We start from the raw sequence: 121,896 nt of genomic DNA on the forward strand, positions 1-121,896 counted from the left end.
ATACACACATAAAGGACATGAAAATAGGAGACGGGCCATGTTGGGAAGAAAGGGTTTGGGGGAGTGAGAGAAGGATAGAGGATAATGAGGAAAATATGATCAAAGTACATATTATATTTATATGTATATAGTTGTGAATGAATAAATAATAAAGAGGGAAAGGTTCAAAATATTTTAAAAGAAAATTATTGACCTTTAACTAACAAAAGCCTATACATTAGAACATCAGAAGCTTCAGAACATCACAGAAATGTATTAGACCTTTGAGGACAGACTTAATTCAGCCCAATCGTGTTAGCATGCTCATTTTTGCTGTACCTTCTTTATGTTATTAAAAACATGAACTCTCAAAAAGAGAGAAAGAAGTACGTTGTTAATTTGAAAACATAAATAGAAAGCAGGAATAACTCTATTAATGTCGTACAGAGCTGACTTTGGAGTAAGGTAAGTTATTGGGAGTTAGGGGGGCACCATATAAGGAACAAGTAGTTAACACAATTCTGAACATGGACATGCCTAGCAACAGAGCCTCGAAACACAGAATAGAAAACAAAAACGCATAAACCATTTATTATGTCTTCTATGAAAACTATAGGTCAGCAAGATGGCTCAGCTGCTGCCAAGCCTGTGTGGAACTAAGTTCCATCCCAGGGACCTACTTAATAGAAGAAAGGAACAGCTCTTAGAAGTTGTCCTCTAACCTCTGTATGTGTGCACACACACACACTGAAGAAACAAGGAAATGAACTGTTATTTTCAAATCTCTCTCCCTCTCCGCCCCCCCCCCCTCATCTGTCTCAGTTTTTCTTTTGTGCAGCCCTGGCTATCCTGGAACTCCATCTGTAGACCAGGCTGGCTTCGAACTCACAGAGATCTGCCTGCCTCTTCCTCCTGAGTACTGGAATTAAAGGTGTGTGCCACCACTGCCTGGCACAAATCTTTTTCTTAAAAAGAAGCAACAGATTCAGCAGGCCAGACGTCACTAAAGATGTACCTCGCCTGGAAAATAAGAATGACTTAGGCAAAGAAAGATGGTGAGGAATTTTGCAGCTTGTACCAATGTGAGCCACGTAGTAGGGTTGGAGTAGGCATGCTTTCCTAGGCCTGCTGACTTCAGTGGTCCTGAGCAAGACCAGAAGAGGCAGCTACCACTCAGCTGCAGAAGCATCTCTTAGCATCCCAGCCAAAGATGAGCCCCGGGCCTGTGCCGCAGCTGCTGGGCTGTTCTGGGTGGCACAGCCCCTGGAGTAAGGGTGGAAATGGGTGTGATCCCTGGTTTCAGGTAGTGAAACTAAGGTCAGGGAAGAAGAGAGTCTTGGTCAAGGTCACAGGGAGTCACCCTTCAGCCACATTTCCTAAAGCTCATAATGTACAATACAAAAAAGAGGAATGAGGCCAAAAGTCTCAGGAAAAGTCATGCACTCTTGTCCCCACAATGTCCCTGCAAACGCCTAAGGAGAATAGACTAATTATTTACGGCAGCTTTCCACAAATGTATGTAGTCTGGGAAAGCCCTACGACAGTTCTTTGATGGTTTTCGACATGCATGTCACTGTAGGTAAGGAAACAATTTAGGTAAATGGGGCCCTGGAGGAAGAGCCCTGATCCATGATGGACCCAAAACAGCCTGGTCCTAAATCCCAAGCCTGACATAGTCCTACACTACTGCCCTCAGGTCATGAAGGTCCCAGCACTGCCTCTCCCTTTCTGGAGCAGTAGGCCCTGAATCATAAATAAAGACAGGTTCTGTTCACAGAATGACTCGGTCAATGTTGGGGTAAGGTCGGGTGACTCTTAACCTACTCTATCTGTGGGCCACTTGGCATCTCTGTTCTCAAGAGGTTTAAGACATAACCGTCTCCTGTTTTCTGAGCCCCATTTGTCAGCCCACAGTGAGAAGGCTAGGCTAGTCCAAAGTTGAGATTATCTATATGGAAGACTCCTAAGGCTTATTCTCCTTATGACAGGGAATAAGAGGCAGAGCGACCTATAACTGCTGCCTATATCTGGGCTTAACATTGAAACTGAAGACCTGACCTAGGGACTGAATGAATAGCTCAAAACAGATCCAGGTTCTAAATATCCAAGCTGACCATAAGAAGTACTACATACCATTTCTACATATGTGTTCTAGTCTGCACTTGGTGAGACATATCGTTACATGCCTAGAGATGATAATAAAAAAGAAAAGCACTGGTATTAGTTGAGTTGCACCAGGCTAGCACCCATCCATAAGGGCTTATTGTACCCACCTATAAATGCGAACTGCAAAGGCTCAGATAGGACAAGTTATTTTCCCCAAGCAGGCATCTTTGATAAGCAGAATAATGCCCTCGACAGTAACAACAACAACAACAACAAAGTACAGTATACCAGTGCCAAGGTGGTATATGGTATTAATAACATCTCTCCAGTTACTTTCAAAGGAGAAACAGTATCGGTTGAGCGGATCAATTTCCTGTTTTCCAATTTACATTCCTTACAACTTAATGTCTCTAGTTAGGATATGTGTTTAGTTATTATAAAGTATGCAAACTCTCCAACGTAGAATCAATGATTGCAAATCCCGAATCCTCAAAACTGTTTCGCTTGGGTGGTGCCACGCCTACTTACAATACTGTTTGAGAGGAAGTTGCGGCAGGTGAGACAGAGTGGGCTGGGGAAATGGAAACGTGGTGAAGAACTCTGGCTGGCTTTCTCCACGAGAAGAAATGCCCCAGAGTACCTGTGACCTGAGACTCAGTTAGGCCACGTGGTTCAGTGCTGTGTGCCCGGGTTCTAACAAACGAAGGAGGGCATGTGCCGAGAAGCAAAGGCGGGCGTGCTGATTAGTTTTTTCACCAACTTGACACAAGCTGGAGTCATCTGGGAAGAAGGAGCCTCAGTTAAGAGAATGCCCCCATCAGACTGGCCTGTAAGCAAATCTGTGGGCATTTATTTTATTTTATTTTTAAAAAAGAAAACAAATTATCTTTTTTCATTTTACATACCAATCCCAGTTCCCACTCCCTCCCCGCCTCCCATCCCCTCCACTCTTCCTCCCACTCCACTCCCATCCACCCTTCAGAGAGGTTAAGGCACATTGCTTTGGGAAAGTTCCAAGGCCACTGCCTCCAGATACCTGCCTTGAGTTCTTGCCCTGACCTCTCTTAACAATTGCCCGTTGACATTACCATGTGTCAGGCTGCCCACTGGGTCCTTGGGGTGATGAAAGGTGTGGCTTCCACTAGAAGGGGGAGCTCAGATGTGATCCTCTTCTCTCTAAGGAACAAGGGTAATAGCTCCCTTGTCATGAGTTATGGTCATCAATGCCATGAAAATGCTACACTTTTCTCTGTGTTTGTCCCAGGCAGATGTTGTGACTGCATCAGCATCCACCGGGAAGTGTTCTGATCCTCTGGATGGTACAAGACAGGGTTCACCCCTGGGCAGGCTGCCTTAGGAAGGCAGGGCTGGAGAGACGGCTTGGTGGTTAAGAGCACTGACTGCTCTTCCAGAGGTCTAAAGTTCAATTCCCAGCAACCACATGGTGGTTCATAACCATCTCTAATAGGATCTGGTGCCCTCTTCTGGCATGTAGAGCACTCATACATTAAAATATAAATAAATGAAGTTTAAAAAAAAATACAGATAGCTGAGAAAGTCATGCCTGACAGGAGCAAACAGCAATCCTATCTTGACTTCATGTTGGAAGATAAGGATGCTATTCATCCAAACACTATAACACAGGATACCAGAATAACAGGGAAGAACATTTATTTCCTTCCCCACATAGAGCTTCTGTTATAACAATGCTGTGCCTTTGACACAAACCATGTGTGGCTATTTAAACTTAATTAAAATTAATTGGAAGAGAAGATTCAGCCTCTTGGCTGCAAACATTCTGGCTAATCAATAAGCTGGATTTGGCTCTGGCTGTGGCTGCCATCCACTATTGAATTACACAAATAAGGGGCACACCCATCCATGAAGGAAGCTTGCTTTGCTCCTTGGGGTTCCCCAGTGTCTAGCATGGTGCATGGCACAGGAGGCGCCTGTACCTGTAAAGCCTGAGTTTCCTCCTGAAGTAAACCATGCCCTCTCAGTGATTCCCCGCAGGCCATTCCTGAGCTACTGTGGCAACTTTCACTTCTGTTTGTGAATGGACTCTTCCCTCTGCCTGGGAGGAAAATGGCATTTGGTTAAGGTCCTGTGTTTTGCCAGCGTGTTCACACTGCTCAGATTCAAAGTGCTGATGATGGAGGCGACCCGGGGATAGCCCAGAGTGCTGCATCTCCCTTTAAGTCTGAGCCCTAGTCGGTTCCCATGAGCTCCAGTCCCTCCCATAAGCTAGCAACCTGCAAAACAGAAACTCTGATGGGCAGCGGACAGAGGGTGGGATCTCCAGAAATAGGGAAGAACAGGCTACGCCCTCCTGGCCAGTTCTTGCAGGATCATCCTCCTCCCAGGAGAGAAAGAGGAAAGGAAGGCAAATCACTTTCCACTTGCTTCTGCTTCTCCTAAATAAACTGCTTGCCTAATTTCCTCTGCAGCTAGAGAAATGATCCTTGTGCAAGCCGCTGTTTCCACACATTCAAACCCTGTGGACCCCACTGGCCTCCCAGAGGACTTTGCATTTCCAGTCTCCCTGGGTCCCTTCCAGTCTCCCTGGGTCCCTCCGTCCCAGAAGCTTTAGCTGTCTCGGGAGCTTGGTTGGAAGACAAAAATCAAGAGCAAGTCACACTGACTGCAATCAGCAGATCCTTCCACAGAGTATTCTGGCTCCACTGGGCTGTAGAGGAGGGCAGAAAGAGGTTCTAGAAGGTTCCATCTTGAGGCTCAAGCCCCCTAGTATGGCCACGAATGCATTCCCGAATGGTCCCGGTTTCTTGGAGGTCCTGCAGCCAAAGGATTTAAGAAAGTCAAATCAATCTAGTTACTCAGACCACATCAGTAAAGCCTGCTTTCTAACCCAAGCCTGTACCTGGAGAGCCTGTAGGTTGCAGAGAGTGCCCACTTAGCTAATAAAGCCTCGCTTCTATCATGGGTAAAAACACATCAGATACACTCAGAGTACCAAAGATTAGAACCCTTCCACCTCTGGAGGTGTGAAGGAAGTGCTCGTGAAATACCTGGCAGGGAAAACACAGTCTTGAGTGAGGTTTATCTGTGTGCTGAGGGCTGTGTTGCCAGAGAAACCTTGAACTTGTGTTTGTTGAATTAGCAGGCCACTCCCTCCTTCCCGCATTACCACAATCCTGTTGTATCTCCTGGGCCTAAAAGAGAACAGTTCACTCAGACTGAATTCAAAGCACTTTTCAGCGTTTATAGAAACAACATCCAGGAAAAAGCACACCAGCTGAAAAATCTCACATGGAATAAATACAAGGTGCATGTTGTTAGGGAGTAGGGTACCTGGGTTTTGAGCATGTTCTTCTCTGCATCATCACCATTGAAGCAATCCTCCTGCTTCAGTCTACCAAGCAACTGCAATTACAAACACAATTTTACCAGAAATGAAGGACAATGTAAAAGCTAGATGGAAATCTGTGATCTTATGATCCAAGTAGAAAATACAATTAGGGGCTGGAGAGATGGCTCAGTGGTTAAGAGCATTGCCTGCTCTTCCAAAGGTTCTAAGTTCAATTCCCAGCAACCACATGGTGGCTCACAACCATCTGTAATGGGGTCTGGTGCCCTCTTCTAGCCTGCAGGCATACACACAAACAGAATATTGTATACATTTTATATATATATGTATATATACATATATGTATATATATATATGTATATATGTATATATATACATATATTATATATATATGTGTGTGTGTGTGTGTATAAAATTAGGCCCTGTGTAGTGGCAATCACCTTTAGTTCCAGTACTTGGAAGGTAGAGGCAGGAGAATCTCTATGAGTTCTTGGCCAGCCTGGTGTATATAACAAGTTCCAGGCCAACAAGGGTTCCACAGTGAGACCTTGTTTTTCAAAAAGAAAAAAATATAATATAATCAGAGGGAGTAATGGGCCAAAGGTAAGAGAACAGAACAGGGGCTACTCCAGGTTAAGTGGGGATGGGGACAGGAAGCTGAGGAGAACAGAGGAGACCGGGAGAAGGATGCCTGAAGAAGCCTTATGAAAGTCCACAAGTTTGTGGGCTAATTAAAGAATAAAATAAAATACTTTGCTAAAAAAAAAATTTTCCATGATAAAAACATATTAAAGGAATTTGTGACCAGCAAGTCAGCTCTACACAGGATATCAGAAAAAATACTTAGGTTCAATAAACCCACCTCACCATCAAGTAAAAACAGTACCAAGTTGGGTGTGGTAGTGCATGCCTTTAATGCCAGCACTCAGGAAGTAAAGGCTGGTGGAGCTCTGAGTTCAAGGCCAGCCTGGTGTGTGAAGAGGTTCCAATGACAGTCAGGGCTACTCAGAAAAACCCTGTTTGGGGGAGGGGAGCAGGGAAAGATAGTACCTTAGAGTAAAGGAATAGAAAAGGGAATTCCAAGCAAATGGAACTAAGAAACATAGAGGCACAGCTATTATAATGCTTGACGGAATGACTTCAAAGCAAATCTAGTCAGATAAGGAGGGCCACTCCACACTCACTAAAGGAAAGACCAGCCAAGAGGATACCACGATTCTGAGCCCATAGACTTGTGCTGCTCTCGACTCTGGTTTCTTTCGGCAGTGAGTAGTGGTTAACACCGACTCTCACGTCTTGTCAAAGTACCGCAGATAAGTAATTGTTAGACTCAGCCTCCTCCGTCCGAGGCTCGGGGACCATCACAGAAGAGTGGGCAGCAAGAGTGTAAGAGCTGAAGGTTGGGGCGAGCTGTGAAATATTGGCTCCTGGACACGCCAGGGCTGCCAAACGCATCAGCTCCAGCAGCTGGGGTTACCTGTGCAAGACCTACCCAAGAGCAAGCCAGCAAAACTTCCAGCAAGGAAGAGACCCCCGAGGTCCCACATTAGCGAAGGGGAGGGAGGTATTAGCAGCTGATGGCTGTCGAGGTGGCAGCACTCTACAGAATGACCCCACCCACTTGCATGTGGACAGCAGAGTGGACTCAGGAGCTCTCAAAATAAAACAAGGACAAAAAGGAGTCCGTCAAGTTGAGAGGGTGCTGGGGTGAAGACCACTAGGGAAAGCTGGAGGGAAGTAACGATGGATGGATATGGTCAAATGCGTTGTTTAAATATATAGAGTTTTGAAAGGATACAATTATTTTTAAAGTTTTTTTTTTGTTTTGTTTTGTTTTTGTTTTTTCGAGACAGGGTTTCCTGTAGTTTCTAGAGCCTGTCCTGGAACTAGCTCTCAGGCTGGCCTCGAACTCAGAGATCCGCCTGCCTCTGCCTCCCGAGTGCTGGGATTAAAGGCGTGCGCCACCACCGCCCGGCTTTATTTTTAAAGTTTTATGAGAATTTTAAAGCATCTAAATTCACTGCTAAGATATGAAGAAACTCCCAAACCTGAGTTGCTTTTTTCTTTAGCAAATCAATGAACTGAAATTTTCTAACGTCCGAGTTGGAATTCTGTGCAAGGGTACCAAAACTCAAACTTTTTCCCAGGGAAGGACGTAAAGAACTTCCAGAGCCTTGGCCGAGCCCTGGCGGAAATCTGAGAGGCGCTCGCCCCCTAGTGGCAACGGCAGGCAAGACCAGGAAGTCGATTTCACTGACCGTCCCAGTTTCCAGAGATCTTAAAGGTAGGGAGAGCGCAGTGTCCACCACCAGGGGGCCGACACAGGGTTATCCCCCGAAGTAAATGTGTTTTATCTGAGTCCTTTACTTGGGGGTTGATTTTGAAATGACCTTTAGAACTCAACAGTCGTGTCTTCTGAAACCAATTCTTGTATAAACTCTGATAATGCTAAGCCCACAAGAGCTATCGACACCCTCACTCTGAAGCCCAGAGGCTGCTTGTTCCCCCAACTCTCACCTATGGACAACACTGACCTCTGCTGGTCAGAGTAGGTGGAGTCGGCCTGCCGCAAGAACTCAGCTCACAGCTAGCTGCTTACTACACTGCAGTCACTGGTGAGCTCCCTTGGCCAGTGACACAGAACAAGCCATGAGGGAGAATGACAGGAAATGAAAAGATGTTAACAGATCTGTGCTCAAATTCCAAGCGAGCAAATCTTAGCTTAGGTGAGCCGTTAGAGGGTTTCACTGCTCCTCTGAGTCCAGGGTGGCCTTAGGGACGCTGAGATGCAGTGGTGTAGGAAATCACAGCCAGGTGCACAGAAGGCCTTCTGAAGAAACGCTCCCTTCCAGAAGTCATTCACATCCCTTACTAAACTCTTAGCACTGCTTAGAGTCTGTCATATAGTTATCAAAATGAACTTCACAGTGAAGAGACCCAGAGAGTTAGGAGGAAGACAAACACCCACTTGGAGTATCGGGTACCAACGCTATCTTCTGGAAGCATTTTCTTGTCATGTTACCCCATTTACTCACGATGGCTCTTGTGCATTTTTGAATAGGCACCTGAATATTCACTAGTTACTCGGCTCTGTTTTTACCAGTTATGTTTGTAAGTTGGAAAATCCCAATATCCACCAATGTGGATAGATTTATTTAAAAAAAGAAAAAGAAACAATAAAAAAACTGTGATCTATCCATATCGTGGATACTATTCAAGAAAAATGAACTACTCTACATGCACCAACATAGTAATTACATTCCCTTGATGAAGTCAAATAAGAGCGTATAGTGTCTGATTCTATTTATGAGAATTTTTGTAAGAGGAGAGCCGCTTGTTTGTCCCAGCCACTCAGAACTAAAATAACCACACAGAAATTGTATTAATTAAATCACTGCTTGGCCCACTAGCTCTAACTTCTTATTGGCTAACTCTTACATCTTAATTTAACCCATTTCTATTGATTTGTGTAGCATCACGAGGTCGTGGCCTACCAGCAAAGTTTCAGCATGTCTATCTCTGGTGGTGGATCCATGGCGTCTCTCTGACTCCGCCCTACTTCCACCCAGCATTCAGTTCCGACTTCCCTGCCTACCCTATCAACAGGCCAAGGCAGTTTTTTTATTCATTAACCCAGAAAAGCAACACAGAGACAGAAGGACCTCCCACACCAAATTTTAGCAAATGCAAGCTAATATTTGGGGATTTTTTGGCTTGAGTTTTTGTCTGTTTTTGGCCTTTTGAGACAGGGTGTCCCTGTGTAGACCAGGCTGGTCTCGAACTCACAGAGATCCACCTGCCTCTGCCTCCCGGGTGCTGGGATTAAAGGCGTGCATCACCACTGCCTGGTGCAAACTAGTATTTATTATGTTAAAGAGCAGTTCAGTAGCTACCCGGTGTTGCTCGGAGATTGGGAGCAGTGAGTAGGAGAATTACAAAAGAACACACAGGTGCTTTTCAGAGTGGTGATGTAACTGTAAGCTTGACTAGATGAGGAACACGTCTCGGTGCACCTGTGAGGACATTCCAGGTGTAGACACAGAGGGGTCAATCTTCCCTGAGTGGTGTATGGAGGGGCTGAGCCAGAATGAAATGAAGGAGAGGATCAAGTCCACTGCTTCTCTCTCTCTCTCTCTCTCTCTCTCTCTCTCTCTCTCTCTCTCTCTCTCTCTCTCTCTCTCTCTCTCTCTGCTTGCTCACCTCCATGAGGTGACCTTCTCTTTCCCACCACATCCTCACTGCCATGACAGACAGACTTCTGAAACTATTTATCAAAATAAATCTTTCCTGCTCAGGTATCTGGTCACAGTGACACAAAGTCTGACTATTATGTGTGTAAATGAGCAATCCAAAAAAAAAAAAAAAAAAAAACCTGTGTCTGCAAAGCCTAATTGACTGGTTGAAGCATAAATGATGGGGGCTGGAGAGATGGCTCAGCAATTAAGAGCAGTGGCTGCTCTTCCAGAGGTTCTGAGTTCAATTCTCAGTAACCATATGGTGGTTCACAAACACCCATAATGAGATCTGGTGCCCTCTTCTGGCCTGCAGGCAGACATACAGGCAGAACACTGTATGCATAATAAATGATTATTTTTTAAAAATCATAAATGATGTAATGGTGTGAAGAAGTCGGACTATTGCTGTTTGAAGAGCCTAGGGACAATTTTTTCTAGGTGATCTTTAGCCTACTAAATAGCTATTCCCTGCTCCCGTCTGTGTTGGGCCTAACATCCTGACAGACTTTTAAAAAAATTAGAATCTAATACCAAAACCATAGTTTTTCAGCGTTCAAAGGGTTAAGAACATTGTCAGTCAGCATCCACTTCATGGCCTATGGCAGAGTTCTGCCCACCTTGCTATAAGCCCCTACCTGATTAATACATTAATGTATTGAAGTGTCTTGACAAGATCTCCTGAGTAAGTTGGGAGTGTGGGGTCATGGGAGAGGACAGAAGTGGAGAGGGGAGAAAGGGAAGGGAGTGGAGGGAAATGTATAGCTCAATAAAAAAAAAATTTTAAAAACAAAGTGAAACAAACAGAAAAAGAAAAAATGTCTTGATGTGTGGCTTTCTTTGTTCTAATATTTAAAAAAGCTTATGAAATTACTACCTCATTAGAACGTGGTATTTGGGGCTCTAACTCTATGTTCCCTGGCCATGGCCACTCATATTTGCCTCCAGAATAAACCGTATTTTTTATTCATTTGAGGTAAAACTATTTCCTTCCTCAACTACATACATCTATTAAAAGTAATTAAATTGTACACTGTGTATGTGCAGTTATTGTACTTCTATTTTATCTTAAGAAAGCTGTTTTAAATTCTAAGAAGTCTGGGATTAAATTATTTTGAAACTTCCAAATATTTTTAGGAGTTTTACTACGAATGCTGCCGGATTCCTCGGCAGCCATTGTGATTCACGATACCTTTGTGCCACGGTCTGAAGAACTCATAACGGACTTTAGTTGCCGTGGTGGTGCATTAGGAAGTACACCCACTAAAAGGTGATGAGGCCATGTGTGTTCCATGCTCACAAATTCTCAAGAGTTCACTCCATCGCCCAGGAGCAGGAGCAGGACCCGGATGTCCCAGCCCTGTGGTCCTCATGTTGTCATCTACTCCCCAGGGGTATCCAGCCCTGTCCGGCCTTCTACCATGCTGCCGAGCAGCTAGAAAGCTCTCACCAGATGTGACACTTGCATCTTGGATTTCCCCTTCAAAACTAAGAGAAATAAATTTATTTCCCATATGAATTACTGTATGTGTATTCTATTACTGCACAAGAAAACTAAGAAACCACAATGTCCTGGAAGCTATTCAGAGGCTAACAGTGCACAGCTATGAAGCCTCCCCTCTTCCTTTCCTTCTTACCTCATCTCCTCTTTTCCTCTCTCCAGTCCAGAGAGGCCCAGGCCTACTCCTCCATATTCTCCTCCGGCATGCCCCCTTCCCAGTCCTTAATACGTTTCTCTCTTTATCAGTATAGGGAACCTGTTTCAAATACCGTTCCAAGAAAGAAACTACAAAAGAAAATTGTCTGGGCGAGCAAATAAACAACTCATTCTTCCATCCATATAAACATTGGGCCAGAAAACTGGCTTAGCAGGTAAAGACATTTGCCACCAAGTGCGATCCATCCCTAGGACCCACAAAGTTGACAACTGATTCTTACCAGTCGTCCTTTCATCACCACACACATCATGGCACATGTACGCCCACGTGCACACACACACAATGAAATCAGTAAAATAATAAAAAATTTTTTAAAAATCACAAATTTTTTTTGTTTTTCGAGACAGGGTTTCTCTGTGGCTTTAGAGCCTGTCCTGGAACTAGCTCTTGTAGACCAGGCTGGTCTCAAACTCACAGAGATCCGCCTGCCTCTGCCTCCCGAGTGCTGGGATTAAAGGCGTGCGCCACCATCGCCCGGCTAAAAAATCACAAATTTTAAACTTCAATATCAAGACTAAAAAACTAGATCAAATGGTGAAAGTGAGACAAGTACACATCACACACACATATCCAAATGGATGCAGATATATGCCCACACGCATGTATATATACACACATGAATACATGCGCACATATATAAACATATACGGACATATACACATGTGTACATACACATGCACACATATACACATTCATACATATATACGTATACATACACACACACACACACAAACAGGTGTCTAAGCTCCTTAGCAAATATTTCCAGTTCCAAGAATTCTTGAATTCAGAATTGAGCATACAGAACACTTACAGAGGCATTCATTTCTTTGGGGGTCTTCAAATCAGAGGTCTGTATATGTTTAACACTTGAACTTCTAGCCCTACTTGTACAGTAGGATCCACAATAAACACTTATAAATACTATAGCTTGGCCTGGGGGTGTAGCTCTGTAGAGTAGCACTAGCCAGCATATGTCAGGTCCCACGTTCTATACCCAGCACCCAAACCCTAATGCTAAGAATCTGTGCGAAGGCAGTTAAAGTTCAGGTTTGTCAATTATTACATTTCTTTTTGCTACTTGGAAGCTGATAACCAATTCTAGAGGGCCTCATTTATCTTAAACTGGTATCATTGACCCATTTTCTGGAAAACATGTTTGGTTTGGTTTTTTCTTTCTTTTTTACTTACCTATTTAATAAAATGTTATACTTTTCAAATTTATACTTTTTCAAAATTTATGCGGATGTATCTGTAAGAATTTATGCCACACAACTGCAGGTACCCAGAGACCACCCAATATGGGTGCTAGGAACCAAATTCTAATCCTCCCAGAGTAGCAAGCATACTTACCACTGAGCCAGCACTCCACCCCCTTGTTGGCTTTGTCAAGTGGTGTATTTTCTCTATAGCATCATAAACTGCACACATTACAGGACAGCATTCCATAAAGGAAGCATATCAGAGATCCCCAAACTTGCAGAGGAGTTTCAGCAGGTCCTTGAGCAATACACTTTAACTCTACCTCTTTTTAATCTCTCTGCTGTACAGGTTGCAATAAGTACACATGTCTTAATATTACTGCTCAATAAACCACAAGTTGGCAAGTACCACGGCCTTGTAAGGGAATCTGGGTTGGGCTCATCACCATTGCTCTTTTGACTGGACAACAATATCAGTTTAGTCTAATGTATTTTTTAAATGAAATTACTGACTCTACTATGAAGGGATTCATTCATTCAAAAGAGAACTGTGAACTCCATCCAGTGGTGAGCACCGATCGCCTAGGCAACGCCTGACAAGAATGGTGCAGAGGAGATTATGTGGTGCAACTGAAGGAGTACAACAGAGCCTTTGAAATCAATTATACACTAGGATTAAGCTTTTCCAAGGTACTAGCTTGGCTAGGAAAACAGTTTTTCATTTCTTTGTATACAGCACTGGGGTAAATAGTGTGCATTTTTTCCACTCTAATTTGGGCAAGTTGAGAGGAATAAATAATGAAGCACTGACATACTTATTTTGCATCAACTAAACTTATCCATTAAAATAGATTTATCTGCATCATTTCCCCTAAATTGTAATAATGCCCTCGTTTTTACAGCAATTTTTGATATTCTGTGAAATTATGTCCACAGGTGCTTATCATGCATTGGGGGTTGTGTTGTTGCTCTGGGTCAGAAGCTTGCATACAGCCAAGACATTTCTCGCAGGCGTGAGAGCTCACAGAAATCTGTTCCCAAACTTGGATGAAATAGAATTTATCCACTTCTGTAGTCACAGATGTAATGTTATGCATATATGTTGCTTGCTCAAATATTCCTTTGTAAAATGGGCTTCTGAACATTCAATTTCTTAAAATGCAGATGAAATCCATCTTTGCCTCACATTTACTTTTTAAAGCCGATTTGATTGTTTTGCTCAGTTTGGAGCTGGATGAATGACTCTCAGCTATGGATTCTGATTCTGAGGTTTACTTTGAAATACAATATTATATATGTGCAAAACATGGAGACTTTAAATCTGTTTTTTTAAAGATTCATCTTCAGTTTGGTCAACCTTTTTTTCAGCCCTATTTTCTATAGGTAATGTGAAATGTTTCCTAAGAGTAATTTCCAGTAGAGACTCTCACTCCAACCCCCACTTCTCCCTTAGGTATCAACATGCAATGCTCTAATTTTAAAAATTATTCATTAAAAAAATTATAGTTTAAAAATAACCTCGTGTGATTTCCTTTTTAAATAGAGCACATTACCATTGTGAACAATAACTGCACTGTGTGTGTAAACCCAAATACTGCTTCCCTAGAGCTGGGATTCAAGGCCTGCACCACCACTGATGCTGCCTCATGATCTTAGATTAGGATAAAATGCACCCAGGCTACAGCACAGTGTTCAGTGATGGTGGCTAAGTTTTAAATGCCAGTGCCCAACTCTGTAGAAATAGCAAAATGACTGGCATGAGGCTGCTCAGCAGAAGCCAGCCTGTTTCCACGAAGCTCAGTTCTACAGAGCAAAATCCAAACTTGCACTTCAAAGGTCTACAAATAATTTCCTGGTTAAAAGTAACAGAGTAAAGTGATACAGATTCTCCAAGCTCATTTTCTTAGCTGGACAAACAACTGGATGAACAAATGTCTGGTAAAGACAGGAGACTGAACACTGGAAAAGGCCAAAGTTTTGCAGTAAGACTGCAAGTTCAAGTTCAGTAAACTGATTTTGGGTTGAATGCTTTTTGTTTTTTGTTTTTTTGTTTGTTTAGTTTGGGTTTTTTGTTTATTCGTTTATTTTTCGAGACATAGTTTCTCTGTAGCTTTGGAGCCTGTCCTGGAACTAGCTCTTATAGACCAGGCTGGTCTTGATTGAACTCACAAAGATTTGCCTGCCTCTGCCTCCCAGGTGCTGGGATTAAAGGCGTGCACCACCACCACCCGGCTTCATTTTATTTCTTTGATATCTGCCTGCCTGCTGCCTCTGGGATTACAACCATGTACCACCATGCCCAGCTTGGCTGGATGTTTTATAGAACCCTTGGATCCTTCCCTTTCTCCTCCTGGTCCTGTTTTGATCCCCAATGCCAACCCATCTTCTCACCACTTTTTTCTTGCAATGACCACCTCACTTTCTTTGTTTACCTATGTCTCTCTAACTCTTCCTCACAAAGTCTGTCATGATATAAATGGACCAAAAGGAACCCGCTTTGCTTCATTATAAATACCACTGATTTGGGGGGGAGGGTATGTGTATGGGTGTTTTGCTTTCATGTATGTCTGTGCACCACTTGCCTGCCTATCCTCTTGTATCCTCAGAGGCCAGGAATCGCGATACTGGAATTACAGATGGTTATTAGCTGTCATGTCATATTAGTTGGGGATCAAACCTGAGTGAGCCTTTAAAATAAAGTAGAGGCCTTACTTCTTAAAAGTTTCTAGAACCTGTCAAAATAGCACCACTATCTGGGAGCCAGTGACTGAACATATGAGCCTGTGAGGGACATTTCATACTCAAATACTACAAGGATAAAGATTGGATGTGAGGAGACATTTTAAGATGTTAGAAAACAGGGGCTGGAGAGATGGCTCAGAGGTTAAGAGCATTGCCTGCTCTTCCAAAGGTCCGGAGTTCAATTTCCAGCAAACACATGGTGGCTCACAACCATCTGTAATGGGGTCTGGTGCCCTCTTCTGGCCTGCAGGTGTACACACAGACAGAATACTGTATACATAATAAATAAATATTATTAGGTTTTTCGAGACAGAGTTTCTCTGTGGCTTTGGAGCCTGTCCTGGAACTAGCTCTTGTAGACCAGGCTGGCCTCGAACTCACAGAGATCCGTCTGCCTCTGCCTCCTGAGTGCTGGGATTAAAGGCGTGCGCCACCACCGCCCGGCTGTGGCACATGTCTTTAATGCCAACATTTAGGAGGCAGAGGCAGCTAGATCTGAGTTCAAGGCCAGTCAGGTATATAGAGCTAGCTCCAGGACAGCCAGGGTTACACAGTGAAACACTGTCTCAAAAAACCAAAAGAAAAGGAAAATAAAAATTGAAAACAGTAACTTAAGTTCTAATGATACAATTATACATTTCACAGGGGAAACTAAAATCAAGTTTTTAAAGCAGCAATGTATAAATAAAAGGTAAATGAAAAAGGATGATATATACTCTATCAAAGAGTACAAACTTTTTAAAAAAATTTTTAGATTTTATGTATAAATAAAGTTATTAAATTTCTTTGCCTGCATGTGTACATATGCACCATGTGTGTGCATGCTGCCAGCTGAAGTCAGGAACTGGAGTTACAGATTGTTGTGAGTCACCATGAAGTACAAACTTTCTAAACTCACTCACTAAAAGTGTTTCAAATTCCATTTTAAGATGCCATGTCACAAGACAAAAATATCAACTCTCGTGTTAATTATAGCCCATCTATAACATGGGCTTCCAAACAGAAAATTACTGTAGATATGTATGATGACATGCAAAATGATGACATACTTTTAGAAAAAGGAACGGGCTAACTGGGCATGGTGGCACAGATCTGTAATCACTGCAGTTAGAAGGAGGCAGAGGGATTGCTTCATGCCAACATGGCTGCATACCAGTTAGAGGGGAAAGAAAACAAAAGGAAACAAGACTACGAAAGGAAATACATGGTAAAGCACAGTACTGTATGAAACAAAATGAGTTGTCCCCTCAAGTTAGTAATAAGCAAACAACAATTTTTATTCTTTTTGCTTCTGTCTTCTGAAGTTTCCACAATGAACATGTTTTACAAAACAAAATGATAACAATTTTAAAACATCTATTAGTTTTGAAAGAGGGTGAAATAATAGGCTTTAAAATGGTATCAGATAAAATATTAAGGGAGAACATTCCAGACCCCTAGGGGGAAAAAAAACTGTCTGTTTGGAGCAATGGGTGATACATCGCTAATACCAGATTACATCTTGCTATTTCTAAACATGTTTTTATCAGTTAATTTTGATAGAAAAAAAAAAAAAAAAAAAACCTTTTGGTTACAAACAAGCACAGGTTAATGTGGCTTAGTTTCTGGTGCCTTTGCTAAGATCTTAATTAATTGTATCTAAGCCAGACCACACTAGCAGTTTATTATTACCAAACTAAAGTTCTAATGTGAACTCACTTAGAAATAAACGGTCATTCTATTTAAATGAAATGAGCTTACACACCACATAACAAATGGACGGCAAATACTAATATAAGAATCGGGAGTTAAACTGTTAGCATTCTAATCTGAGGCATAGCATTCAGGCTATATTCCACAACAATGAAGTAGCACACCCCAAGCTTCCTGTGCTAAAGGTAAAAGGACTGTTACTATTAGATGCCAGCTTCTCATTTCAATTGCTATGTTCACTTTCCACAACCAAATGTTTCATTCCAGTTTTCATAAAGCTCTAAGTCTTTTGGAGACACACTAGGTCGCACAGTTCTAAAAGCATTTTCAAAATCAATATAAGCTATTGCTCGGACTTGATCTGGACTTATGGTAGCAATGTCAGCAGTGCACAAACTGCGAATAGGACCAAGAGAAGCCTCTCTACAAAGCTGTGTCATATCTGCTCCAGAAAACCCATCAGACTGCTGCACCACCAGTTCAATTTCTTCATCACTAAGGCAACATTGCTCCTTAGACATGAGATTAACTACTATCTGTTTCCTGGCTGAAGGTTCTGGGAGGGGAATATAAAGCCTTTTCGCCAATCTTCTCCGGGCAGCCTCATCAATCTCTTGGGGCCGATTTGTGGCTCCCACCACAAGAATACGGTCTTCAGAACATGTGGTTGCGCCATCTAACTGAACTAAAAATTCTGTTTTTATCCTTCTAGAAGATTCATGCTCACCATCTCCTCTTTGAGACAATAGAGAATCAATTTCATCAATAAATATGACAGCTGGCTGCTGACACCTTGCAACAGCAAACAACGCACGGACCATTTTCTCCCCCTCACCTACCCACTTAGAAGTCAAAGATGAAGCAGAGATGCTGAAGAATGTTGCTCCAGACTGACTAGCAATGCACTTGCCAATCAGAGTTTTACCAGTCCCTGGAGGGCCAAAGAGGAGAATTCCTTTAGGGGGCCCTCGTAATCCAGTAAAGATATCTGGCCGCATCATGGGCCACACAACAATTTCCTTTATTGTGGCTTTTGCAAATTCTACTCCAGCAATATCTTCCCAATGTACTGGAGGCCCATGGTCCATAATTTCATTCATAATAAGCTCAATCATCTTTGGCTCCACATTCTTTAGACGGTCCTGAGTGGGGTGTACAGGTTCTGCAGACTCTGCCCTAGTAGGCTTGGACTTCACCCTTTCATTCTGTTCATCTCCATCTTGCTTAGACACTGGAGGAACAAACTTTCCAAATATTCCTCTCGATTTCCCTGCTCCCAAAGACTTTTTCATACCACCATATGAAGATTTTGATATATGCTGGGATTTGTAGTACCTTTTTTTTTGATCTGCCCATAACTGTTCTTTTGCAGTTTTAAAGGAAGGCAGGCTATTGTCATCCCTTTGGTCACCATCTTCTGTTTTACTAGAAACCTTTTTCAGTATTGGTTTAGAAAGCTTGTCAATGGTGCCAGAGTCAGAAAAAACCTTCCTTTTTCGTGGAGTCTCACAGCCAGAAGGAAAACAAGACAGATTGGATACAGACATATTTGGTCCTGTATTGGTTTTAGGAGAGCTGTGATTTTCATTTCTGGTATTTCCAAATAATGGTGTAGTGTGAAATGTTGCAGTGGCTGACTCACCTAAAGGTGTTGAGGAGGTGGGACAAGCCTTAGTGGTACTAGTAGCCAAAGACAACAGAGCACTCTGAAACCGCGAATGTCTCAGACTGCTGCCTGGGATGGCTTGAGTCCTATCTGTGTCATTGGATAGAAAGTCACCCTCTCCAGAACCTCCACAAACACTAAATTTAGAAAGCTCAGAGACAGTGGGCTCTTTACCGATGACTACTGATAATGCATCAGCAGGTTCCAGCAGAGACTCCTTCCACTTCTTTCCAGCTTGTATCATCTCCTGTACCTTACTCATTTTAAAAATATTATTTACTGACAATCCAGACTGCCACTTGTCACTGTCAGCCTGTTTAGATCCTGCCAAAGCTAAAATGCTCTCTGCATAGTTATTCAAGCCAGTTTTAACATTGTCAGAATCAATAATTGCAGAATACTTTTCTGTATACCTTTTGAACAGTTTGGTAGCACAGACCTGAGAGATCTCAGCGTTGGCCCATGCATATTGAATGTGTAGTATCTGTGCACGGTATGCATCTGCCTTCTGTCCTGGTGTACATGTGCCAGATGTAACTACAAAGTAATTCTTCTGCCAATTGTCCAGTTTCACAGACCTAGAACTGGAACTCTCCATGTCAGAAATTCTGTAACACAAGACAAAATTGAAGACATATCGATATCAAGAAAAAAAAAAAAACAAGAATAAAAAACCTCTGTTAAGAAAGGTACACTAGGCCTGGCAGTGGTGGGGCACGCCTTTAATCCCAGCACTTGAGAGGAAGAGGCAGGCAGATCTCTGGGTTCGAGACCAGCCTGGTCTACTAAGTGAGTTCCAGGACAGGGTCCAAAGCTACAGAGAAACCCTGTCTTGAAAAACAAAAAAAAAGGAAGAAGAAAAAGAAATAAAGAAACTACTCATGGGTTTTAGCAGAAAGGATTTAAAGGTAACGGAAGAAAGGGGTTCGGAAATGTGACTCAGGTGGTAAAGTGCTTACTAACATGCCCAAATCCTTATGATTAATCACCAGTACATATATACAGGGTATAACTATGCATGCCTAGACTCCTAACATTTGGGCAGTGGATTCACCACCCTCAGCTACAAAGTTTAAAGCCAAAGTCAGGCAGTGGTGACGCATGCCTTTAATCCCAGCACTCTGGAGGCAGAGGCAGGCGGTGTGAGTTCGAGGCCAGCCTGATCTACAGAGCTAGTTTCAGGACAGGCTCCATAGCTGAGAAACCCTACCTCGAAAAACCCAAAAAAACAAACAAAAAACAAAGAAGTAAAGTTTAAAGCTAATCTGGGATACATGAGACTCTGTCCCAAAGTTTTTTTAAACAGCTTAAAGAAAGGAAAGATTTATTAAGTGATGATTGACAGAAGAAAATATCTAATATCGACCTCTGGCCTCTACATACACATGTATACACATACAAGAGTATTCACAGAAAGACTTCAAATCAATCAATGGCTAAATATCCCATACTCATGAGATAGATCATCTAAATAAAATCATCAAAGAAACTTCAGAGTTAACCAGAGATGAAACAGACTCAACAGGTATTTAGAAACTGCAACCAACAGGGGAAAGTAATTCTTCTCAGCAGCCGATGGAATGCTCTCTAAAATAGATCACAGTTTAGGACGTTTATCAAGGCTTACTAAATACAAAAGAATCAAAATAATCTCTTGTGGGGCTCAGGCGATAGTTCCTCAAGCACTATCCATTTTGTTTTTTGAGACAAGATTTCTCAAGGGAGCTCACCAGGTAGGTTATAGGCTGACTGGACAGTAAGCCCCAAGAACCACCCTGTCTCTGCCACCCCAGCATGATTACAAGTACCTGCCACCAAGCCCAGCTTTCTTATGTAGGCTGAGGATCTAGCTTGGGTTTTCATGCTTGTATAGCACACACTTCACTGAGACTATTCCCAGAAGAGAATTACAAGATTCTATGTAAACTTGAAGGAGGCCAGAGAGATGTCTCAGCAGTTAAGAGCATTTGCTGCTCTTGTAGAGGACCCCGGACCACATGACTGCTCACAACCACCTGCAACTCCAGCTCCAGAGGTTCTGACACCCTCTTCTGGCCATAACACATACACACAGACACACACACAGACACACACACAGACACACACACAGACACACACACACACACAGACACACACACACACACCCCTTCCTAATATATGAACAACTGAAAAAACTAACCCTCAATCTTACACACACTCACAAACACACCTTCTGAATATTAAAAAAACTGAAAAACCCCCAATATTCCAACCAAAAAATGTGCTGATAAACTGAACATTTCTCAAAAAAGAAATACAAACAGCCAATAAATACTTGCTCATAGGTTCAACATTCTTATTCATCAGAAAAATACAAATTAAAACTGTTTTGAGATTCTGTCTCCTCATCAGAATTGTTCTCATCAACAAAACAAATAACAACAAACGCTGTCAAAGATATAGGGAAAGAGAAGTCCTTATTTCCTGGTGATGGGAAAGCTAATTTGTACAGTCACTATAAAAATCAGCATAAATGCTTCTCAAAAGCACTGAATACTCTAGTCTTGGGTATATAATCCAAGAATTCTAAATCCACACAACAGAGATGCTAATGCATCCATGTTTGTAGCTACACTACTTGCGGCAGCCTAGACAGCCATCAACATATGCATGGATGTGTAAATACACAATGGAGATCCATGCAGCCATAAAGAAAAATAAAATCCAACCTTTACAGAAAATTGGAATCAACTAAGTCATACGCTACAGAAAATAAGCTAGACTCAGAAAGACAAATACCTTATTTTTCCTCCTGCAGAATTTAGATTTAGAAATTGTGTGTATGTGTATGTGGTATGCATGCATTTACATATGTTTGTAGAACATGGAATAGAAGATGATCATGAAAGGAGGTAATCTTTAGAGAGGTGGGAAATGGGCTAATAGAACATGTAATAGGAAAGCAGAAAGGATCTACTGAGAAGGAAGGGAACCAGGGGAAAGGGTAGAGAGCAGGAGGCAGCACTGAGAATAAATCAGAACACAGTTTAATAATATATATATATATATCTATGAAGATGCCCTGATGAAGCTTTAAATCTTAAGCATGCTTTCTAAGAAAAACACTAAGCAAGTCATTTACAATTTCTGGGTCTTCAGATTTTATCTGAAGGAACCATGTGAGAATCAAATCTGTTGATTGTGAAAATAATGTGGTAAATGTTATCCCTGCTGTACAAATGTAGAAACTGAGACTAAAAGAATAAAAAAACTTACTAGCAAGAACTCAGCTGATTATGACCAATGTGAGAAGTCAGGTCCAAAGTTCCACATTAGATACTGTGTACTTTACCATGTACTCAATACTACTTGATGCTATCAGTGCAGATTGAGCTGCATGAAACATAAATATGATGACATATTTAATATTTTTAATGATTTATCCTGCATAAACACTTGAAACATGATGCCACAAATCTTCCAAACTTTCCCATTTCTCACAGTGTTAAAATTTAATATTTATACTGAGTGGTTGGTGGTGATTCACGCTTTTAATCACAGAATTTGGGAGGCAGAAGCAGGGAGATCTCAATGAGTTCGAGGCCAGCCTGGTCTACAGTAAGTTCTAGGACAACCAGGGCAACAGAGAAACTGTCTTAAGAAAAAAATTAAGGGGCTGGAGAGATGGCTCAGAGGTTAAGAGCATTCCCTGCTCTTCCAAAGGTCCTGAGTTCAATTCCCAGCATCCACATGGTGGCTCACAACCATCTAATGGGGTTTGGTGCCCTCCTCTGGCCTGCAGGCATACACACAGACAGAATATTGTATACATAATAAATAAATATTTAAAAAAAATTAAAGAGTTGTTTGATAAAAAAGAAGAAAAAAATTAAAACTTATGAAAGATGAACTGCAAGAACAAGCCAAACAGTCTACTAGTAAAGGAGTTTTATGCCAGGTTTTCCACAAGATATTCTCATAAACCCTTCAGGTTTTTTTTTAATATTTATTTATTTATTTATTTATTTATTTATTATGCATACAATATTCTGTCTGTGTGTATGTCTGCAGGCCAGAAGAGGGCACCAGACCTCATTAAAGATGGTTGTGAGGCACCATGTGGTTGCTGGGAATTGAACTCAGGACCTTTGGAAGAGCAGGCAATGCTCCTAACCACTGAGCCATCTCTCCAGCCCCAACCCTTCACAGTTTTATACAAGAATCTTAGGAATGGGCTGGAAAGATGGCTCAGAGGTTAAGAGCATTGCCTGCTCTTCCAAAGATCCTGAGTTCAATTCCCAGCAACCACATGGTGCCTCACAACCATCTGTAATGGGGTCTGGTGCCCTCTTCTGGCCTGCAGGCATACACAGACAGAATATTGTATACATAATAAATAAATAAATATTTTTAAAAAAAAAGAATCTTAGGAAAATATACAATTGGGCTGAGAGATAGCTTAGTACAAGAAGGCACCTGCTTTCAAGCCTGTCAACCTAAATTCTCAAGACTTACACGGTTTCTGAAAATAGTTCCCTGACATCCACATGTACAGTTTGGCACAAATGTACCCCCACTCACCACTAAATAATGTAAAAACTATTATTGTAATGTAAAATCTGACTACACATTAGCAAGAAAAAATTTTAAGAAAAACTTTTGGGGGGCTGGAGAGATGGCTCAGCAGTTAAGAGCACTGCCTGCTCTTCCAAAGGTCCTGAGTTCAATTCCCAGCAACCACATGGTGGCTCACAACCATCTGTAATGCGGTTTGGTGCCCTCTTCTGGCTAACTGTATACATAATAAATAAATAAATATTTAAAAAAAGAAATAAAAAAAAGAAAACCTTTTGGTTTCCTAAGACGTATTATGATAAAGTAAAAAAAAAAAAAAAAAAAAAAAGCTACATTTTAAATTTACTTCCAATTTATCTGAAAGTATAGCTTAATAACCAATACTTTTTATGTATGTGAGCTGTATTTAATATTGCTTTGTGGGGGGTGAGACAGGGTTTCTCCGTGTAGCCCTGGTTGTCCTGGAACTCATCTCTGGAGACCAGACTGGCCCTGAACTCAGAGACTTGCCTGTCTCTGCTCCCAAGGACCACCACCACAACCTGGCTTAATATGGCTTTTTATGTCCCACAATGCTGTGAAAGGAATTCACCAAATTACAGGCAGGCATACATAAATCTTTGTTTATAATAGCAAACTTAACATCTAGTAAAACTATAACTTAAACCTAACCTAGTATCAAAACTAGAACAACAGTTCTGGGGCAAGCAGCCCTGCTTTCATCTGCTTTAACCCTATTTTAATCTCCATTATACGACACCAGAAACAAGAAACTTAACAGGAGGTGACCTGGAAAATATGAAAACTAAAGTCATCAATTCTCGTCACCTTCTCAAAATTATCTCTTCCACCGCCATCTTTCTAATCAATATTCATCTCCCAAGTTTTACCTCTTTTCCACTCGGTCGTATCCTGACACAGACACAGACAACCAAAAACCGTCACCACTGCTCAATGGTCTACCACTTCCAAGTTATTTCATAGGGTTGGGGATTTAGCTCCGTGGTAGAGCACTTCCCTAGCAAGCGCCAGGCCCTGGGTTCGGTCCTCAGCTCTGGAAAAAAAAAACAAAAAGACAAAATACCAAGTTATTTCAACAAGTCTAGTCTTGGGGAAACCCAAAAATTATGGTAAATGAGTAGGCATCAGAGTTGCATTTCAATCTTCTTAACTTTTTTAATTTTCTGATTAAGCAAGCTACTTGTTCAAACTGGACAGTTGGCTTCTGCAAGCAAGAACTTTTTTTTTTTTCGCATTTAGATATCCTTCAGTACCTATACCATGGTACCCACTAATATATGATTAAAGACCGGAGTGCCTACTATATACCAGACATCATGTTTGACCTTTACATAACTCTAATTTATTAGTGGGAAAGTAGCATAGGAATTTAGAGGACAGGATCTAAAGGTGGAGCCTGGACATAAAAGTTTTAACTTTTTTAATTAATTGTATTTATTGTGAAGGGTCCAGGTCTAGGTGTGAGGGCAACTTGCAGGAACTGGGTTTCTCTTTTCACATGGGTTCTCAAAGATCCTAGCCCTCAGGTCCCCAAACTCAAAAGCTTTTACTGGCTAAGCCATGTCCCACTAAACCATTTCCCTGGCCTGATACGTGGATGCATGATCTGTTCTTTCAGCAGTGACTTGGGAGTCTATGTAGGTTTTCATCTGAAACAACAAACAAAAAGAACAGCAGCGTGAAACATTATTTAGCTGACAAGTTTGTGAAATCACTGGAAGCATTAAAGAGTACCCAGAACTTAGAAATGCCAGATAAGAGATTGTGGATTCATATTCCTTTCCTTTGGAAGGTTTCCTCAGGCCATAGTGCATGGCCTAGAACCAGCTACCTAATCACACCTGACAAATATCCCTATCCCAAATGCTTGGAGTCAGAAGCGTGTCTGATTTCCAGATAGTAACACATATATTAGGTAGGGGACTTCATTCTAAACACAAGACTCACAATATTTAGTATATACCTTAGCCACATAACCGGAAGGTTAATTTATATATTTTAAATAATTCTTGAATGATTTAAAAAAAAAAACCTATAAGTTTGACGAAGTGTAATTTTCCCTTGTGATGTTACGTTGGGCTCCGAGAAGTTCAGATGTCAGAGTTTGGATTTTTAGATTAGGGAAAGTCACCTGTGTTAGCACTGCCGCAAGCACGCTACTCAACCTGAGGGAATTCGGGGGCAAACCTGCTCCGGCCTTCCTCACAGTCGTGGCGGAAGGTGGCTGCGGCCGACTTGACCCCAGGGCCGTCCCGCCCACCCGCACGTCCCTCAACCCGGGCCGCCGCCGGGAGCGAGAACCTCGCCCTTGGCTTCGCAAGGACCCCCCCTCTGACAACCCGAGCCGACAAAACGAAACAAACAAAAAAAAAAAAGCCGAGCCGGCGTCCACGGCCTCGGCCCGCGGCCCTGACGGAAACCAGCCGCCTACCGAGGCCCACCAGCGCTGCCTGCTCCGCCCGCAACCACCGAAAAGCGCGCCCTTCGCACTGCGCCTGCGCCGCGACTGACGCGCTCGGCCAGCGCCGCGCCTGCGCGTAGGAATAGGGGGCTGAGGGGCGCGCGCGGCGTGAGGGCGGGGCCTGGCGGCCTGGCGGTCTCCGGCCGGACCCTGTGGCGGGAATTCGGTTTTCCCGCCCGCGGTCTGGGAAGGAGGGAGGCTGATCCCGCGCTATGGCGCTAGTTTTTTTCCAAGCACGCCATTGGCTTTCGCTTCACGTCAGGTTTCGGTCGTTCTTTTTGCAGTGCTAGATGATGCGAAATAGAGGCAGTAAAAGAGGGGGAGAACTGTTAGGGTTGGCGGAGAGCAGGACTCCCGCTGGGAGGCCCAGAGCGCCCCCGAAATCGGGGTCCGCCCGCTTCTGCGTTCTCCAGCCCTATCCAGTTCATCAGCAGCTATCAAATAATAAGTCTCGAATTCAGGCAGCTTTGGTAAAGACGACAGCCAGCGTCAGACGTAATACCAAAATTACCAAAGCAGTTGCTGGCGGGGATCCAGTATCAACTGAATAGCTTATGTGGTTACTCATCATAGGTAGCTAAACAGATAGTGACAAGCTTGGCAGTCACTGATGGACCGTCCCCCCTCATAAACAGCTTCGGACCCCACCTCCCATCTCCCTATTACCAGCTAAAACATCTTGCAATTTGGGTGAGGTCACTAAAGGTTAGGTTCTTAATTGATTGTTTAGGGCATAAGCCACTGGGTCAGGCTCCAAGCAGTCGGGAGCTGATTGTCAGAGAGTGGGGGGGGGGGGGGGGGGGAGTGAGGGGTGCTCTTTATTTTTGTCTCTTTGTCTACAACCCTCATTGCTAAGCCTGCCTGTTTTCACCGAGAAAACTTATCTTTTCTTTCCTTCATTTTATCTCCCTCTTCAGACCCTGACCAAAATCCCAGCCCTGCTCGCCCTAGGGTTCTGGGCATTTTCTGCTCTGAAGCCCTTCCCTACCCCTACCCCTACATTCCCAGGCCTGCCTTACTGAGCCTGCCGCTCTTCTGACCTTTAACTCCCAAAGCATGGCCTTCCCTTTTCCTTTTAGCCTTCTCCCTCCTCCCAGAGGCTGCCGAGACGTCTAAATTTCTTTATTTTTCTCCTAAGCTCAGAACTGTCTTCCAGTTTCCTACGGAGTCTGTTTTTAAATTCTTATGTTTTTTAGACCAGGAACCCTGCAAAAGGCAACAAGATTCCCGGATGCAGTTTGAACCCTCATGCTATGTAAAGGCTTCCGTCTTCTAAAAATTGGCTTTGTTAGAATTACAACCCAGTGCAGAGTGTGAACAAGTTTAAGGCTTAAGTTATGCAAGGAATAAATTTGCCGAGAGCACAAACTGCTTGATAGACACTTTCTCGGGGGTGGAAGTTTTGGGGCCTGCAATGAAGAACACTTGGTGAGAGGGCTTCTTGTTTATGTGTCTATGAATCTATAAACATAACCTCAGATGCTGCAAGTGTATAGTCCAGTTAGCTGATTTGTTTCAAGCAGAGAGAGAAAAATGATCCCAAATAATGTGCATCCTTTTTGCCAGGGAAAATGTGTTTGGGGGCTAGCAAGATGACTCAGGTAAAAGTGCTTACTGTGTAAGCCTGGTGGCTTTCGTTTGCATTCCAGAACCCGCGAAAACATGGAAGGAGAAAACCGGCTCCACACAGTTGTCCTTTGACCTCTTGGCACATGGGCCTTTTCCACCCATCATACACAAACACGCATTAAGAAATGTTTTTTTTAAAAAATATGTTTATAGGCAAGTGTGAAAAAGTAGATTGTTGTAGAGGTAGGAAAAAAAGATGGTAAATAATCAAACCTGGCTCTTTCTGAGATTTCCTGAGTGTGGTTGGATTTCAGCCAATTGCCACATCTTTCCGCTCCCAGTCCACCTTGGTGAAAGAGGCCCAGTGAACATAGGGGATGTATCCAGCCATCCCGTGGATATGCAGTCTATGGCAACCTAACGTGAATGGAACACACAGTTCCGGTGAAGTTTTAATTAGATGGCGTTCTCCCCTACGACCAGAGGCAGGATTTTAACAAGTCTGAGTTCTAATTATATTTAATTAGCCTTTATATTCATGAACAGGGCAACCTCCACTCCACAAAATGATATGAGAACCTGTACTGGGCAAAAGTAGAAGGGTGAGTTTTGTAAAGCGGGGAGGCAAGACCGTTGGAGAGGAGCGGACGGGTTGATAGCCGCTCACTTAGGCTCTCTTTTCTTCTGAGACTGAAGCAGAAGGACTTAATCAAGCGGAGGTAGCTTGGGCTCTGGCTGCTGTGAATTTTCTGTGTTTGGGGAAAACTGGTCCATGTGTGGATGGATCCCTCTGCTTCCTTGAGTATCCGTTTGAGCTGACTATGGGATACATTCCTGTAACTGTCCATTGCATATCTGCTTTTGAGAACCATGCAAGTTCCTTTAAAATGGTCGTTCCAGATGTTCCCCGTTTATGCAAGCGACTTGTATAACTCTCAAAAGTTATACAAAAAAAGAGTTGTAACACTTTCCCCACTCCTATTACTAGTGTATGTTATGGCACACACAGAGAGGTGCCCGGGAAACAGATTTTGATACCAAGGTAGTGAAAACTGTTAATATTTGGGATTTTATATGATTCTTATAAAACAATAAAGCTATCCTTAGGCCAAAATGCTACCGGGCAAGTACCATGTTCCCTTAAATGCAAGCTTTTTGGATAAAATGCCAGTAGGACCATTTTCCAGTTTTTGCCATCAATTGGATTCCCTAGTTAAAAGCTCAACCCTGCCTTCCCTTGAGGTCTTGTCCTTTATCCCTTTCCCGTGTTTCCCTTAAGATGATGAGGTCCCACCTGTGACATCTCCCTGTCCTTCTGCCGTGGAGTTCTCTGCATGCTGACTGGTATGTGGTCAGCCTGACTCGGATCTCTGGTTCCTGGAATGCTGCTCTTTGTTGCACTCTAGACAAGAGATGTTCCAGGATAAGTCTTTTGTCTGCTGTCTGCTGTATCCAGATAAGTCTAGGGCTTGCCCAACACCAAGAGCAAGTGCCTATAATCAGCAAAGACCCGAGACCATACAGGCAGCATCTAGTACCAGCACCACCAGAGGTCAGTGTGCTCTAATATGATACTGTATTAGGCACAGATTTAAATACTTGTTGACTATGGGACTTAATCCAGACATACTGGATTCTTGTTTGTTTGTTTGTTTTTCAAGACAGGGTTTCTCTTTGTAGCCCTGGGTGTCTTGAACTCAGAGATCCAACTACTTCTGCCTCCCTAGTGCTGGGATTAAAGGTGTGTCCCGGCAAACTGAATTCTATGTAGATTATGTTTAGGTGGGGTCAGAGACAAGATTTATCCAGGCAGATAAAGATGAAACTTGTCCCATAAGCACCAAATGTCCCCACTTCCACTTTTCCTGAGAAAATGTGTCCTCGTTTGCTTTCCATTGCCATAAATATCATGATCAGAAGCAACTTGGGGAGGAGAGGGTTTATTTTGTTTTACAACCTGCAGTTCATCATGAAGAGAATCCTAGTCAGGAACTCAAAGCAAGAATGAGAGGCGGGAACTGAAGCAGTGGCCATGGAAGAACATTTCTCACTGGCTTGGTTTCACAGCTAACTCGGGTTGCTTTTCTATACAACCTAGTGCCACCTGCACAGGCGGCACCGTAACCGGCTGGGCCCTCCCACATCTATCATTAATCGAGAATATACTACACACACTTGCACACAGGCAATCTGAGAGAGGTATCTTCTCATTCGAGGTCCCCTTCTCCCTCCTATTTTGTGTCAAATTGACAAAAAAAAAATTAACCAACCCAAAGTCAGGCTCAGGGAGTCCATGGCACAGATGGCCATATGGGTTTTAGTTTTACAGGAGAGAAGGTGGATTCTGGAGCCCGACTTCCTGGACAGCATCCATTCCTCAGATGCCAGGTATCTCCGTGACATGGAAACATGTCATCAAATCTCCCAGCGCCTCAGTTTCCTCATCCGTAAAAGAGAGGTAGTAGTATAGCTTTTCTCAGGGAATGTTAAGATGAGTATTAAATTGAGCATTTCAAATACGGGTACCAGCGCCTGTCACAGAGTTAAGCTGGTGTATAGTTGGGTTAACTGGGAGGAAACTCTTCTTCCTGTTTCTAGGGCTGAGTATTGTGGAGTCTGAGCACAAAGTTGAAGAAATGCCTGGCGAGGCCAATATATGGGTGTGCCGGCATCGGCTGGACACAACCTACAGACATTTGGCAGGAGAAAACTTCAAATGAGAAAATACTCTTACCTGGTAAGCCTGTGGGACATTTTCTTGATTGAAGACTGATATAGGAAGGCCTAGTTCACCCGTGGTGAACCTCATTACTGTAAGAAAACAAAATGAGCAAAAAAGCCCTGCAACATTACTCCCTCTTTGTCAGTTCCTGCCTTGAGTTACTTCCTTCACCTCTTTCTGTGATGGGCTGGGATGGGAAGTGTAGTCAAATCAACCCTTTCCTCTTCAAGTTGCTTTTGGTCATGATATTTTGTCACAGCAATAGAAACTCTGATATGACAGTAAATAAGTTAAAACTGAGCCCTAGTTAGACAAGATTACATCCTGAGGTCTTAGACTCTATTCCCTAAAGATTCAGACAGTTTCAGAAAGAAATACTCCAGCCTTTCAGATAACCCCTGCCTCCCATTTATACAACGTGTCCTCTGCCACATGTCCCACAACTACTTGCTCACACTAACGTCTCAACCATCTTGCCAGAGTTAAAGACCATGCTGACTGGAGCTCTTTTTGCAGCAGAAGAGGGGGTCATATCAATGGCAGCAGTAGCTCCTCTTGGACTCTTACAGCGTACACAAAGGCACACTGAGAAGTGAAAAGCAATCATTGTAAAAATGTAGGCACATCAACATCGGCTCAGTAATTTGAGTGTTTCATACTCCTCTGATGCTATCACAGATGGTTTTGGTGACCTCAATATACTTACTGTCCCTTGCCTCCACATCAGAAAGAAACCAAATCTGGTTCATCTGTAAACAAATGTCCTGCCCAAATACGATAGAGAGCATGCATGATAAGCACCAAGCTTTCTAAGGAACAGATTATTCCACTCTGTTGCATTTACACAAATGTTAGAGGCATCAGAAATTCAGACTATCCCTGCTGCCTTACTCTTTCCTGTTGCTGTGATCAAAACTACCCCAACAACAGCAACCTAAGGGACCACAGTTGATTGGCCTGGCAGTTCGAGGATGTGCTCCATCGCGGAAGGAAAGCCAGAGTTAAAGGAGTCAACTGGGCTACATCCAGTCTGGAAGCAGAGACCTGTGGATGCTGTGCTCAGCTAGCCGTTTTCTGTTTCTGCAGTCTAGGTCTCAAGCCCAGGAAACAATGCCACCCACATTGGAGATAGGTCTCACCACCTCAGGTAACCCAGTCAAAATAATTCCTCACGGGCATGGCCACAGCCAATCTAATCTAGAGATCCCCTCGCACACAGAGGCTTGTCTCCTAGATGAGTCTAGGTCCTATCTAGCGGACACCCAATGTAGACCACCACATGTGCTAATAATCCAAGGACTCCTTTTGAATGTCATTGCCATTTCTAAATGCTCCAAAGGACGATAATTAGTCTTGGGATAAAAACATATATGTTGGACCTAGAGAGGTGGCTAAGTAGCTAAGAGCGCACACTGCTCTTGTGGAAGACCCAAATTTGATTTCTAACGTCCTCGATGAGGTGACTCACAGCTACTGTCACTTTAGCTCTAGAGGGTTCAGGGGCTTCTTCTGGCCTCCTTGAGCACTAGATGCACGCACACGCGCACGCGTGCACACACCCACGAACTTAAAAATAAATCTACAAAATTTTTTTTTCTAAAATCAGAATGATTCTATATAAAGATCAGAGATGATTCAAGTAAATGCCTAGAAGTTGAGCTCATTTCTAAGCAGAACTTGAGTGTTGTTAATAAATCTGAACAGTGACTGACATGTTCCAGGCTTTCGTTAAACACACGATGGCTAAATGAACATGAACAAAGGCGGCATGTTTGAAAGGGTAAGACAAGTACACAAGGAAGAGTCTGATATATTGTAAAACAAGATGCTTACTCAACCCAGTTAGTATCGCACATCAATTGTTTATTAAATGTTGAGCCACACAGAACAAGATGACTGCCATAGACATAGTCTGAAGGTAAGGCCAAAGACTACCCTGGAAAATAAAACAAGCCTTGCCTGCCACCAATGATTTTATGAACACAAAGACATCTTATTATCAACAAAAATCACAGCCAAACACAGAACAAAATCTAGAGCCACTGGCATCAGCTTTGCACACAGAAAACATTTCTCCCGGGATAAAACAGAAAATAGGTCTTCATTGACAAGTCAATCACAGGATTCTGGTTAGTTTTGGAGACAGACACGAGGCCACATATATCCGTGATTTCACGAAGGCAGGGTGGGAATTGTTTTTCTCTCATTCCACTTTGAAGTGTACTGCTTTTCAACTTTTGATCTCTACAGGGGGAAAAAAACAGCACAAATTTAGCAGCTAACTTAGAAAAGCAAGAGTGCAGCAATGTAGCTCGGCAGTGGTGCACCTGCCTAGAAGGCACAAGATCCTGGTTCCATTCCCGGTACCACAAAAATGAAAAGAAAATAATAAAAAGAAGAAACTTGTGCACTTCTCAATTGGGTACGAAGAAGGAATATGTTGTTTTTGCAGTGATGCAATACAATCAATAGTTTTAACTGAAAAATTTAGGCAGGGCAGTGGTAGCACACACCTTTAATCCCAGCACGTGGGAGGCAGAGGCAGGCGGATCTCTGAATTTGAGGTCAGTCTGGTCTACAGCAAGAATTCCAAGACAGGCAGGACTACACAGAGAAACCCTGTCCTGAAAAACAAACAAACAAACAAAATGTTTATGTTGTCAGTCTGACATGTGTAATAATAGCTGTCACTATAACTGTGCTGTCTGCCACGCTCTCCCCTCTGTAAGCAGCCTGGAGGCTTTGCTCTTCTTTAACATCACAATTTTGATCTTGCCTGCCGGAGTCAATCAGTCACGTGACAGTCCCATTTATTGTTATCATGTATCACAGCTTATTCTGATAGTTGTTTTGGTCAAAGCTGTTTAGGAGAGTCTGAAGGGAAAACATAGAGCATCTATACTTCGCCATATGTATCATCACAGAAGTGAATACGAATTCACTCTATGGAATCGTTATACGTAGCATTCTTTCTGCATCTCTTGACTGAACATGTTACAGCTTTCTCTTCCTCGCTTTACAGTGGAGCCCAGCCCCACAACACTGAGTGGCCAAGCTGGAACTGAGCTGGAATCCTGCGGCCAGGAGGACAGCATGTTCCTGGCATAGTTGCTTACCTGAAGCGGCTCTGCTTTCACTCCTTCTGGGCTCTCAGCACACTGCTTGCCAGCTCTCGGATGTGTTCCCAGGCCAGCTGCACGTGGGAAGACTCCACAGTGCGAGAGCACACGGCGAAGCGTAGCACGAACTTGTCTCGGAGATGGCATGGTACCAAGTGGATTTTTTTGGCGCTGTTTATTTTTTGTAAAAGAGTTTCATTCAGCTCGTTGGAGCCCTGGGTAATTAGAAAGCAGATCCACCATATGACACAAAGTCTGGTAGATAACAAAGAAATCATCTTTACTTTTCATTTTCCATGTAAGAGGCCAGAGAGCTTAATGACATAATTAACACAGGCTAATGGAACTTATGGGATCACTTCTCCCTGTGACCCCATTTCTCTGTTATGTCAGAAGTTGACCTTCCCATCCTCCAACTTAGTTTAAGAAAGATGAAGGTTGCTAGAGGCATTGTCAGCACAAACAGGTGATCATAAACAACGGGACTGAGTAGAGACCTTGGAACCGGCAGCAGTTCTCAACAACAGAGACCCTGGAAGACCACACTCAAGCTGTTGTGATAATATGCAAAGGACATCTGTAAGCGCAGGAACAGGGGGTCATGGATGATCTCTATACAACCTCTCTAAAAGAAAATTGTCAACTAGCTGGGGACAGAGAGGCCAGAGTCCTCCACTCCCAGTGACTGACCAGAGATAAGAGGGCCTTATCAACCAACACACAGAAAGCCTTCACTTTCCATTAGGGCCCCAAGTAGATAGGCTGGTAGCTGTTCTTTGCCTAGCCCTTTACTCCTCTGTATATGTTGTATACGTTGTCATGAAATGGCTCCCCATCCGCTAAGCCTTTCTGTCTAGCAAAATATAGAAGAGGGGTTGTCACGGGCATTACACTGGAGTTGTAAGACCCTCGCAGGGCTGGACCATTTATTCTGGACATTAAGGGTCAAGGTGTAGGAGGATGCATGGGAAGGAAAGTGTCCCCTCTGCCTGAACAATGGTAGCGGAACACCTTCTGGATACAGAAACCTGTTCTTGTCTTTGGATAGATTCACACACCTCTGGCTGTGGGTCTGAGTGTGACAACTAAGAAAATCTTATATGCAGAGCGAAGGAACTACAGGCTATTCAGACTGTTGGTGTAAGTGCCATGTCTGGACAAGGGGGTCCTATGCAAGGACGATGGAGACATGAGACGATAACACAGACAACAAAAACCAAGAAGTTAGGGGAAAGTTGAGTACCACTTTCAATTGGTTTGGGTTAGACAGGACTTCCATGAAGTAGGAACGGAGGCAAATAGAAATGATTAGTGGAGCAATAATGAAGAAGGCGAGAGTGAACCAAGTAAGATCAGAGGCGTCTGGCCAGAGAGAAAGGAGCAACTATGTGATTGTGAGGTCACATACTTTATGTTCAATAAGGGGCCACAGGACCAGAAATACAGCTTAGTGGCAGAGCACTTGTCCAGCACATGTGAGGCCTGGGTTCAAATCCCCGGTGACACAGAAATGGATTTTGTAGAGTGAATGCTATTGTTAAGCCAGCAGAGTGGTTCATGCCTGTAACCTTACCCCTTGAGAGATGAAGATGAGAGAATCAGTTCAAGATAGTCCTTGACTACACAGCCATTGTGAGGGTAGCCTGGGCTACACGAGATCCTGTCTCAATGAGTAAGTAGCCACAATACATTCTGGTTGAAGCCATCAAGGATGAAGAAGATTGAAAACTCAAACTGGAGAAAATAAGGACAAGCAGAAAAATTACACTGTGCAGTTCTATAGGCAGAAAAATACGGAATAGCATTTGGCTAATGTGCTTCTTTAAGGAGAAAGGTGAAAGCCTGGCGGTGGTGGCGCATGCCTTTGATCCCAGCACTAGAGAGGCAGAGGAAGGTGGATCTCTGAGTTTGAGGTCAGCCTGGTCTACAGAAGCAAGTTCAGGATAACCAGGGCTAAAAAGAGAAACCCTGTCTCGAAAAACCAAAAATGAAAGGAAGGAAGGAAGAAAGAAAGAAAAAGGAAAAAGAGAAAGCAAATATGTAATCATGGGAAGGAGACAACAAAGAGGGTTTTGCATGTGAGGGCTGTACACACTACCAGGCAAGTAAGAAGGAGCTAAAGTGTATTTGGTATTAATCTTAAATTATACAAACCCAGTAATAATCTTAGCCTTGACAACATCATGTCAAAACTGAAGCAGATAATCACAAAAGGCATTATTATATAGAGGTCTTTGGGGAGAACAAACATGCTCACAGCCCTGTAGTTAAAAGTAAATTACATCTCAATAAAACAATTAAAATATAAGCGTCCTACAAAACTGAAAAGATTCTATAGCAACATCCTACAGCAATGAAAACAAATATCTACTTGGGGGACAAAGAAGTCAACACAATGCCAACACCAATGTTGGTAGACCTGCCACATCCCATGGTCCTCATGCCAAACTCCAGGAGCAAGGATACCTTGCGGCATCCCATATGTGTAGGCTACACATCTCTCCTAGACATTCCATTTCCTACTTTCAGAGAGCATGGGGCTCCACTCTACCTTTCTCATCACAACACTAGTGCTTGCTGCTTCTAGGATTTCCAGGGTTTGGAGGTCATCTCAAACTCTAAGAATCAAATGAGGGGAGGAGATAGGACATGGAGGTGAAGCATCATGAAACTGATGTATCCCAGACTGCTTCTTCTTATGATTGCTGCCTAGACTCAGACAATGAGGCCTCCTGGCAAGACCTAGAACTGATTCAGAAACTTCCAGTTGAGTATCGTGGCATGCATCTGCAGACCCAGCCACTTGGGAGAATTGCAAGTTTCAGGTCAGCCTGAATAACATCATGAGTTCCTTGTCTCTTATTTTTTGAAAAAAGGGGGAAGGGGAATGGAGGCAGGGACTGTGGATGTAGGGTAGTGTAGGCTTGTCTAGCATGTGTGAAGTTCTGGGTTCCACTGTAACACTGTAAAAAGGAGAAGAGGAAAGAGAAGAGGAAGAAAACAAAGCATAAAACTGTTGGCCTATTAAAAGGCAGTTCTGTAATGGCCAGAGCATCTGGCTTCATTTATAAGCCAGTGGTGAGCAGGGGCCTTTTGAGTAATGTGGCTGTGTCAGTCTCTGCAAAGATAGCTTACTCCCTTGCCGATCTTGGCAGGCTTCCCTCCCAAAGTGAACACACAGCCCAGGTGCCCCCTCTGTGCAGGAATCTTGCTGAGGTATATATAGCCAGATGACTAGGATCGTGAGGCTTGTTTATCTAACCAGTTCCCAGATGTGCTGATGCTGTGTGTCCACAGGTGACCTGGTTCCTGAGGCCACAGACAGCTCAGCAGAGGAGTACAGTTCCAGAGGTATTGGATGGACTCTTGGCCTTGGGTCAAGAGGAAATCATCCAATCACATCTGAGGAAACTGGGCAACAAGTCCACGGAGGAGAGTCTACGGGACCAGTCAGCCAGCCAGCACCGCCTGCTAAGCACCACGGGTCATGTTCTGTAGACCTTGGCAACTGGTACACAACTTTGCATGTGGATGTCATGAATAATACTTTATCTCATTCAGTGGAAACAAAGATGGCTGAAATCGGCATAACATACCTTTAACCGGAAGCAGACCAGCCCAAGAATGACTTCCGTGCAGATCTCAAAGCGAGGGTCCTGCCGTACCAGAGACTCAAACTCATGAGACAGTGCCACGTGCTAGAAGCAGAGAAGGGAAACTTGCTGTCTTTCTCACCACAACTTCAGCCTAACCCCGGCCACCCAGCACCTCACAGGACTGTACATCTGTTATTCATTCACATCTTTTGATCATGAGCCTGTCCTCTCACCAGCATTTCCCATACTGGTCAGGAGGAAGCTCATCTGCCCTAAACTACAAGGTACGTCACAGTTCCCTCAGAAAAACACTCATTATCTTTTGTCCACGGATCTATGTTTCCAACCCCCATTTCTTTAATAATTTTATAGCAAACATAAGGAAGTTGTTGAAGATTTTAGAAGAAAGGCAGGCCACATCCAGTTGCCTTGCCCTCCTTGTGACAGGTTAAAATATTGTGATACAGGGGTTTTACTTTACTAATTTGAAGACAGTAAACTGAGACTCAGGAAGAACAAGTGTCATAACCAAGGCCTGATGGCCTTGGCTCAGATGGGACTCACAGCAGCTGCCTAAGACTGGGACATCACTTCCGCAGCAGGTTGGGCTGTGGTCTCAGCCTGATAAAATGGCTGCCATATTCAAGAGCTATGTGCTCTCTGGCATGGTGGTGCACAATTTTAATCATGGCACCTAGGAGACCGAGGTAGGCAGACCTCTATGAGTCTGAAGCCAACCTGGTCTAAATACTGAGCCTCAGGACAACCAATGCTACATAGTGAGACCTTATCTACTAAATAAAAAATAAAGTTTTGTGCTCGCATTGAACACATAAGCCTATTTAATCTCTAGATGTTTATAGAACTCGACCGCTGATTAAAACCACATATGATCAGCAGAGAACACACTCGATCACTGTCCGTGTGCACAGTTAGCTAATTGGAACCTGCTGGCACGCAGCTCTAGCTGCCACAGGGTAGACGCTTAAGAGGAGCTAAAGCACACAAGGCTTGTTGGGACTGAAACACCCGTTGAAGCGACTGTTCCTAATCATCACACCAGGGGGCACCAAAGATTCAGGACTAAAGCTATCTTCTATTAGCTCAGGCCTAGGAAGGCCAGTTTTGACCATTCTTCTGTCTCTTGTTAGGGCAGGATTTAGGCCTTTCCAGAAAGAGGTGTGGTGTGTTTTTAACCTGGCACAGGCTAATCTCAGTGAGTTGTCCTGAACTGAAAGTCATCATCACCTTGGACTGATAAACCACTCTGGGACTTTTTCTTATTACACCAAGTTGACTCACTAGGATCAGGGATCCTAGAAATCTGCACACACCCTTGGTTTCTAGTTCTTTCCCCCACGTAGCCTCTCAAAGTGCTCCATGCCTGCAGACATTTCCTCACAACAGTTTTGTGATCTGACGGATGCCAATTTGTAGCATGTGACGAGCACCCTGGAAATAAATGCTGTTCTGCATCCTTGTCACAGAAGAGGAGCCTGGAGACATTCTGCCCCTGCCTTTGGCTGCACATCTGGTGATGTAGTGGGTACTGGGACTTAAGGGGAAAGCTGTCACCACCCCAGGCTGGAAGCCACAGGCATGCTTGCCTCATCAAAATGATGCTGTGGCTTACAAAGGACTCGGCTGAAGTCAGGGGGCCCTCTGCTTCTGGCTAAACGGGTGAACAAGTCCTGGCTCATATTCAGGCCTCAGCTTCCCCAGCTGTGTGTGTGTTGGGAGGAGAGGGGGGAAGTAGGGTAGTAGGACTTGGAACCAATCAGTGGTTCCACGAAGTCGCTTAGTGCCTATCGTAGTGATCTGCATGGCTTGTTGAAACAAGCTACGTACAGCCCAGGAAGCCTCCTTGAGACTGAGGGGACAAAATCGTATCTATCTCTCCCAACCAACTCGAAGGTTCTCTTAGTTCAGCTTTTAAAAAATTATTTATTTGTTTGCTTATTTATTTATTTGGGGGGGGGGCAAGGGAAGAAAAACACTATTCTCACTACTAGTATTGTTCAGTCAAACTCACTGTTGATTAGATATGCAGAAAAATAAAATAAAATTTACACAGTGGGTTTAACTAACTTCCTAGAGCTGAAAATCTGTATTCTAACGAAAGTGTCTTAGAAGACACAAAAGGCCCAGTTTGTGAATGGCCTAACCTTAAAATCCCAAACTATACCCTGATTCCAAAATTATGCTTTAGATGCTGTTTCAGACAAGAACAGACCACATATCCCTCTGTCCCCAAAGGCCTGAGTGTTCTAGGAAACTGTGTATCTCAACTTGTATATAAAAATTCCAGTGTCTTCATGTTTAGGGAAGTGCCTCACAATAGATTTCTCAGAACGTCCACATTGTTAGGCAATGTATGATGGCGTTTGCTCACTAAGACCCTTGAATTCATTTCTGAGTCTAAGACCATTACAGCATTACTCAGATAAACAAAGAAGATGGTCGGTCACCTTGCGGATGTACGCCTGCAGTCCCTTGACGCCATACATTCTGAAAACAAACCACATTTTCAGAGAGCGAAACCTCCGCCCCAGTGGGATCTGCCAGTGCTGCAGCAAAATATAAAGAACACGTCAGTGAGAGAGAGGCATGTTAGTAGCCAGGCTCCTTTTCAACTCCTCAGTTGGCCAGTTTCTTCTGGAAGCGGCGTTTCCTACAGAATGCCCATTTCCCAGCCTGGATGGCAAAGAACTTGATGTGAGTTGGGGAGAGGAGAGGCAGGAGCTATCTTCTCATCCTGTGGAGATGCGAACAGAAGCCCTGGTTGGGAGGTCCTGATGTTTTTTAGGTTCACCAGACAGACTGAGTACACACCAAAGAAGGTACTAGATTAAGAAATAGAAGAGAGTGGTCCTTCCCTAGGGAGCTACCATGGGGGCAGGGAGTCATCCGGGCGGGGGGGGGGTGCTGAGCCCCTTGTGTGTCTGCCTTTCTCTGCCTGGATGCTCTGAAACTGCACTCTGAAGCAGTGTCAGCTCCTTTGTCTCCCTGACCTCTGGGAGTGACCCCAATACCCTTTCACCAAAGAAGCCTTCCTCTGCTTCTCCGAGCTCTCCCAGACGGTCAGCTGACTGGCTGTTCACACTGGCTCCTCACATTCTTCTTGATGGTGATGGATGAGGGTTGGAAATGCAATAAAAGCACGTAGGGAAGGACAGGGATGAGACACAGGCCAGTCGGGAGGACGGCCTTGCACCACTTCCTGGCTTTCTTTGAAATTCTCTACTTGAGCTTATAAAGGACAGGCTGGGGGAGGGGAGCTCTTTGCTTCTTGTCCCTGGGCTCTGGCTCCCTGATAGACTGGGAGATGCCGAGATGCTGTTCTGGTTAGGGAGAGCACTTTAAACTCCACTGCTTTCTGCCACCGGAGATACAAGTCAGAGTTAGCCTGAAGTCAGGGTTTCTCGAGAAATAAAGATTGTTTTTGTTTTTTTGTTTTTTGTTTTTTGTTTTTAAATACAGTTGTTCCTCCCTTAATCAGGAGGTAAGTTACAAAATCTCTCCTCTGTGGACGGATGGAATTTGGTACAACACCAAATGCATATATGCTGTTTTTCCTAGACATATATGCCTCTGGTGTAATTCCTTTTGTTTGGTTGGCTCTTTGAGACAGAGTCTCATTATGTATCCCGGGCTGATATGGACTCAATTGGTAGGCTAAGTTGGCCTCAAACTCATAGAGATCCTCGTCGCCCTGCCTCCAGAATGCCTGGGATTAAAGGTGTGCATCCTTATTTTAATTTCTTATTATTGAACTTTTTCCATTTATTTATTTATTCATTCATCCATTTATTTTGAACGGGGTGATTTGAAACTGGGTTTTTTTGTGTAGCTCTGACTGTCCTGGAACTCACTCTGTAGACCAGGCTGGCCTCAAATTCACAAGCATCTACCTACTTCTGCTTCCTAAATGTTAGGATTAAAGGCCTGTGCCACCACCACCTGGCTTGATCTCTCTCTCTCTCTCTCTCTCTCTCTCTCTCTCTCTCTCTCTCTCTCTCTCTCTCTCTGGTTTTCTCCGTGTAACAGCCCCAGTTGTTCTGGAACTAGCTCTGTAGACCAGGCTGGTCTTGAACTCACAGAGATATGCCTGCCTCTGTCCTGGGACTAAAGGTGTGTGCCACCAGTGACCGGATTGAACTATTTCTTTTTTGTTTTGTTTTGTTTTTTTTTGTTTTTCGAGACAGGGTTTCTCTGTGGCTTTGGAGCCTGTCCTGGAACTAGCTCTGGTAGACCAGGCTGGTCTCAAACTCACAGAGATCTGCCTGCCTCTGCCTCCCGAGTGCTGGGATTAAAGGCGTGCGCCACCATCGCCCGGCGTTGAACTATTTCTTGATGAAGGCTTCTGGCTTTCCTGAGTTACTATGGAGTAGGCACACAATTACCATGCATATAAAATAAAAATGGGACGATGAGGCCACAGGATGTCCAAAATTTGTGGTTTTTTTTATTCTTCTTTAAATTTTGCCTCTGCACGGTTTAAGTATCATTTGGGGAAAAGCAGAGATCTGACCCCGTGCCAAGTTCACTTAAAATAATGAAGGCTATGCTGACGATTGCTTACAGACTTGCCAAGCTCCGGTTAGCGTAGATTGGGAGTTCTTTCTCAAAAGTCTGGCATTGTACTCCCACGAAGGCAATGCAAATCCAAAGCCCACGGCAATGTCAGGATGAAGAGACTGGGAATGATCTTCCCCTCAAACTATTCTTAATATTATTCTCAAACTGTCCCTTAACTAATGATTTCTAAAAGGTAAGTTGGACCCTAAATGAGGATTGTGTACACACAGTTAAATAAGATGAACTGTTCTCCTGGCCATACCCAAATCTACACATGTCCTGGATTTTCTCCCATGGACAAGTTTCCCTGAAACTCTGTCCTGGGGGAGCTGTAATGAAGATTCCCTGGTGACCTGCACCTGCCAGCTTGCAGCTGTCACCAGAAGCGGGAAGGGTACTCTCTGTCTATGAGAGGTAATCCTGCTACCTTATTATCAGTGGCTGACATACTGCCCCAAGAATTTAGACACACCACTTCGGACAAGATGCTTTGATAATGTCCTGTGCTCACCATGCACACCCACCTCCCCACCCAGCAAATGAGCCGGGTCATTTCTTGAGTCTGAGAAACGGCAGATGCAGTGGGCCCCTCATGTTCCGAGAGCGGCAACAGATGCAGTGGGCCCCCTTCATGTTCCCGGCCTGCTTGGCTTCTATTCTTGGAAGGAGCCTCCCAGCATTACTTGCGGTTCCAAATTCCTTTCCAGAGTAAAGCTGGGACAACCTGGTGTTTTCAAACTCCAGAAAACATTTGTGGCAAATAAAAAAAAGGGGAGAAAGAAGTAAAGCAAGTCGAAGAGAGGCTGCCAAAGCGACAATCTCCTGTCCAAGAATCCAGCTCTTCCCTAACTCTGTTCTAGAACTCCTTAGGGTGCTTCCCCAAGCACAGCACAGAAGGCAGAAAAGAGGGCCATGGGCTTTGAGGACAGACCCTTGCAGGAGCTGATGTCAGATCTCCTTCCATTGTCTTAGAAGGCAGTTGAGGCTATGCCTTCTAAACCGGGACCTCTGATGGACTTGGCAGAGCTGCTTACTGCAAAGCCACCTAATATGTCTGCTGGAGCACACTTAGAAAGTGCCTCTTGTAGACTCCCGCTCCGGAGGTGGGGAACGCAGCAACCCCAGTAGAAACCCCCTGTCACTTTGCTCAGTTTGGATTACAAAGGACAAAAACACCTACTTACCCTGTAGTCAGTGATGAGTCCTGGAGAAAAGAGAAAGACAAAGAGCGGCCATTAGAGAGGGAGATGTTATAAATGATGTTTTCTGGGGGCAGACAAGAAACTACCCAAGGACTGGCTAGGGCTATGCTTCCTTTGTGGCTCAAGGTAACAGATTCAAGGGAAGTCCCTGAGAACAGCATGCCCAGGGCACATTTGGAAGGCTGCATTATTAATGGCACTGGTGATACAGAAAATACTTCAAATAATAAGTGAGGTTAGGGGAGGCAGTTCAAGGGTGTTGGCTGGCATCTGGCTCTTGAATATACTCTTGGTCAAATTTTTCATCCTGGACTCAGTGTCCCCAATTGGTTATGAAAAGGTGTTTTGCACTCTGGTGCCTAAAACCCTAGATCCCAGGACGGTGTGAAGAAAGCCAGGTGGAGAGTCACAAACCAGTTTCTAGAGTGTCCTGCACAGAGACTAAGGAGGAATGTTGAAAGGCTGTGCAGCTGGGGACAGTCTCCTCCACGAACACAGGCTAGGCAAAGCATGCTACAGTTTCTAAGGGTCCCTACTTTTTAGGCAACATGGCCGTTTCTAATATACCCAGCATCCACTGCGCAGGAGGGTTCACATCCTATTTACAGGACATCTAAAGCTGTTATCTGACTTTCATCCGGCCTCAGGAAAGTCTAGGTAAAAGTGGCGGTGTCAGGGGCAATGCATAATAGTCTCAGCCTATCTTCTGAATATCTCTGAGACAGAGCTTGCATTTTACACGGGGTCTTCAGCTCCCATCCCACACTCTGACATTTTCTTCGGAGCCTCTTGTCAGTAACGGAGCTATTAAACAAACTCAGCGGCGGTAGCGCGGTGTCAAAAATAACCCGATAGTGACTCACAAAGGCCCAAGGTACCTGGTAAGAGCTCCATGACTCATAAGTGACAATGAACGGATGGCATTTCCTCCTCGGAGTGTTTATGTCTGAGCCATCTGATAGAGTCCCGCTAGCGCACATTCGGCTACTTTAATCAAGTTGTTGTGTGAAACCAAAGGAAATTGAAAAGGTGGTTCTGCCAGATGAGCCATCTCTCAAGTGCCATCCACCCACTTGGGGTTCGCAGCTGCCATGTGGAAAGCTTCCATGGGTGAAAATCTGCTTCTTTGTGAGTCTATTTCACTGGGGAGGAGTGAGGACTGGTCTGCAAGCCTGAGCTCCTTGTTACAGTCACTTAGTGCCAGCAGAAGCAATGGCTGACTCTTCCCCTCAACCAGCAAGCTCCTATGGCTATGGCTGTATACACACCGTGGACTGCTTAATGTGCCTCTCAGACCTACTGCGTCTTTAGACCCTCATAACGTAATTCGGTGTGGGCAGCTTTTAAAAGGAACATTAAAGCAATCAAATCTGGCAATGCTTAAAAACTGTGAGAAATACAATATATTGACAATTGTGGTTTAAATGGCAAATGCCTCCCAAGGGCTCATATAGTTGAACACTTGGTCCCGAGCTGGTAGTGGTGTTTGGAGAGGTTATGGAACCTTTGGGAAGCAGAGCCTTCCTTGCCGGAGGAAGCACAAAACTGAGGGCAGGCTTTGTGGATTTATAGCCTTAGCCCACTTCCTGCCTTCTCCCTCTCTGCTCCTTATGTGGGGATGAAATGTGACCAGCTAGCTTTCTGTTCCTGTTGATCCTTGCCTGTTGTCAGGCCTTTTTCTCACCACCATAGACTCTATCCCTCTGGAACTGTGAGCCACAGTTAACCCGTTTCTCTTCTAAGTTTCTTTTGTTCATGATATGTTCTCATGGTAACAGAAAAATAACTAACACAGAAATATTTGCATTTGGAAGGCTGAGTTAGAAAATCTAATTTAGCATTGATTCTTTTCTACTTTGCAAAATGGGTCGTTATTAACACAGATTATATGTGAAAAGCCTACTTAATGAGAGCAATCATTTTTCCTTTTCCGTCAACAGAAGCCAACATTTTCTGTTATATAAAAACCTCAGGCTGGAGATACAGGCTCAGTTGGTAGAAGGTTTACTTAGCATGCAAGAAAACCTAGATTTGAGACCCAGAATCATAAACTGGGTGTGGGGGCACATTTCTGTAATCCCAACTCTAGGGGGGAAGTGTAGAGGCAAGGCCGCTAGCAGTATGAGGTCATCATCCTTGGCTACACGGCTGAGTAGAACTACTTGTCAGGGAAATCTTGGTGCCCCTCAGACCCCAGCCTACCCTGACTCATGATTTTGTACTGGGGGCTGTGGCCTACAAGGAAGGATAATAGTCACATAGAATGTAGTTCTTTATGTTTTATAAGAATTCAGCTGCATTGTTTACCAGGGTTTGATGAGGAGACTCTGGCAGAACTTCCCCTCTCTCTCTTTGTCTCAGAGAGAGAATGCTTTGTCAGTACTATGGCCCCTGCTATAATTTCAGCAGATCATGGCCTGCAGCGATGCTATTGGGGGATGCTCCAGAGCCTCAAGAGGCAGGGCCTACTGGGCTGCACTTGGATCACTGGGGATGTACATTCAAAACGAATTGCCATCACCCACCCGTTTTTCTCTTCCCCTCCTCTCCCCTCTTCTCCCCACCTCTGACGTATGAATATGCCACAGTGTGAGCACTTATTTATTTATTTTACTGTGGGATGCATTTATCTAATTATTCTTTAACAATAAAAACTCGGGAGTCAAATATGGGGTAAGAAGCTGAAAAATGAGAGCAGCAGTGGAATACTGATCACTGATCTCTCTCTCTCTCTCTCTCTCTCTCCCTCTTTCTCTTCCTCCTTCCCTCTCCCCTCCCTCCAAAAGGCCTGGGGAACCCTCTCTAAGTCCCACCCTACTTCTTCCAGTGTCTCTCTTTCTGTCCTCAGTCTCCCAAAATCTCTCTGCTTAATTCTGGTTCACTAGTTGCTAGCTTCGCCCTCTGATTCAAAGCAAATTTTATTGGCAGTTTTGAGAGCATCGGAACACAATCGAAATATCAAAGAACAACTACATGTTCCTGCCAGGGTGTGCTTCTCTCACCGAAGGCCCAACTCTACGGGGCTGCCCCATCTCGGACTTGAGCTTCTAGAAATATGAGTTAAGTGCCTCAGGCATCCCACGGTCGTAACAGGAGGCTCACTTATACAGTCATCGTGGCTCAAACACCTCATTGTGCCTGCTTTCTGTCATGGTCTCTGGAAAGGACATGGCTAAATTAGAGGCCACCCCTGTAACTGTGGGCCTCCTGCTATGGCTTCTGAGAGAAGTCTGTGTGCACGCTCCCACTACTGCTCAACAGCCTGTGCGGACACCGGGCCTCCTTAGCCGTGGCGCCATCAGCGCCAGGCACAGAACACAGAACCAAATGTAGGAGTGTGTATTGGTGTGCAGGCCCGACCTAAGTTTCCTCCGTATTTTCTCTCTACTCCCCTCTCTACCCAGCCCTCTTCCTTGCCTCTTGTGACCTTCTTCATGGTATTGATTGATGCTGTGGAACTCCTTTTTAGGAACGACAGCAGCACCGTCACTATTGTGCTTTCTGTCTTGGAAAACTTGCCTGTGCCTGTACTGCGGCCGGTGGCCGCTCTCCTCCTGTCCCTGCCCCCACCCTGTGTAACTCGATGCTTCCAGGGTGAGAAGGAGCCTCTGCTAGAGAAATGCAGCCGCTGCCCTCAGCACAGTGTGGGGGGAGCTGTGAGGGTAAACCGGGGCGGGGGGCAGCAAGGAACCCCTCAAGTCCCGAGGAAGGCGCATTGCCAATGCAGCACGCAAGAACACAAAACCCTGGACAGACAGCAGAGATGGACAGGCCTCTCACCTGAGTCCTGATGGCTGTGCTTCAGATAAACAGGGTCCATTTTGAAGGCGCCTGTTAAGTCAGTTCTCTTTTTCACCCTGATTTGAGAGAACAAAAGACAGGGCCCCTAAATCACAGCAGGAATAAAAATATTCTGGAGACATTTGCACCCTTCCCTTTGGCTATCAAATTGTTAAGAACACCGATTGGAATTTCCCCAGGAATCTCACGCTGGGGAAAGGAAAAGGATAGAAGCCAGGGCCAGCCAGAGGGTAACTTGTCTCCCAGAAACAGGTTTCACCGAGTTCTGAGGACTTGTCAGGCCACTTTTGTCGGGGGGACAGTGGAGCCAGGGCCGTGATGGGCTGGACCACACATTGACCGGGGCTGCTTAGTTATGCAGATCCCTTGCTCTTTAGTTAAACCTGATTTCCATGTCAGTACCCAGAAAAGGAGGGTGGAAGTGTCGCAGGGCCTCTTTTTGTTTCTCTTCGCAGTGTGGCACACTGAAGAAATCCTTTTTTTTTCTGTTTAACATTACTATGCCTCTTAATTGGCATATTTAGGGTAGGTGGGCAAGCCTAGCTTTTTAGAGCTGCCGGAGTCCAGGCTCTGGCCCTAACAACTCAGGGGCACACCTTGCTGGACAGACAGCACCACACTGGGCTCTCCACTGTACTGCCTTCCATGGTCTCACATTTTGTATGGGGCCTTTGATTTCCAGCGATAGGTAGTGTTTCACTGTGGCTTTCTATGTGTAGATTTCAGCCCTGTTTTTTTTTTTTTTTTCTGCTATTGGTGATCAAGTCCAGGGCCTCATTCATTCTAAGCAAGTGCTCTAATACAGACAGCCACACCACCAGCTCATCACTATGATTGGCCTTCATTTGCATTTCTGATAATGGATGGAACTGATTACTTTCTACTAAAGAGACCTTGTGTTGGACACTGAATGTAAGCAGTACACATGCGCGAACACACACACACACACACACACACACACTAAATAAATAATAAACAAGCAAATGAATAAATAAGTCTTTAAAAAAATACAAACTTAGGGCCAGGCATAGTGTCATGTGCCTTTGGTTTTGTCCTGCAGGGGTATTGAATTTTACCTAATGCCTTTCCTGAACCTGAGGGGATAACTGTTTCTCATTTTTCTTTAGCATGACAAACGACATTTTCAAACCTTCTAATGTTCTAACGCACACATATGTGGGGTACACACGGTCTGATTCATTATGCTATTTTGTTAAGCACCACTGTGTCTTGCTAACATCTGAGTTAGAATTCAAACTTTTAAGTTTGTGGGGTTATCCTATGTTTTTCTTTCTGGGCTCCTCACCTAAATTTGGAAACGAGCCGAAACTAACTTGATGACACAAGAGACATTTGCTGTTCCCTATGAACTAACTGCATTTGGGCTTGGAACGACAACTCCCCTGATAGACCGCAGAAGGGCCCAATTTGATTGCTTTACAGACATAGTGTACGAGTTTTCTATTTATTCTTAAGTCAGTTTTGGAGGAAAAAAAGTTTTTGTAGGATTGTATGTGTAGCTGTGGATGTTCTTGACATCACTTCTTCATTTGTGGTGCTGGGGAAGGAATCCAGGGCCTCCGATGTGCTGACGGGGAGTCGGGGGGGGGCGGGGGGGGCGGGGGCTGGAGGGAAGTGGGGGTGGGGTGGCAGTTACTGCGCCCCAGCCCTTCTTTAATTTCTACTCATCTTTCCCAAGATCATTTATCTAAGCAGACAGAACAGCAACCAGTATATGACTTTGCTCATCGTCTCTGCGGCTCTGATATGGAAGGGATGGTAAGGTCTGAGCGGATCATCTCAGACTTCCTTCCATGTGAAGGAGCCAGAGCACCAAACGAACAGTAAAAAGCTTCGGCACAAAATAATGAATTCATTAAGAAACGTATTTACTGTGCCTGTAGTGATGGCCAGATTCAGAAACTTTCATTATCTTGTCTATTTCGATATTTGAAGAAGTCACCCGAAGTATTTACGTTACGTTATGGGCAAGCCGTGGGAGAAGTCTCGTTGAGCGAAAGAGAGACGCTGCTGTTTTAAAGGTTACAAACAGAGCGCAAGACAAACAAACACAGAAATCCCACCTCAAATCAAGCTGTATTTGTTCCTCGTTTTAGTCGACTCTTAAACCGTATCTGTAAAAAATTATTAACCTGGGACTGCTGATCTGTGTCACATTTTGCAGGGTCTGAGGGTCAGGCACCTCAGAACTCTGGTGTTCGCTTACAGGTTTCCTGACGGCCTGCGCTCTGTTTTGACAAGGCAGATCACATTACTGCAATGATATCAGGGCTAGCAAAAGATTTCTTTCTGTTTAGCAGATAGATGTTCAGGACAGTGCAAAAGACCATTGAAAAAGTTCTCAGATTTCATCCTCTGAGTGACTCCCTGTCACCACCTTAGGAGGCGCCATCTTCCCCTAAAGCCCTCTGCAAACACTCAGAAGGGACCCCCCCCCCCTCCCCAGCATGCTCCACAGAACCCCTCCGTGAAGGCAGCTGGGCAGAGAAAGACAGGATGGGGATGTTATGTCTAGCTATTGACCTTTTGCCTTCAGGCTGTACTTGCTGGGCTAAAATTCAGGGTCTTTTGTAGTGTTCAGAGAGAAAACACAGTCAATAACTGTTTGAACGAAAGTTGAAATAGAATAGTTGCCTAAGTCTGGCCCTCCCTTCACCCAAACACAGCCCCTTTCTTCAGCTTCTTCTGGGCCCGTGATGAATGACCCCACTCGGTTCCCTGTGCACATCTCTGCATGGGTCTGTTAGATAAGGCGCTGTTTCCTGTATCTGCTCTTCGGCGGCAGCATGCCTCGAAGCGCAGAATTCTGTCTTACTCTTTACTGGGGCCTGCGTTTTAAGACACCAGTCCCCCAGCCCTGATACAGATCGCTATGTACCCTTTCGTAAGAGAAAAACATTCCCCCCAGTGCCCCTAGCTCTCTCTACCTATCTCTCTGTCGCTCTGAAGGAATCTGTTTTGCTCCACAAGCTGGTTTCAAACTCCAGGCCTGACTGAAGTAAAGTTCTTATCTCGACTTCCTGAGTAGCTGAGACGGTAGGTGCAGGCCACCACGTATTTCTGGATTAAGCCTTAAGCCCTAGCTTCCTCGCCCATAAAACAGGGAGGCAATTCCTAACCCGCAGAGCTATTGAGAGGGTGAGATAAACTGTGAAGTGCTGGAGAAAGAGCAGGCATTGCTCAAAGGTAAAACTCTTAAGCAAAGCACCCTATTGCTGTGAATGCCTGACCCCGGGATGTTTGTGGCAAGCCCTTCATCACTTGGAGCAGGGACCAGAGAAGAGTAGAGGAATTCTGTCCATGCAGCCTGAGAACTCTGGTGTGTGCTGCTTCTTGGCAGAAGTCTGTTATTGTCATCTAACCTGACATTGCCTTTCTTCAAGACAAGGTTTGCTTTTCTGGGAGCCTCGTACTTGCCTGGGTAGTTGAATCTGAAAGCGTGTGCCCTGCCCAGGGATACTCAGCAGTAACCCCTCCTAACAATGAGAACGACATTTTGAAAAGAAACACATGTCTAGAAAACCGCCCATTTTTAAATGTAGTAGCTTATTTGAAACAAATTCAAAACCACCTTCCAACAAGATGATCTGCAACACTTTCAACCAAATCCGAGCTAGGCGGTGGGTTTGTTCTACCTCAGGGCCTTTGCACAAACTTTTTGACTCCTGCCTGTCCTTTCCCTATTCAGAGGTCTGGTCAAATGTCACTTCCCCAAAGGGCCTTCTCCTGACCTCCCTATCATAAATAACCGAGCAGGGAATGAAAGAGCCAATTCACGGTGTCCTGGGCACTTTTTCCTCCTCATGTCAGCTCCCAGGCCCTCCTCACCCAAATCTCTCTCCTCATCTTTCCCCAAGAATTCCCCTGATAGCATTCTAACCACAGGCACTGAAGCCACCATTACCTACATTTTATGTTCTGCCCCCCTCTATGTTATCTAGTTCTTTAGCTTACACCAGTTATTATTTTATTTCCTGGCACTCCGTGGCTAAGAGCACTAGAGTATAAAATGATTTTGTTCTTGCTCTAACTTCATAATGCTCAGATTCAAGTACAACTATATTAGAACAATGAATTTTCTTTTAGCTGCAATCTGAATGTTGACTCCAAATCCTGAAGTGATTAGAAGTTGTCAGAGACTTCATGGTTACTAGGTCACGATGGTGACCTTAATGGAATTACCAAATACCTCTTGTAGAAGATCCTAGACAACCTCCTCACCCCTTCCACTAGGGGCGGACACACTAAGAAGGAATTGTCTGTGAAGAAACGAGCCCTAACTAACTCTGATATATTGAGTCTACTGTGGCCTTAACCTTAGGTTTTCAACCTCCTGCACAACTGCCAGAAATAAATTTGTTAGTAATCTACCGAGCCTGTGGTATTTCGTTAGAGCAACATGACTCTACTAACACGCCTGTGATGGTTTGGATACGTGTACCTCCAAAGGCCCAGAGAGACTGGTCCTCAGCCTGTGGCAGTATTTGGAGTTGGTAGAGCCTTCCAGAGAGGAGGCCTAGTTGGAGATCTTCCAATGGCAAGCTGTGCTCTTTAAGGAAATCATAGGAGCCCAGGCCCTTCCTATCTCTTTGGTGTCTTGGCTGGCTGGGGCACAAACAGTTTCTACACCATGTGTTTCCTCCATGATATGCTGTCTCACCACAAGCCACAAGGAATGGAACCTATTGACCATAGACTGAAATCTCTGAAACTGTAAACCCAAGCCTTTGTCTCCTTTCTAAGTTCATTCGCTTCAGTATTTTGTTCTAACGACAGAAGGCAGGATGGCTGAATGGGTAGAGGTGCTCCCATACAGGCCTGGCAACCTGAGTTCAGTCCTCAGATTCCACAGGATGGCAGGAAATAGCCAACTCCTGAGTGTTGCCCTCTGACTTCTACACACATTCTAAGGCTTGTTGATGCCTGTATACACACACACACACACACACACACACACACACTAAAATTAATAAATAAAATTTGTAGAAGGTTATTAAAATACTGGGTGAAAAGACTGTGACGAAAATGAATTTGCTTTTTATAGCTGTTAAAGGATTGCAGAGAAGCTAATAAAACAATAAACCAATTATTTGGTAAACTGGGGGACTTGACGTTACTTAAATTGAGAGATGGGTTCCTTCCCATTTTAAGGAAAAGTATCATCCGTTTAATTACATTATACACTGAGTAATTTTGCAAAGCAAGCGTATTGAAAATGTTAACCTTACCTGTTATATGAAAGTCAAACAAAGGTTTCCCCTCTGGTTCTATGGAGTAATTAATCAATTTCTCACTCTGATTTTTTTTTTAAGAAACAAGTTTCTAATGTCCCTACATCACCTCCAGACATTATTTCTTAAAGCATCATTATGCGCTACAATATTATTTGATTTTTAAACTTGTTTCTCTTACTTAAACATAGTCAAAGTGATTACTGCACTGTTACTAAGAATTTCCAGAGGGTTTTAAAGACATGGCTCTTTTATTTGTTCTCAGCAAGTACTTTTAAGCATTTAGGTTGTTTAAACTCAGAGCTAGTCAGAGAGACTGATGATAAAGCTAAGAATAAATACACAGAAGCAAAATAATTACATATAAGTGCTGAAGTTGCCTTAGATTTGTTGTCCGCTCAGGAGCGATAAGTCAAACGGCAGGTCGGCTGTCTCCACTCTTCCCTCAAGCTAATCTGTTGCAACAATACATTCTAGATAAAAGTTTACAGCCGGGAGTGGGGTTGAGCAAGAATTCCAGCAGTGGTTCTTGAAATGGAAGTGACTGATGAACTAAGTGATTAGATGTGTTTTCTCTGCTCTCACCAGGGCCCTGGATGTGTTCTGGCAGGTAGGCCCCCCATCTCTGCAGAGCAAGGGTCACCGCGGGCAACGAGTATCTGAACAACAAAGAAACTTACCACATGGCAGAGCAGTCAAAATTCACCAAAAGCCACTTGTGGGGATTAAAGTTAAAGGAATCTGCAAACTGCAGAGGAATAAGAACAACAAAAAAGAAAACAGTCACCGCTCTTTAGGGATAAAGCAAGAGCCTGTGCCTTCTAAGAGTTCATTGCATACACTAATATCACACACGATTCCCCAGTGAGAGAGTTCAAAACACTGGAAATCCAGAATATTTAATTTTAAGTACTATGACCAGAAAAGACAGATTGGGCCTGAAAATACTTTATGCACACCGTTCCTTCAACTGCCCAAACTAGCAAAGTCCACAAAATATATCATCGTGAGCCCAGGAAAGAGAAAAAATTTCTAACTAAATCGACAGTGATTAGACATTCCCTTTTTTATTTAACTGAAGGATCATTTGCCAGCTGACAACAAGATCCTACTTTCCACGTACTTAAGGGTTTTCTGCCTCCATTTGAAAGATGATGTCTAGGTTCCCTGAATTCCTGACAGTCCCCGGTTTCTTGACTGGAGGAACACAGCTAACAGCGGGAGCCTCATAGACCGTGTTTTCAGGGAGAAAGTAGGTTTCAGCTACCGACAGCCGCTGACGGCTCCCGGGTTTCAGCTCTGCACACACAAACCCCAGAGCCTCACAAAGGCTGCTTTCTGCCTTTTCCCAAACGCAGGCGCAGGCCCCGGGTTCCCATGTGACTGATGAGAGGCAATGAGTCCATCTGAACGTCAGGGATTTGGCCTCCGAGCTCAATTTAGATAGAAGCGAGGCTCAGTCTCGCCCAATTTCCTAAAGAGACATTTTTCAAACTTCTCAAGGCTTTGCGGTGGCTCCTCTTTATTTAATTCCAGGGACCCTCACGGAGGAGGCAGCAAAGCCCTAAGGGGCCTGATTGGTGTCAGTGATAGACTTTGGGCCAGCCAAGCAAGCTTCCATATGGACCCAAGCTGGAGGTGCCGATTCATTTCCTCCCAGGTTTCAGAAAAAGTAATTTTGAGAAGGAGACAGGAAATTACAGCAAGTTTCATTTGTTGATAAAAGGAAACAAAAGGTTAAAGAGGAGCATTGTTTGCTGGGGATTTTATTAGTTCCCTCCGCTGGGGCTGATCTGTTTAAACTTCTTTCATTACGGTACAGTGATATTTTCCTCCCGCTGACAGAGAGGACGGCCCTTATCTGCAAGGGTCGGGCCACAGCAGGATATTGCAGCCGCTTATCTGACCACGGAGCGGCCAAGCCCTCAGCCAGGCAAGGAGAGAGCGGTACCACTAATGGAGGAAAAATTGCAGCGGCTCCTTGTCCCTGTGAGCGCCGCGAAAGCTGTCTACTGTTGATAGGATCTGGCTGCGGTGCCCATCGCTGTGGTGGTCTGTCTGTCCTGCACCCCTCTGTGAAAGGCGAAACTTTTGAGTTGTCCGTTCAGGCCCACAGAAGAGCACTGGTCGATCAGGAAACCCTAAACCTGGACTCAGCAGCCTTCGGCCTAGGCCTTACTCTGGAAAAGGAGACGCACAACCCTTATTCCCTCCACTAGTTGTAGGACAAACGGGCTGAGTGTCCCTTATCCGAAATGCTTCTTTATATTTAAAAGTATTTGCACATACGGAGTGAAGCTGATTAGCCACTGGCCCCGAAACTAAACATGAAATATAAGTGTCTGTTGGTGCAGCTTGGAGGTAGTTTTACTCAGTGTTTTTAAAATGTCGATGTATGAAATGAAGCTTCACGATATGGAATTTGCCTCTTTGGCATAAGCACTCGGAAAGTTTCGGATTTTGGACGTTGGGTTTGGCTTTGAAATGTCCACATATCATCAAGATTAGTGTTCATTTCTGAGACCCAAACACCCACAAAACGAGCTGTGGGACATGGAAGGGGTTTGGCATCAGAATCGTAGTATCAGAACTTCCCACATGTTAACGCGCACCCCTCAGTCCTTCGTGGTTTCAACCTTTTTCTGCTTCCTAGGATGGATCTAAGTTTAGCATGTGAGAAACACTCAATAAGGAATTACTGACTGCGTGTGCAAATGAGCGAATGCCGCACAGACAGAAACCACAATGCGATTTGGCTCATTAGCAAGAAGGAGAGAGATTATTCTCTCCAAAGATGGGACAATTTGTATTCCATACCTTTGATGCTCGCTTTTCTGTTATTACAGTCTTATAAAAATCCAAAGTAGTAATTAGAAAATTGATGGGCAAGCCTGATATGCAAGCAGAAAGAGGTTCAGAGGTAGTTTCTTGAAGCCCTATGGAAAGCAGTGAAAACATCTAATGCGTGCTCAGTTGCCTAAGCAGCAAACTCTTCTTAAACCCTTTAAGTGCGATTAGCACAGCCACTCCTTAGGATAAACCCAGGAGGAAATCCATTTTACGTGTGAGTAGAGGGTACCTGAACTGCCCAAGGTCACATGGTGAGTCCAATCCAGGAGCCTAACGCTAAAGCCTGCATGCTGATTCCGCTTCCCTTAGACGGTGAGGCCTCAAGAAACCACTTCTTCCACGAAGAAAGCAATTCTTTCCTGGCTAAGGCATTGGCTCTTCTATTTTAGTATCGCCTTCCTTGGACACACTTCTACAAAAGGCCTCTTGGGGCTCTTTAGTGCATTCATCTGCTAGTTGCCAGGTAGAAAAGTTTCCTATCCTGTGGACTGCCAAACAAGAACTCTGCATGAGTCTGGAATGCTATGGGTGATACCTGTGGTCAGTCTGAACTGATTTATGTTCTATGGAGAGAAGAGTCCTAGCTAACTGTTTTGACTACACTTCTCAAGGAAGAGTTTCATTTGGTATGAAAGGACACATTTTGCGATTTTTTCAGAAAACTCCATGGGACATTTAAATGCATTGGTGACTTTCTATGGGATATTGACTAAGGAGACCGTCTTGCTCAGGTACACGAGAAGAATGTGAACAACACATTGAGCCATATTGGTGGGAATTGCAGGTTGACGTTTTGAATTATTGTCTGGGTGGAATGCGTAGAAATTTTATTTTGCTCAGAAATATTTTTCCATAGCTTTATAAGTATAAGTCTAACCTATAATGCACAGCTCTGCCCAGAATTTGTAGCAACTGGGAAATAGATGTCAGTCTCGGGAAAGTTTCAAAAGACAGACTGCATGACTAGAATGTCCCTAGCCTTTTTCCTGAGGAAGTGTAATTTCTTTTTATTAAGTTAGTTTTCACTTTTCAAAATTATGTAGGGGAGGCATGGGATAGATACATGTGACCGCAGGTGTGCACAGGCTAGAGACATCAAATCTCCTAACATTGCAGTTATGGGAGTGGGAGTAGATGCTGGAAATCAAACTCAGGTCCTCCGCGAGAACAGTACGTACTTGGAATCACTGATTCACTTCTCCAGCTCCCTGGGGAGATGTAATTTCTAATAACCATTGCAGTTGGCTAGAAAGTAGTGTGCTAAAAGAAACCAAAGCAGTAAGAGTTGGGGTGTCCAATTCTTACAAAAGCAGAATTCACTGATAACACATTGAGGGTTTTTTTTTTTTTTTATAATCTTGGGTAGCAGTAATGCTCAGTGGCTGAATACTTGCCAGGTACACAGGAGGCCCCTGGGCTTGATTCCCAGTTCAAAAAGTCAAAATAAAAGACCTTGTTAAACAGCTTAAGGCATACTCACCTCCACGCCATTCAGAAGATACCTGAATTCAGGACAGATAAAAGCACTGCCCGCATAAGCAGCATCAATGTGCAGCCATATGCCCTCCAGGTTGCCTAATGGTCAGAAGCAAATGGTGAGATCACACTTGGAAACACCCCCACCTCATGCAGAGCAAGAAATGCCTATCTAGAGTCTAGCAAACCTCTTATGTATAGCATATCAATAGTATTTGTGAAACAAATACCTGGATCTCCAAAAGGCCCCTCCCATCAGGAGGTTGTAAAATTGATGGCAGAGATACTTGCCCAGAGAGCTGTCATAAAGCGGTGCGCGCTTGTGCGTGTGTGTGTGTGTGTGTGTGGGGGGGGGGGGGGGGACGTAAATCTTTTATTCCATCATTTGGGAGGAGGGGTATATCTCTGTGAGTGAGTTCAAGATCAGCCCGGTCTACAGAGCAAGTTCCAAGACAGCCAGGACTGTTACACAGAGAAACCCTGTCTTGAAAAAACAAACAAAAAAAAAAAAAAAAAAAAAAAAAAAAGGAAAAAAAGAAAAAAAAAAAAAAAAAAGGAAAAAAGAAAGGAAGAAAGGAAGAAAGAAAAGGAGAAGGAAACACCCAGTAGTAGAGGGCAGAGCCCAGCACATGGCACCCCTACTGTGCCTACCCCCTCAGCTGGAGTGCCTTTCCTCATTGTATTCGCTAACCCTTCTCAAGTCCTCCTTTGTGAAATATCCTTCACAGAAAGTTAAACATATAATCCATACTTTAATGGCCTTGGTTGTCAGTTTGAGCAGATTTGGAATCACCCAGGAAGACCAAGCTCTTGGCATGCTTGTGCGACCATGTCTAGGGAGCATTAACTGAGGATGCAAAGAGCCATACCGAAAGTGGGTGATACCTTCCATTGTATAGGTCTCATAGAAAGAGGAAAAACACTGTCACCTCCTTGCCTCCGATGCTATCTCTTAGTCACTAGTTAGCTGCATTTATTGTTGGGGCAGTTCTCTGCTGACTTTACACTACAGTTTCCTCTCCCTTCCCTATGGACTCAATACTAGAAACTTTCCAGGTCTCTCCAAGCTTTCAGCACTGAACTAAAACTGCTGAAGCATCTACGTCCTGGGTTCTCGAGCAGTGACTGAGATCCTTGTGTCTCTTTCTACATGGTGGCAGCTGTAGATAACATAATTTATCCTATTTTTATAATGCGCACACACACATATATATATACATATATAGGATATATATATATATACACACATATAGGATATATACACACATAATATATATATATATATATATATATATATATATATATGCAATCAGTTCCATTCATCTGGAGAACTCTGCAAATCCATACACTGACATTGATCTGCTGCCTCCATGACCACCACCAAGTTAGGTAATTTATCTTACACTGTCTTAAACTACCCTTGGAGCCGGGCGGTGGTGGCGCACGCCTTTAATCCCAGCACTCGGGAGGCAGAAGCAGAAGGATCTTTGTGAGTTCGAGGCCAGCCTGGTCTACAAGAGCTAGTTCCAGGACAGGCTCCAAAGCTACAGAGAAACCTTGTCTTGAAAAAACAAAACCAACCAACCAAACAAACAAACAAAAAAACTACCCTTGGCCCGTGTCATAAATGGCTTATGTTTCTGAATCAGTCACTTTCGTAGTCAGTTGCTATGAAAAATACCATAACAAAAGCAATTAAAAATGTGGTGGCGGTGGCAGTGCACACCTTTAATCCCAGCACTCAGGAGGTGTGGACAGGCGGATCTCTGTGAGTTCAGAACAAGTTCCAGAACTGGCTCCATAGCTAGTGAGAAACCCTGTCTTGAAAAAAAAAAAAAAAAAACAACCAAAACCAAAACAAAAGCAATTTAAGGGAGAATGGGTTTTCTTGGCTTGCAGTTCAAGGTAGGATAGTTCTTACAGAAGGTGTTTGAAGCAGGTCATCCTGTTCAGTCTATGATCAAGCAGCAGAAAATGATAAAGACGTGTCCTCAGCTAGCTTTCTACTTTTTATGCAGTATAAGTTCCTAGCCCAGTGAATTGTGTTACCACTTTTAGGGTGGGTATTTCCACTCAGTTAACCTACTCCAGATAATCCTCCAAAGGTCTAGCCAGAGGCTAACGTAATCTGAATAAAGGTACAGGTGTGCCTGAAAGCTTGTCTCCTAGTGATTCTAGACCCCAACAAATTGACAGTCAACACTAACCTTCACTGCAACCACACTGAGAGGGCTTTCTCTGCAAGCATGCTCTCTCAATATGTATCTTTGCTCACTGCTCTGCAGAGTCTGCCCATATTCATCCATCCTCCTAACCTAAACTTCATTCTTTCACAGGCAAAGGGAGGTAAGGGTGGTACCTATAGCTTTGAGTACACACTAGATAATGCTCCTACTTTGCCTATATTATCACTTAGAAGTCAGTGGAAAAAAATTCATTTTCGAGTCCGGGCATAATACTGCATATTTTTAATCCTAGGACTTGGGAGGCAGAGGCAGGTGGATCTCTGTGAGTTCAAGGCCAACCTGGTCTACAAAGAGAGTTCTAGGACAGTCAGGGCTGTCACAAAGAAAAACCAAAAGTGATAAAAAAAAAAAAAGAAAAAAGAAGAAGAAAAGAAACGAAAATTGATTTTCATTGTGGCACTGCAATTTTCTTACAAATTAAAACATCTCTTAAGACTCAGGAAGTAAACAAATCTCACATGTCTCAGGAAGTTCCTAAAACTTGTAAGATTTACAAGACCCCCTCCCCATATTATATAAACAATAATGGTTACTAGGGAAAGGAGACTGGCCAGCAATGCTCCCTACAAGCTCTGCAGGGAGCTCCAGGGTGCAGCTTCTGTGAGATATCACCCAGACATGTGTGGGCTTCTCAGTGATGTAGCTGCCTTTGAGTCATCCATGTTCCTGTGAGTAACCCCTCACCCAAACTCCTGTAAATAACCCCAATAAAGTCAATGGTTCACCAAGTTGAACTTTTGTGGGCTAATTTGGTTTTTCATTGGTTTCCTTTCTGGGATGAGTAATGCTTTGTATCTTTCTAGGAAAACTCATACAACATGAGAAATTGCCCAGCCACCAAGTATAGTCACGAGGTGGGTAAGACCTAAAGGTTGAGGCTACAGAGAGGGTAGTAGGCAGCCATTCCTGAACAGGCCAAGATACTGGTGCCTTTATACGTATACAAAATGATGGATTCACCACTGATTTTTTTTTCATACATGATGACCATTATTGTGTGTGCTGCGAGGAAAAATGAGTCACTCTGAACTCTGCTGATAAAAGATGTAAAAGACATTCCAAAGCTTTGATTCAGTTCACTCTTCAAACTAAGACTCTTAGGAAATCAAGGTCAGATGAATTATAAGCATTGTGGCTACCACTATGCCGGAACATGGGATTTAAAAACCAAGGTACGAGGAGAAGCTCAGTCATCAGAAGCGAGGGTGAAGGTGTCAGTCTCAGCAGTTGCTCACATGACCTCAGTTAGTTGGATGAAGCAAGAGACAAAGCCTTAGGATAACACAAGACTCTCCCCGGGGAACAGCGGGATCATGACGGACGGCCATCACAGCCATTACTCAGATTAGCTGTGAAGCCAGAAGAACTTTATACTCCTTTGTAAGACAAGACAGGCTGTAATTTGAATGTCCGTTAAATCAAGCTGAGGATATTACCTTTGGGAAGTGACCAGATTATCATGGTGGAATTCAGTTAACACCCTTGTAAAGGAGACACTGGAGAAACTGCTGTATCTTCTACCACAAGAGCACACATAGAAGGTGCCACCACTTAGCCAGGGTATGAGCTCTCTCCGGGCATCAGATCCACCAGTGCTTTGATGCTGTGTTTTCACACACCAGAAGTTTAAATAATGAATCCTGTTATTTATAGCCCCTGGGGTGAGTGGACTAAAACAAGATGATTCTGTGCTTCCCATGGGTGCCGCTTGGGTCCCACTATCTATAGCACTTGCTTTTTTAAGCTCAGTTCCTCTAGCGGAGTTCCACTGATGCCACACGGTTCATGTTTAGTTCAGGTTGTTGAATGAAAGAGTAAAAATCAAACAAATTGGAAAGCCTGCATGGGCCCACCGTAAGAAACACTCATACAGCTGGGCAGTGGTGGCGCACGCCTTTAATCCCAGCACTCGGGAGGCAGAGGCAGGCGGATCTCTGTGAGTTTGAGGCCAGCCTGGTCTACAAGAGCTAGTTCCAGGATAGGCTCCAAAGCTACACAGAGAAACCCTGTCTTGAAAAACAAACAAACAAACAAACAAACAAACAAACAAACAAATGAAACAATTATACCATGGCATAATGAAGGTAAGGATCTGGAAGGACATTTAGGTATCTCTTTCTCTCTCATTCCTCTGTTGCTCCCCACACATCCTCCACCCTTGAGATAAAGGCATACTGGGTAAGCCAGTGCGACCTTGCAAAGAAAGGTCATTCAGCTGCACTCCTGTGTCTCAGAGTTTGTTTCACAGCACCCAGAGGAGGGACAGCTCAGTCCGAGTCTCACCAGCTAAGGGACGAACAGCTAAGGCCACTCTAGAAATGCTTTTGGTACCTTCGCCAATAAACCTGGTTTGGTAGGTAGGAAAAGACCCAATGGAGCGCCAAATTGTCTTGACTGAAGAAGCAAGTTTATCTGTAAAGGATCTAACCTCCACTCTGGTTCCTAAGAGATGACCTGTGGACCTCATTTTTTGCTTGGAGCTTTGGCCCAGACATTCTGATACTATGATTTATGATGGGGTCACTAGGCAATGCCCTAGTAGTTTTGACTTCTGGAGGAGTTACTGTCTAAAGGTACTAGCTGGGCTTCCAGGAGGGGCTGAGGAGGGCGAAGTCCTCACAGAAACAGACAATAAAGCATTAGGAGAGCTTGCCTGATAGGGAAATGTCTTGACCTAATGCACATGGCTGCACATTATAATTAGAGCAGTCTATACCGCCATGACTCCTCAGAGACCACCAGAAGGCCCGTTTGCTCGTACTTCAAAATTCTATCCTATGTGTCTCCTTGGCTGATTTTAATCCCTATCTTCAACCATCCCTGTGAGCTAGTTCTCAGTAAGTTTTGAGTCCTCTAGCAGGAGTCCTGAAGCTGCAGCAAGTGTCTGAACAGGTGTTCTCAGACGCAAGGACTACCTTGTGGAGACTGCCTTCTTCATTTGGATTAGTTCCAAACTCCAACAAAAGATAACTCTCAAATGTTCCTGAGATGCATCTATACAGAGACTAGAGAGATAACTAGGTGGTTAAGAACACTGACTGCTCTTCCAGAGGTCCTGAGTTCCCAGCAACCCCATAGTGGCTCCCAACCATCTATAGTGGGATCTGATGCCCTCTTCAGGCATGCAGGTATATATGTAGACAGAACACTCATATATAAAAAGTACATAAATAGATAAAACTAAAGAAGGAAAAAGAGGAAGAGGGAGAAGAAGAAGAAGGAGGAGAAGGAGGAGAAGAAGGAGGAGGAGGAGGAGGTAGAGGAGGAGGAGGAGGAGGTAGAGGAGGAGGAGGAGGAGGAGGAGGAGGAGGAGGAGAAGAAGAAGAAGAAGAAGAAGAAGAAGAAGAAGAAGAAGAAGAAGAAGAAGAAGAAGAAGAAGAAGAAGAAGAAGAAGAAGAAGAAGAAGAAGAAGAAGAAGAAGAAGAAGAAGAAGAAGAAAAGCAGCAGCCATTTCTATATGGGCATCTCCTGGCCCAGTGAGGAAGTAAGATGGGATTGACACTGCCTCTGTGTTCTGCATGATTGGCTGATCCAGCCCCATCATCCAGGCCCTTCCTACACATGTAGGAATTATGTGGGTGCAGCATGAACACACACCAGCTAGATATAGAGAGTTATAGGGAGTTACACATGTCAGGCATATTAGCACTGAGGTCACACCACCTTTGGCTTCTGCAGCCCTTGGCCTCCTCCTCCCACTAGAACCTATTTTCTAAGATGCCACCTCAGTTCACAGAAGCCAGGCCAGGCTGGCCATGGTACACAGCCTACTTACAGTCCTTCTGGCCCTCAGGATGAAGCTATGGCAGGCTGTAATACATCCCTCCCCTTCCAGTTCCCTGAGACTACCTACCTTCCTCAGCCAGACCCCTTCCTCAGTGTCCCCAAGTGTGCACCCAGCTTCTAAGGCTCCAATCTATCCATCTGCTATAACCTAGCCTCTTCTTAATTGACACCTCCTGTGGCAATCGATCCATCCAAGTGAACTAATGTCACCATCCTCTCTGGGGCACCATTTTCAAAGGGGCTAAAAAGAGGCCGAGTTTCCTGAAGCAGAAACTGGAAGAAAGTCATCTTCTGAGAGGTGGTGAGTGGAGAACTCTGTGTTGTCATGACTAGGTTATTTTAACCAATAGGAGAAGGCCAGCTCAGAACACAGTGCTTGGTGGTGAAGCATTCTAATTAATGACAGCTAAATAAAAGGCACCAGTTTAGAGACAATGGGTTACAAAGGTCTTAACTATAAGACACTACCACTGGTTAGTAATATTGCCCTCCAGTATGAACACTGGCCATGCATGAAAGGGCTTGATGTTGGCCTTGTCAACACCCCCGACATTGTCCCAAGAGCAATCTCTGGGATTGAACCCAAAACAGCAAAGCACACATCAGGCTCTGCCACAGCACCAGACTGGCCTGACAGAGGGAGCTGCAGGACAGCAGGGCAGCCTGAGCTGTAATCACCCAGCACTGTGAGCGCTCATGGCAAGGGCCACCTGCTGGCTGTCATCTTCCTGCTCCTGTGGGGAGCCAGATTGAGTTCAGGGATAGCAGCCCTGTAGGCTCTAGCTGGCAGAAGACTTCAGTGCTTTAAATCCGATAGCCCTGGGGAATGACATCAGCCGGCTGTTGGCCAGGACATTCAGTCCTTGGCCTGACATCTGAGTCAGAGGACTTCGACTAGCTTGGCTGAGCTTGTGAAGGTCTGCAGCTAACGAGGCCCACAGTACAGCCATAGCTGGGGATGGCCAGCTAGTTCAGTGTGTTCTCAGCCTGCTGTGTGTGGCTGCCTTTAGCCAGTAATAATCACAGCTGTGCCATAGCTCATCACAGGTGGAGCCAAATGCCGAGGGAATGGCAAGGCTGTGTCTACCCCACTTCTCATGGTTGGTGATTAGCCTCACAGTCCTGGCGGTGTAAGCATGTTCTACACGTAGTACATGCCTTTCCTACAGCCCATTGTCTGCGTGAACTCCCCTGAGCTGCGCTGTGAAGGAAATACTGTTTTACCATTATGAGAGTCGTTTTTCTTTCCAATTTTTAGATAGGGGAAAATGAAGGTCAAGATTTAAGACATGCAGCTGTAAGCTATAAGCTCCTCTGCTGCTTAAGGTCATGGCCAGCCCCCACCACCACCACATGAGAGTGCCTGCACTACCTCCATCCCTGTCTCCCGCTGGCCAAGGAATAGACCCAGGGGAGAAGAACCCAATCCTGAGAAGAGACCACAAGCAAATGGGGTTAGGAGAGGTGGGAAACGTGCTTGGCCCACACAGGCTGACAAAGAAGCCAGATGCCAAGCAGGTGGCGTGATGTCTGGCACCAGTCAAAGGACTGAGGTCAGAGAGCTTGCTAGGGACAGCTCCACCCGAGCCTTCACATCCCCGAGGGACAGAGAGGAGTGAATTTCATGAGCTGATATATCCTTGGTGCCGTAGAATGAGTTCCAAGGCCTGCTGAGTTCCCAGCGCTCGCATCAAAGGTGAAACTCTAGAAACACAGGCGTTTATTCATTTTGCAGCTAGCAAAGAATTCTAGTCTCAACGGGAAAGACAAAATGTCCTGACTGAGGGAGGAAGGAAAAGAGCACGGGCTCTGGAAATTATCTGAAATGGAGCATTCTCTGTAGAAGTTTAGCTTGATGGTATTGATTTGATAAATCAATACTAAGAGCCGCATGCTGCTTAATGACAGGCAGTCTGAGAAATGTATCATTCCTCAAGGTGGTCATTGGGAAAGCATCGTAGAGTGTGCTTGTACACACCAGGGTGTAGCATATGCCATCCTAACTGGTGTTTACCCTCACTGAAAACATTACTGCACACCACAATACTTTTTATTTGTTTTATTTATTTATTTATTGTTTTGGTTTTTAAAGACAGGGTTTCTCTATGTAGCCCTGGGTGTCCTGGATGTCGCTCTGTAGAGCAGGCTGGCCTCAAACTCAGAGATCTGCCTGCCTCTGCTGTCTTAATGCTGGGATTAAAGGCGTGCGCCACCACTGCCTGGTTTACAATAATTTACTTTCTTTAAAAAAAAAATAAAAATGTAGCAGGCAATGGTGGTGCACACTTTTAATTCCAACACTCAGGAGGCAGAGGCAAACAGATATATATGAGTTCGAGGCCAACCTGCTCTACAGAACAAGTAGCAGGACAGGATCCAAAGCTACGCAGGAGAAACCCTGTCTCGAAAAACCAAAACTAAGGGGGAGAGAGAGAGAGATAAAAATGTGCTGGGCAGGGGTGGCTCACACTTTTAATCGTAGCACTCAGGAGGCAGAGCCAGATGGATCTCTGAGTTCGAGGCCAGCCTGCTCTACAGAACAAGTGCCAGGACAGCCAAGGCTACACAGAGAAACCCTGTCTCGAAAAACCAAAAACCAAAACAAACAAAAAAAGGGGGGCATGATAAAAGACTGGATTCAAACTATGCCATGCCATATGAATGCCATGAACACACAGGACCTTCATGTTGGGGTAATTGCTCCAAATGTTGGGGTGTTTAGTTGCCTCAGCATGGCCACTATTTCCTAAGCATTATATTCCCACAAAGTACTTGGACATTTTCTCCCTTTCAAATAGTATGTTGGTATTGTTAAGCTCAGCTGTTGTGCAATTAGTTCAAACTCTGAGTTTGTAATTTAAGTCAATGGGGTTACATTATTGTGAATAGAGGATGAGGCGTGCAAATCAAGATGATTAGAATTAATGAGGAGGAGCACAGCTCAGAGTGAAAGGGTGGCTAAATCCTCCCCTCCATGGGAAGAATACTTTACAAAAAAACAAAACAAGAAAAAAAAAAAAACTGAATCCGATACTTACAGATGGGTCCCACTTCTAGGAGATTGTCAAAAGAGCAGCAAGATGTGGTCCCCAGTGTAGCAACCACCTAGGAAGTAAAAAAAAAAAAAAAAAAAAAAAAAAAACATTTTATCTCCCTTGTTGCCATTTTTTAAAAAATATTTATTTATTTATTATGTATACAATATTCTGTCTGTGTGTATGCCTGAAGGCCAGAAGAGGGCACCAGACCTCATTGCAGATGGTTGTGAGCCACCATGTGGTTGCTGGGAATTGAACTCAGGACCTTTGGAAGAGCAGGCAATGCTCTTAACCACTGAGCCATCTCTCCAGCCCCCCATGTTGCCATTTTTATAACCCAGCACCTCTTCCACAGCCATTGCCAGTGGATAACCCAGGCACAATGCAAATGAATGTTTATGTGGAGATGGAAACCCATGAATCTGTGTTTAATCTTTGGGTTAAAGTATTTTAGCAGAAAAAGAGAGCAAACCTATGAACATCATTCTCATCTGTGGACTGGAAAGATAAGCAAAAGACCTGAGTTCAAATCCCTCGCTTAGGGGCTGGAGAGATGGCTCAGTGGTTAAGAGTATTGACTGCTCTTCCAAAGGTCCTGAGTTCAATTCCCAGCTACCACATGGTGGCTCACAACCATCTGAGATGAGGTCTGGTGCCCTCTTCTGGACTACAGGCATACATGCAGACAGAATATTGTGTACATAATAAAATAAATAAATATTAAAAAAAAAAAACAAATCCCTCGCTTACAAATACAACCTAGGCATGGCCCCGCATGCTTGTAACTCCAACATTGGGAGACAGACACTGGTGGATGTTGGGGACTTTCTGGTCAGTTGACTTGGCCAAAACAGTGGGCATTATGTTCAGTGAGAGGCCCTACCTAAAAAAAATAATACAAGGGCTGGAGAGATGGGTCATCAGTTAAGAGCACTTGCTGCTCTTATAAAAGACACAGGTTTGATTCCCAGTGATTCCCAGAACCCCCGTGGCTTGTCACAATTGTCCATAACTCCAGTTTCAGGGGATCCAGTGGGCACCATGGGCACCAGGCCACACATGACGCACATACATGCAGGCAAAACATACACACACACACAAACACACACTCTACCATAAATATACACCAGTCTGAGCTCTGCCCTGTGAGGCTAGGAAGTGCTGATTTTGGCAGATGAACTCACATTTGACCTATAAAAAGTTTTCAGGGAATGGTTCCTTGAATAGAAATGAAGGAATTTAGTCATGTGAATTCCCATATGCTACTTCATCAGCTTTACCTGTTGGAGATAAGAACATAGTTCCCATAGAATCAAGAGTTTAGATATTTTCACCCATTTTGGTGTGTGCATGAGTGTGCATGTATGTATACAAAGCACAGAGAAAGCACATCAGAGGTGACACATACTGAGGCCAGCTGGGGTGTGTGGAGGTGTGGACCCACACATCAGAACATTGTTCAAGAGTGTGCCTCTATGTCCTTACTCTAGGACTTTTCTCTTTTTTTAAAATTATTTATTTATTTATTTATTCATTATGTATACAATATTCTGTCTGTGTGTATGCCTGCAGGCCAGAAGAGGGCACCAGACCCCATTACAGATGGTTGTGAGCCACCATGTGGTTGCTGGGAATTGAACTCAGGACCTTTGGAAGAGCAGGCAATGCTCTTAACCTCTGAGCCATCTCTCCAGCCCCTCTGGGACTTTTCTTATCCAGAATTCCATTGCTCTCAAAGATTTGCTTCAGGGCTGGAGAGATGGCTCAGTGGTTAAGAGTACTGTCTCCCTTCTGGAGGACCTGGATTCAATTCCCAGCACCCACATGGCAGCTAACAACTAACTGTAACTCCAAGATCTGACACCATCACACAGAGATACATGCAGGCAAAATACCAATGTATGTAAAATATAAATAAATTATATTTTAAAAAAAAAATCAAAGATTTGCTTCAACCTTCAAAAGCTCTGTGAGAAAGTTCTACTGGTGCTGGCCATGATGCTAAAGAGTATTCTGAGAAAACATGGAGTACTGTGGGTCATGCAATGTGAAATAAGACCTGGACTTCACTGTAAAATCCATCCTCTCAGTGCCTTGAGATGCTGGTACCCATGGTGTTCATTTGTGTGACTGTCTCCTTCTCCAGGCCCACAATGTTCTTAAAGCCAGGTCTTTATGTTGATGGGAATTTGTACCTTGCTAGACCTGCAATAGATGCTAAAATGTATTTGCTGAACTGACAAGGTCCAAATGACAAGAAAAAGTCTTGTTTATGAAAGCCAAGGCCCAGCCGGATTCATAGAGGCCATGGTGTTGAGAGAGTGAACTTTCTCCTCAGGCTTGACGGAAACATGAAATTTCGTGCACCCTTGTGTCCAGAGCACATCAAATGTCAAGGGTGCATAACTGTTCAAGTCTCTCCAGAAATAGTGTCACACAAAGCTATTTGAACAAAGTTTGCACCCTTGTGTCAAGTCCCCTGCTCCAATAATATCAGCTACACCGCAGGACCCAAGTGTTAACTTCGGCAGGTCAGAAATTCAGGCATAGTTATCTGGAACGGCCTTTCTGGCTCCATTACACAGATGACAACCTCTTTTTGTTCTGAAAGCCGAACCTGCCTCTCAGCAAGATTCTACTGTCTTGCTGGGTAACCCAGCATCTGTGGGTCATTCACTCGACTGCCTGGGCCCTGCTACTCACAGAGAGGCCTGGGTGGGTGGAGATACTTGGCACTATTTCTCATCGGGTACCTTTGAGTACTACTGAGTACTACGGGGGACTACCAGGGACAGAGTTTTTCTGTCCCCAGTTGTAAGAGAGAGTAGCAAGGCAGGTGCTGGCAGGGCTCTAGCAGCCTCTCTCTCTAACAGCCATCTGTATCCACAAAGATCAGCTCCTAACAGACCTGGCCTCAGGCTCAACAGAGGCAAGCATTTAAATACAGGCTTTGCGATAATGTGTGTCTGGTGACTCAGCAGATGATGAAGTCACCCCATGAAGGTAGTTTGTTATCTTATTCACAGCCCCAGGGAAGAGGAGCCTGTTGTGCTGTGGGGTGGACTATAGAGGACACATGCAGAAACTCCAGGACTTGTGGGATGTGGGGGCATGCGGCCTTTCCCTTGGTACTCATGGGAAGTTACAGACAAGGCAGGCAAAGAGAAGCTGCTTTGACTAAATTTTAGAGTCTCAGGCTGCCTTTAATTATTCGGTACCTGGCTGTTTCAGAGGTAAACAGGAAGACAGCACCCTGAAGAAAGAACCTCACTGAGGCTCTTCCTTGTTTAGTGCGCATATAAATAGCATATGAATATTGGATTTGCCACTCAGTCTTTGATTCAGAAGAGGAAGGCTCTCTAGGGACATCATTGCATCAGAAAAGCAATAAAGGCCGTGAGTGGTGACACAGGCTGCTATTCTAGCTTTCAGGGGTGGAGGCAGTGACATCTCAAGTTTGAGGTCAGTTTGGACTATGTAGGAAAACCATCTCAGGGCAGGGAAGACGGCTCAGCAGGTAAAGCTTCTTGCCACCCAGCTTGATGACCTAGGCTTGGTTTCCAGGACCCTTGTGGTGGAAAGAGAGAGTTGCTTTCTGCAAGTTATCCTCTGGCCTCCACATATACAAAAAATAAATGCTTCTCTCTCTCTCTCTCTCTCTCTCTCTCTCTCTCTCTCTCTCTCTCTCTCTCTCTCTCTCAAAAGAACAAAAATCAAAAGAGAGAAAGAGAGCCCCGGGTATGAAGCCCAGTTGTTTTGCCTTACTGGACTGCTTGCCAGGCCCCATCTACCTCACTCACAATGTAAAATAATGGGCACAGGACTTGTCCAGTGTGCAAGGTACCAGTGGGCTTCCAAGCTCCCTGTTTCCAGGCTTTCCTGGAGCTTCAGACTCCTCTAAATCTCAACCTGGTGTCTTCACTTCATGCATTCAACCTTCTCCACCCTTGCCTCATTTGTACAAGATGAGTCACGCTGTGGGCCTCAGGCACACGGGTGGCTTCTCTCTGCTCTCTGTAATCGCATCCTGATATTTAACTAAATATTAAAATGCCTTGCTTTAGGTACCTGGATAACTAGGTCGGTTCGTCATAGGACTTTTAAAAATGCTTCATCTGTGTTAGTCTGGGTAAAACTGCAATTTCAGTAAAAACAGATTGACTCGAGACATTAATACTGCGTTATCGTCTCCATGTGTGTCTCTTAGAGATGACATGACTGTAATGTAGCAATTGCTTAAGCTTCATCTCATTTTCTCATCGAAACACTAATTGTCCTAAGTACAATAATTTCTGCTGTTAAATTCAGACATGTTAAACATTTGCTTGTTAAAATCAGCTTTTATCTATTACTGGGTGCACAAAGAATATAGAGGATGATTTCTGCCAAATATGATTACTGCTTATCGCCTGAGATGAGCTTTTGGTCAACATAAATGTTCGTTCTTAGATTTGCACACAAAGTATTGATTTATTTATAATGAGCTTGAAACAACGGCACACAAACAATAACATTCTTCCCTGTTCTGGAAGGAGCCTTGCTGGAGAATAAGAAATGAGCGACTGTTTTTAATGTTTCGCTGGTGAAGTCTGGTTGCTCTGAGTGTCTCCTGAGTAGATCATCACAATGGCCTTAGATGGGCTCACAATCATAAAGAAGATGCCAGAGTAGGTATTCGTCCAAGAGCGCGTGGCCAGGGACAGATTAATGCTGATACCACTATCCACACCTTTGGGAGACAGTGGTCCCGAGTGCTTGCCACGGACCCCTGTCCACTTGAAGTGCGGAGAGTTGTGAACAGGCAGGGAGACCTAAGATGGCGAATCATCAGGGGGTTGCATGGACAGTGTTCTAATGGCTTGTCCACGTGCCACACAGCTACAAGTCAGCCTGTCCTAATTCTCAGAAGCCATATTAAAGCTAGCACCTGCTCTGCTCCAGGCTCTGATTACCCCGGCTCAGCAGCGCTCAGTGACGCTAACCTGATTTCAGTGTGCTCTGCAGAGCCCTAATCACATTTGTGCAGCAGGAGGGGGCAGGAGCCAGAGCAAACCTCTATCTTCAGAGCCTGCGGCCTTTCTGCTAGTGACAGAGCCTGTGTGACCTCCTCCCCTGCTGTCCCCACCCCGCCAGCCCTTTTCCCTCACGTACGTGCCTTGCGGGCATTGCCCTTTGCTGATGTTATTAGGTTGGCTTTATTGGAGAAGCAAACTATCATGAAGAAAATAGAAAGAGAGACGCTTTATTGTAGGACTCTGGTCCATGGAAGGACAAAGTCAGTGTTTTTAGGCAGATCAGACTCTGCCAAATATGCCTCTATTCTAACTAGAGGGTATCCAGCTTGAGGGGCCTGCAACTCTTGACATAAACTGAAGATAACACACCTGTAACACACATGTACACATGCAAATACTTCTGACCACCACGGAGCATTAGGGAACAAGGCCTAGCTACTGCTCCTTCCTTCTGGGACAAAAGGCTGTGTCCTAGTTGAACAGTCCCAAGCTTGCACCTTGAAATAGCAAACCATTTGCACTGTCTCAAATATCCTGTACTCGTTCACACTGATGAACATTGTCAGTCCTCATTCCTTTAACAAAAAAATGAAATGTACCAGGAATCTCTGCCTGTCCAACTTTTAGGATATAGTTGCTATAGTGTTGCTTGGCAACAAAGGCATTATTGATCCTCTCCAAAGCTGATTGCATTGATGTAGGAGTTCATTCTGTGTGCTGTGATTACCATTAATGAATAAAGAAAACTGCTTGGACCTATAACAGGGCAGAACTTAGGTAGACGGGGGTGGCAGGGTGGGGGGAACTAAACTGAATTCTGGGAGAAAGAAGGGCAGAGTAAGAGAGAAGCCATGTAGCCCTGCTGGAGAAAGACGCTGAAACTTTAGCCACTAAGCCACAGCCAGGTGGTGATACACAGATTAATAGAAATGGGTAAAATTAATATGTAAGAGTTAGCCAATAAGAAGCTAGGAAACAAACAAGCGGCCTCCTTCAACATGGCATCTTCTACTCTTGTCTGTATTTATAGTTATCATGAAATGGTGCAAAGACCAGGCATATCTATATCATTGCCGTGAAAAACCATTCCAAGAGGAAATAGATGATGGTTGGTCAGATACCCTCAGGGCTGGTAAAGGTACACAGAGATACAAGCATTTGTCAAATGTTTGAATGCTTGAATAAACTGTGACACTTCCCTTTGTGTGAATGCATAGGACTGGTGATATCTGTGACTTCTGTCTGCAAAAACGGCAAGGTTCTTTCTCCTCAAATATTTTTTCCAGTTTAGTTCATTAAAGCACAGTTCAAAAAAAAATGGCATATTGTTTCTCTCTCCCCTCCTGCATGAAAATAAATCTGGACTCTATTTCGATGAACTGCGCAGTCTTCACTTCAGTGCTTCTCCTTATTTGGTTTCTCCAGCTGAGCACACGAATACAGTTGACCCTCTGTATCTGAGGTTTGATTTGAGGTTGAGTTCTAACAACTTGACACTGCTTAGGTGGCCAGGAATCTGAGACTAAATAGGCCACGGACCTAGGAGAAAAACCAAACAGTACTGTTCTGTGACATGAACGTATCAATAAAGTGAGCCCTAATGACATCCCGCTCTACTCATAGATCACTGTCTTGCTCAGTCCTCATCAGAGAAGCTTCCTCCTGCAGTAGACAGGAGCTAACACCACTGGACAGTGTGAAGAGAGTGCGAGACCTTGGGACACTCGGCTCTAAAAGGGAGGTCTTCACCCCATCACACCCCTATACCCAAGAGGAGGCAAAAAGGTTGGTAAGAGCCAGAGAGGATGAACGGCACTAAAGAAACAGTGTCTTCCAGAAACAACAGGACTAATGCATATATGAACTCGCAGGGACTGTGGCAGCATTCACAGGACTGCACAGGGCTAAACTAGACAGGGTCTCAGTACTGAGCTGGGGAAGCACACAGGAACTTCCACCCACGGCTAATGATCTAGCTCTAAGTAACAACTGCTTGCAAAGGGAAAGTTAGTCTCACTGGGCATACAAAACCACACTTAAGGGCAGGCACTTGCGCAGCAGGAGACGGCCAGTGCAAAGTCAACTCAAAAGTGGTTCTGAAGGTTTTTGTTTCGTTTTGTTTTGTCTCATCTTGCTTTATGTTGACTCTTTTTTTTCTTTCTTGTATATTGTGGCTTCTAATTTTGTGGTTTTATGGTATGCGTGTGTAAGTATTTCTTGTGATCTTTCTTTGTTTCTCATTTCTTTTTTTTTTTTAAATTTTATTAGCAGTAGTAATTTTTTTTTTTCCAGACAGTTTCTGTAGCTTTGGTGCCTGTCCTGGTACTCCCTCTGTAAACCAGTCTGGCTTCAAACTCACAGAAATCCACCTGTCTCTGCGACCTTAGTGCTGGAAATAAAGGTGTGCATCACCACCACCTGGCCCTTCTTTTTTGTTTGTTAGCTTGTTCATTTTATTTTGTTATTTTTATTTTTAGTAGTATTATTTGCCTGCTTGTTTTCTTAAGAGAAACAATGTGTGGGGTTGGAAAGGTGAGGAGGTGGGGGAACTGGGAGGAGATGAGAGAGGGGAAACCATGATTAGAATATATTGTACAAAAATAACTATTGCCAATTAAAAGTGAAATTTTAAAAATATTAGGAAAAAAAATCTAGAAAGTTCCAAGAAGAAACACTTTTATTTGCTGGGCATGAAGTATCATGTGCCGAATCATGAATAAAAAATGATGTGTAGGCATTGCTTTAGACATCAGAAGCCCTTAAAATACATAGGAAGACACGAAGGTTATATGCGCATACGGTGGGCTTTCATATAAGGCACCTGAGCATCCACAGGCATCCTGGAAACAGTATCCTGTGGATAATGAAATACATCTGAATGCATAAACCTCTCATTTCTGTACATTTTCCACAAGCCCACTGTATATACTGAATGTAAACATTTCATTACAAAAAAATTAAACTGAGCCCAGTACTGCAGGAAATTTGAGAGTGTGCTGGTTAGTTTTTTGTCAACTTGACACAAGCAAGGGAATAGGGAACCTCAACTGAGAAAATGCTCCTATCAAATTAGCCTGTAAGCAAGTCTGTGGGGGCATTTTCTTGATTAATGTGTGATGTGAGAGGGCCAAGCTCACTATGGGAGTTGCTACCTCTGGGCAGAAGGTCTGGATTGTATAAGAAAACCGAGCACACCACGAGAACAAGCCAGTAAGCAGGATTCCTCCATGGCCTCTGTTTTACTTCCTGCCTCCAGGTTTCTGACTTGAGATCCTGCCCTGACTTCCTTTCAAACTGACTGTGATTGGGTTGTGTAAGTTAAATAAACACTTTCAGCCCTAGGTTGCATTTGGTCAGTGTTTATCACTGCAACAGAAAACAAAATAGGACAGGGGATATTATCCACCACATAGACAGAAATTAGAAAGGCAGAAGTAAGTCTTTTCCTATCAATCATCACTAGGAAGAATAGACGGACTGGGGAAATTGCTCAGTTGGTAAAGTATCTGCCATGCAAGCATGAGGATTGGAATTTGACCCCCAGCATCCATGTAAAAAGTTGGGTGTGGTGGTATGCGCCTGTAATCCCAGAGCTTGGGGAGGGGGTGAGAACAGGTGAGTGTCTAGAGCTCACTTCATCACCTAACCCAGCTCCAAGGTTCAGGGAAGGACCCTGTCTCAGAAATTCAGATGGAGAATAACCGAAAAAAGATATCCAACACTGACATCTGTTTTCCACACGTCCACACACAAGGACACTTTTACACATACTACTACATATACATACACGCATGCACATGGACATGCATACACTACACCAAACACAAACAAACAAAAAAAAGACTACAGGGGCTGGAGAGATGGCTCAGAGGTTAAGAGCATTGCCTGCTCTTCCAAAGGTCCTGAGTTCAACTCCCAGCAACCACATGGTGGCTCACAACCATTTGCAATAGGGTCTGGTGCCCTCTTCTGGCCTGCAGGCATACACACAGACAGAATATTGTATACATAATGAATAAATAAATAAATAAATAAAAGACTACAAACTCTGGTATATGTTACAACAACCCTGAAGACCTTATGCTAAGTGAAAAATATCCTTCATGAAAAGAGGTATTTTAAGGTACTTGAAGAATAAAATTCATAGACACACAAAATACAAGCGATTTCCAGGAGCTTAAGGGAGTGGACGTTACTATTTATTTAATGGACACAAAATTTCAATCTTGTGAGAAGAAAGGAATTTGATGCATTGACAAAGGGTAATGATTGCATATATACTAATCATTTGAACATTTGTTAGTTTAGTAAGGTGCACATGCAGGTGCAGAGTTGCAAAGAAGAGTTGTAATATTAGCTTCTAGAATAAAACAATAACAATGATTATTTTGAAAGTTCATATTTCATAACAGACAACCAGATGGTTCCTGGCCTACAGTAGTGTGACTCCAAACTTTTCAAACTCATGGAAGTATGGCAGTGATATACAGCTGAAACCTTAGGTCTAATGTACTAAACAGCACTGAAAAACACATTTGGAAGTGGTTAATGTATTTTATACTATGTGTGTTTCCCCTAAATCAAAATTTAAAAAAAAATTCACAGAGGATAAAGTGGGGACAACATAGCAATAACTAAAGAGGAACTTTTCATGATGCCAAAGGGTCAGTTCCCCCAAGGAAACAACAGCCCTTATTGGTATGCATCCCTCAACAAAATACAGGAATTAAAAATTGATAGACCTGTACAAAGAAACAGATGAGCCAACCCTCGCAGTTAAAGACTCTTAATACTCTTCTACCAGGAACAGATAGATCCAAGAGACAGAAATTTGATAAAGATGTACTTGAATTGAAAAGTACCATCAATCATTTGATCTAATTAAATCTGTAAAATACTTCATATAATGATCATAGAATATCTTCTTCACATGTTTACGTGGAACATTTACTAACTCAAGCCACTTTCTGGGTCATGGAACACATCTCAATAAATTTGAAAGAATAGATATTGTACAAGATATAGTCTTAAATTACAGTGGAATTTAATGAGAAATCAGTGACCAAAATATAGCTAGATTACACCCCAAATTCTGAATAATCATAAAACCCATTTCTAAATGTCTTAGGAAAATTCTCAAAAAAAATACTAAAAAGTACTTCAGCTCGTAGAAAATGACACTACAATTCAAGATAATTTATCACCAAGTGAAATTGCTTAGAGAGAGATTTATAGCACTGAATGCATCTACTTGAATAAAGAAAATCTAAAATCTATTGCCCAAGTGATCACCTTAGAAAACTAGTAAAAGAAGAAAATTAAGTGCAAAATGAACATAAGAAAATAGAAAGAAGTGTCAATAAATCAATGAAATGGAAAATAGTAAAAACTTGATTCTTTGAAAAGATCAAGAAATATGATGGCCTTCTAGCCATATTAGCTAAAACAAAACAGTAAAGTCACAAATTACTAATATTAAAATTGAAACTGGAATCATCATTGCTGATCTCATTGACACTGGAATGATAATAAAGAATATGATGGGCTCTAATCTCATAGACATTAAAGAAATAATAGGAAATACCATGGGCTCAGTGTCCACAAATTTAAAGACTCAAATGAAATGCATAAATTTCTTGAAAGACTTAATGTAAATATTGCATAAAGATAAATAGATAATCTCAGTAGAGCTGAATGTATTGAAATTGTGTCTGTAGTCAGTAACTTCCAAAAAAAAAAAAAAATAGCACACCATGCCCAACTGGACTCCTTGGTTGCTCCATTGATCAACGTGATAATAGCCATGAGTCTCATGACTGATATTGACAATTGAATCTAAAATTTATAATCAAGAGTCAAAAACCTCAAAAAACAACAAAATTATTTTTGAACAATAATATCAGAGTTCTGATTCCACCTTAGCCAATGTACTACAAACCTGCAATAACCAAGACAATGTGGTCTTCTAGAAAAAGAAAGAAAAGGCCAGACCAACAGACCAGAAATAGGTCTACACATGTAAGCCAAGCGTTGACAAAGGAAAAATGGTTGTTTAATGGAGGAAGTGTAATTTTTCAACCGACAACACTGGAACAACGGCCCATCACAACACACACACACACACACACACCCTCAAAGGACTCTAAACACATTTTCCTTCTTTCACAAAAATCAGCTGAAAGTAGATGATAAATTTGAGCATAAAGTAGAAAACTACAAAGCTCCTAGACTGTAACTCTGGAGAAAATCTATCTGGTCATGGTGTTGAATCAGTTGGCTGGAGTTCTTTTGTTCTGTTTATACAGAAATAATGTGTAGCCAAGGAGACAACCTTCAAGTTCTGGGCGCTTTTGTTCCCCTTGGTGTTTTGCAGCCGTGAGTGATGGCAGCAAGCAGGTGGGAGCAGCAGCAGGTGGTACCTTCTAGTGTTACAGTCTTCATGCATGCCTTGGATATTGGGACTCTAAGCCCTGTACGTGCTCCAGCCCTTGTGTAAGCCTAGAAAGCTGGGATTTTTCAGCCCTTGGTTGTAATTAGGGTTGAAGTTTGTGGGCAGCGGGAGAATAAGGATTTCTCAGCTCTTGACAGCAACCAGTGTCACAGATCTTGTGTAGGCCAAGGAAGTTGGGATTCCTTAACCCCATACCCTGCCCAGTGCTACGTGCTAGCCCTGGGGCATCTGAGCCCTTTGGTCCTAAAGATCTGACAGTTCTCTGGAATTCCTCTGGCAACCAGGGCCTGCAGTTTTTCTTTTCTGACACCGTCTAGTCTTTTATCCTCCTTCCGTCTCAGCTGTCCACCCTCTCCTGCCGCCCCTCTTCTTGGGCCCTTCTTCAGCCCGCCCTAGCTGCTCTCAGACTGTTCATCTGATTCTTCCTCAGCTGTCAAGCAGCTGCCTTGCCTCTTTCACAGCCCGGCCTGCTCAACTGTCACTGCCACTGCCACTCTGCTGCCTTTGCCACCATTGCTGCTCTCTCTCTCTCTCTCTCTCTCTCTCTCTCTCTCTCTCTCTCTCTGCCGCTCGGCTACACTACTGGGGGGGGGGAACCACTGGAGAGAATCTTTTTATTAGGCCCTAATATTGCAGCTCCAGGGAAGACAGCACAAGAGAGTACGTCGGAGCTGATACACTTAGTAGGCTGGAAAACCTGGGAGCACAGCCTGAAGAGAGGCATTTAGGCAGAAACTGCCATTTGTTTTGGCCCCACGTAGTTTGGTCTCTTAGCACCAATTACACCACTGAGACTTCAGTGGGATCAGTCACAGCCTTGCTATTTTACCACCGGTCACAGTAGTTCCTTTGCTAGGCCAGCATAGGTGTGGTTTCTTTTTGGCCCAAGTGAAAATGGTTGTGGTGTTATACAGAGCTCATGGAAGCATGGGTTAGCAAGAAGGCTGCCACGAACGCTTTCCATCAACCCCCGCTGGAGTAGTCGGGGCAATCAGCTAAGGCTGGCTGTCTTGTAGTTCTCCTAGGGCATCTGTGAAATGTTCTCCATGGCTGGTGCTAGCATGAGGGTAGCTGACTATTTGACGGACGGTTCTGTTGCAGCTAAGGCAGCAAAAGGGAGTCTAAGGCTGCTAATTAGGGAGTCAAACCATGTCATTCGCCTGTGTGTTTAATTATTTATGAGAAATGAGCATCGCAAGGAGTTCTTCAGGACTTTGTCATTAACACTAACAGTGTTTTGCTGTTGCTGTGAGCTTGCTTTTTTATCAGCAGTGTTTAACACTGCTTTGGGAAGGGAAACAGTCCTCTCACCATCTTGCGTATAACACCAAAGGCCTGGCCCGCGGGAAGAATTGATAAATTGCACTTCACTGAAATTAGATATGTTTAACCAAAGACAGAAGACACGATTCAGAGAGTATAATAACAAGCTAAAGGCTGTGAGCAGACGTCTGGAAACCACAAAATCAGTATGGAAACTTTTTGTTCTATTTTTCTTCTGGGAACTGGGGCTATGGCTTGACTATGGAATGTCCCTCACAGGCTTATGTATTTCAACACTTGCACAGATGGTCGTACAGCTTTAGAATGTTGTAGAACATTCCGGACATGGGGCCTTGCTATGGGAAATGGGTCATTGCGGGGCAGGCCTTATGGGTTCTTGGCCAGCTCCCTTCTTGCCTGAGCTCTCTGCTTTTTGATGCTGATATGATCAAACAGCTGTCTCACATTCCAGCTGCCCTCCAAGCAGCCCCTGCTGCCATCTGATAGGCTGTGTCCCTGAAACCACGCTCCAGAATAATCCTTTCCTTCTTGAGTTATTTCTGTTAGGTATTCTGTGGTAGCAGCAGCCTAAAACTGCCCTATCAAAATCAATCTGTTACTTAAAAAAAAAATCAACCCAGGTTTTGACATTGGTGGTTTTTGAAGGAGAGAGTCAGTTTCTTTAAGGGAGCAGCTCCTGGTATGTCAACTGTTCTTCCAGTGGATGGTCTCACACCCATGGGCAAAACAGAGTAGACTCAGTGGGTTATTAAAAAAGAAAAAGAAAAGACAAGACAAGTTTAGGAGTAGAGAGAGATGCAAGTAGTTCTGAAAAGAGAAACTTTTCTTTAGGGAGTGCCTTGTGCAAAAGTCTCAGGGAATTCATAAAAAATTTTATTTTAAAATGAAAACATTTAAAAAATCAACATAAGGGCTGGAAAGATGACTTGGCAGCTGAGAGCACATACTGTTTTTGCAGAAGATCCAATTTCAGTTCCTAGCACCCGTTATGGGGCAGCTCACAGCCGCCTGTTACTACCTGTAGCTCCAAAGGAACCCAACACCTTCCTCTGGACTCTGGGGGTAAATGTATAACCCCCATACATACTCATACATACAGATCCACACACACATACACATATTCCTGCACATAGACACACACGCTTTAAAAAGTCTTTAAAATTCCATCAACCATTTAGAACATGGACAAAAGAAATGGCTTCACATCTAACAAAAAAATGGATGGATGGTGCATATCCATATGAAAAGATATTTAACACCGAAAGCCACCAGAAAAATGATTACACCCCTCAGAGATATTACCCTCCTAGATAGAAGTAAAATAAAAAAAAATGACCACACCAAAAGACTTGCAAGGAAGCAAAAGCATCTAATTTTTTCAAGCTAAATAGTGGGTATGCAAAACAAGACAGTCAGTCCAGAGAACATTGTGTTAATTTCTTTAAAAATGTATCCCAAAGATATAAGACTATTTCTCTATACAAATGCCTATGCATTGATATTCACAGATATTTGATTTGCAGTAGTCGGAAAATGAGAGCAAATCAAAGCATTTCTCAGTAGGTGATGGGCGAACAAGGCGTGGGTTAAACACAGCCTGGTACCAAATCTGCGGCAGAGCAGTATAAAAAGGAAGACACGCGACACCTGGGTGTGGGGGGGGGGCGGTTAACAAAGGCACATGATTGAGTAAAAGGATGCTAATCTCAGTTTTTCACACACTATATCATCCTATTTCTATAACATTTTCAATATTGCAGACTCTTAGAACACAAACCAGATTGTGAAGATAATGGGAGACAAGAAGGCAAGAGTAAAGGAAGGAACCACACAGAAATAAGATTATTTCAGGAAAAAAAATTTCAGTATTTTTTTTGTTTGTTTGTTTTTTGTTTTTTGAGACAGGGTTTCACTGTAGCTTTGGAGCGTGTCCTGGAATGAGCTCTTGTAGACCAGGCTGGCCTCGAACTCACAGAGATCTGCCTGCCTCTACCTCCTGAGTTTTGGGATTAAAGGCGTGTGTCACCAACGCCCAGCAAACATTTCAGTAGTTTAACTGACTGAGTAGTTGGGGGGGGGGGCTCCATAGTTCTAAAGATACAAACACAGTAAACTAGGGCCAATTTCTGGGTTGTAGTGTTATAGAGCAATTATATGACCCGTAATACTTGGGGCAAAATGGGTATAGAGTCCCTTTGCTTTCATTTTTAAAAGATTTTTCTCTTATATTTTAAATTATATGTTTGTGTCTGCGTATAGGTACATGTATATGAGTGCAGGCATCAACAGAGGCCAGAGTCATTCAATCTTCCTGGAAGTAGAGTGTAGACACCTGACATAGACGCTGGGAACCAAATGTTTTTTTTTTTTTTTTTTTTTTTTTAAAGAAGGAAAGCACAGAAAAAGGCATACAAGAGAGTTGACACTCAGGGGAACAGACCGAAGTCCGTGTAATCGTAGCCCCGATATGAAAAGAGGGAGAAAATGAACAGACATAAACTATGAGAAGACCATGGGTAGCTCCCCAAACTGGTATCAGAATCCACCTTAGCCTCAAGAAACTTAATGAAACGGAAATAGAGGGAATACAAGAAACAGTTCTCTTTGAGTCGTGGTAAAACCGCCTAAAAGTCAAGACAACAAACAAATCCTACAAGCCACTAGGAAAAGGAATGCCACTTTCCCCTTTATCTCCCTGCAGGCAGCACTAACTCGGACAACCGGCATCTCACCAGACATCACAGAAGAAAGTCAACAAATGGAGATGTGCTTCCTCCTTAGCATTCGATGCTCAGCCTTAATGGTTTGTGTTGATCCTCAACTTGACAGGATCTAGAGCCAGCTGAGAGATGGGCCTCTGGGAAAGCCTGTGGGGCATTATCTTGACTGTGCTAACAGATATGGGAAACCTATCGTAATTGTAAACAGGACCATTTCCTGGGCGGGCAGCTGGACTGTCCAAAGTGGAAAAGCCATCTGAGCATGAGTGTACATGCAGTCACTGCTCTGGACGTACTGCCCTAGAACTGTGAGCTCAAAATACTCAAGCAGGACCTGGAAAGGCAGCCAGGCTGCTAAGAGAACTGGCTACTCTTCCAGAGGACTGTCGTTTGATTCCTAGCACCCACACAGAGGTTCATAGTCATCTGTAACTCCCGTTTCAGGGGACCCAATAACCTCGACCACCAGGGACACTACACACAAGCGATGCACAGAGTCCATCCAAGTAAAATGCAAAATAAAATAAAAATCTTAAAAACCAAGCAAAGCAAAAGCACCCTCTGTCATTAGGTTGTTTTTGCCAGGGTATTCTATCAATAAAATTATCTTCCAAAAGCAAATGGCAAAAAAAGATGTTTTCATGAAAATAAAGCCAGAAGACCACATTGTCAATCACTAGAATAAGTTCTAAATGTCTTTCACACAAAAGAAAGTAAGAAATATAACACATATGGGTGTTAATGGACTGATATGGTAGATTTATCTAAATTTATGTTGCTCTTGTAAAATTGCAATGTCTAGTAGACTTTAAGCACATGTAGGTTTAAATGTATACTAATAACCACACAAAAGGTGATGGGGAGGTATAATAAAATAATATATAACCAGCAAGATAAAAATGAAGAGAATGGAACAACTTAAAAACACTCAATTTTTTAAAATGTCAAAAAATAGAGAAAAAAATAAGCGAGCCAAACAGAAAACAATTACTAAGATGGTAAATAACATTTAAATCCATCGGTGATTAATTTTGGCGATTAATCATCAGTAGAGAACTGGGTAGCAGTTGTTACAGAGGAAGGAGGTACTTCTTAACAGCAAGCCTCCCTTAATTAAAAAAGTGAGACTTCCAGTTTTTCAGGCACCATTTGTTAAAGGTGCGGTCTTTTTTTTTTTTTTTAGTGTGGGTTTTGTCTTTTTTTTTAAGATTTATTTATTATGTGTACAGTGTTCTGCCTGCATATATGCTTGCACACCAGAAGAGGGCACCAGATCTCATTATAGATGGCTGTGAGCCACCATGTGGTTGCTAGGAATTGAACTTGGGACCTTTGGAAGAGCAGCCAGTGCTCTTAACGTCTGAGCCATCTCTCCAGCCTTTATGGGGGTTTTGTCTATTTAATCTTTGCCAAAATCAGGTGGTTGTGGGTGTCATCTTACCTAGAAATTTGATCCTTATTTTATACCCTGCAAAAAGATCAATTCTAAATGCACAGAAGACCTCAATGCTGTACTCAAAACATCTAAAGAGAACAATAAGAAGCACAGTTCAGGATATAGACTCAGAGACATGGACTTCTCAGGGGGAGGCCAACAACTGACAAGCTGTAGAGCATGAAATTAAAAAGATTCTATGCTGCAATGGACATCGAGTGAAGGAGCAGCATAGAGAATATAGAGAGAATAGAGAAAATCTTTGCCAGCTACACATCTGACCGAGGATCAGTGTCTAGGATGTATAAGGGGCTAATAAACAGAAACATCAAGAAACCAAACCACCCAATTAAAAACGGGCTAAACATGGGAGAGCGTTCTCAAATAAAGAAATACACACAGCTAAGAAATATCCTTAGCTGTCAGGGAAATGCAAATTAAAACTGCTTTGGTATTTCACCTTACCCGGTCCCAATGGCCAAAATAAATAAATGACAAAAGATACTTCCAAGGCTGTGAGAAAAGGGGAACACTACTCCCTGTTAGTGGGGATATAAACTCACACCACTGGGACATGGAAATCAGTATGACGTTTCTCAGAAAGCGAGAAGTAGAACTGCCTCGTTACCTAGCTACATCATTCCAGGGCATACGCCCACAGGGCTCTACATCCTACACCAGACATAATTGCTCCTCCATTTCCATCTCTGTCCTCCTCACGATGGCTAGGAAATGCGATGCGTCGCCTCTCAGTTCACCAATGGCTGACGAAGATGCGGTTTTTACACACGGCAGAGTTTCGTTCCACTTTAAGGAAAAACGAAATTTGCAAGTATGTGGATGGAGTCAGGTAACCCAGACCCAGAAAGATTACAGCCACATTTTATCTCCTGTATTTGGATCCTAGCAGCCATCTTCCGATTTGTGTGTTTACCTTGGAGCACTTAGAGAAGCCAGGATAGTAGGAAGGGCTTGCTGTGGGGGAAAGAGGGAGAAATAAAGAGCTTAAGGCTAAGAGGATAGTAGAACACAGGCGGTGTGAGGTGGACAGGAGCCTAATGAGACAGGGGGATTACATGGGGACAGAGACCGGGGAGTGGTGTGAAGCACAGGCTTGGGGATGCATCACTTCACACTGAGGGTGTTTTAAAAATCCACATGGAAGGCAGCTATTTTATATGCTTACTAAAAATCATAATAATAGGGTTTGGATGTAGGCATCCTACATGAGGAGTTAATTAAGGCTACTCCAAAAAACCCTGGGTTCCTTCCCCAGCACTAGAAAATAAAAGGGAAAAGGGGTTTCTGAACAACCTCCTGAAACCCAGATGCACACTAGAATCTTGCTATTAAATATGATCTATGTCTGGTTCTACCAATAGACATGCTTCCAAAATGATCATGGAGTCTGCATTCCTGAAGCTCCCCTGGTAACAATCTGTAGCCAGACAATATCCATAGAGCCAAAGCCATGACACTCCAATGGCTTCAAACATGACATATTAGTCCCAGGCAGAACATAGCACTGTGGCTACGTCAAGAACGCAATTCTTAAACTCCAGGTGCAACCCCCGCTAGAATGCATATCTAGGCACAAAAGAGCCAGTCTGCCATTTGACTAGGCAGATATTTTACATCGGAAGGGTAATTCCCTGTTTCCTCACAAGCCTCCCACAAAGGAACCTTCTTAGTATCAGCTGAGAGCAACAAACCCAGGCAATAAAGCCTCAAGTGGTTATTTTTTAAATGTAATCTTATTAATTTTATCCTTTGACAATTTCATGCATGTATATAACACATTCTGGTTACTTCCAAGCCCCCATTCTCTCCAATCTCCTTTCTCCCTCTGACATTCCCCCTTAGAAGTCTCTTCCTTACTTTCAACATTGTTTGACTCTGTCATGTGGCCCACTAATTTTGACCATGGCTGATTGTGTGACTGTAAGCTTCAGGGCATCCTTTGGAGTGCGAGGAGCTGTAGGTAGCCATGTATCTTAGTTACTTTCTGTTGCTGTGATGGAGCACCATGACCAAGGGGGAGAAGGAAGACTTTATTTGAGCTCACTGTTGCAGAAGGTTAGAGTCCAAAATGTCGGCTTGACAGCATGTGACAGGCATAGCGGCAGGGGCAGGAAGGCAAGAATTTACAGCTTGAACCTCAAGCAAGAGGCAGAAAGAGTGAACTGGAAATGGTGTAAAGCTTTTTTTTCTCACAGCTCATTTTCTAGTGAAAGGCTGCACCAACTAAACTCCATGTCACCAAATGGGGACCAAGTGTTCAAATGCCTGGCCCAAGAGGGGTCATTTGTCATTCAAATCACTGCAACAAGTGAAGACAATGACTACCTCTTCCCAGAACACACGTGCGCACGTGTACACACACACACACACACACACACACACACGCACGCACGCACGCACGCACGCACACGCACACGCACACACACAGTCACGCATGCCTGGAACTCTACCCCAGACCCACGCAGAACCCAGAGGATCTGATCCCACAGTGCCATATCCAACAAGCATTGAACTTACAAAGAATGGAATCAGGCCAGCTGCTTTGTCTTGCTCCAAGGCCTCCTGAAGGGCAGAAGCTCTCATGGAAAAGTTGCCATCCGAAGGGATTGCTTTTAACTTTACTCCACCAATTAATCCAGCTCTTTCTACAGAGGAGTGTGCCTGCAAGGAAAACAAGTAGAGCTGAGTCTGAGGGTGTGTTCCCATGGCTCTTGAGCGTGCAGAGCGCCTGGCCTGGGCTCTTGATGCCCCACGAAGGTGGCAGAGTTGGTTTCTTCTCCTCCTCCTTTATGAAGTCAACTCTTTCCTAGACTGGTTTGCATCCTGGAGTCTTGCTTTTCAATCTAATGAATCAAATACTCCCAAGGGTGAAGCGTTGGCTCTCTATTGACTAAGTTTTTCATTCTTTTGTGTGATTTTAAATCTATGTAGATTTAAATATGTAGCAATATGCACACCAAAGGTGACAGGGCTGTATGATAAATGAATGTGCAGGGCGGTGGTGACACATGTCTTTAATCCCAGCACTTAGGAGACAGAGACAGGCAGATCTCTGAGTCTGGGGCCAGCCTGAACTACAGAGTAAGTTCCAGGACAGTCAGGGCTACACAAAGAAACTCTGCCTTGAAAAAGGAAACAAACAACAATATAAAAAAGCCAACAACTAGGAAGGTTAAAGTGAAGAAAAATGGGCTGGAGAGATGGCTAAGAGGTTAAGAACACTGACTGCTCTTCCAGAGGTCCTGAGTTCAATTCCCAGCAACCACATGATGGCTCACAACCATCTGTAATGAGATCTGGTGCCCTCTTCTGACCTGCAGGCATACATGGAAGCAGAATGTTGTATACATAATACATAAATAAAATCTAAAAAATAAAATAAAATAAAATGAAGGAAAAGGAACAATATAAGATAGTTAATCAAAAAGTCAAGAAAATAAAATAAGTGAGCTAAAACTACTACATTTCTGTCTGTAGGATTTTATGAGCATGATAATGAACTCCAAGTCAGTCCTCTCAAGCCACAAGTTGGACTGAGTGGTCACAGCAAGCACGGTGCTTTTATCCCTTTTGCTAATAGAAAAAAAATAGGCTTTGAGAATGTACATGATTTACAAAGCTGGGATTTGGCATCAGGTTGGAGCCTCACTTCCAATTTTTCCACAGCGGAGCTTTAAAGGCAGGCCACAGGGGCACAGTGCAATTCCACACTGCAGAGATGGTAAGCAGCCAGTTGTGCGGGCTTGCCACATGTGTACTTTATTTCTGACTGGATCTATCAAGCTCCCACGATAGAGTAAGAAGTTTCACCCCTCCTGATCCCTAGGGAACTGCTCTTGGATTTGACATGATGCTAACTGTTCCTTGGATTCAGCTCCGGGGTTGGGGGGTAAAGGAGTGTTGGGCCAATGCCCACCCCAGCACACTCACCTGATCAGATGTGTAAGCGACCAGTTTTTCCATGATAGCAGCTTGTGTCAACTCTGGGGAGGCTGCCTGCAGCTGGCGGGTCACTTTGGTCCGAGCAGCCAGTAGGGCCACCAAGGTGGCTTCGCTGGCACTCCCCTGAATCCAAGAGAGAAAGGTCAAATGAAATTAGAAACGCTGCACAAGAACCTCTGTCTAAACTGTTGGAAGACATATTATTGTGTCCATAGTTTCCTTTAAAAGCTGAGCCAGAAATTGCAAAATTCACTCGTTTTTGCATCTCACATCTGCAGGGGCTGGTTTAGCTCTTGTAATTAGTTTGACATTGCTTTATCCATATTATGTCCCAGTGAGCTAACATTCTGATCCTGTAGCATATACAAGACTCTGCAGGTGTTCTCTCATGGGTTCTTTAGGCCTGGTCTGGGACACACTGTCTCCACTTCCATCAGAGGAAGAGACTGATCCAGGGCACCCTGCCCAATCCCTGCTCTGTGTTCCTATGCATGTGGACGGAACAATTTGTATTTGCTTATAACATAGGAATGCATTTTCCTTGACACACGGAGGTGGACTTGGACAGTTTCTCCCAATCCTTCATGGAACAGGCTGGGTTGTGCTCGCTCACTTCCTGCACTCCACATATTGAGGCTCTAGGCCTCAGCATCTCAGAATGTACTGTAATCAGAGAAATAAGATCTTTAAAGCCAGCCGTGGTCTATACTACATGATGTACACACATGTAGTCTTAACACTAACAAGCCTGAGGCCCGAGGATAACTGTGAGTTCAAGGCTAACCTGGGTTCCAGCTAGGGCTACAGTATGAGATTGTCTCAAAACACCCATGAGAAAAGAAGGCTGAAAGCAAGGAAGATAAGAGGAAAAGGAAGGAAGGAAGGAGGGACAGAGGGTACCTTTAAAGTAATAATTGAATTTTTCGGGTAGACCCTCATCCAATCCGACCGCTGTCCTGAGAATAAGAAACTAGCCAGCAGACATGACGGACACAGGAAGACAGAAGTGAGAAGATAGTTAACGGAAAACTCAAAACTGAACTTCAGGAAAACAATCCTGCTGTCACTCTGCTCTGGGCCTTCAGCCTCCAGGACTCAAAGGCAATGGACGTGTTGTTTCAGCTGTCTTGCTCTGTGCTATATTGCGGGGCCGGCCTAGTGAGCCAGTGCACGAAATCTCAACCATCTAGTTCAGCAAAGTAGAAAGGAATTGTACGCAATTCCTCTTTGGAGCCTGAGGGTGAGCAAGAGAAGTAGAGTCAGCAGCCATTGTGTTATCCCATTTAATTTGTAAGATAATCCTCTCTTTTTTAAAAAGGTTTTCATCTCCGGGTGGGTTTCTGTAACATTCCCTGGACTTGCAGCACGAGTTAGGGATGGCTAAAAGCGTAGCTCCACTTAGTCTTTCCTGGTACCTCCTAGCGTTTTTTGCTCAGCTTCCCCCGTAGACAAATCCCCGGGGGAAACCCATCGAATTTTTTGCTGATTCTGAAAGTTTATAAGAGCATGGAATTTTCCAGATAAATGTACAGCCCAGTGAATTGTGCAGAAATGAAATTTTTTCTTATTAATATTTTTTCTCCTTCATCAATCATGATCTCCCACTTTGATCTCCCAGCCTCTGTTTTTACTTAGTCTTCTGAATCAACTCCTGTTCCCTGAGGAATGGGGTAGGTTTTCCAGCTAGATACGTGTGTTCCTATTTCTGCAGCAGTAACGCATGAGTTCAAATAAACAGATAGACCACGGTCTTCACTCAGCATCTGAGTGACTCACACATCCCCTTCAGGCTGTACTTTCACAAGTGGTTGTTTTGCACAGTTTCGGACCATGTCAAAGAGGCCTGGCTGACCAGACTGGCAGCTATTTCAGGAAATTCAAGCTTCTGAAGGCAGAAGCGGCATCTCCCCCTTCTCCTGTGCATCCCAGTCCTGCTTATCTCTGTCTCTCTAGCCACATTTTGTTTTTCAAAGAAAGTGGGTAGATCCCTTCTGAGAAGTGTATGGGGGTGGGAAGCAGGGGGAAGTGAGGGGGCAGGAAAGGGGAAGGAGGAGGAACTGGGGTTGGTATGGAAAATGAAAAATAAATCTCTCTCTATATATATTTTATATTTTATTTATCTTATGTGCATTAGTGTTTTGCTATGGGGATGTCAGGTCCCCTGATCCTGGAATTACAGGCAGTAGCGAGCTGCCATGTGGGTGCTGGGAATTGAACCCTGGTCCTCTGGAAGAGTAGTCAGTGCTCTTAACCATTGAGCTATCTCTCCAGTCCCGAAAAGTAAATATTTTTAATAAAAAAAAATTAAAGAGGGTAAAAAAAAACAAAAAACAAAAAACCTGGAAGTAGTGGCATACGCCTTTAATCTCAGCACTAAGGAAGCAGAGGCAAGCAGATCTCTGTGTGTTCAGGACCAGACTGAGCTACATAGTGAGTTCCAGAACAGCCAGAGCTACATTGGACTTCTTTTGTAATGAATGATTGTGAGTGGCCATGCCACACCAAGGCAAGCCAAGCTCACTATGAGCTCAGTGGACACTGTCCACGTTCTGAGAGAAAATTTTTTGTTTTGTCAACAAAAAAAAATGATTTAAGAAATAGTCCAGTGAAAAAAATAATTTCTGAATTATTGAGATTATGTTGAGCACTGATTACAGATCCATTACAGATCCGTTTCAGGCACACTTGAACATCAAGGTGAGTGGCTCTGTCTCTTTCTGCAAGTGAGAATTTGCTGAGGGAAGAAAGAGAGAGCAATTGTTCTTTGTTAAGAAAGCAGTGGCTGACCATTGGGCTTCGTGGTGGAGAAGTGGGGAACTGAACAGACCTGAGCTGCATCCAGCTAAGCCCACACACTTGCTGCCTCCTTTACCTGGAACCACTTTCCTTGTGTCTTTGTGTGGCTCGCTGATGCCTTTGCTTCAGGCAGACAAAGGTTGCCATGGCGAGCCTGCTCTGAGGTGGGAGGGACCTTTTGGGAGAGTGGATGCTCAAGGCTGCTGATGGCCTGAACCGAAAGGTCCTTTCATCTTCTAGGTTTTACAAATGTCACCTCACACAGGGTAAGAAATTGGCAGCTTTTCTTCCACGAGAGCTTTCAAACCCAATTAAGAGACCCATTTTGCAGGTCTCATTTGTCCGGCCTCACAATGATGGTGTGCCTTCGGCTCAGACACCCACTGCTGCGCCAATGCTAAGCTGTGATTACAGCTCTGAGGGGATCGATAAGGCAGGCTGCCTCTCGGGTTGTCACTGGGCTCCAGGCTCTTTAAGGCTACACAAATTACAGACAATCAGCCTTGCGAGCTGAAAAGGGCCAGCTCCCTGCAGCAAACACAAGAAAGTCTGCTTCCCCCACTCCCCAACCCAAACTAAGTGGGTTGAACTCACAAGGGCTTTGTTGAAGCCTAGTCTGAGAGATGCCAGAATTAGTCCTAACCTAAGGCTGGAACTTCTTAAAATGAGATTGTCTTTAAAGATGGTTTAACCCACGATAACATTCAAACCTCCACACAATGTCATAAGCAAAGAGCCTGGGCAAGCTGGTATTAACACTCCGAATCACAGTTTACACACTGTCTTTGATTAGTTTCTGCCTCTTTTTTTTTTTTTTTGCTATGAAAACTATGGTTCATAATACAATGAATCCTTATGAGTATTTTGAGGATAAAAATTGATTATATAAAGCACAATAAATAGACTAAACACAGGTTTGTTGTGGTCATTCAATAAACTTAGCTACTTGTAAAATTCTTTGAGAAGTACCAAACTAGAAGATTCATCTTTGGATACTAAAGACTAAAAAAATTAAATTGGCTTCACTGTATGACAAGTGACCCAGAAATGCTTTCTTCTGTGGTTATGTTCTGGTCTTGGTGGATGACAGATGTGTCGCATAAAGGAAGCTGATGGTCTTGGAAGACTGCTGCCCCTTATCCTAAAAACTCTGAAATCTTACAAGACTGAAAAGTGCAATGTGACATGAATATCTTAGGTAGTATTTACATAAATCGTGACACAATTGTACTATTATTTTCAAAAAATATTTGGTCAAGAAGGGGACCAGAATGAGAGGAATAAGAAGTGATAGGTGTTGGAGAAAGGGGGTGGATAAAATAAAGTATAATACCACGTGTAAGGAAATGCCATAATAAAGCCCGTTGCTTCATTTTCTAACTTAAAATGCAAATTAAGATAAAGTTTTAGCTGGGTGGTGGTGGCAACAAACATCTTTACCCCAAGCACTAGGGAAGCAGAGGCAGACAGAGGAGAGTCAGATGGATCTCTGTGAGTTTGAGGCCTGTCTGGTCTACAGAGAGAGTTCCAGAACAGTCAGGGCTACACACAGAAATCCTGTCTTGAAAATCAAAATAAAGGGAAAGAAATAGCTTGGTTTTAAATGCCTGAGGGCCGGTGAGATGGCTAGGCTGCCCTGCAAGCCTGGTGACCCACATGAAGGTGGAAGGAAAAACTGACTTCACAACGTTGTCCTCTGACCTCCCCATGAGAGTCATGGCATGAGTATCCACACACACCCAATATGCGCACACACAACGATAGTAATAATAATAATTGTGATTAATAATGATAAACTAAATATTTAAATGGTGAAGATATAACAAAATAAAACATGGTGCAGAAAATGTGTATGTTATCGTATCATCTCGATTTATGTAACTCACAAATATAAAAATACTGGATAAGACCTAGAGGGAATTACACTCTAAAATAGTTGCTGCATTTTCCCATTTCTCCAGCGAGTGCCCATTATCCATAAATACAGAGGGCACAATAATTTTTAAAAGTGAAAAAGTGTAATCAAAACTGACACTGAAGATAGTAAATTGGTAATGTGGAAAATTACAGAGATACACAGAAAACCATGAGCAATTATTGAAAATATAGAGGAGAAAATGGCCAAAAAAGGGAGGGGGAACTATTTAAAGAGAGAGGGAGCGAGAAATTGTGGAAAAGGTAGAAAAGGTACTGAGTCTGGGAATTTAAGCTCCTGAGAAGCGTGGAGCTGGCCTACTCACTAACAGGGCAGAGAGACTGCCCCAGGTAGACAGAAAGCTCGGTCATGAGGAGGGCTTACCAAACGCTAAGCTCTCAGCCGAGTGTAGAGCTACGGGGAGAGCTTGCTCTGGGGTCAGGCCGACTGTGAAGAATGAGATACTTGCCCAGAAATAAATCAGCCAGAATTCCAGGCCCTGCCTCTGCAGACAGCTCTGCTGGCCTCGCAGCCCTGACCGGCTGTCTCTTCTCTGGACACTCTGACTTGATTGTCCTTGTCAAGGACAGCAAGTGTATCTATCCCTGGAAAACCAGGATTTCAGCATCAGAGCCTGGGGAAGTCACCGGGGTTTCACCTAGTGGAAATGGCTCTGGTTGCATTTCAGGGACTTTGTGTGGTAACCCCTACTCAAGCAGCAGCAAAAGCCTGTACAAGGTCTTTCATCCAAGGAGGTTTGGCTATACAGCACAACCTCTGAAAAGAAGAAAACGGTCCTGAGAAATGATAGCGGGACTTCCCTAGAACATTCCTGCCGCCATTTTTAGTCTGGCCCACAGTCTTCGTTTACGTTTCTGTTACAGTATGGCATATATGAACATTTACTAGAATACTTTTAGATAGGGTCTCATGTTGGACCAAGCTGGTGTGAACTCCCTGAAAGTGACTAGGAACTCCTGATTCTCCTACCTGAACCCCTCAGCTGTTGGTATTGCCCGCAGTCCCAGCCCATCGAGTACTTTATTCCCATCCACTCCCTACTTGCAGGGACTCAGTTATTCAAGTAACCTATTTAAGGAATGGAAAGTGGCTTGAGCCTCCCTAGTACTGCTGGCCTGCCCACAGATCTCTGCACCAGAAAGAAGGAGAATTTACATTTCCCAGCCCACTCCCCTTCTCCCCCCTCCCCCAGCCCACCCCGCCCCTGAGCCCTGCTGAGTTTGACTCTCTCCTGCCTGGCCAGCCGCAAAGGCTAGGAACTCTTTCATGGCTCTTCTGCAGATGGCCGTGCCGTGCAACACAACACAGACCGCATCTCCCACCACTAAGATACCAGGCCTCTTTCCCAGGCAGTGAGCTTGTTTACCTTTCAAGGGGAAAAGGGACTCTGCTGATGTGATTAACATTAAGAACCCTGACTTGGAAAGATTATCTTGGATTATCGGAGTGGACCCAATCCTATCACACGGGTCCTTAAAAGTGGAGACCCGGTTTCACATCTGCAGTCAGAACAGGACAGGGGAAGAAAGGTCAGTGAGATGGAACACAGCTGCTTCTGGAGATGGAGATGGGAGTCACAGGCCAGGGAATTCCGGAGGGCTTTAGAGAACTTGAGGAGGTGGGGAAATGGATTTTCCCCTTGGGCTTCTAAGATGACAATCTCGATTTTAGCTCATTAAAACCTAAGTCAGACTTACAGAACCATAGGAAAATAAATGTGCTCGAAGCCACTAAGCTACGCCTAGCATCCATAAGGAAAAGGTCATATGTTGGAGGTTAAAACGCCTGGTCTTATTGAAGAGTCTCAGGACTAGAAACCGAGGGCCTTGCTTTCTATTTAGTTTGGACACCCTAGACATGTGATCTTCCACAAAGACATTCTCCTGTCGGCCTCAGGGTTCTCACCCATAAAAATACGTGGAGCCATCGCCGCTTGGCTTTATACTCGGAGCTTCAGAGAAAACAATATATACATCTAAACCCTTCTTTCTAAACTTAACAATCCTTTCTCAGCATTACAACCGTGAACTTGACATGAGAAAAATACATAAGGGGCGGTGATGAGTTAATGCAGCTCATTGTGTGTGCTTCTCTAAACGTTTTTTTTTTTTTTAAAAAAGCTCACATTTGCTGGGGCATGGTGGTACATTCTTTTAATGCCTTTGGGAGACAGAGCAGGTGGATCTCTGAGCTCAAGACCAGCCTGCTCTACATAGTGAGATCCAGGCCAGGGCTACACAGTCAGACCCTGTTTCAAAAAGGGTGGTGGGGGGGGGGGGGCGGAGGCAGAGCATAAATTCCAATCATTCACTCTGAAGATCCTGGCGGAATGGAAAATTCACCACGGCTGTCATTTGCATCTGTTGTGCGCCCTCATGTAAGCCTTACAGTTGTTTGCGTGAATATGGAGAATGAATTAAATGTATGCATAGACATAGCAAGAGACTTAGGTAAGCTGCTGGCTCGCAGACAAACGGCACAGACAGACAGACGGTGAAGCACAGCTACAGCTGTCACTCGTGGTAACGACAGGATCCGATGGTGACAGCAAGATTTTAGGTTCTGGAATACACAGACACAAGGTCTATAATCTCCCAACTAGAATGGGGGCGGGGGCGGTAAGGTATCAGTTGTCCGGTGCCTCTTTTTTCCTCAGTCGTAAAATAGAGCACCTAATTCACAGTACTAGGAGGAGTCAGTGTGTCTGGAGAGTGCTTAGGCGTGGTGGCTGGCCGTGGATATCCCAACAAAAATATTCGCTGCCTATGTGGTAGTCACTGATTTATCTACCAGAAGGGCCTGTGGAGATAAGTGCTCGCCCACAGCTTGTGGAAAGCCGCACCAGGATCCAAATCCAGATTCCCATCAAGTCCTTGCAGACCAGGGTGTCCCAGCTTTCCTGTTCTTCTTCTGGAAGAAAGCGAAGGGCAAAGCTAGAAGCAGCAGGGGCACTGGTTTCTGTTTGCAGCTGAGGTCCTTTGTGGCGCCCACATGCCCAGAAGGCCGCCTTCCCCACTTTCCCCATCTTACCTGGATCACTCCTCCCCCTTCACCAGCTCTTCCAGCCAAAAAGGCCTCTGGCAACTCCAGCATCTTCCCCAGCCAATCCATCATCACTGTCTCCAGCTCTGTGCATGCTGGGCTTGCAGCCTGCAGTGGGGGTGGGGGAAAGTGAGGCCCTACTCCGCCCTGGGGCAGCTGGCCTCTGCACAAAACGGTGACACGGGAAAGCATTGTTTCTTTAGTAACTTTTATTTGATCAATTTGACAAAAACTTCACTTTTGTTTTTGTCCCCCGAATTTACTCTTGGTAGGGGGAATTAATCCCTTGGTCGCTGGGTTTTTTATTTTTTTATTTTTTTATTTTTTTTTGAGCACGTCTTCCCACATTCCTTTGTTGAAACCTGAGCCCTCTCCGAGAGTATTGAGAGGTGGGGGATGTTACGGGTCAACCAGCCTGCGTGGCTCCTTGGTCATGAACTGATGGAAAACGGGAAAACGGGTCATCTCAGGAGTGGACTAGATGGAAAAGAGGATGTTCACCCAAATTCTTGTCTGTTTCATGCAAGCCTGCTGCTGGCTGCAATCACACGGCAGGCTTCCTTGCCAGATGCCGGTAGCATGTTCTTCACACCCTCAAGTAGACTTCTAATGTTTATAAAGGATTTGGTCTATGGTATTTTGTTCTCCCTCAGCAAATGGATTGAGACAATGCTGTGTTCTCATTTCCCAGAGATCTGAAGGAGCCTTGGGGGTTAGCTCTGCCAAGAGGCCTGGAAGCAGGGCCTGGGCCTGGCAGCACTGACAGAACTTTACAAGGAGGAGATTTCTCTGCTCTTCCTCAACTCCTTCCAGATATGACACAGGGACCCATGGTGGGTAGCTCTCTCCGGGCTCCTTCTGACTTACCTCACTATCCCCGTCCCCTCTCCATGACAGAAGGTCTCAGGGCGTAAGCTGAGAACAGTTCTTGGCTACATCAACCTCCCCATCTCCACCACACACACAGAACCACGATTCTTTACGAACTAACGCTGAAGCAAGGCCCCAGATACTGAGGAATTTGGGGTCGACTCTGACTGAATCCCAGATTAAAATCTCCCAAACTCAGATGGGCCTCAAGTGCCTGAACTCAGTCTCAGCTTCTTTCATTCAGATTGGCACAAGGAGACTAGCAGCACCCTTGTGAACCTCACTCCACCATGCCTGCCTGCTGTGCATTTTGAGCTTGATCTATAATAGAATCCAGCGAGGTCTACTTAGACCTTCCTCTATGGCTACAAGTGAATTGTAGCATACAGGACTGAGCCAAGGAAATGGGCATCGGCTACTTTCATCTGCTAGGTAACACCAGGCAAGTTACTCGTCTTATGTAGTCTTTTAATTCCCCAGTGACTTGGTGTCTGTCCTCTGGCCTCTCATTGCACACAGAAGGTGACAGTGTACTCTTAGGTCCAGGCAAAGGTGAAATGAGTCTCCACTTTCATTTGGGTCTGTACCTAATGAGCACAACGTGGTGACCAGAGTACTCTTGCGTTCTGGCATTGTGACACATGGATGACTAAAGGAATTGAAGACTTTCTCGCTGCTGGTCAGATGGTCATCCCCATCCTGGTGGGCTCTACTGCAGCCAGGATAATCTGAACTCCAGGCATTTCCCATTATGAACCACAGCCATTAAATAGTACAACTTCTGAGACAGGGAGGCAGGCATTTCCTTGTTCGAAGCATGAGAGACAACTCCGGAAGAGCAGATAAATCAGAGGTTGTTGCTGGGTCTCCAGACAGACATGCGGAAGCAGCAGAACTATCAGTGAAACCTGCCTCTACAGCATCTAATTTCAATACCCTCAGCCTAGGCCAGGCCTGTCCCTACGAGAAGGAGGCTCCAGTTGCCTAACAGAAGAATGATGATGAGGGGGGGCCTTCTTAACTCTTCCCATAAGCTGAGACTCCCACTTGCTCCACTCCTGAGGAGCCCAGCTTGAAAGAAAGCAGGTGCCATGTGGTGAAGCAGCCAGCTCAGCTGGACTCTGCTGGCTGCTGAGAACCATGAGATGTCCTTCCTTCCTACATCCCAAGTCCTCAGTCAACACTAGTCAATAGGAGTGGGCTCTGATGCACACACAAGGGGGACACTCTACAACTAGAGAGTCAAAGATAGTTCTAGGCTTTGGGGAACTCTTCATAGTGTGAGGAGCCCCAGAACCTAAGAGTCAATGGCATCTGCTTCGAATCCCTCCAGAAGCACATAGCTGGGCCACAGAGAGCAGGAAGACCTCGGCTGGATACCTTCAGAGTAGGAAACTTTTTAAGTCTTTGCTCCATGTAGGGCGAGACCTCACACAGGGAGGGTTGAAGGGCCTGCAGGCAGCCCTAAGCCTGTTTCCAGACACTTTTGCTCTGCCTGCTTGCCCATCAGATAGGCTGGGCAGTAGCCTGGTGGGGGGTAGATGGAATGAAACAGAGGTGGTAGCATTCTCAGACTTCGGCGTGCATAGAAATCTTCTGGTCTTAGGGGAATGTAAGATCCAGCTTTGGGCTGCAGAAACCTTGGATCAAAATCAAATGCTTATAAAAAAACAAAACAAAATAGCCCTGTGTGGATTCTCTTCTCTTCTCTTCTCTTCTCTTCTCTTCTCTTCTCTTCTCTTCTCTTCTCTTCTCTTCTCTTCTCTTCTCTTCTGTTCCGTTCCTCTCTTCTTCCCTTTCCTCCCCTCCTCCCTTCCCCTCCTCTTCTCCTCTCTCCTTCTTTCTCCTCCCACCCTCTCTTCCTCTCTCTCTTTCTCTTCCTTCTCCCTCCTCCCTCTCCCACTTCCCGTTCAGAATTTCTCTTCCCTTAGAAACACCCTCCTGAGAGCCCAGACTCTACTCTCCACAACGTGGTCCTGCTGCCTACAGGCGACAGACAGAGCCCCCTGTTTCTGTCCCGTGTATAAAGGGATCACCTCCCCATGCAAGCACAAACCCCGCCACAGGGTCTTGGCAATACTCACCCAGGAGAAGCCAATGCAGCCAATAGCCCCACACAGCATGTCTGCAAGCATGGCTGGGTACGAGCTAGCCGTGGGGAAGTAAGCGAAGAAATAGGGGCTGTGCCAGTGTGTTACCTGTGGGGAGGCAGAATAGTTACTCTGGGCCAGAGGAGTCAGGCTGCACCCGAGGATGCACATAGAAGACAACTTGGACAAAGCTTATCAAATGTAAACGTCCCACACTTTCCAGCTTTGCCTCATCGCCACGGTAGTGGACAGACCCCCTGTTTTCTACTTGACTATTTTTGCTAGCCAAGATGAAGATGCTTTTTTCACAAGATATCAACTGTCATAACACATGAAGTCTCTAGGCAGGAATGATAGCAATACTGCTTCAGGTTCTTGCTGGGTACACTGGTCAGAGAAAGTGCTGCACAAGACATCTGAGATCCTAGGGTAAAAAGCTTGGCTTTCCCAAAATGGCTCTAGCAAATTCAGTTGCTTTTGTTTATTTTTTATTTATTTATCTTTTTGTTTTTAATGCCCATTTTTTTTTAAAAAAAAAAAGGATTTCTTTAATGTGGTCCTTTCCCACTGGCAAATCAGCACCCTTAAGCGGAGCTGCTACCTCTGTCTCCCACAATGGCCACTGCCTCTCTCATCTCCTCTAGCCCAGAGGGAGCAAACAGTTGCTCCATGCCAAGCCTGGAAAAGGCACAAAGGAAAAGCTCAGGTTGACCAGGGAGGAGATGCACTGAGGTGGTATTCCTGGGAATCCCAGGGATGATGGAAACCAGGGCAGTGGTGAGGACACACAAACCAGGATTGGTTGATGGGTGGAATCTTCCCCTGCAATGTATGTGCTACAACCTTATCGCCAGCCCCAAGTGACAGTATTAGGAAGCCTTGGTGAGGGACTTAGGTCATGAGAGTAGGGCCTTCGTGATGGAATTTGGGACCTTCTAAGAAAACATCAGACTGACCATAGCTAACAGTTCCAGAATCTACGGAGGGCAACAACACTGTATTTGTTTGAAAAGTTCCAACACTTCTACCCCCACCTCAAACTTTAACCAAAAACGTGTGCTTTTGAAACATTGAAAGTTGTTGTTCTGATTTGTCGCTGGCTAAAGAAATAGTTCTCGCTCCAAAGTTCAAAAGGCTTATACAGTTCTGATCCAAAGATCCTGGAGAAAGGGTCTCCTCCTGATTCCCCAAATCCAGGAACTGGGTTTCTTTCTGCATTGTTAGGCAGCGAGACCATCTCTAGCTTTCTCCTCCAGATTCCAGTCAAGTAAATCCTTCTTGTCACTGATTATAAAACAAAACTCTGCTGAGCCTTAGGATCTCTGAAAACAGTGTGATTTCTGTATGAAACAGCTACATGAAATCTACCCTCCATTATCACCAGACTCCTGTGATGATGATGCTGTGCACAGTCTTAGGCTGACATTCTTTAAAATGATAGATTTATTTTTTTTAAAGGATGTGCCTGTCCTGGGGAAGAGATTTCACAAAGTGAACTGGGGGCAGAGACATAAAACAAGCACTCATTCTTCACCAGGGTCTAAGGAAAAATGATCTCTGAGAGCAGGAGGGGCCGAGATCCTGTTGCTATAGAAGCTGGGAGCTCAAATCGCTCCGTGTAAACATTGAAGGAAAGATGAAAGGAAGGGTCTGCAGGATGCGAGGAGCCTTGGATGTCAGGAGCAGGAGGAGCTGTTGGGAGGAACAGGCTAAGTGTGGTGGTGGGAGAGGAGGAAGAGGAGAAGACCAGGGAGCTAGCTCCTTACCACTGGAGGGTACAGAGCTGCTCGTGGTAACCTACAAAGCCCTCATCGGAGCCCAACCTCTGGGTCTTGAGAAATGTTGACGTCACCTAGTCCATGTGTTTTCTTATAACATCTGGCTAGGGTCCAACTCTCAAGAATCCCCAAAGCTCCACACGTTAAAATGCCAAGGTGGCACTATAGGGAGGTAGTGAGAGGCCTTTAGGTCTGTGGTGATGAGCCCTCAAAGACTGGTGGTCCCCATCTGGTGGTTCCCTCCTCTTTTTCTGGGTTACTTTCCAGCCATGAGGTGAGTAGGTTTCCTCTGCCCTGTGCTTCTGCCACAATGCCCTGGCACACCACAGGCTAAAAGCCATAAGACCAACGAGTCCTGGTTGAACTCCCAAAGCTATAAGCGAAAATGGACCTTGTCCCTGTGTGTTTGTCGTCTCAGCTGTCACAGGGTCAGAGAGCTGACTAACGCGTTGCCATTCTTCATAGTTTTTGCAAAGATGTAAACATGTCTTTTCTCAGTAAAACCGCATATTAGACATTTACCGGCCAATATGTGGCACGAGGAACCCCGATTATGATTATAAAGATAACCAACCAGGATAGCTCATTAAAAACTGGAAGATTCCAGTAAGGCGCATTACATGCCTGTCTCCAGGCCCGGGCGTGGGACAGAGCCAAAGGGGGATAAAAAAAGTGAGAGTCAAAGAAAATCAGGGTTAGCAAGAACAGGAAGGGGGAGGGAGGGAGAGAGAGAGAGAGAGGGAGAGGCTGACAGTGAGTCTCAGAGGCTCTGGAGAACTTCACAGGCTGAGTGATGTGTTCAGCAGAGCAGGAGTGGGGCCCATGAGGCTTTAGAAAGAAAAAAGAAAGAAAGAGAGGGGGGAAAAAAGAATGTTCAGATAAAAACCAAAACATCTGTAGTGGTAACGTGCTTGTCTTCACGGAAATGCCTTGAGAAAGTGGAACTTGCTAGAGGCCAACAGAGGAAGAGGCCAAAGACTGCACGAATGCACCGGGCCAGAGGGCACAGCTGGAGCCCAGGGCCTCAGTTTCTTCCAGGTACCTGGAGGGCTCCACACTGCCTGCGGCTCTCTCTCCTCACTACCCGGGGCTTGAAAAGGCTAGGGTGATTCTTGACTGGAAGGGAAACTCCTCTGCCTTGCTCTCTATGACTAGCCAGAGCAAGCGGACTGGATAGTCTCACACCGACTCTACACAACCCAGAATTTTCTTGTAGCTGCAGGTCAGCACAGGGCTAGCACCAGGCTGCCTGAAACTGTCACCCGGAGAGCTAAGCCCAGAGCACTCTTGCTCTGCCCAGTAAACACTCCTACAGAGAGCAGACCCCTGCAGGGAGCCTGCACATTTTGCAGGCACCACACTCCTGGATTCCCCCGTGGCCTGACATTTGACTGTACCTCCCTGCACGTGCTTTGTGCTGACTGGCTTAGCTTATTTGTTCAACTTGTAGGCCAGAGTCAGAATTTTTAATTTTACTCAGAGAACAAATGGCAGGGGAAATCTCCCGAAGACGAAACTTGACAGGGGCTGTGAGAGGTGTTCTGGAACAGAGGCGCTGAGGCTGAAGACTAGCTGCCTCCCCAGAGCCTCCATCTTCTGTCTGAAAACAAGAGTGAGTACCCGCTATCTCAGCTCCCCCTCCCCCACCCCCTCCCCCACCCCCCACCCTGCAGATCACGTGTCTCTTTCTCATTCCCCTTATATCCGCCGCAGCCAGCTGAGTGCTGGGGAAGGGGGCAGAGGCCCAGGTCAGACTTTACACGTGATTTGGTGATCAGGGTCAGACTTGCTTGGTCAGAATCCTGTTAATGAATAGACTTTCAGGTAAATTGCTTGATGGGTAAAGTAGTACTGTGGAGATACGCCACTGAGGTTCGCTGCAGCCCTTTGATCCCTCTCTATCAGGGATGCTCAGCCATTCTGTGGCCTTGGGCAGAAGCAGTGGACATGGCCCGTGCCCAACCAAACTGAAGAAAATGTTCCCTCGGTTCAGTACATGAAAGTACCGTTGGACAGACGTAAGAATGCTATAAGTGCCTTTATTTCTTTATTTAGAGTAATTAATTAATCTATTTGCAATCAACCACCAGGAGCTTTTTTTTTTCCTTCATAGGATAACTAGGAACCAAGTATGGTGAAGCAAGTACTGAGTTTGGGGGGCCTTGGGAGAAAACCCTCACTCTACCTTTGGAACCTATGTAATTTGGATGTATTATTGACTAGCCCACGAGAGCTTCATGGACCACCTAACATCTCTAAATCTCAGTTGTCTTAGCTGACACTGAAAAAAAATGGTAGGCATTTCTCTTGAACCTATCTGCTTCGGTGACCCCGTGACACCGGAACTGTAGCTTCCAGCAGTGCTATATTCGCACAAACCCAGCCACCATCTGACCTCATAGACATACTCACCCCTGGCATGATTATCTTCTCAATGTCTTTGATTATGTCTTCATACGCTTCTGGTTCCTGGGGGGCAGTGGTGGGGATCAGGGGCCGAAGGTAGCCAGGCTCCACGTCAGGGTACACTGGGCGTCTCTCAATGCCTTCCAGATAGTCAGCTATGTAATCTACCATCTCCTTCCCTCTCCTCCGGAATTCGCTCGAATCCATGTTGAAAACTGAGAAGAGAAATCAACCCACAAAACTTTACGTCTCTGAACCAGAGGGGCAGGACCAAGGGGCTGTGACTACATCCTAGAGACCACTCAGCAGCCCTTGCTTTCTTCCACGTCTAGATGAGACAGACAGGCCACCGGATCCACCCAGGGCAGCACATTGCTGATTCCACACCTCACAAGACACTCAGTGAAGACCCCGCAAGCACCTTCATCATTTTATTTATTTTTATTTCAGTAAAATGCGAGAAGCACACATTCATGGATCCTTCCAACTTTAAGGGCAAACACAGGCCCATATTCTGATTGTACCCTTTGTTATCATGGGAAAGAGCCTTGCACTTTGAGTGTGCCCCCCATCCCGTCAGCTGAGATGAAGATAATAATGCCAGCCCCTGAGGAGTGGGTGAGGGCATGATCACTGTGTGAGCTCAGCCCAGAGCCCAGGACAGCACAGCCCTGGCCAAAGTTAGAGATGTCTTTTCCTGGCATACCTGGGGACCAGCACCTTTGCCTACAACCTGCTTTTTAGAATGGTGCTTTTTTTTGCATCACCCACGCCACACACACAGGCAACTATCACCAACACCGCAACAACCTGAGTGACGCTGGCTACCACAGTATTTTCTCCACGGGGCTTACTGCGACTTACTAGGGCTGAGGGTCACGACACTTTGGCAGTACATTTTGAGTGTCATTTTAAACAGTAAAATCACTAAGAAAAACAATAACAACATAAAGGATGTCGTCAAAACAGATCGTGAAAATCAAAAAAAAAAAAAGAGGACTCGTATTTACATCACAGGAGCTCAAACACCAGGCAGAGTATAGCCTTGCCCAACCTCAGAGGGATTGTGTGCTTCTGATGATTCACACAGTTCCCATCTCTGCACTTGCTCAGGAAGGCATAGTGAGCCTTAACCGAGGATTCAGATACAAGTTAGCTAGCAGGAGAATCCGAACATCTGGAATTTATGTACAATAAAAACCAAACGTATTTGCAAAACAAGAAAGATGGACAACCCCCCTAGAATCCTATCATCCCCAATTGTAACATGTGTCTTTCCTGAATAGTTCCTAAATTTGTGAGAGACAATTGAATGCTAAACAAAGGATACATTTCTAAATCCCTCCCTTAGTCCAGAGCTTTGTAATTGAAGATGGATTTTCCATCAGAATAAGTACTGGGGATGAGTCAAATCCATTGTGATTAGCAATGGGGCTGACCTTCATGTCATGTTCCCAGCACTTCTCCATGCTCCCCATTGTCTGGGATGGGAGGGGGGGTAGGACAGATTTTGTGATGTTAAATGCATTAGAAATGATTCATCAGACACTTTTTTTAAAATGGGAAGACAGACTTTTTATTCAAGAGTATTGTATAGGGGAAAGAGTTTGACCTCAACTTTGAAATACCAGGGACAGATGGGGAATTGTAGCCAAAGGGGATTACTCAGGGCTCTCCAGAGGAGTGAAACCCACCATATACATATACTTCTAACTACAAAAGGGAGTTTATTGGATTGACTCACATGCTCAGAGGCTGTTTATTTCCACAATGGCTGTCAGCAAGCTGGAGGGAGGATTGGAGAAACCAGTTGCCACTTAAGTCCAGGGAGCCTTGGGACAGGAGAGACCAATGATGCAGTCCCGGTCAGAGGTCAAGGTCCTGAAGGTGCTTCAGGAAGTCATTGGGTGCTGGGACTTACTGAGAGGCTAAAGAAGCTGGAGCCCCATGTCCCAGGTTACAGGAACTGCAAAAGTCTATGCCTGCTGGGAGAGAGCAGTGGGGCTTCCTCCTTCCGCCTTTCTTCTGACTTTCACTTCCTCTAACCCAGCCCATTGATGCTGCTCAGACTCAAAGCGAGTCTCCCTCAGCTTACTGATCACCTCTAAGGTTTTCTGGTAAGGCCTTTTCAGAAGAACCAAGAAATATGCTTCCCCAATTTCCCAAGTATCTCTAACTCCAACCAAGAAACAACCAGGGACAACCACGACAGCAGCTGGTAAAAACCAGTGGGTAAGAAAAATTATTGAGAACATGGGAGTTAGTTTTGGGGCTGGGAGGGGTAGCATGCTCGATCAGATATCAAGGGTGGAAGAAGATGAATCTGATTAGATACTAGCAATATCCACCCAGTAGATTTAGCCGAGCTTCTTTGTCAAACTAGGTTTAAGCCGACTACGGTTGTGTTAGGCGGTAGCTGGTTTCCAGAGACAACCTGCCTGATCAGGATTTTCCTACCTCCAGTGTTCTCCCCTAAAGGGACAACACACAGGTACAGACGGCCCAGCCCCCATTTCAGAGTTATCGTTTGGGTGAACATTTCAGTCATGAGTGCTTGAGAGCCGATGGTGCATAAGATAAGATTTAAATTATAGCAACAGCAAGTGCTAAACTAGCAACAAGAGGGAAACCATTCTGGTAAATGTATTTCAGTTCTGTGCCTTCTATACACTGTGACTGGGCTATAGTTGAGGAATGTTACTGTCATTACCTGCTTCCTGTTCTGTTAGTGGGAAGGTGTGTGTGTGTGTGTGTGTGTGTGTGTGTGTGTGTGTGTGTACGTGTGTGTGTGGTGGGAGTGGGGTGTGGGGTGGGTTTCGGGGTTGATGCTCAGGGTTAAGGGCTGACCTGCTCAGGCCCTGACTTGGCTATACACTAATACACTACATGAGTTGCTGACGCACTAAATGAAAAATTTCTCTGCCCTGACAAGCCTTTCCGCCGACGCAATAATCCAAATCAGACCAAATAAAACCGAATTAGAAAAAGCCCAGGTTTAATGAATATAAATGCTCCCGGATGACTTTCCAGCTCCCCAGAGAGGAGATGGGAAAGGAAGATCAGAAAACCACGTGTTTGTTCTCTGGGAGGCAGTTTAAATACCCTGTGGGTGTGGTCTTGAGCATCTCTGGGGAGGGGTCATCATTTGGCGGGGCTTTCTCCGGGGTGGAGTCTGGACTGAAGCAACTCCGAGGGAGAGGGGACTGTTTTCCTTAACTAAAAACAAAAATTAAGATAATGATAGTGCTGCCATAAGAATTTCATTGTGGGGCTGGAGAGATGGCTCAGTGGTTAGGAGCATTGCCTGCTCTTCCAAAGGTCCTGAGTTCAATTCCCAGCAACCACATGGTGGCTCACAACCATCTGTAATGAGGTCTGGTGTCCCCTCTGGCCTGCAGGCAGAATATTGTATACATAATAAATAAATAAATATTTAAAAAAATTTCATTGTGAATATTCAATGAACACATAGCAAAAGCTTTGAACAGTGGTACGAAATAATCACTCAGGAATTGTCAACCATAGTAGCGCCCCGTTGTTTGCCTTTTCATTTTCTGAGGTTTCAGTGACTTGCAGTCAACTGCAATCGGAAAACATTAAATGAAAACTAGGTAAGATTTTATTCTGAATAACGGGATGGCCTCTGGGCCTTCCTGCTCCGCGTCAGCCAGCACAGGAACCATCGCTTAGCACAGTGTTTCTCCACTGCGTATACGACCGGCCTGTTAGCCGCTTGGGAGTTATCCGACTGTCACAACATAGCAGCTCTTTCATTCCAGCGAGCCTCGCGCTAACACAGTAGCTGCTTTGTTGCAAATTAGGTACCCTTAACTTCTTTCTGTGCCTCATTTATTCAATGAGCTTCATCCCAGGTGTGTGTGCACAGGATACATTTCTGTCCTGAGTTTCGGGTAGCCCCCCCGGAGGTCTTGAACTGTATGTCTCTGTGAGTGACAGGCAACTACTGTCATAGCTTTTCCTTACGATTCCAAAGCCTACCTCCGCTACTCTGCTCCTGCACATTTTTGTTTTACGTTAGAAAATCCTAAAAGTAGAAAACATTTATTTTTTTTTAAATCATTTCTTTAGGACAGATTTTTCTCGAGATATATGGCTTTAGTGTTTTTTAAATTATACTGCCAAATTTCTCTGAACACATGGCTTTATCAAGTTACTCTTCTAATGGGGTGTGCGGTACAGTCTCTGAGGTTAATTTTAAACTTTACCCGTCTCATAACCATGAATGGTTCTCTTTTAATGTTGACTATTAAAATCAAATAGTGTTCTGATGTTTCTTTGACGTTTGGATTTCTTCATTTATGAATTGCTTATTCATTATATTTTTTCCACATGGATATTAGCCATTTTTTATTTAATTGCAAGGATCCTAACATATTAAAAATTCTACCTTCGTATCTGTGATATGTTTTATGACATTTTCCTCCTTTAGGCCTGTTCTAATTTGGGATGATGACTTGCAAGAGTCAGAATAAAGAGGCCTTATAAGAGCTTTAATTTTTTTATGGCAAAATCTCACATATTTCCCTTTATGATTTAGACCTTGCATGTGATTTTTATAATCGCCTAAAAGGGACCATTTTTTGCAGTCTCTGTCCTACTAAGGGGGGTTGCATGTGTTACAGGAAGCTGAAGTCTCGAAAAGAGAAGCCGTACAAAGTTGCGAGAGCCCCCCAGCCTCTCAGAAAAGCAGCAGCTGAGCCTTTCTACTGGGAATAAGAGAGTTTTATGGACAAAGCAGGATGTGCCAGGGAGAAAACAAACAAGCACGCCCCAACTCACTATGAAAGGAAATATTCCTAGTCAAACTGTAATATAATACCTGGTTATTCTTTTCAAACCATCTTGTCATTTATTTGAAGATTATTTCCCACTGAAACCTTTACAGAAGGTACTTAGGGCACAGCCTCAAGAGACTCTCACGCTCATTTTGGAGCTGTCTGATATTCACGGCTCCAAGTTGGGCAAATATTAGCTGGAAGATGCAGACTGTGATAAGAGCAACAGCCTAGGCTTCTCCAGACCCCTGAAAGGCTTTCTGTTGACACAACCTGATCTGTCTCGGCAGCAGCTGCACCGCATGGGTTTTGCATGGAGCCCCTGTCATCGTTGGTGCATGTGTGGTGAGCCGGCCACCTCCCTGGATGCTTTATTATAGCAGTGACAGTCAACACAACTCCATCCCCATGGGCGTCAGGGATATATGAACTCCCCCTGAACTCTCGCAGGCCCCCCAGTCAACCCTCTGTTAAGAAGTTATTATTATTGTTGTAATTTGTCGTTCTACCACTGCCCTTTGGGAGAATGAATGAATAAATAAATGAATGAATCGGTTTGGCCTTCTAAATATTTTATTTCTGTTCTTTTCTATATTGGATCCTACCCTGCTTTTGTGACAACTTCAACACCAGGTCACCACATCTCTGGTAGAGAGAGTCATAGCAACTGAAGTGAGGCCCACAACCACAGCCTCATCTGGCCTTCAATTTAAATAATTTTCACCATGCCCAGGCTATAGAGTCTCTACTATCTGCAACTTCACATACTGGAGTTCTCTGCCATAGCCACTTTCTCAGAGCTCCATCTGAGCCCCTGCTGACATTCTCACAAGTTGTCGGGGATAGCATAGGAATTCTGCTTCCATGGGACCTTGGTGGAGAATTGCGGCTGGAAACCTGAAGCTCATGTCCTACCACGGTGTGTTCCAAGGAGAGAGCTCCTGTGTGCTCAGGGAGGACAGCAGAGTTCCGAGCACCCATGCGCATATAGTCTTCCTAGCATTTCACATTTTCCACACTTCTACCCAAGACCATAACAAAGTGTCTAGCCATGAGAAATCTCTAACAATCTGAAGAACGACTATCTGACGCTTCACCTCACAACAGCAACAAAACGCCATGTCCCCTGAGCCTTTTTCAACTCTTAAGATGCTGGCAAAGTGGCGTGTTTCTAAAGGAACTTTTGGTGAGTATTTTTACTAGTGACTGCGGTGCACAGGAATAGGCAGAATTGGCTCAAGAGCAGCCTTGGTATGCGCCAGTGTCAGGCGACCCAAGGTCAAGGGTACTTCTTTAGTTACCATGGAGCCTTCAACCTTCAACCTTTCTAAGGTTTCCTGTCAGCTCCTGCAAAGGCAAACAGGCATGAAAGCACCATCAGGAGAGGCGTCGGCAGGATGAAAAGAGGGCACATGCTGAGTGCCCGCTGCACAGTCCACACTCAGGAAAATCTTTTACTAGTAATCAGGCAAGTATTGTGCAGAGGAGGGGGGGACATGTGGGAATGCTTTCCTCCCCTCTCCTCTCTCCTCCCCTCCTTCCCTTCCTCTCTCTTCCCCTCCCTTCTACTTTCCTTCCTTCCTTTCCTCTCTCTTCCCCTCCCCTCCTCTCATTTCCTTCCTTCCCTTCCTCTCTCTTACCCTCCCCTCCTCTCCTTCTCCTCTCCCCTCCCTTCGTCTCCCCTCTCCTATTCTCCCCTTCCCTCTCCCTTCCTATTCTCTCCCCTCTCCTTTTTTTCTTCCCCTCCTCTCCTCTCTTAATCTCGCCTCTCCCCTCTCTTCCCCTACCCTCCCTTTCTCTCCTTTCCTTCCCCCTTACCTTCTGCATCCCAGGCTAGATAGGGGCTCACTTACATAGCCCAGGGTTGGTCTTGTAGTTCTGATCTTCCTGCCTCCACTTCCCAAGTTCACAAACCACGTCCTATTATACAATACACTAGACACAAAGTTGGATGTTCCAGTGTTTTAAGTCAAAGGAAAATCACTGAGCAGAAGTGCCTCGTCTTCTGGCTTTAGGGGCCACTCTCTCACGTTATCTCACTGCGTTTCTGCCCTACGGCTCACAAACTTCCCTTTATGGGACTGAACGCCTGCTGTTCTACAGCCACTGTTTTCTTTCCAGTCTTGAGAAGAGGGCTGCACTGACCACAGATGTTCTAAAAGGCAGAGCAGGGGAATATGGAGCCAGAGTGTAGAGCTCAAGTCTCTGCTGGTTTGGGTATTTCTGTGAGTGACCTGTGTTTCTGGCCACTGGTGATGTAGGAAGCAAAGAGCGAAGATGAAATCATCGTCCCACAGTCTCCTGCGCAGGCCAGTGACCTAAGGACCGCCCACTAGAGGTCTTGTCACCTGCCAATAACTCCACTCTGGGGTCCAGCGTAACAAGTGGATATTGGGTGGACGCTCCGCTGTAGCAGAGAGCTTTGTCAGGATTCTTGACAAGTAAGGGTGAGGCACAGAGAGGCTGACTGCTAGCAAGGTCCTGTTTCAGCTGAGCTCTTGCTACCACAGGACTCAAACCCAGAGCATCCTGGCAGCTGTTGCAAATGCCCCTTACTTGACAACCCCTAGAAAAGTGACCTAAAAGAACATCAGAACTAGAAGCCCAACCATTTCCTGAGCCTCAGGGACAGTCATGATTCCCAAATGCCTCTCAGGGCACCTAGAATAGCAGCTTCCAAGGCATCTTAGTTGGTGAGAGGCCATGCTCATCACAAAGGGAAGCAAGAAGTTAGTGGGCTTGGGTAGCGCTCATTGAAATGTAACCATAGTCAGGCCCTCACTTGGGTCCGTTTGTGCTATTGTAGAAGAACATGGCAAACCAGGTGGCCTGCACTCCACAAACAGTGGTTTGGCAAAGTTGCAGAAGCTAGGATTCTGAAATCACGTTTGCTTTCTGGTGAGGTGCCGCTCCCAGGCTCACACTGCTGACTTCTGACTTCTCCTTGGACAAAGAAACAGGGGCTCAATTTAGGACCTCTGCAAGGGTGTCCCTGCCATCTTCCAGTCTGTATCCTTTTGAATAGGGTGCCTCATAAGACTTCACTTCCTAATATCATCAGGTGCTGTGGTAAAACTTGAACATAGGCACATGGATAGTATAGGTCACAGTCCTTTGAACTCTGCTCCCAATCTGTGAAACATCCACACTCCCAAGTCCACACAGAACTCTAATGATGCCACAAGATGCTCAAAGCCTGCCAGGGTGCCCTACCCTTGCCCTTTTGCAGAGGTGACAAGGGCCACCATTTCTTTCTCATTTCCTGTTTCATAACAACCATGCTGTATCTAAGCATTTCCCTGGCTGACAATGCATAGAGTTTAAGTAACGATTTTCAGCCATGTTCTCCCGGGGAAATACTGTTCCTAATCATATCTCTGTCACCATACTGTGTGATGCAAGTTAGAGAAACCTAGAAAAATTCATCGCATTTGTGACTTTAAAAGCAAAAAGAGACTATTGGGGACAAAGACACAGCCTTTTTTTTTTTCTTTTGCATTTTTTTGAACTTTACAATTTGCTTTCTCCACACATTGGTGTGCAAAAACAGAACACAACCGAAACTGAGACCTCAACATTCCTTTACTCTCATTCATCCCCACTGACCAGCAGGCATCTGATGTAAGGGATGGGACTGCCAAGGGTCAGATGGGGTGACTGAAGCACCATGGGGCAGGTGACACCATCAAGGGTGTCCTGGAAGGATATGAGCTCCTGCCATGCACAGAACTGGTGTGAGTTATACAATTCCTTTTGCATATTACTTAATTCTTCCTAGGAAACCAACAACACCACAGAAAGCTTCGCTCCGCATAAGAACAATCCAAACATGCATCTCATTTAGCTTTTCTCATCCACCCAAATTTCAGATAAAAACATCGAAGTCTTCCTGCTTTTACTCATGTGAACTACTTTTTAAGATTTACCTAAGAAGCATCAGGTGATCTTTATTGAACACTCCCTCCTCCGCTGCTATTTTATTTGACAGCACCCCCAAGAGTTCTTTGCAGAAGGAATGCTCCTCCCCCACTCTGTGTTTTACCCTCCATTCGTCCCCCCTCTTTTTTTTTTTTTGCTTTTGACCCTGAAGTCACATCAGTCGTCGATGAAAGATCACAGGCTACTTGCCTTTTCTATAGGCCAGAGACTCCTCTGACCGTGTTCCAGTGGCTGCCTCTTGGTAATTGTCTCATATTGGTTTATTGTCTTTGCAAACACAGACACCTGGCATTGTGAGTCTATTTGGTGCCCTTTGGTACCCGCTTCTGGTAGTCTCAATTTTCCCTCACAAATGAGGTCAGTGGTAAACACTGACTTCTCGGTTCCTCATTATCCCTTGTATTGCACAGTTGCTGGCCTGTCACTGTGTTGCTAAGAACCCTGTATTTCAGGCTCTCCCACATTCAGCTCTGGGAATACATTGACATTTGGTTGTCACATTCTATTGTCCAAGAAACCAAACAAGTCAGTATTTCTTAACCTTCTGCTAAGCGCACGGTATTCACAGTATCTTATTTAATACCCAGTAACCCTGAAAGGTGAGGATTATTACTAGTGCTATTACCAAAGTCACACAGCCAGCAGGAGGGCGCTGTCCTCTTGCCTTCTGAAACCGGCCTCTTCCCAGTAAGCCCTGTCTGGACGTTCCACACTCCCTGAAGGCTGAGAAGCACAGGTGAACCCCAACAAGGTCTCCTGCCAGGACTGACCCCAAGTGCAACCGCGGGGGTCCTGCCTATGCCACTACGGTCCTGCTTCTCCCCACACATTGGAGATGAGAAGAGAAGCTTCAGCAAGAGGGTTGAGTCACCATGCTGCCCACCCTCCTGGGTGCATCTCCATGGGAACTGGCTAGATTAACCCTGTTGTCCTTCATTCCCTCCATTTGCACAGGGCTCTACAGAACAGTGACATTTCCTCCCTTTCAGAAGTAAGACAGCAGCTGGCTTGCCTACACCTGCGCAGATCAAAGGGGGCTTGCACACATGGACCTAGCCCAGCAGCAAGGCAAACCCAGTTCCTTCCCACCTCATGTCACCAGGCAGTGGAATTTTAACCTTCCTTATGAACTTGCTCTACTTGCTTTAGAGGTACATCTGTGCCCCCTGAGGGTCTTCCTGCCAAAATGCCTATCAATGGAAGAGAACATTAGAATTGTTCTAAAACGCCAGTGAGCATTGCTTCCCCGACACCTCCTTAAACTTAACACCAGACCTAAGATGAGTTTGTAAAAGTTCAGGTTAGAGCCTTCATGGTAACCAATAGCTCCAAGAGCAGGAAAAAGATGGAAGCAGATCCCTGAACATTTCTTTGGCTGTGTGGAGGCTTAGAGAAGAATTTCATTTTCCTTATCTTATTAGCACAGCCCCTGTGTGGAGGCCCACACGCCATGTGCCCAGGGGGAGGGGAAAGGATGCTGTCACAGAGGACAAGGTCATCTCTCTCTGTGGATACCCAGATACCCCTCCCTGGTTAATTCTTCATTGTCCTGGGACATCCTGATCCAGGACTCTGCAGGCTGTGGCCGAGCTCGGGGTGACCCTGAATGAAGTCTGTTTCCCTCTGGCACCCCTAAAAGTTCCAAAAGCGGCCAGCTTTCCTGAGATTGTCACTTTTGCTTTGATCCTGTTTTGGAGAGGAAACATGGTGTTTCCAAGTAAGAACTGTGTGTGTGTATAAGGAGAAGAACTGGAAGCCTTTGAGGGGGAAAAATAAAAAGGCAAGTAAGAAGAAAACCCAGGTAACTTGGCTGAGGTTGCCTTGGAAACTGGAAGTGAGAGGATGCAGAGGGCGGGGAGGATGCACCTTTCCAGTGTGGTCGCCTTGCTCATTTACAACAGAGCTCCCAGATACTGTGCGTCCCTTGCATGCCCAGCCCTTTAAGAGCAAGGTTACTGCAACTTGTGGGAGGCTGTTGTTAGTTCTCCTTCACCAGCAAAGCACACCCAGGTCTGTGACCCCAAAGCTGCCACCTCACTTCCATCCCACAGGTCTCCTGAAAACCAGTCCACTCGCTTGCTACAATACTTCAAATAACAAGAGCTAAAAAGCCACCAGAAGTTCCAATTCTCTGCTGGACTCATATAGAAATAATTCCAAATAGGCAGGCAGAGGCTGGTACCCTTAGCAGAAACTTCTCTTAGCAGTCCTGCCACCTGCGCTGTCAGATGCCTAAGCCTTCTCAGCCAGCAGTATCTCTGTCCCTAGAAAGACATCATGACAAAATCAACCAGAGACGCCCACTCCGGCCCCAGGGTCGTTGTCTGGCAGAAGTGGGTGCTGGGGTCTGACCCTGAGCCATGTAGACAAAGGGCTGTACTCACAGGCAGCTGGAGTCGCCTCCTCTCTATTCGCTCTCTTGCTCTCTCTCTCTCCTTGGTGACAGTTAAAAGGCACAGAGGATGCGATTGCCATTTATGTAGACAAAGTGTCCGCCTCCCGAAGCCAATCAGCAGCTTTCTCCGCATTATTTACCCAGAGCCTCTCCTGCTCCTCTCTCTGTGTTCCTCCTGCTCCACAGGATGGAGTCCAGCAGGGCAGAGAGGGAACAATGGGACCTGGAGAGAGGCCCAGGAGAAGTGGGTCCTGGGTTCCCTGTCACTGTGTGGGACCCAGACTAGGGACCAGTGCTCCTGGAGACTCCTAGCAACTCAAACCCTAGGCTCCATTCTAGGGGAGAGCCTGACTCAGACCCTCCTTCTTCCATGGGCACCACTGGAATGCTGCCTGACACAGGGATTGTCAGGGACTAAGAGTGCCAAACCTAAATCCCACTCAATTCCTTCAATGAACAGTACTGGTTCCTTTGACCAATCACCATCCAAACTACATTGGGCTCTGTACACTTAGGTTTAGTGTGTAGGAGTGAGAAGAGGCAGACCTTACATCCTGCTAATCAGTGGGACTTAAGGGTCTTATTATTATTCTAGAACAGGAGCCTGGGCCATGCAGATAAGGAAAAGGTGGAAGAAGAGTCATTCTGAACAGTATCACCTTTCAGAAGTTTCTGTCAGAACCACAGATACACATTCACAGAGAACACACATGTGCATAGAGAACACACATATGCTCAGAGAATACACAACCAGAGATATGCACACGCAGAGAGCAGAGCACACATATATGCATAGAGGGTACCCACACGTTTACAAAGGGCACACTCATGCACATATTGCACACACACACACATCAATAAAGTATACATACAGCCAGAGAGAGCAGACACATGCACAGAGAACAAACACACACAAATAGCACACACGTATGCATACAGGGTACCCACATGTGTACAGAGGACACACGCATGCATAGAGGGCACACATATTAACAGTGAACACATCCATCGGCACAGAGAACACATATATGCATAGGCAATACACACATGTAGAGAGAGCACACTCATGTATAGAAGGTATCCACACATGCACAACGGTCACATACCTACATATACAGTTACACATATAACACACACGCACCATGTTCAGGGTCTGTATACAGTCCAGAGTCAGGGATTTTCCAAGGAGAACTGATCATCGGTGGTGTGACCCCAGCAGGATCTCTTCACAGACACCTTTGGGACAGAGGCAGTGGCTTCCAGGACAGCAGAATGTACCAGAGGTGGGGGCAATGTAGCAGGGGGAGTTAGCACATGGTTATTGGCCATGGTTGAGGAACCCTGACCCTCAGCGCAAGCAGCTCCCTCTACTATCGGTGCAGACGGCAGACATGCCCACAATGGAGGCTATAAGGAGATTAGGTTCATCTGCACAGAGGGAACTGCCCAGCACCTGGTACCATCATCAGTGGAGCCTAGCTGAACGGCAGGAGACTGGCAGCACCCCCCACCCTTACCGAGACTATTGGAGAAAGCCACAGTGAGGTAGGAAAGGCTGTCGCCAAGTTGAACAGATATCCTCAGACAGATGCCTCCCCAGCTCGGTCTCACTGTTGCTTATATTGTTATGAGGAAGAGGAATCCCTGAACAGGGAGGACTGGCCAGGAGCAAGGGGACAGGAAAGACACAGAGCTCTACCTGGAGCAGGGTCCTGGGGAAAACTGGCTGCATACAAGAAGCCTGTGACCCCGGGCACAAGTGTCTGGAGATGATGTCTGTGGGCAAAGGGAAATCCTCTGTTTAATGGAGACTTTCCCTGGTAGCCCTTGGCATTTCTAGACTTTTAATGTAGATTCCCTGAGTTGTGTTCCCTCACAACACCTTCCTCTACCAAATCCAATTTACAGATGGGGAAACAACCTCAGAGAGGTCAGAGTACTTACTGAAGATTACAGAGCGGCAGACATTTGAGGAAACAGACATTTTAACTTCCTTTAAATACACGTATGGAAACATTACCCCAATATCATCACCATCATCATTTTGGGGGGAGTTCATGACAGGGTTTCTCCGTAGCCTTGACTGTCCTGGAACTCATGCTATAGACCAGGCTGGCCTTCAACTCACAGAGATCTGCTTGCCTCTGCCTCTCCAGTGCTGGAATTAAAGGCATGCGCCACCACTGCCTGGCTTACCCTGACATTATATAAGATGTTTCTATTCTTAAAAATCAGTCAACAGTGCACGGTGGTGGCAGCTGCACATGTTTTTAATCCCAGCACTTAGGAAGCAGAGGCAGGTAAATTTTTGTGAGTTCGAGGCCAGCCTCGTCTACAGAGTGAGTTCCAGGACAGTCAAGGCTACACAGAGAAACCCTGTCTCGACTCCCCACCCCCCCAAATTTCATTCAACAAAATAAGATCAGCGATGGCAAAGCCTAGGAAGAGGCCCGGGAACATCCAGACAGCACGGGGACCATGCTTGTGTGCTTGCTTGAAGGGCATGTGGGCCCTCAGAGGTTGGAAGCAGAATGTGACCGTGTCTCAGGTTCATGTGTAGAAACTCCCTGAGCAGCTCTCAGGGAGAAAACCGGAGGTTGGACAGGCAGGAATGAGAGCACTCAGAGATGTAAGACTTATTAAAAAAGAGTAGAAGGGAAAAGACCCGAGGCGGCCTGGCAAGGCCCTGAGGTTAGCAGTCCGACCAGCAGGCCGCAGGTCCTGTGCTGAAATTTGCTCTGACCACCTGTGAGGGAGAGTTGCGCTTTTTGCGCCACAGTGAAGCGGATAGGTCAACATTTACAACAGAAGCAAACCAAGAGGAACGGAGCCAACAAAAGCCGGCAGAAACTCTGCGGGGCTGTGGAGAAACACACAGGAAGGTGAGACTAAATGGAAACAAACCGGTGCTGAATAGGAACCGCCAAGGTTATAAATACTTGAATTCTTCTCTAACAGGCGAACAGTCTCAGTGCCACCGTAATAAAAATCCAACACATGTCTCGGACTCTGAAATAGAAGTGGAAAAGCGGAAGTCTAAGAAAGGCCAGTGGAGTTCTGACAAGGAAGCTCCTGATGGCAGCTAGGTGGGGGCTGGGGATGGCGGCGGCGTGGGGGAGGGAGGGAGGAGGGGCAGCAGTCTCCAGACTCACAAACACAGTGGTGCCGTGTGCAGTGTATGGAATGAGGTCTGCAGGGTGCAAATAGACTCATGGGCAGCTAAATAGAGTAGAAATTCCAGAAGGGAGAAAACAGAGCCCTGAGTGTGGAAAATTGACAGGTGCACATTGCAGACCAAAATGGAAAGGGCGGGGTAGTAGACGCTGCGACGGCGACAACTGTGCTCCACTTGGAAGGACGAGACTCTGGATGCTTTCCTCGCTGCATCCCGACGGGTAGGGGCAAGCGTCTAAAAGAAACAGAGGGGCATGTCTTTCGTGATATTGGAGCAAAAGGACTTCTTAAATGGTTTACTTTTTCAGCTAACCATAAAAGATGGATAGATTTGATCCCCCTCTCCCTTCTAGTACTTTAAACCACAAAAGCTAGAAACTAGAGGGAGGCTTTGGAGGCATCTTCCTGACTGCAGGTGAACAACTATGAACAAAAAAAGGAAGGAAGGAAGGAAGGAAGGAAGGAAGGAAGGAAGGAAGGAAGGAAGAAAGAAAGAAAGAAAGAAAGAAAGAAAGAAAGAAAGAAAGGGCCAGGAGGTGGTGGCAGGCAGAGGCAGGCGGAGCTCTCTGAGTTCAAGGCCAGTCTGGTCCATAGAGTGAGTTCCAGGACAACCAGGGCTACACAGAGAAACCCTGTCTCGGAAAACCAAAAAGAAAAAAAGAAAGGAGGAGGAGGAGGAGGAGGAGGAGGAGGAGGAGGAGGAGGAGGAGGAGGAGGAGGAGGAGAAAGAAGGAAGGAAGGAAGGAAGGAAGGAAGGAAGGAAGAAAGAAAAGAAAAGAATCATTATAGAAAAGCAAGCCTTTGTGAGACATAGAATCCAGGATTCTTATGAGCATGGGGATATAACCTTGTGGTTGGTAATCAGAGAAAAGATTGTTTATTAGAAACAATTAGGGTTGAGACTGTTTTATTAGGAAACCTATGTCTTGACCCCTTATCAATGATCTCTTTAAAATTTTAATATCTTGTTTATCAATTCAGGTGGATTTCCAGGTCAACAGTCATCCCTCCTCCGAGTGTAACAGCTTCACGTCTTCCTGGTCTTTCCTGTCAGTGTTTTCTGTCAGTGTAGAGAGAGCACACATATGTATGGAAGGTACCCACACATATGGTGCCTTCTATATGTATGCACAAAGGTCACATACATATAAACACAGTGCAACCAAGGCTATTGGACAGATGTATGCTCAATCCAGTTTACACCAAAGCCGTGTGAAGATGTCCCCCATGAAACACAATAATAGTGTAAAACTACAATTGAATCGCATTAAAAGGATCTGTTTTTCCTCCATTGTGGTAGTGATATACTTTTTAACCTTTTAAGATATGGCAACCAGAACACTTAAAATTGGAAATTACTCATGTTCCTGGGCCTGAAAACACTTAACTCCTAAACACTATGGTTTAAAAGCACTTAGCATGCAGCCTCCTCCTACTGACTTTGAAAGGAACACTTCTAACATTTTTCTTGTTAATTATAACCAGGAATTCAGCATTGGATTTTCTTCTTTTCTTATTCTTATAATAAAGGCTTTAGTTAATCAACTTTTGTATCGGAAAGCCATAGAACATTCTTTACCCGAACTGTTGGTGTGATGAGTGACAGGTGGTTTGGATCTGGGGTGTCCCCCAGAGGTCACTGGCTGAGCCCCAGGCACCCCTCGCCTACATCCTGCACAATCAGTGGTGCTTTTTGGAGGGGTGGAAGCTTAAGGGTTTAATCTACTTGAAACTGGGTCATTGGGAAGGTGCCCTTGAAGGGGATATTGGGGCCTCAGCCTGTGCTCTTCTTTTCTTTTGTACTTGGCTCTGAGGTGAAGGGATTAGATTTCAGGGACACACGAGAGAACTGAAGGTTCCGTACATGTCCAATAAACTCGTGGGTTCTTCAGCTGTGGATTTGACTGTCTGTGGGTCAGAAATGAGTTTTAAAATTATATCTACACTGAACACATACATTTTTTTCTTGTCATTATCCCTGTACAATCGAGTGTTTACAACTGTTCACACTATATTAGGTATTGTATGTAATCTAGAGAGGACCCACAGAATGGGAGGTAGTTCCTGTAGGTTGGAAACTGAATAGGCCGACCAGTTTTTAAAAGGCACTTGAAATTTCATGGGTAACCAGTGGTGGTAATGTATGCCTTTAATCCCAGGCAGGCAGATCTCTGAGGTCCAGGCCAACCTGGTCTACAGAGTGAGTTCCTATACAGTCAGAGCTACACAGAGAAACCCTGTCTTGGATTTAAAGAAAGAAAGAAAGAAAGAAAGAAAGAAAGAAAGAAAGAAAGAAAGAAAGAAAGAAAGAAAGAAAAGACAGAAAGGAAGGAAGGAAGGAGGGAGAGAGAGGGGGGAAGGAGAGAGAGAGGAGGGGGGCGAGGAAGAGGCCTGGGAGGTGGTGGCACATTCCTGTATCCCAGTACTTGGGAGGCAGAGGCAGGTGGATCTCTCTACGGAGCAAGTTCCAGGACAGGCTCCAAAGCTACAGAGAAACCCTTTCTCAAAAAAACAAGAACAAGAACAAAACAAAACAAAACGAAAGGGAAGAAAGGAAGAAAGAAAATGAATTTGTGAGTGTTGGCATCTTCAAGGTTCCAAAATCTATCCCTCATGGGTGTAGAAACAATTATAAGTAGTAAAGACATGCTGGAATTGTCCATTCTGGTGGCCTATTTATAATTTTTCCCTATAATTGCATTAAGATTTCTTGTATGTATTTGAACTTCTGGGTGTTTAGAACTGTACTATACTCTTTTCCCCCTAACATACCATTTTTATTAATTATTTGGAAATTCTGCAGTCCACCTCAGTCACACTTCTCATCCTCCCCTGGTCCATCCTCATATCCTTGTACTCCCCTCTAAACACAAACAAAGAGAAAAAACAGCAACCAAAAGCCACAAAGTCCAATCTGTGCTACCCATAAACTCACTGGAGCACGGTCAAATGCCCAGTGGCCAGCACTTTAAAGAATCCTGAGTGCCCCTCCTCCTGGAAGCCATCAACTGTGAAGAGCTACATTCCAGCATCTTTACCACAGTTTTTAAGGACTCTCTTCAATAACCTTCTGTCTGTTTGGCCTGTTTCTTTTTGCATTATACCCTTGATGGAGCGGAATGTCATTTGATTTACCGATACACCACAATTACTGAGTGGATTACTCAAAGAGCTTTATTCAAATTTGAAAATCTCCTTTTGCTTCCTCAGCCTTCCAAGGGGGGGTGTCCTCCAGGCTAGAGACTCTTCTGAGGTAGCTCAGAGTTCTGTGAGGGGACTGTCTCAGATCTGGGAGCATGAGTCCGCCAAGGTTTATGATGAGACCCACCTGAGGACGATGTTCAGCCCTCATCGCTCTAGTGGCGCCAGTCCCGTACTGCATGCTCTCTTGAAAGCCCAGAATTGTTCACTCACATCTGGTCCTGCACTTCTGGCTTTCCAGCTGGGCTCTAGCTTTACCCCTGCACTTCCCACTCCCTCTACTCCCATCTCATTCTCCTACCCACAAGCCCACCTTTCCTGTTCCATCTCTCTGCATGGCATAGCTTGATTCTTAAAAAAACATTTATTGCTTCCTTCTTATGTTTCTGTGACACTTTTCCCTAAAGCTTTTATGCAGTCGAAGTATAGTAAAATTATAGTGATTAACTAGAAGAGCTTGTATTGAAAACAGAGAATAAAATCAAAATATAGTTGGTCATGGATTCCACAGAGAAGACAGCAAGATTTCATCAGTGAAGAACGCTAACCAGCAGGGTTTTGAAATACCTTTCAAATGCTGATGCTTTCCTTTTAGATGGAACATTCATGATGATTTTTCATCTTTGGTTCTCCCATAAGTAATAAATCACATGCGTGTTTAATATTTAAGGGACTCCGAGGAACCTTCATATAAAGCCACTGTAGTATCTGGGCCCCAGCAACTGCTTCAAAACACATCTTTCCCTGGATGACAGAGCAGAACATGCCAGGCTACCAAGTGAAAGTAATTGCTGTTCTGATCCCATCACATTCGCTGTGAGAAAGATCGCATGCCATCTTCCTCGCCTCTTCTGCCTTAGTCTGTACACTGGGGAGATGGAGCCTAACATATATTCTGTTTTTGATGGAGACCAGGACAAGCCAAATGTGCGGCACTTGTTTGTACTCCTACAGTGGCAGAGCATGATTTCTTTCCGTGGATTCTACTTTTCTTCCTCCCTGTCTTCTGTCTCTTTCTTTTCTAAGAACAGGCTGGCCTCAAGCTCACAGAGATCTGCCTGCTTCTGTCTCTCGAGTGCTGGAATTTTTAAAAGTGTGTGCCACCGCTTCCTGGGGGGGGGGGAGATTCTACTTTTCAAGGAGAACTGTAACCAGTGATGTAAATTAAAGTATTGAAAGGAGAGAGCCTTTTACAGAAACACAGACACTGTTCAGGTAAGAAAGATTTCATACTTATAAATCATCTCCCATGTGCGTGATGAGCTCGTTCGGAACAGAGAGTTTAATCTTCACAGGAACCTGGCAAGGTAGGTTCCACCAACACCCCCATTTCCGAGGGTGGGGGGAGGAGGCCTAGGGGAGTGACCGCCTGATGCCCTCTTATTGTGTATTGTCTTGTGAAGGAGACTCCTTGTCTCCTTTATCTGCTACCCAACAGCCAGCTGAGGTTACCGTGGCCCCACTGAGTGTGAGTTCCAGAGGAGTCTGTGTGAATACACATGTGTGCAACCAGCTCTGCAGTCACAATAGGACCAAAAAGTTTGCCAAGGCTTCAGCGCAAGAGGAAGCATTTTGTCACCAGTAGTCCCCATTCTCAGGAGAGCCAGCCTTTCAGCACACATTCAGTAGCACAGAGCCCAAGAGCCGCAACGGACACCGCGCCTTTTCAGCAACTAGAGTCGGACGAAACAGAACACTTACTTGCTGAGGATTTGGATTCCTTGCAGTTCCACTCTGCCATTAGAGACTGCCCTCCTTTGCGAACTGAGGCAAAGGTGGCAGCTCAGCGGGGAACGTGGTGCTTGGGCAGTTACTATCTTTATAGCTTGGCACTGATGCATTTCTTCGTCCTTGCATTTTAGCCCCGTATTCAGGTTAAACATTAATTGCAAGTGGTATAAAGGTCAAGGCGGTCTAAAGAAAGCAGCACACATGCTTGGGGGTTGGGGTGCAGTTCTTCTTTGGGCTCCTAAGAAAGGTTATCGGGTGAGCCTGATTTAAAATAAGCCCTGACAACTGGAGTCATTCTTACTGAATAACCCCACAATCTATGCTTTCCTACGTTGCCTCAGTTCCCTGTTGTTAGCCCCGCTGGGTGATTCCATAACTCCAAGCATGTGCCAGGAAAAGGCTGTCCTACAAAAGGCCCTTCCCTCTGCCCAGAGCCTTTAAATTGCCTGGATCTCTCCCGGGTCTCTAGAGCTAGACCAGGCAGAACCCATCTGCTTGCCTTCCAAACCAACTCATTGACACCTCGTGATACAGGGCACAGTAGAATGATTGAGATTTTGATTAATTTCAGGAAATCCAAGCTGACAGAGTTTCACTGGTGCATAAAGGAGAGCCAAGGAAGTGTCATTAAGAAGGCACATGGGGAAAGCCCACAGAGCACTAAGTGCTGGCCTTCCAGGCAGATCGCCAGCTTGGGCCACTGGGAACAAAGAACAGAATGGGTGTGAGATTGCGATCGGCAACTGGGAAAGGAATGGACACAGGCAGCTGAAGACAGAATGGCTGTCGGCCTAGGTAGCTGCCACAGACTAGGGGCTGGATGGCGCTGTTTGTACTCCACACTAGGGACAGGAATGGTGGTGGGAATGGGTTTGGACACAAGGATTCATATTGTCGGAACTGGGACCTGGGAGAGGATCTGGTTGACACTGAGAAGACTCCAGATCCCTCCAAGAATCATTGGAGGAAAGACAGGGGGAATAAATAAAGGGGAAAAAAGCATGGCAAGGCAGTTGCACAGGGACCTGTCGTAAGAGGCCCCATCCTTCACGTCTTTGCTCAGGCCTGAGAAGTGAAAATTCTCAGCAAGTGAAGCGTGTAGGGAGGAGTCCTGGTGGAAACCAGTGTCTGCATCCAAGCCCTTCCAGGCCTCAAAGCCAAGCCCAAAGACCACCCACGGCGAGCCTTGCAAGCCCCGCTCTGCACATTCTGTGCATCCCTCAACAGCAGTGGAAGACACTGGAGTTCTCTAGAAAGCAGTTCCCTGGCTTACTTATGTTTAACCTCACTATGGCTCATGTGTGGAATCCAGAGGCAAGAGAGGGTAGAGTGGGATTGTCTCTGCTTTCCTGAGGGGAGGAATGTTCCGAAAACCGGGAGGAACTAGAGGATTCCCTGGGGAGAGAAGAAGGTTGAGATAAGGCAGACAGGTATGAGACACGCATGTGCATATGTATGCATGCGAGCACATGTACACACATCGGGTAGCTTCTTGGGAAGAAGAAGGAACCATAGAGACGGATTCTGGGCATTAAACCCAGAGGCAATAACTTGTAGATATGGACTAACAGAACGTGGCAGATGAGACCAGTTTTGGCTCAGGACAGATGGAGGACACTAAGCATTCACTTTGGGAATTAAATTTCCAATACCTTCTTCTTATCTAAGAGTCAATATCCGGTAGACCTTTCAGTATCTGAGCTTAAATTTCAGAAGAGGTGTCTGCACAGGAAATCAGGTTATGAGTGGGGAGGATTTGGCAGGAAGCAATAAGAAGCACATGACTTGAGCAATAAGAGCTGAAGCAATAAGAACATGCAGCTTAAAAAAGTTGCCCCTCAAAATAATAATCTCAGCTCCTGCATAAGCTGGGTCCTTGCATGAACCTATCACCCCAGTTCTGACAGGGGTGGAACAGGAGATCACTGGGGTAGTCTGAGTGTG

At 44.7% G+C, this 121,896-nt stretch overlaps 2 protein-coding genes across 6 annotated transcripts; both read right to left on the bottom strand.

The window, feature by feature from the left end:
* Window positions 1–16,918: 16,918 nt before the first annotated feature.
* On the bottom strand, window positions 16,919–25,686 carry Fignl1 (fidgetin like 1). Of its 3 annotated transcripts, none has more exons than XM_038347111.1 (4): window positions 25,666–25,686; window positions 24,104–24,267; window positions 21,915–22,031; window positions 16,919–19,267 (listed from the first exon to the last, which is right to left on the bottom strand). In XM_038347111.1, exon 4 carries the CDS (start codon window positions 19,255–19,257, stop codon window positions 17,230–17,232), a length of 2,028 nt encoding a protein of 675 aa, XP_038203039.1. In that variant the 5' UTR covers window positions 19,258–19,267; window positions 21,915–22,031; window positions 24,104–24,267; window positions 25,666–25,686; the 3' UTR covers window positions 16,919–17,229. The 3 variants fall into 3 exon arrangements, with proteins under 3 accessions (XP_038203039.1, XP_038203034.1, XP_038203044.1); XM_038347106.1 differs by lacking the exon at window positions 25,666–25,686 and adding an exon at window positions 25,366–25,474; XM_038347116.1 differs by lacking the exons at window positions 21,915–22,031; window positions 25,666–25,686 and adding an exon at window positions 25,366–25,474.
* Window positions 25,687–31,828: 6,142 nt separating this feature from the next.
* On the bottom strand, window positions 31,829–120,079 carry Ddc (dopa decarboxylase). 3 transcript variants are annotated; one of them, XM_042054788.1, is made up of 16 exons: window positions 119,923–119,998; window positions 102,461–102,548; window positions 100,723–100,931; window positions 96,527–96,640; window positions 93,561–93,680; window positions 85,787–85,921; window positions 84,374–84,517; window positions 64,931–64,997; window positions 55,865–55,959; window positions 52,215–52,282; window positions 46,262–46,338; window positions 42,464–42,483; window positions 39,170–39,268; window positions 36,702–36,803; window positions 33,103–33,320; window positions 31,829–32,230 (listed from the first exon to the last, which is right to left on the bottom strand). In XM_042054788.1, the coding sequence occupies exons 3-15, from the start codon at window positions 100,921–100,923 to the stop codon at window positions 33,120–33,122; spliced, it is 1,443 nt and encodes a 480-aa protein (XP_041910722.1). In that variant the 5' UTR covers window positions 100,924–100,931; window positions 102,461–102,548; window positions 119,923–119,998; the 3' UTR covers window positions 31,829–32,230; window positions 33,103–33,119. The 3 variants fall into 3 exon arrangements, with proteins under 3 accessions (XP_041910722.1, XP_038179319.1, XP_038179328.1); XM_038323391.1 differs by lacking the exon at window positions 102,461–102,548 and having other exon boundaries at window positions 119,923–120,079; XM_038323400.1 differs by lacking the exons at window positions 31,829–32,230; window positions 102,461–102,548 and adding an exon at window positions 32,550–32,610 and having other exon boundaries at window positions 119,923–120,079.
* Between the last annotated feature and the right edge of the window lie 1,817 nt (window positions 120,080–121,896).

The sequence above is a fragment of the Arvicola amphibius genome, chromosome 1, assembly GCF_903992535.2.
Source record: "Arvicola amphibius chromosome 1, mArvAmp1.2, whole genome shotgun sequence".
In the NCBI taxonomy this organism is placed as follows: domain Eukaryota; kingdom Metazoa; phylum Chordata; class Mammalia; order Rodentia; family Cricetidae; genus Arvicola; species Arvicola amphibius.

Excerpts from the sequence above, each read along its gene's own strand:
- Fignl1 (XM_038347111.1), bottom strand. The coding sequence starts at position 19,257 with ATGGAGAGTTCCAGTTCTAGGTCTGTGAAACTGGACAATTGGCAGAAG.
- Ddc (XM_038323391.1), bottom strand. The coding sequence starts at position 119,962 with ATGGCAGAGTGGAACTGCAAGGAATCCAAATCCTCAGCAA. Across the intron at positions 100,932-119,922 it reads GGAATCCAAATCCTCAGCAA|TTTTCAACATGGATTCGAGC; the intron begins GTAAGTGTTCTG and ends TTCTCTTCTCAG. Across the intron at positions 55,960-64,930 it reads CCTAGAAGTGGGACCCATCT|GCAACCTGGAGGGCATATGG; the intron begins GTAAGTATCGGA and ends TCTGACCATTAG.